The sequence below is a fragment of the Rhipicephalus sanguineus genome, chromosome 3, assembly GCF_013339695.2.
Source record: "Rhipicephalus sanguineus isolate Rsan-2018 chromosome 3, BIME_Rsan_1.4, whole genome shotgun sequence".
Lineage (NCBI taxonomy): Eukaryota > Metazoa > Arthropoda > Arachnida > Ixodida > Ixodidae > Rhipicephalus > Rhipicephalus sanguineus.
In genome coordinates this window covers 180320430-180449518 of record NC_051178.1, presented here as the reverse complement: position 1 = coordinate 180449518, position 129089 = coordinate 180320430, and the positions used below count along the sequence as shown (strand labels likewise).

The 129089-nt window shown below is 44.6% G+C and overlaps 8 protein-coding genes across 9 annotated transcripts in view; 6 read left to right on the top strand and 2 right to left on the bottom strand.

Annotated features, from left to right (window-relative positions):
• Positions 1 to 2662: 2662 nt before the first annotated feature.
• On the top strand, positions 2663 to 37659 carry LOC119386145 (cyclin-dependent kinase 12). Its single transcript, XM_037653489.2, has 6 exons — positions 2663 to 2727; positions 9867 to 10193; positions 11823 to 12046; positions 23273 to 23433; positions 29432 to 29936; positions 36629 to 37659. Exons 1-6 carry the CDS (start codon positions 2663 to 2665, stop codon positions 37435 to 37437), a joined length of 2091 nt encoding a protein of 696 aa, XP_037509417.2. The 3' UTR covers positions 37438 to 37659.
• Positions 37660 to 51685: 14026 nt separating this feature from the next.
• On the bottom strand, positions 51686 to 53439 carry LOC119387768 (M-phase-specific PLK1-interacting protein). The gene is made up of 2 exons (XM_037655276.2): positions 53015 to 53439; positions 51686 to 52043 (listed from the first exon to the last, which is right to left on the bottom strand). Exons 1-2 carry the CDS (start codon positions 53336 to 53338, stop codon positions 51723 to 51725), a joined length of 645 nt encoding a protein of 214 aa, XP_037511204.1. The 5' UTR covers positions 53339 to 53439; the 3' UTR covers positions 51686 to 51722.
• LOC119387769 (uncharacterized) lies at positions 52005 to 63311 on the top strand. Of its 2 annotated transcripts, none has more exons than XM_049413682.1 (3): positions 52005 to 52252; positions 58417 to 58547; positions 61116 to 63311. In XM_049413682.1, exons 1-3 carry the CDS (start codon positions 52104 to 52106, stop codon positions 61292 to 61294), a joined length of 459 nt encoding a protein of 152 aa, XP_049269639.1. In that variant the 5' UTR covers positions 52005 to 52103; the 3' UTR covers positions 61295 to 63311. The 2 variants fall into 2 exon arrangements, with proteins under 2 accessions (XP_049269639.1, XP_037511206.1); XM_037655278.2 differs by lacking the exon at positions 52005 to 52252 and adding an exon at positions 53764 to 54069.
• A 9852-nt stretch (positions 63312 to 73163) lies between these two features.
• Positions 73164 to 92524, top strand: LOC119387764 (inositol polyphosphate 1-phosphatase-like). Its single transcript, XM_037655273.2, is given in 9 exon segments — positions 73164 to 73494; positions 80296 to 80395; positions 81729 to 81913; positions 81915 to 81947; positions 84676 to 84937; positions 85649 to 85695; positions 85697 to 85824; positions 87361 to 87678; positions 87680 to 92524. Coding segments are annotated over 8 exon segments (1212 nt in total). The 5' UTR covers positions 73164 to 73494; positions 80296 to 80370; the 3' UTR covers positions 87894 to 92524.
• Positions 73862 to 76819, top strand: LOC119387763 (uncharacterized). The gene has a single exon (XM_037655272.2). It carries the CDS (start codon positions 73980 to 73982, stop codon positions 75816 to 75818), a length of 1839 nt encoding a protein of 612 aa, XP_037511200.1. The 5' UTR covers positions 73862 to 73979; the 3' UTR covers positions 75819 to 76819.
• A 4278-nt stretch (positions 92525 to 96802) lies between the features above and the next one.
• LOC119387766 (peroxynitrite isomerase THAP4) lies at positions 96803 to 104563 on the bottom strand. The gene is made up of 3 exons (XM_037655274.2): positions 104206 to 104563; positions 102434 to 102677; positions 96803 to 97438 (listed from the first exon to the last, which is right to left on the bottom strand). The coding sequence occupies exons 1-3, from the start codon at positions 104342 to 104344 to the stop codon at positions 96925 to 96927; spliced, it is 897 nt and encodes a 298-aa protein (XP_037511202.1). The 5' UTR covers positions 104345 to 104563; the 3' UTR covers positions 96803 to 96924.
• Positions 104564 to 104821: 258 nt separating this feature from the next.
• Positions 104822 to 114366, top strand: LOC119387767 (ras-related protein Rab-18-B). Its single transcript, XM_037655275.2, has 7 exons — positions 104822 to 105029; positions 107235 to 107290; positions 109344 to 109405; positions 109565 to 109637; positions 110674 to 110792; positions 111863 to 111991; positions 113870 to 114366. The coding sequence occupies exons 1-7, from the start codon at positions 104959 to 104961 to the stop codon at positions 113963 to 113965; spliced, it is 606 nt and encodes a 201-aa protein (XP_037511203.1). The 5' UTR covers positions 104822 to 104958; the 3' UTR covers positions 113966 to 114366.
• A 994-nt stretch (positions 114367 to 115360) lies between these two features.
• Positions 115361 to 129089, top strand: part of LOC119386144 (zinc finger CCCH domain-containing protein 13-like) — a 45087-nt gene continuing 31358 nt past the window's right edge. Inside the window, exons 1-8 of the mRNA XM_049414231.1 lie at positions 115361 to 115498; positions 115753 to 115869; positions 119133 to 119281; positions 121931 to 122015; positions 122895 to 123087; positions 124570 to 124796; positions 126373 to 126474; positions 126519 to 126652. Of these exons, the coding sequence (XP_049270188.1) occupies positions 115753 to 115869; positions 119133 to 119281; positions 121931 to 122015; positions 122895 to 123087; positions 124570 to 124796; positions 126373 to 126474; positions 126519 to 126652 (1007 nt within the window). The 5' untranslated portion in view covers positions 115361 to 115498. The remainder of the gene's footprint in view (positions 115499 to 115752; positions 115870 to 119132; positions 119282 to 121930; positions 122016 to 122894; positions 123088 to 124569; positions 124797 to 126372; positions 126475 to 126518; positions 126653 to 129089) is intronic.

Below are 129089 nucleotides of genomic sequence, written 5' to 3'. Positions count from 1 at the left end.
TTCGCACAGTCCGCCATCCCCCCCCTCCTCAGCCGTTTCGGAGTGACATTACTTCACCAAGAGGCTCTCGTATATCCGTGCCGGCATCTGTTCAGTCTCCCGAGTCTCAATGACCGTAAAAAGCGGCATTCTTCCGAATAAAATACCTGGTTCGATCTCTTAGGCAAACCTACAACGCAAAGCACATTTAAGCTCTCACAAAGGCCCAGTGTACTACGAAAGTACACCAACATTTGATTACCCCTCACAGCAAAACTGTGCACTACAGCTGATTCTTGCGCATCGACGCGATTATACTGTTCTTTCTGAAGCACAATCAATCTGTTTTGTTTTTATATATATACAGTATGAAACCTTAAATTATTGAGAAATGCAGTAGTCGTCACATGCGTTCGAAGGGCTCTCGTTTTCCAAATTTAACAACTCCTAGCACAGAAAAAAATGGCCTGAGTCAATATGTTCCATTAGGACTTCTTGCTGCAACCTTTAGCGCCAAAAATGCGAATCAGAAAAATTAGAATATTGGATAGTTTTTATTTTCTATCCCAAAAAAATGAAGTGTACTTTGTAAGTACGCTGGGCTAATGGTTAATTTATATGATGCCCAGAGCACACAGACTGCGATTTCCATAAATGTGCCATTCAGAAAGAGCAAAAGCAGCACCACCATTCAACCGAAAAGAAGCAGCAGAGTTGCACCTGCCATAGTCATCAGTGAAAATTGTGCACAAACAACACAATTTTAAACCACTTTGCACTGTTCCATTTCTCTTACCACTATGCATGGCACCGTGGCCACTTACCATCACAACTGCGTTGTTGCCATTGGTGATTGTGTCAAAAGTGATCACAGGTTCGTCTGTGGTGATTGCCGCAAACGGTAGTGTTGTTTTAGTTTATTGCAAGGAAACTATTGGAATGTTTGTGCAGTCACGAAAGGCTTGTCTAACCAAGTGAAGAAGCGTGTCTCGTGCTGCTTTCACGCATTTTGTGTAACATACAAATGAGGCTTGCGGATATTTTGTAATTTAGCGAAGGCCTGTTGGTGTGGTAAACATTTGCCGTTTTCTTGATGCATTCATTAATTCGACATTTTTTTTTTCTCATCTCTCTTCAGTTAAACCTGAATTAATGAGGTTTTTCTGCATCTTGTGTATGCGTGATGTTTGTTTGATGTAACTATGTATTGTTGCTTCAGCTTCACAGAATTCAGAAAATTGCCTGATATAAGGTATAATTTAAGGAAGAACCTACTAGAAGCTCTACCTGCAACAAGGTCACCACAACGTCTCGCACGTTGTGGAACATCGGCATCAGTGAGCGCAAGACATGATTGCTTCCAGAAGCTCAACAGTATGTTAAGCTGTTCGTTGGGATGTTACGGCATTGGTGACAGCATTTTGCGGAGACCTCAACCGAGGAGTTTTTCGCACCCATCTCCTTCCCCAGCTCGCCCATTACTGCTGAAGAAGTGGCTGAGCACTCAAGCAGATAAAGTCCAGCGAAGCAGCACAGCCCACATTGAATCAAGTTACTCCTTGATTCACAAAGCTTTTCAGCTGCATTGTTGGAAGTGGGGAAAATGCGTCGAAGCATGACGCTGCCTTCCTACCGCGCACAAACTACAAGGCCGATACCCTCGTCTGGCATACCATGAGCATGACCTTAATGGGTGGTTCTGCAGCCTTATTCAGCTGACAATCAGCCAGGCTTTAAAAGCTGACATGATTCCCGCTTCCTGACTGTTCGCAGCTTCATATTGTATCTGTTTGGTTTCAAGAAGGCTCTCTCGGGTCTCTCATGTGCCTATCTGGTGCCTGAAAAACCTTGTCACCATGGCCATTCTCATCCGCTGTGTTTCAAAGAGCAAAATTAAGACCACAGCAGAATGAAGAAGCTTTTGCACACCTTGGTTGGTGTTCATTAAAGTTTGACGTTATTGCTTTTGCTGTCCATGCTGCTCGTGAGCACCATCATGTGCGACATTCTACAACCAGCTGGCAACAGCGCTGACCTGCAGTCGCCAGTCCAGACCTACACGACCACTTTGTGAATAACAGATACTGACTAAAGCTCAAGAACTAGTGCCCATTGGACACAAGTGAGCACAGCACAATCAATATCTCATAGAACTATTCAAATTCATCAAGTGCTTGACATATGGATTCTATACTTTGTGAGGTTCCGGGCAGCAGGAACCCCTTAGACGCGAGGCCGAGACACCAAGGGACACATCGTTACTCGTCCAAGCCTCAGCTGTGACTGCTCGTCAGAAGCCGCTGACGACAGCCTTTTCTCAACAACCCGCCCCTTCACCATTCCGGTGCTCCCCAGCCTCTTTGTCACCATGCTGCGACTCCTAGACCGGCCTCTTCCTCGCTGTCCTGGAACTCCTCGGCTTCCTCCGCCCCGACGATCGCCCCAGCCACATCAGCAGATGGCGCTGCACTCACGTTCTCGAAGGCCCGCTCGGACCCGCAGAGGTCGTTGGCAGCTGCGGCACGCTGGTCCATAGCGCCAGGGAGAGAAGCCTGGATGGGAGCGTCGTCGACAAACGGGATGTTGTGGGCGGTGAGTGAATGATGAGAAAGTCATGAAGGAACTGTTGGGCCGCGGGGTCCAAGGCTGCTTGGGCGGGGCCCATCCTTGTTGAACGCCAGGTATGGGGTTCTGGGCAGCAGCTGCCCAGAACCCCTTAGAGGAGAGGCGAGGCCGAGGCACCAAGGGGCACGTCTCTACGCGTCGAAGCCTCAGCTCGATGCATTGCACGTCAGCGTTGCTGAGCGCAAGCGTGCCCGTGTGGCACGCTCGCAGCTGCCGCACATATAAACACCACCTGGCTGTAGTGGTACACTGTGGCCGGTGTACAAAAGATTACCTTAAGGCAACCTGCCGCACAGTCATGTGAACCATCACACTGGATGACTGTTGCTGTCCACAACCAAGGACCATAAGCACAGTCTTGTCTGTTACCATAGGTGTAAAGGTGTTCCGCTGGATCAGCAGGATCATGCGGTTTAACTTCATCTGAAACTAAACGCAGCAGCTCTCCAGTCACAGATGTGGGCCAAGCCCACCTCCGACAGTATGGCCACGTACGCAGATTGGATGTTCACTCGTCTGTGCACACTGACTGCAACGTTGACAAACCTAGATAGCACCGTAATAGTGTTTCTGAAGCAGCACTGGTCAAGACACACTGCACATTGATCTCGCTTTCGCAAGGCTCCATCCAGATCAAGTTCACAACATTGAAAAGTTGACTGTGATCCAGACAAGCTGACCGCATACTTGTATGGGACTAAAACAGAAAGAAGAATTCAAGTTAACAGGATATATCAGGTTTGGTTGTATAATTTTAATTGGCAGAAAAAAAAAATTTCGTTAATGTGTATATAAAAACACTTTGGACCTGCATTCTGTTAGATCCCCATCAAGGTAATCCTAAATTTATGTACCTAGGTGAGGGTGTTGAAGGTACTGTGCTATTCATAGCATTCATAGCATTCAGAAAGATTTTGTCTTTTTAAAAAAAGGTTATAACAATAGATCTAGCATTTGCAAGTGGCACACCCTTTATGGCAGCATATCAAACGACAGCAGTGGCAGTCCTCTAATGCATGTAAACTGCATAAGTGCACAGCTGAAATTTACACATGAAAGATCGGTAGTAAAATTAAGACTTGAAAGAGAATTAAGAACTTCTAGCGTTAGCACTGGTTTCATAGACAGAAATCAAGTTATTTCTCACTGTATGGGTGCATTTTCTTGTTGCTCTCGATGTCCGTGTGCAATCTCTGTACATTAACTTGACGCTCTCCAGCGCAGAACTACATTAAGAAAGATTGCAGCTTTATTGCATTTATAGTGGGAGTTGGTGGTCTGATTGTTGCAGAAAAACATGTCGTACCACTTGCCTGGCTATAGTGATTAGTGAATGCCAGCTGAAGCAGCAATTCAATGTTTGTGAGCCTTGGTAAAGAAGCAAAAGCTACTGCTCACAAATGCACACAAATAATTGATTAGGTCCAATATCTGTGGCTTGTCAAATAATTGAGGATTATTAAATGTGGGTGTCGTAATTTGTTCATACTCTATGTTCATGCTTGTGGACAATGCTTCCATCATTTTCATTGTTAATTGGGAATGATCGGCTAAAATGAACTTTTGTAGTGCAACTAGTTAAGTTAGGTTTGATAATATTGTTGCTACTATTTTTCGGGAAAATTTCATGCTTGAGTCTAGCATACTGCTGCATCATCATTGACCATGCTCGCATGCCATGGGCTCTGTGTGGCGTTGGCAGTCGAAGATGAGAAGTGAAGGTGGGGAACGGCAGTGGGATGTGTATCCTGAATAAGTACATTTACGAAAACAAACATATATATAATGTTGTCTGAACGAAACTGGCGAAATGGACTTTATCCACATATACTCTGTGGATGTGCTGATGCAAGCACAATGCCACTGCAGTTTGATAGAATAACAAATGCTTTTTAAGAATTGCATTAGGCTGTTTCACACTGAGAACTGACATTAAACTAGGATTCTGTTTGTTTTGGGGAGGGGTAGTTATTCAGTCTGATTTGTTTGGCAAATTTTGATAATGTCTAAAAAGCTGAGCAAGATGCTGAATGGTAGCAAAGTTTCCATCACTGCGATGAATTTGTTTGGGTGATGCATGGTAAAGCTGTGGCAGAGGTTGAATGCTGGGTTGCCCCGCAAAGTTGACCATCTATGTTTCAGTTGGTGGCTATATTTTAATGACTGCAGCACTTACGTCTTTCTTTTCCTGATGGCTTCTTGTCAGATAGTGTGGTTCAGAAGTTCTAGCTACTTAGGAGAGCTTCCAGAGGCACACATTTTGCATAAACACAGATTGTGTGGGATGCACAAGATGGTCTTTTGCCATCTGGCGGCTATATTTGTACATAGCACAGTCAGTACATTTGGTTGTGCCACAGAGTACTGGTATTTTCGTATTCAAGGAATTTGAAAATGTCATATTCAAGGCCTTGAAAAGCATGGAACATCTTGTGGTGCTTTAGGACCCTTGAATTCTGCGATGAGAGTAAATGACACTGTTTGCAGAAGCTCATATTGAAAGCAAGGGTTTCCTTCTTTTCTGAGCCAATCCAATGTGGTTTGGACAATAGACCCTTTTTATAATTGTAAAGCTAGCTTTCCTGTGATGCAGTTAGCCTAACTAATGGCAGCTAGTCACTTACTGCAAACATGGTGTTCAAGCGCAGTTTGTTTGCACTATGAAACTGTATACAGTAAAAGCTTGTTAACTCGGATTTCACAGGACCGGAAAAAATGTCCGAATTAACCGAATGCTGAATTAACGAATGAACAGGAAAAACAACATTAAAATCAAGTTGGAGAAGCATACCTTTATTTGCTGAAGTATTTTGTAATGGTCGTCTGCGTTTTCACGCAGATTACGGCTGACATTACAATTTTTCTTAACTCTTCCAAATGGCCAACAACACGCAAACTGTCGGAAGTGCTCAGGCAAACGTCCTCTAATATCAAAAGAGCCCCCGAGACTTCCCGTGAGGTGCGATGAGGTCGCGACATCATTAATACTTTCTTGATCGGGCAGGAGACCAGTCGTGGCGACACAGTCGTCAATCACGGTGCAGTCCTGAAGGGTCATATCTGTGGGAAGGACAGCATCGAAGGTGGGGCAGTCATCATCAGTGGACTCGGCTGACACCTCGTCGATGCCATCGTCAGCTACTGCCGCATGCTCGGGCCTCACATGTAAACACGGTGACAATGGGAAAAAAAGAGAACTCCGCAAGAAGAGACGGTACCGACACAACACAAGGGAAAATGGCGTCTGAGGCGCAGTGGAGCGAAGAAAGACGCCGACGTTCGGTGATGCTGCAATCGCCCCCACTAGTTGATGACGATGGCGATGTCACTCAGGTTTCGGTATCGCTCCAGTGGTGCCAGCGCTGCTTTTGTGTGTACACTTTTGTGTAGCGGCAGCCGTCAGCATTTGTCCGAATTAAGCGGTGCGGAGCGCAGTTCTGACGAATTAACGAAGGTTTGGTCCCATAGATTAACATGCACTTTGGCCGGGACCAATAGAGCCGTCCGAATTTCGGAATTAACGGGTGTCGAATTAACAAGCTTTTTACTGTACTCAGCTCTCTTGATATCAACACTCATACAGTCGCCAGCCGTTTATTCAGACTCGGCGGGAACCGCTGAAAAGTCCGAATATTTGAGAGTCAGAAAAAAAGGATTCGCCAGAAAAAAAGACCTTTACTGGCCCAGTGGGCGGAAAATCTAGTCAATTAACATCTACACGTAAGCATGCTCACAGATGACCAAGTCGGCCTGTATTCAGTCAGCGTTTGGCCATTACTGTAGGTTGTCAATAACGCTGTTACAGTCTGCACTAAATCGGCATTTGATAACTGGCGGCGCGTTGGTGCGCCGTTGGAGTCACTGTCGCTCTGCGCTGGTTCGAGGACCTGACAGACGATCTCATCATCGTCCAACTCGGCAGAAACTCCCAAGCAACATAGGAGTGAGGTCTGGTCGCCTTCGACCTGGCGAATAATTGCGGCTTTTCCGCCATCATCAGTGTCTTGTAGCCGCCACGTTTTTTCATTAGTACCGTTAGCGCAGATGGAACGGTGGCGTCGGAGCCATTTCAGCAGATCAGGCCTCGTCAAGCACCAAACAAGAGAGCGAGACGCAGATCAGGCTTAGCAGCAGAAACAACTGACAATACAAACCCCATACCTGCCAAGTCTCCCAGATTTTGAACGTTTCTCCCGGTTGTACGGGTCATAGGAAAATCTCCCGGAAATCCAGTTTTGCCCTGCGCGTCCAGTGCTTTGTCTGGCCACATGAGCAAAGTTGTCTGGCCACGTAGTAGAAAGGACGAAAGGATTCTTCTTCTCTTTTTTTAACGATGGTAGAAAGGTTCAACTCAGTTGCATTGCGCATGAAGTAGCTGTGCACTTTGTGCCGCAGTGCTGCCAACACAAACGTGTCATAGCGCTGCAGCCGCGTCTTGCCTGTGATGCGTACATATAAGTACATAAAAAAGGTGCGCTCTGTTTTCACTAGGAGAGAGCGCTCGCAAGAATTACGGCGCCAACACAAGCTCGTGATGCACGTGGCTGTTGTTTGATGTCGTGACGCGAGGTGGGACGTTCTGCGTACAGATGCGCAACACGCAATTTAAAAATTGATCCTAAATGTCTTATAGGTTATATCAGCCGTTAATATTTCGTAGATGATGCGTTTTTGTACACACAAATCCATACCTGCCAAGTCTCCCGGATTACCCGGGAGACTCCCGGATTTTGAACGTTTCTCCCGGTTGTACAGGTCATAGGAAAATCTCCCAGAAATCCAGTTTTGCCCCGTGCGTCCAGTGCATTGCGCACCCCGTGCACCACAGTGACGCGAGGTGGGACGTTTCGCTTAGAGATGCGCTACACGCAATTTAAAAATTGATCCTAAATGTGTTATATATCAGCCGTTAATATTTCGTAGATGATGCGTTTGTGTACGCACAAATCTATCCCACAAGTTATCTCGCCTTCAAAATTTTGTGTCGATTACTACTGCTTTAGGTGGAGAGCCCAGCACTTTTAAGTGCTGGGCTCTCCACTTAAAGTAGCCGTTACCGATGTCTGTCGAGATACCGTGTTCGCCAGTGCTTGCGACCGTCCCCGTCTCAACGGCGCCCCTTATGGTCCCTTGCCCGACGAAATACATGGTAAGCAAGCGACGACAGGCCTCACACGCAGAGCGATGTTATCGCATGTGCCCTTCGCGCGACGGTGACGGCCGGGTCGTTTCATCTCTGCATATCAGGGAACAGCGCAGAAACACGAGACAAGAGAGGTTGACAGGACTGTCTCGTGTTTCTGCGCTGTTCCCTGATATGAAGCCAAGCCAACAAGCTCAAATTTACACCCTTTTAAAGTTTCATCTCTGCTTCAACCGCGTTCGTCCCTAGCGCTAGCGCGCATTTACTCGCACGTGAAACAGACGCGTAAGCGATGTTATTGGTTTGGACTCTGTACAGATCAGCGGCGACCGCAAAATCCCGCTGACAGTGTTCATATAATTGCTATCGCAGTAGCCCCCCCCCCCCCCCCCCCCCCCCGTCCCGTCCCGTTGAGTAGATCTCCCGGATTCTGTTTCTCCAAACTTGGCAGGTATGCAAACCCCCAAACGCCAAAAGGAAACGACGTCGGGCTAGTTCGTGCTGCAGCACTTGTGGTGTAGTTCTCTCTCTGTCAGTGTCGTACGCACAGTCATTCTCAAATGCCACACCGAGCTGACTCCAAGCGTGGTTTGGCTTGGCTTGTGGTGTGGCCGTGGTAGCCATTCAATGGATACTCAGCTGGCTAAAGTCGAAAGGTGACCATTACGTGTAGCCAACAACATAGCCTTCGAGATTGGCAGTTGTAACTTCTTCATGGATCAATCTCTAGCCATAGACAGTGTAACCTTTCAGTGCTGGCAACCTAGCAAAAATATTGTAAACATTGTTGACAGCTTGTGATGGTGTTCAACGTCGCACCCGATCAGCCAGCCAGAGTCCGAAAAATCAAACGGTGCACTGTGGGGCGTCTGAATTTTCGGTCGTGAGTTTATATTACTTCAATGGGACAAGTGCCGGTGCCGCAAAGGCGTCCAAATTTTCAGCATCTGAATAAGTGGTCGGCGACTGTAATAGACAAACCCAAGCACGTGCAACTGGGGCCTTGTCTCCGCTTGGAAGGACAACAGGTGCAGCAATCAGTTGAGCGAATATGAAGCGCAGGGAAGTGCACTTGCAGATTATGTAAAGGGTCTATTGCCACCTTGTAGTGGCATCCAGAGAAAAAAGATGCATCAGACAGCCAAAATCAGTAGCTCTTCCGTCAACTACCGACATCCTCTAAGCAAATCCATGCTGAACTGCTGTTCGCTGTCAGGAGTGTTGCTGCTGATTGGAACAGCAGCCTTTCCATCAACGAGCAACATTTCGAAAATGGAGTGCACCATAGAGATTCCTAGAATTACCTAGAGGGAACTCTGGCACTGCGATCGTTCAGCCACCATGGGAATGATGGGTAGTACATGGATTTGCCTAATCTTCATGCTTACGGCTTTCAAACACACTTGTGGCTTTGTTTATTGCTGTGTTTTGGTGTTTGTTTCGGATAAAAGAATGGACCCTTGTGAACTTCGTGACCAGATTTGAATTGGTGAGCCTGCAAAGGTTAAAGTCAGGAAGTGGAACTGCTGACTTTTGCTGAACTTCGTTTTGCGACAAAGCGGATGCAGGCAACGCAGAGCCAAACGGAGCCGAAAGAACGAAGTTTAGACAAATCCGTGTACTATGCATCATTCCCATGCTGGCTGAAGCGCCATGTGTTGCAGCTCCCATGGACACTAGCGCTAGAGTTCCCTCTAGTAAATATTGTAGTACTCTTATGGCGTGCACGGATCCTGTAGGAGTGTCGGTCATTGATGGAAGAGCCTCTCTTCCAATCAGGAGTGGCACTTCTGGCAGTAAAATAGTAAAGGTAAAATAGAAAACGTAAAAGAAAGCTTTCTTTTCTCCAAACGTGCACGCAGAATAATCTTAACTGATGGGTTGAGCCAGAAGCAAACATAATGTTGTGACCACACCACGGCGTCTTTGATTTTATATCTAAAGTGTCAAGGCAAAGTTTCTTCGGGGGATTAAAGAGAACATTTCACTCATCTTATTCTGTCCTTTGAGGCTTTGTAAGGCTGCACTCTGTTAGCCCACATTAGCCTGTTTTCATTATGCATGTTTGATGCAAAATGCAAGGCTTTTGTCGAACACCGCCGTCTCTCCCCATGTGCAGGTGTATCCTCGGTGAGCTGTTCACGCGCAAGCCAGTGTTCCAGGCCAACCAGGAAATGGCACAGCTAGAGGCCATCAGCCGAGTGTGTGGCACACCCTGCCCAGCCGTCTGGCCACGAGTCATACAGCTTCCCCACTGGGCCACTTTCCGGCCCAAGAAGCAGCACCGGCGGCGGCTACGTGAGGAGTTTGCCTTCCTGCCACCTCCGGCTCTTGATCTGCTGGACCAGATGCTCGAGCTGGACCCCGAGCGTCGTATCACAGCCGAGGCAGCCCTTCGCTCCCCATGGCTTGCCCAAGTGCGGCCCGAGCGCATGGCCCCTCCTGAGTGAGTCCTAACACTTCCTCGAGTCTCCTCGACCTGACATGGTTGCTTCAAGCTGTACTGACTCAATTTAATCCACTGTGGTGGCGTAGCAGCTATGGTGGTGTTGTGGCCACTCGGCACAACTGCAAAAATTCGATTTCTGGCCACAGAAGCCACATTTCATTGAGAGTGAAATGCAATGACGCCCGTGTACTTTGGTGCAGGTTCATGTTAAATGGGCCCTGCAGCACTTTTTCAGCATGGTCAGGAAACTGCCGATCGGTAGTCGAGGCTCCTGAGAACACGGTAGCCAAACATTATAGCGCAGCACAAGGCCTAAAATTTTCAATTAATTTTCAAAGTCAGCTAGAAATCGTTCCCTCTTCTTTCTACAAATGATGCCATATACCCAAATGACTGCACCATATACCCAAATTCATGGCCATTGGCTGATTTGAGCATGGTGAGGTGCAATGTTACCGAGGCTGCCATGTGTGCTCACTCAAAATCACACTGAAAGAAAGCCGCGTGTTGGAGGTTTTAAAAAAAGAAAAAGTCCTCGAGGTCATGATGCACGCGTGATGTATTTTCTTTCCTCTGTGCAATCCCTCCCTGCTTAGATTCCAGCGTGCTCGTCAGGACGAGAGAAAGCAATTACAGCGTGTGACAAATGTGTAACTCCGCTCGTACTTGACGGATTCTAAAATTTTTTGCGGCAGTCAATTTGAGAGGCAACAAATTCCTTTAATGAAGCCATTCGATGGTTTCTTGGAAAAGTGTTGCAGGGTCCATTTAAAGAACATTGGGGTGGTCAAAATTAATCCCGAGTACCCCACCATGGCATTCCTCATAATCGTATCGTGCTTTTGGCACGCAAAATGCCAACATTTCTTTTTTTATCGAATATTCACACTTATGTGAAAAATTATGGAAGCTTGCACAGCAGTTGCCAACCTAAAAACAGCAAGGAAACACTTCACACTGCACTGTGGTCATCCAAATACATGGCAGTAGCAGAAAAGCTGGTGCACTTTCATTAAGTCTTTTTGGTCTGCCGTATTAGGGGTGCACGTTAGTCTCTGAAAAGGTCCATTTAAGTTCACAACAAAAAAATTTTTCTTCTGCAGGTGCCAGTGCACTTCCAATGAAAAAACCTTTTTCTTATGAATTTTGTCATCTAGTTTCTACTGGCTTTAGGGTCACTTGTTCATAAGCCTTGATTGCAGTTCAGGGACCTTGAGAAGCTTGGCCGTGATTACCAAGCTTGTCTCCGAAGTATGGCTATCTTTGTATTGGACCTGACCTTTCTAATAGCAGCCCCTTGCCAATGCAACAAGCATGGTTTTCCTTTTATATCTGATTGTAACTCTCCGACACTTTTCGGTCCAGTTTCCTTGGAAATATGGTGCACATCATATTCTGGTGAATACAATAATTTTCTAAAGAAGTTGAAAGGATTCATGTTCAGGCAAATCAAACCTGTGTTTGTCAACACTGTAGTGCAACGTATGGTAGTCACCAGCATCACTACCACTACGTGCGCAAACACTGAGATTCCTTTTGCTGGTACCTTTCCTTGACGGTTGTAGGACAGAACAGGTGACGTTTATAAAGGTGAGTCCTTACTGTGTTCCATCCAACTTTGTGCAGCCTGCCGCACTGGCAAGACTGCCATGAGATGTGGTCCAAGCGTCGCAGGCGACAGCTTCGGCTAGAACAGGACATGGCAGCCACGTCGTCAGGCCCTCTGCCTTCCACAGGCTTGCCCATGAACTTGGGAGGGGGTGGCAACAGTGTGCATTCGGCTCCAAGCACTCAGGACATCTCTCGAGACGATGGTCCGCCACTTAGTGGACGGCCCTGTGTGCTCGATGGTGAGTGGTGTTCACTTCTGGCCTCCTTTCCTTGTTATAAATACATTGGAATGCATGTGCCAAGTTTTCAATGGATGTCTTTTGGTGGCATGTTGCACCGAATCTTAAATTACATTTGAAGTAGAATAGATTGCGGAACTTGCCTTGGTCTAGAGAAAGATACAGATGTTTATTGTTTAGAAGAATCTTCTAAGGTAGATACAGTGTTATAGTAGATGAAACATTGTACTAGTGCAGTTGTACCCCTTTATAACAGGCACTGATAGAAGAGACAATAGGGTATAATGGGGGACACCATTCACCGCATGGTAGTAGGCCTGTGCACCACAGCTGCCTGTTTTGCTCTCGCTGCTCTGCGCCACCACCGAAGTCCCAAGAGTGATCACACCGCCACTGCGCAATAATTGCGGTGCGCCACGATTTGTCTTTTCTTTTAATGCAAACGGGGAATCTGAACATAAAATGCATCAGCTCACCGGAAGTTGTATCTTTCTCCCCTCCAGAAGTCTTATGAGAATTGCATGACTTCAACGCTTTGGTGTCCTCCAGCATTAAAGGGCACCGTCCCAACTTGCTGGATAGTATATTCTTGGAGTCTTAGACCTATTACACTATGCGTAGATAAATAAAATAGATAAATATATCAATGCGTTTGTACACTTTGTTCCTTTCATGTTTACTCTCCTAAATCGATAAAAAGAAAACGAACAAGGCACTGCATTTCTTGCGATAGCCCATTTTGCAGAAATTCTGGTGTTGGCGTCGTTGGTTGTGAGCGAAAAATCACCGTTGTTCGTGAGTGACAGATGCAAATAAATAAAAAACTTCAGTTCGAGTGAGAATCGAACCCAGACCTTCTGCGTGGCAAGAAGCCATTCGCCACAGAACCACGCCCATGCTTGGAATTGCTTCCGAAAAAAAACTTATACAAATGTCCAATTAATGACGCGCAGGCGTCAAGACATGTGAATTGCACAGCAAGTGAGGGGGTTTAAAGGCCCACTCATTACAAAGTGATCAGACTTATTTACAGTCAACTGCCGATTTTTCGGATTCTCTAGGGACCGCAAAATCGTCCGAAAAATCGGGCAGTCTGAAAAAACAAATTCATGTTTTTTTTTTATTCGGCTCAAGTAGTCAAATCGCCACAGCCACGTCCGAAATAGCTTTAATGCCTCCCAGTACAATTATCAGGCATTTTGATGCGCGCCCAGGCTCTCGCAAATACATTCGGTACCTGCCGCAATCCACTCTTAACTACGCTTCTTATCTCGCATGAAGCGTTTGTAAACGATGACGCGGAACACAAAGACTGTGGCGGAAGTGCAGACGACTTGTCCGGCTTTCCCCGATGTGTGTGCGCATGTAAACATGCGCACACACATCGCCGAATCGCCGCCGATACGCAGCATTTGCTGTCGTGTCAAGCCGACCGTTTCTAGTTGTGTGCAGCACATTGCCAACTAAGCTGACGCCGTCACTTTACCGTTGCTGTATCATACGCACGCATTTATAATGAAAGGGTTCGTGATGTGCACTTAGTTCCTGAACGCACACGGGCGCGGCAATGGCGAGCTGGTTTCGTCCGCGAAGGCAACGCGTCTATGCGGCGCACTTAGCGGTCTCGCACTAAGAGGCAGCAGGAATGGCGGCGTGGCGCATTTGGGTTCTCGCCTAATAAATGCGTGCAGTACGCATGCAACTGCGCTAGGCCACGTGCACTATCGAGCAGTTAACTGAAGATGCTTATCGTAAGGGTAGTCAGCGATTAAGCCGTACTGCCACGTTTGCCAGCTGCCGCCATCACGCCTCCGTACATTTCCGCTGCTTATCCGTAACATCGCCGCACGGCACCGTGATAGCGGCCCCTTTGAATTTCTGGTCTTCTTCACCCCTTAACAATTCGGCATTGCGGCAAAGCTGACTTTCGGACTCTGCTACTGTCTCAAACAGATCGACTCACGAAAGCGCTGGTTCGAACCTACGAGATGATAGACGCGGCAGAGGTGGGAGCTTCAAATAATGCCTTTCGGACCTGCAATTTGCGCAGAAAGTCCAAAAAATCGATCACGGAATATCTTCAGCGTCCGAAATTTTGGACGTTCTAATACATTGAAGTCTATGGGACTGGCGACGGTGCCGTGAAAGCGTCCGAATTTTCGAGCATGTCCGGAAAATCGGGCGTCCGAAAAATCGGCAGTTGACTGTAATCATCAACAGCAGCAAAAGCATCAAAAAAGTTAGCAGCTGCGTAGGTTCGTGTGTTGCCTTACAGAGGTGTAGTGGGCACTTCGCTGATTCGCAAAAGGAAGAATCATGGTGTAGTGGGCAGTTTGCAACTGTACTTGAAGTAGCAGTGATGTGATAGCGGCGCCAATTGCGCCAGACTGCTACAAAAGACCAATCCTGCTATACCCTGGTACATTCTCACTCATTTTCACTATTCTGCGCCATAGCAGCGCCAAACATGGTGTTTTCATATTTTGAAAATGAAAGCAGTGGCGACCGTGAACAACCACTTGAGTGTTGCATATGCACGCCCTCGTTTTCGTTGATGACGCGAGTCGCCGCTTTCAGAATCAGAAAGATGTTTCCATCCTTCCTCCCCGTTCAGAATGTAACTACTGCAAAGCTTTTCGTGGACTTTGCATCAAACCGCACATCTGCGGCCGCTACTGATGCGGCGGTTACATGGTTAGCGCTCGTTAGGCCTTGCCTGCGGGTTTGCAACTTGGCATGTCGTCCCGGGAAGCTAAGTGGGATGCAGGAGGAGAAAACGGGAATAAGGCCCGTATTCTGAAACGCTCCTTACCTCAGACCATTTCCTTACCTTACGTGAGGAGCCCTTCATGCCTCCTTATCTTAAGGAGCTCCTTGAGGGAGCCAGCGTATTCTGAAAGCTTCCTTCAACCTTCCTTTCCTAAGGGTCGCCTCAGTAAGGTAAGGCGCGTGTTTCACAAGTCTGGGATCGAGAGTACGTGTGAAATACGGACTAAACGTCCGTTTTCAAGCAAGAATAAGGAATATTTTTGTAGTCATAACGAAACGTGTACACTGCTTTACGTGTGAACTACTGACTAAACATCCGTTTTCAAGCAAGAATAAAGGAATATTTTTTGTGCATAAGGATGAATAATAACGTGTACACTGCTTTTTCGTGATATGGCTGCAGAGCCTTTCCCGTTTACTTAAATTTCGCCTGTTGCAGCAGACAAAAACAGTATGATCGAGCAACCTTGGAGCTCATTACGTTCATTGATGCATTTCAGCGGCCTGTTATGTGGGAGCGAGTAATAAAGATCGTTTAAAGAGTTGAAGACGTGGGTGAGATTGATTTTCATAACCGAGTAGTGTTAAACTTGTGAAATCTCCTCACTTTGGTGCAAATTTGACTCGAATGTACTTATGTCCAAGTAAATTATTATGTTTACATTCAAAACAAGAGCGCGTCTATCGGGTCGTACATCGCGCCTTCGTGGATTTACCTTTCTCTTTTTTTTTTTTTGCTAAACGAGAAAATCTTACAGTAGCTGTTCCCAGGAACCCAAGTCCTGAAAGTATTCAGATATATGTGCATGATTTATTAGAGACTACTAATAAATCATGCACATATATCTGAATACTTTCAGGACTTGGGTTCCTGGGAACAGCTACTGTAAGATTTTCTCGTTTAGCAAAAAAAAAAGAGAAAGGTAAATCCACGAAGGCGCGATGTACGACCCACTGTGATGCCTCGGAGTTGCATTCTGAGTTGTCACAAATAGTCGGAATATTTGAAGAATGTATATCGCCCGCCATAAGACGTGATATGCCCTTCTAGGATTCTGTCGGGTTCCTTGACCTTAAGCTCGATTTCACCCGTGATCATGTTTGCTGGACATATGAACCAGGCACGTACAAGCTCAACTCCGCACAGTTGTCAAAAGGGTTATTGTTCGGGCTTGCTTCTACAACGCGTTAAAATAGTCGTGCTGCCACACAGTAGGCGCCAGCTTTCAGGCACAGGTCACTCGCCTGTATCATGACGGATTATTAATCTCAATGGCTGTGACAATTCGCAGAAAAGGAAAGGAGGGTTTCCTGGGCATACATTGTAGCGCGTGCGGCTGCGCCCCTGTGTTTGCTAAGACCAATGTGATTTTCTCTTACACGGAAGACCGCACCTGCCTCATTGTGGAAGCAGCCCGCATGGCATGTGAAGAATGCCATTGTTAGCCTAATCCAAACAAGAACTGTCATTCCTGGAAGACGGCAGCACGAACGGTGGGCGATGAGGGGGGGGGGGGGGGGGAGCCTACCGTTTCGCATTCCTTGAGTCTGTTCTTTTTTTCTCTGTTCCTGTAAAATGCCTTGTTCTCTTCGAGCTGCGCAATCTTAACGAAAAATGTTGACAGCCGTTCGGCCGCATGCTCGAAAACACGCCTGGCAAGCAATTTTAACAACGACGAGGATACAATTAGAACAAGCTTGTGCAGAAGTGCAAGGCATCGATCAAAAATAAGAAATCGGGCACACTGTCGCTGACAAAGTACTGCGGAGAAGCGCCCTTTCAGTGCAAGTAGCAAGGTAAGGAGGCCTGAAGGTAGCCCTAGAGCTACCTTAACTTGAGGGAGCACCAAGGAGGGCCTCAGTGAGGGAACCTTAGTAAGGAGCGTTCCAGAATACGTGATAAGGCGTCCTCAAGCAGTTAAGGCCCCCTCACTGAGGTAAGGAGCGTTTCAGAATACGGGCCTAAGACTCTATTATAGCCGGTCCTGCACTATAAGTGGTTAGGTTATAAGTGGTCCGAGCTGTACGTCCATAGAATGTTATGGAATGCTGCTTAGTTCTGCTTTATTTAGCTGTTCAACTTATTACAAATTCAGTTTTTCCACTCTGCAATGAGCCTTTAGTGGCTCCAAAAGCCTTTTTTCCTGCCCCAAAATGCTCTTTTGGCTGCTCCAAAAACCTGCTCCAAAATGGCTTCAACCAATCCCCTCACTGCAGTAGGCATTGTAGAATAGTTTGAAATGGCTAGTGTTACGCATACAGAAGTTTCTTTCCTTGTGGCATGGTTGAGGTGTTCACCGAGAAGCGTAGAGGCTACCGATTGAAAAGGCGATGCGAACGGGGCCTGATTACGCTATTGCCAGTGGTGCAACAGCTGCACCAATTGCGCCAATTTGATACAATTCCTTGTTTTTGCACCAAGCTAAGCTAAAACCATGAAATTTGTTGAAATTGTGCCACACTGTGCCAAAATGCCCGACTAGCCGCAACCGTTTCTCAGTTGCACGAATTTTAGCAAGAAATGGAGGCTGCGTTGGCCACCTGCACTTCGGGCATCATCATCCAATCCAAACAACGCAGACCCTAACCATAACCCTAACCCCACCACAAAAGAAAGGGAAAAAATGCAGTGGTTCTAAAATTTCCTGGCCTTCTATTGCGTGCAGAGCTCTAAAGCCATTTTCGCTGCGATACACTACTGTCTTGCACAAAAGCGAACTAAAACTTAGAAGGCGCTATTAGTAGAAGCTGTCACAAGACGCAACACAATTTGCTCCTTGATTATTCACGCGTGCACGCGCCGTATAATTAGTACTGATATGATCGCTGACGTCTAAAAAAATTACTGGCAATCATTCAGAGCTGTGTATGGCGTTTCTGCGGCCCTGATAAACAATATTTTAAAAAATATACGGCTGTTTTCTTTCTTTTTTTTTACCACCCTCACTCGCACCTGCTTTACGAATCTCCCAAATTTCAAAGCCGCCAGGTTGGCAGGTCCACATTAGCATTTGCAGCACCTCTCAAATGGTTTGACAGGTGCTGCAAATGCCAATCTGGACTTCGTCATTGTTTGCACTGTGGGGCAATAAAAGCAGTGTGTTCAGCACACTGCTTTTATTTGAATAAGTGCTCACGTGCATTGTGCACGAGTTAGCTGATGTTGAAAGGTTTATAGATATCTTTTCTAAAAGTAAGCCTTCTTTGTTATACTGCTTCAAATTTGGGATTTTGTGCTAGAAACTGTTTTTCTCTCTTTTTTTTCGTGACCTGCTCCAAAGTTGGATTTTCGTGCTTCAAAAGCAAGATTTTGCTGTTCCAAAAATTGCTCCGAATCCCATTTCGGCTGTTGCACCCCTGTATTGTGTTCAACTCTTGAAGCGAATCTCAAGCATCCTCCAAATTTTTTTATGCTTCCAACCGACAAAAACTTCTAAATTCAAGGGACTGCACTATCTCGGGTCGCCCTCATATCTCAGGTCATGCAAAAAAAAAAAAAAAGAACGAAAGAAAACTGTATTCGCAACTACGTTCCACAATGGAAATCTATTTTGCATGAAAACTTGTAAAAATTGGGGCCTGTGAAAATAAAATTTTTGATAATCGATTTAATACTTGGCTTCTTTCTTTTTTTAATTCGATTTGGAATTCGCTTTCAAAGTTGCTATTCGGTATTCGCACACCCCTACTATTTACTCTATTGTAATGCGAGGGGTGACTTTTCAGTCTCTTCACGAAAAAAAAAAAAAAAAGATCGAGCTGCAAATATAACGCAAGCTCTGATGGGAGGAAACAAACATCTATTTATGAGATATCAGAGCCAAAAAGTGCACTTTTTGAGCAGCGAAGTGCCTCACTTTTCATTGGCAGAGGTTGAATGTCTGGCAAAATTCTCCTTGTCATTGGCCCCTTCCAAAAGGACATCATCAAGGGCTCCATTTGAAGTATCTTGCCCACTAGTTGCACCACCAAGCAAAGACCACATGTTTGCTACCCACCTCTTTGTAGCACAAAGCTCGGAGCTTTGCGTTAGACAGGTGGATGGCAATTTTCTCTTCCAGTATTCTTCCTCCAGCTCACAAAATTTTGCAAAATTGATTTGCCAAAACGCATGTAGTACGTGCTATAGTCCACTACATTGTAAGAAAAAGCATTTGTTTTCCAGTATGCCTAGCACTTTCATTAGGAGAGAAAAAAAATTCCTGAACTTCAAATGGACAGCGCAAACGACAACAAGGACGAAGAGAAAGGAACCACAAACCACAGTGCTGACTCATAACTGAATGTTTATTAAAAACATATGAAAGGAGAAAAGGAAGAAAACGACTACACATCCCTCACACCCATGTGACCTCATTTGAGCAAACAAAAATCCGCAAAAGAAACGGCAAACCAGCATTGCATCTTGAAACGAAAAAACATTCAGTTGCGAGTCAGCGCTGTGGTTTGTAGTTATGTTCAAGTATTGTCACCAACTAGCCCAGCTTTCAATCCCTCTACAGTTTTAGATCCCATGTTGTAGGTTGCGACTAGCTATGATTAGTTTTCTCTGCAAGGCACAAAATCTGCCCGAATAGTAACACAGCTTCGAATTGAATACGCACTTACATTTCATGGGTTGAAAAAACTTTATCTTCACAGATTGAAACTTCATTTACCTATCAATTATCATCATTCTTAGCCGGCGCTTTAACACTGCGAAGTACAATGTGCTATCCTCCTGATGGTCAATAGCGCACTTGCCGTCTTGAATTTATCAAACGGCTCCTCAAGAATAGCAAACAGCATGGTAGCCTGTGTCTAACAAATGACTTTGCTAGTCCGTCCTGCAATGTGTCCAGTTCCCTAGAACACCGGGAACATCGATCACACACCCTGCAACTAAATCCAAAATGTCTGTCCAGAAAGTCCCCCTTGAATTTACTTAGCCTGTGCTCCAGAGTTTTCCATTTGAGCAGCTTGCGTCTTTTTGCCACAACACGCATCGCTTTGTCTTTTGTGTGGCACATACATTGGTGTTTGACACCTGTGTTTCCCTTTCTTCATTTTTTGTGGACCAGTGGTGAGTAGATGGGTTCACCCAATTTCCGTGGCATATACGTTTATGCTCGCTAACAAACAGGATGTCGTAGGTATATGCAGCTTCGCTGTAACGCTTTTTGTGATCCCTATGCTGTCCATACTGAACTTGAAGACGCTATGGTGGAATTTCCGAGCATCATTTCCAAGAGTGCCTATTCACGGGGGATCGTCAGTGGCATTGAAAAAAGGTTTTGTTTCTGTTTGGTGTCCTCCCTCTTTGTTTTTTGGCAAGAGCCAGCAATAACTACAGGAATGCTGTGCGCATTAAACACCCAACCTTATGCCCGTTATGGGTGTTCCATTTGCTTTAGGCTATGCTGAGTGAGCGGTCTCACTTATTTGAGCATGCTTGAGACAGCTGTTTTCATATACCCAGTAATCTAGCCATTGCAGCAGGAACCAACCAGCAACTGACGACAAACTGCGCAAACACGCCAAACCTGCCAAAGTGTCTTCAGCAATGTTGTGATGTAGCACAGTACTTGAAGAAAATGACTGCAACGTGGCAAGCAGGTGCATGTTTTCTCTGCAGAACAATAACTTGTTGACGCGCTAAGGCTGCACAACATTGTGCTGCAAGTTGTTCTGCGAATTGGCATTTTCCTGCTTCACCATGCAAGTCCGTATAGTCCGCGCCGCACTGCCTGTGCAGATTGTCAGTGTGGACTGCAGTAGACAGCACTCACTTGACAGAGTGGCAGTACGGAGCATTCGCTTGACATACCCATGCATTGAAATCTCGATCCAAATAACTTTAGGAGACCACGGCAAATAGTTTATTTTGAAAGTCTGCTATAGTGGAACTCCAAAACGAACCACAATCTTAATCCAACAACATAGGCTTCCCACCCATGCAACGCAGAGTCCTTGAACTCATTTTGTTACAGAAATGCCCACGGGATTAGGCAATGCACAATCATCGGCTACAGTTTCTATTCCTGGCAAAATGAATAATGCTAGAACAAAATTCAGTTGTGTGTAAATTGTACAGTTGTACGAAAATGCAGTGTCCACGGTTGAAACTTTAGCACAAAGTATCAGCGTATCGGCAAGTATCAGCATATTTTCTTCTTTGGTAAAATTATTGCAAGGAGAAGGTTAAATGGCAACAGTGGTAGCAGAGCTGCACCTTGTGAGTATCTGCAATTTGTTTGCCAGAGCCATCAACTACAGCTTCAGAGCAAACCAGTAAATGTTCGGTGATAATATTGGCGGCAAGATATCAGCAGTGACGAGGCTGCTGACATGTGAGAATCACTCCACCTCTGCTAACATCACACATCAATGTGCAGCTGCTGGGAAAATGTCTTCAGAGCGATCTCCCTATCTATGAGAACTGTGGCAGCCTGTAGATATCAAAAGATTTGCGGCGAGTTGCCATGGTGCTAACATGGACAGCACCTTTACACTTCCTTACCGCACCAGCTTATAAGTCGGCAGGGCTGACAGCTCATGAACAACTGAGAATCCTAAAAGTGAAACCCGCTGACATGTCATTGGCTTTGCAGTAACAAAATGTTTTCCTCCTGATCCTTCCTCTGTGCTCCCGATGCCATTCCATGTTTACCTCCTCCGTGCTGTCTCAAGTTTTCTGATCCCATGTCCTGCGCTTCCACGCTCATAAAACCTTCTGCATCATTGCGCCTGCAACAGCGAGAGGAACAAAATTCCTCCTCCCATATATTAATCCCCCACACTATATCATATTTTCCAAGCCAATTCTCTGCACCCCCATTGGAATTCTAGTACACCATCTACTATGGGTGTACTAGAATGGGGTAGTGTGTCGTCTTCACAGCAGACCAATAGGAGAAGGGTGGTTACTTTTGCGATGACGCCGCCAGAAGGGCGCCACGATCGGTGTGCTTGGTACTCGAAATTTAAATCAGCAATGCGAAACTTTATGCAGTTATTGAGTAAAATGGTCACATAACACGATTGAAACTAAAGGTATTTGCAAGATTTAAACACTTCAACACATTAGATGCGTTATTGCAATATATACAGCTGCTTCTGCGTCGTCTGAGCTTGCACAATTCCTATCGCGGAACAGTGACCTGGATCGTCAACATGCTTACTGTTTTGCAGAAGGCATAAAAAAGCACATTGCTATTCATTCCACGCATATGTACGCCTGCCTAGCTATCACACTTGCTTGAAGTTGTGCAACGAATCAAACGAGGAGGTCCGGAAGGATAAAGTTAACATCATTAGGTGAGTTTCATGACCACCACTCACCTGCATGAGCCAGGAGAGTAGTCGCAAGGTTTTTGATAGAAAAATTTAATGCTCAATGACGAATCGTGCTCCATTTCCTTAGACATTTTACTCCTCAAAGAAACGCCAGAGCACAGGAATGCAGCTAAATGCACCGTGATGTATTCGGGGTGTTGGATTTATCCTAAAGCCCTTAATTCCAATCGGTCTGCAAAGACTAGAATGCATCAGGCGTCCCAAACACTGTGTCTGCCATGCACATGAAAAAATTTGCTAACACATCGTGAGAAACGGAAGGGAACAATCAACAAACTTCCCAGGTACACGCACGACGAGCGCGGCAACTACAACTACTGATCTCGGAGCCTGTGTACTCGGCTTACCATAAATTACTTCAGGGCACGGCGACAGGTGGCGATGCAGTAGTATGGTGTGCTCTGGCACTGCTGGACATCATCACAAAAAGAGCCACGTTTTCAGCACCAGATGACACACTACCCTATTACAGTGCATCTTACATTTACTGGCCTACCACATTAGTTGCCATGAAGAATATACTGAAATAAAAAAAATCCTTGGATTTTGAAAAATAAATTTAGTTCTGACATGTTAGCACAGCAGGAAAAATTATTCTGAAAAGTTCGTGAGATTTCAGGAGAGTTCGTTTATGTAGCATTTGTAGTAACAATGTTTTGCTGTACATCGGTGTACATGGTGTAAAGAGAAACTGTACATTAGAATGGGAGACGGTGATAAACGGAGTGCTGCCACATAGGCTAATGAGATCTGCAAGAGCAGCACCTTCCATATTCCATCTCATGAGCACTGTCTACCTTAAACACTAAGCAGAAGAAGCTGTGTAGTTCTGTGGATCTGTTAGCCATGTTGTCGCACGTTTCCCTCAGTCTCAAAATGGCAAGTTGGGCTAGTCGGTGTGTATCAGCCCCCCCCCCCCCCCCCGCCCTTTGCCAACGGCCTACTGATTCTTTGAGTGCATTTCAAGGTGTTTGTGACGTGCATCATACGTCCCTTCTTGTCACTAACCTCTGTTTGTGCCTCTCTTGTCGGCTACCTTCTAACGGCTGCCGGCCACTCCCCGTTTATGTGTTGCGCTGTTGCTGCTGCAGCTGTGTGCTTTCGCTCCTACCTCTGGTGCAGAACCTGAAAGTTGTAAGTCTGCTGACGGCTCTGACAGCAACCCGGCTGCATCCAGTGTGAACAGCCAGCAACTGCAGACCAACCTCAACACCATCACGGCTGCTTTCCAGAAGCATGAAACTCTCAGCATTGCCCAGCTAGCCAATTTGCTTAACATTAAGGTGAGCTTGTCACTTGGCACAGCCCGCTGATTTAGCCATAGAAATTCAACTGTCATAGTTCAGGCTGCCAGCCCTTTGTCTCTGTAATTAGTCTCATCAGACACACATCATGGAGCCCGATCCTTTAGGCCATATCACGGAATTTAATACCCTCACGCATAGCACCTTGCTAAGGCACATAAATCTGCCCCATCTTTGATAGCATGCGAGTGTGAAAGGCATTAATGATGCCACTATTCTGAATAAGGAGGACACAAGAATCGGGCCATGTCTTGCAAAATGTCCTCTGTTTGTTGCCGACATGCACAACTTGCTTGTAGCTACTGCAGCTAAACTAATGGCAGCCCTGCTACTGTGCAGGAACTTTGTGCAACGTTTGATAGTTTGTTTTACAACACATCACAGTGCATGTCTTGCACATTGTTCTTGTGTTTGAAATGCATTCTGTGGAGTGCTTGCTTGTACTGATAACTACGATCAATACAGTATAGCCACATTGCCTCATAGAATCACTAGGTGCCAATTAGAGTGCCAACACTCAGTGAAGTTACATTACATTGAAAATGTGCCAGAAGCAAGCGCCATGTGGTTGCTACTTTACTGCGCCAGTTGTTGCTCTGTAGTTGCAAGTGCGCTTGACAGGCCCCCTCCAATCCATCCATTGAGTTTCTCTGTTTGACTAGTTCATCAGCACATCGTATCATGCAATAGACTGCAGTGCACGTGTTTGAGGGCATGGGAGTGTAACTTTCAAAGCACAGGAATGTCTAAAGAATGAAAGTCTTGAAAAACTGTAGGAAATGAGCTGTCGTTTTGTGGAATGCATTTATCGACTTCAGAGCTTTGATTGACTTGCACGTTTTGCTGCTGGCAGCATTGCTTGCAGTCACCAGCCAGTCATTTGCAAACTGAAGGGAAAGGAGATGTATCCATAAGGAAGCAGTGTTTACTACTGAGTTGCACTGAAATGATCATTACATTCTGCTAAAGCATACGAAATAGATGTGCAATTTACAGCGTGTGACATTTTTATGAAAATTTCTGAAGATATCATACGATTACCTATAATTATTTTCACTTAAATTCGCAGCCAACAGTGCTGACATTGTGTAAATTCTGATAAGCCAGCCATGAAAAATCTGTTACCTCCACGCAATTCAGGACGCTTTCTTCTACTTTGGCCCCCTAACGCTGACACATTAGGAATAGAAAAATGGGGCTTACTCAGACACGTAGCTCTGCACCTGAAATATAGTTATGTGAGCTGCATTTCTTAGAGCATATAAAGTGGGCAAATGGTGTGTGTGTATTTGTAGATTGCAGTAAAACCTCATTTAATGCTTACCTGCTTTAAACATACTAACCGTTGTAACATAGTTGCGGCGAATCCCCAAGAGAGTCTCATTGAGCCTAATGTATTCGCTGATCACTTAACCCTTGGAGGGTAGAATTTTTTCGCGAAATGCGACTTCCCAGGGTCAATTTTTCTTTATTGCTGATTTAGATTCTTCGGCTGAATCTATCTTAAAAAAAGATTGTAATTTTTTGGGGGTGACAATAAAGTTACAAAAAATCATTTGTGTCGTTACATACGCATGCTTTATTCATAAGTAACAAGAAGAATTCTAAAAAAAAGCTTATACGACTTTTTAGAAATGATGCATTGTAATAAACGTAATTCACAGATGTACAAAAATAAGTGCACTAGAGTATGTTGCTCGACTCACTTGCAGCAGAGCGACTGGCACGCACTTTCATATCGTAAGCAAACTTCGCAGGTGAGCGCACTGAAAAAAAAAAATGATTGTGTGCGCATCCAGAAAGCTAAACTAGTGAGAAACCTATAATAATCCTTTGTCTTATCGCCAACGAGACTGAATTAGCTTTGTGCAAGTCGTCACCTGCGCAGAAACTGGTGTCATCATGCCCTGGTGAGCAATAAATGAAAGAGTAACAACATGGTGACCCTTTGAAAGATTTGAAACCAGGCAGCCATCAATTTTTCCAGCGCAAGAAGCCAGAGCCGCCCTAAAGGACGAAAACAAAACTAGCCACTGCATGCCCACGTGCAACCGGATGCGAACGTGATAGCCAGCGCACTGCTCTAGTAAAGCATTAAGAAAAGAAAAAGAACCGAGCGACATTGGTGCAAGAAAAAAATTCAATGTATTCCCGCAGCGTGGCAGCACAGGCCATGCAAAAGAAATCATCAAGAAAGGCACACTCCTTAAACAAACAAGTGATAGTGTGCATGTGTTCCAATTTGAAGGTGTTCACAGGGGACATAAACGTATGTCATTGACTCTGCAAGGGTTAAGCCATAGTGGCTCGTCCCATGCATATCGGTTTTTGTGTACCACGATAACATTTTGTTGCAGAAACTTTAGCTGCACCCCTCATCTTGCCAACATCACGGTGTGCTGCAAAAGGTCTTCAGCCTTTTCGGTAACTGCAAAGACCACTTTATCAATTATTCTGACTGTTGCGCAATGCACCTTTTTCACAATGCTCTGGCGCATGCGCCCTTCCCTGAGCGGAAAAGTTACGAAACGGCTCCTCATCTCCGAGGCTTTGCTTCTGGCAATACAGTCAAACCCCGCTACAACCAAATTGATTGTGCTTGGAAAAAAATTTCGTTGAAGCGAACATTTCATTGTAGGGAAATCGAAAAAATATAGCTGACCTGAGCTAGTAGAACAGAGAAACTTTTATTTCCAAAATTCCAAAAGTATCGGCTGCTTCCTTTGTTTCTCTGGCAGCATCATGACGCGATTCTGATATATGAATAAGCGACGCCAGGTTGAAAAGCATGCTGAAACAACGGCGTCCGCGAACGAACCAAACAGAGGCACGGGCGCACAACACGAACTGCACAGTTGCACTAATACACTAACACTAGCTATTCGTCGACAACAAGGTATTTGACAACGCCGAGATGCCAGTGTGCTATCGCGGAGCGATGACTTACGCCTTATTCTGTGCTATTCATATCATCCACCACTCGCGACTGGCTGATCCCGTTGATAATGTGGATGAATTGTTGCTCCAACCACCGGTCACACTGGCCAAGCGCGAAAAGCATTGGCATTGGAAAAGGCATCGTTCTGCGACTGCACCCAAGGGCTGCTCACGTTGATAACGTGGATGTACCGTCGCTCTGACTACTAGCGAAGCGCGAAAAGCACGAAAAGAATTGGAAAGGCATCGAAAAAGGAATCGTTCCGCGATTGCACCCCAGTGTGGACAACTGAGCTTTGGCTTTGGATTGTCTACGACTAAGAAGCAACTCAAGCCAGCTGCAAAAGCAGGGCAGTCTGATCGCCGTTGCCATCAAGCAATGGCGGCCCCATGCTCAGTCAACAGCAGTGGTTTTTGGTGGTGCCAACACTCGATTTAGACTTTGTAGACGTATATGTATGTTCTAAAATGCACCAAAATGTTCAAGATTGTGTTTATTGCACGGCAAATTAGCACGGAATTGCATCGTCAAATTTTGTTGGAGCGGAACGGCAGCAGTAAAAGTGTTCATTGTGGCGAGCATATATATGCATTGACTACTATGGAGTGTTGACAGGGAACAGAGAATTTTTCGTTGTACTAGAAATTTCGTTGTAGCGGGGTTTGACCACCATTTGCCCCTGCCCCTGCCAAAACCCTACCAAAACGGCAGAGGGCAGCACAGGAAAATCAGAGGTGGATTGCAACAACGCCTTTACGCGGCATCAGAGAAGAATGAAGGCGAGATTGCAGCCACCGGCAGACTCATCAGTATGGCTTATCACGGACAACCTTGTCAAAATAAGTGTCTTTAGCTATCACCTTGGCTGCATGTGCAGAATCATACTATTCTAAGCATACTTCATGTTTTTAATAGATGACAGCCTAAGCGTGCTGTGCTGCCCTGTGTGGGACCGCTTTCAAGAGCGTGGCGTGGGCACCAAGAAACCTCGCTGCACTGACACTTTCACATTTAACGCCCTGCGTATGGTACAGCAAGCATAACGCTGTTGTAAGCATACTGCATGCTTTTATTAGGAGATGACACAGACACACTTCCGTTCGCTGTCGCCTTCTCATGCAGAACCGCTAGAGCATTGGAGATGCATAGCGCACGTCACTTTCAGAAAGCTAGTCGTCGCCGCATTGATGCAACAAGGTACTCGCCGTACCTGTCCACAGCCTGGTGTGGAGTGTCACGAAGACACGCTGCATGCAACTAGCCTGTTATGATCGGCTACATGCGGCAGTAGTGCGTTTCAGTGAAATGGTGTCAGTTTTCACTCAGTTGCAGATAGCGGTATAGAAATGCTTATATGTATCACAGAAAGCTGATACGTGTCTTTGTCTGTCTGGCATAGCCTGTCAGTGTGTGTTCTTCTTCTGCAGTGGTCCTGAAAAGAACTGTCAGGCCAACAAACTGCTATGAAATTTACAGTAGCATTAAAACATCATTTTCAACTAGTGTAGATCGAGGCCCTGTCATAGTTTTGAAAAGCTTCTTGGCATCACCACCGCACGCACTTTCTCCGTGACTGTGTAAAGGTGATCATTGCAATAAGGTTGGCATTGGTAGCCATGGGTGCAATGTGCGACGACCCACACAGAGATCTGACAGGAAGAGGAAGCTGAAAGTGTGTCGGCATTTTCACCGAACACATGCGGTCCCTTGGGAGTCTGCCATGGCAGGAGGCTACTGCTTCTGATTTTGCGCAATTTGCGCCTTGCTTGTTCATCTGGAATATGTGACCTGAACACATGTAGCATGATGTAGTTTGGTAATCTATATTGGTGCCTAAAGATAGTGTTATCTCGGAGTGTATGAAATTGTAGAAAGTCAAGTGCAACTGTAGCGTATAATTTTTTTCGTGCTCTGGATAGCAAGTATTGGTATCAGCAAATTATATGAAATGTGATCTTACCAATGTGGTTGTGTTGTGCAAGTATTTTAGTGTCTCATTGTTCTTTGTCGTTCCTTTCTAACCTGGTTGGACACCCAACAAGCTAGTGATTATCATTATGTGCACACCGGCTTTAATGCATGCCCACTGTGCAGTGCTCATGGATTGAAATGTGACAATTTAGGGCTAATTAAGGAACATACTTTCATTACCAGCTCCTTGAACTTGCATCACGTCAGTGTAATTCCGACTCTGAACACTGGCCTCAGAGCCAACATTACCTTAGCGGCTAGATTCATAGCGACGTGACGCAGTTATCTCAAGCAGTTTTGCATACAGCTCGTGATATTAAAGGTCTTGATGTCGTGTTTCAATAGATAAGCACTGTACATAACCTGACCATAAAGGTTCTTGAGGCCACCTCCCGTTGGTGATTGGCCAGGATGATGTTCATTTTTCTGCCATCAGCAGAAGCACTTGCATGGCACCTACAATGCACAAAACACGGGTGTCGTCAAAGCAGAACAGCCTCGTCGAAGTGCATTTGTACGAACAGGGGAGGACATGCGCAATTGTTGCACGTGGCCGCTGTGTGTGGAGCTCCTTTTGGGATGCAAGATACTTTCAGAGAAGACTATTTTCTTGCCATTGGGCCTGTGTATTAGGGATTCTGGGCCCTTACGCAATCAAAAAGAATTTGAATTTGTTAAAGGGGTCATGAACCACTCGATTTACGTCGGCTATCGGCCAATAAGCATGCTATGTCTCTTGCGACGTAAACTGGCAGATCCGCGAGGTCAACGGGCAGACGCCCCGCCCACCGACGAGAGTGAGAACCGGCCTCTGTTTGAAAAGAGGGTGCCTGGGGAAACGGCAACTTCGCGCTCCGCTTGTGGCCTTTACGCGGCGCACACGACTGTAATATTTGGCAGAGCAGTTCATAGCCGTGTCAGCTTTCCACAGGATGTGTTTTTTCAACAAGCACAAGGGGTGCTTCATGACCCCTTTAAATTAAGAGGCTGCATGGTGCTTCTATGTGCACAGTTTTCCTTTGTGGCGAATAGCAGTTCCATTTTGTTTTTGTTTTTCACACCTTGCAGGTCGATGCCTCTACGAGGCAGCTTCTTGAAAACCTGAACATGCAGCTGCTGCTGGCGGCGGCTGCCAAGCAGGCCCAGAAGGTGCAGATGGCCAGTCACCAGAGCAGGCAGATGCAGCAACAGCAGCAGCAATTGCCTCCAACCCTTCAGCAGCAACAAACAGTCTCATTGCAGCACACCCAGCCAGCGGCAGCACAGCAGCAGCCTCAGCAGCAGCAGCAGCCATCCCCGCAGGCTCTCATTTCGTCCTCCAGGCCTCAAGTGGATATGTCAAAGGTTGACCCGATGGGTGGTAGCTTGGGGCATACCAATGAAGGAGGAGGTCGCCTGGCACACCCACCGCCAGCACCAGTGGTGTCGCCTCCACATCCATCATCCCGCAGGCCACCACCTCCCCACCTTGTGGAATCGCCCACACAGGCCAAGTGGAGAGGCAACGAGTCAGCCCCATCTGCTGGTGCCTCAAGGCCACCCGTGCCACCGCAGTCGCTTCCACCTGCCTCTGGTGAGAGTACAAGTGTGCTTCCTCGCTTTCATGTGGAATTACCTGTGGAACAGCCTAGTATGTGTGCAGATGAAGGGCCTAGTATACGTGCAGGTGAAGGGCCTTCACGTGTGGTGCACAGCACATAAACAGAAAGATAAGACAAGAGTGGCTAGTTAGGCTGCCAGCACATTGTTAATAGTGTTTGGTAAATGCAAGGATGAAAGGTTTGGCATGCTTCAGGGAGGTTGAGGAAACTTGATAAAAATTTGAAGGGTCACCAGTAATTCGTTTAAGCTTGTGTAATTGCGAAATATTATCTCATGTCTTACAGAAGTACAAACCACCGTGTGTTCAAGCTTAGCTAGCCTCAGGGCTGCATCGGCTGTCACCTTGCATCATCTAGTGCACACACATTCAGCCTGCAAAGGCGCGAAGAGCTGCGCGGCAAGAAGCAGAGTATTGCTCTCTCTAGGTAGTCAACAGTTTATTTGCGTCTGTCGGCTCCACAACACTGCATGAATGCCTGATCTCAGGGTAATGGGGGGAAATAAAGAGGTTCTTGCGCCTTAACTGAAATGAAACGTAGAAAGAGTGCCGCTGGCACGTTGGGACAAGCAATGGCTCCATGCGACATGCTGCTAATATAGAAGTCCCTATTGGCCGCGAGATTGAGTGGAGTCGCCGCCTGGCGGCTTCTGGCTGAACCGCGCCTAGTGTGGATTGCTCCATGCGTCGTCTGCTAGCCACGTTGTGTTTGCATGTGCGCGTACTCCATGCAGGTCCTCAAAGGCCGGTTTTTTCTGTTGCGTTAGTGCAACTTTAACCGCTCGTACGTATGCCTAACACGATGTAAAGAAGCATTTGGCCTTGATCGGCTGTATATGTACTGTAATAAGACCATTGAGTGCACTTGTCAAAAGTGCTGTGTGTGGTCGTCGTACCCTCCGTTCACGAGAGTCATATCAGTGTAGGTGCCGCTCTGTGGTCCAAGCGCATTCCAAAGTGCACTTGGCGTTGTCCTAAAGATGAAAAGTACTAAATTTCATGTGAATATAGCCTTTTAGCGGCTCGGTGGTAAAAAGAAAAAGGGTTCTCATGCACTTGCGCGTTGTGGTTGGGTGTATAACTTCAGGACTGTCGTTTATAGGTTACGCGACGAGTTTTAGTTGTGTACGGTCCTCGTCCCACTGCAGAGAAATATTTCTGTCAAGTCACGTCTGACTTGACAGTCCCCTAAACAAATTGTCCCCTAAACAGAACAGAAAATGGAATGACGAAAATCGCAAAACTGAGTTGCCTTGCGCAATTATAGCTTGTGGCGAAATGTATACAAAGACACCCATGTACTTAGATTAAGATCTATACGTGTTAAAGAGCCTTGATGGTCAAAATTAATCCAAACGGCGCACTTTACATTTATGTCGTAGTAATTTCACGCGAAGCGCACATCTTTTTTTCTTTACATTATCTTGAGCGCTTGTGTTGCGCTGTTATAGTAGATTGACGGAAGGCAGCAGCCATTATTCGCATGAAAAAACGTACTTTGGTCACATGAAATAACCGGGCCGTTGTTCGTGCAAGTTATCAATCGAAGAAAGTTCCGTGCTGTACTGTTACTTTGTGTACTGTTACTTAAAAACAAGCGTGTGCGTGTTAGTCTCCGCATAGCGCTAAAGTGCTGTCCGGCTTTCCTCAGTAAACCCATCAACTCTCCTACATTTCATGGAGAACTGAATAAGAAATGCGGATGAATATTTGAGCACGCAGTGCACATAGTGTTATTTGAACTCATCTTGCAGGAATATGGGCTTTCTTTTTGTTGGGGGGTATCCAGATGAACAAGAAGTAAATACTTAATTCAGTCGGCCCCGCCATCGTGGTCTAATGGTTATGGCGCTCGACTGCTGACCCGAAGGTCGCGGGATCGAATCCCGGCCGCGGCGGCTGCATTTTCCATGGAGGCGAAAATGTTTGAGGCCCGTGTAGTTAGATTTAGGTGCACGTTAAAGAACCCCAGGCGGACGAAATTTCCGGAGCCTTCCACTACGGCGTCTCTCATAATCATATTGTGGTTTTGGGACGTTAAAACCCAGATATTATTTTTATTATTATTTAATTCAGTCGTACTACAGCGGTGCGTAGTAGGTGGAACACAAGCTAAACATGTACAAATAAACCAACAAGAAAATATACTGAAGCAAAACAACAAGAAAATGTCATCCATTGCGAAAATGCCGACTGTTGCCGAAGGCGAGCAACCCGTTCGTTGGCAGAATGCGCTTCTCTCACAAGTAATAGTAACGTTCGGCGCACATCGTGCATTAAATTCGGGAATGAAGAGCGCACACATTACCAGAATTTAAAGCTGCAGTCAACGCATTTTGCTTGCCGGAAATCGGGTCAGATCGCTCACAACGAAGTGCTGTTGTGTGCGTTTGTATATGCGCCAACAATCGCCTATCCACACTAGCGCGGCGACGGTGCTGCCCCCTGTAGCCCGATCTCGCGGCGAATAGCTATGATGCTTACTCTCATTAATGTCCGATGGACCTCCTCACAAGAGTTCGAAGAAATCTCTGATAAGTATTGCTTGGCGTAGTACGACCACGACTGGCGCTAGGCACCACTTTTCTGCTTAACGTTCAAAAAAGGAGCCGGGACAAGGCATGCACACACCATAGGTGCAAGGCATCCAGTGATTCCACTCCTGCGCCAACTGCGCCAAAGTGCGCCAAATTGTATTTACTGCGCCATCCTGATAATATCGACGAAAATTGCGCCAAACTGCGCCAAAGTCTCGGGTTTGGGGGCGTCTATCACCGGCAGTCGCATGGCCGGCGCGTCAGAACATGTGCAGCTTGATCTTGGGGCTGCCGAAGTCGCAACCATGGACCAAGAATTATTCCGCTGAATAAATGGCGCTCGCGCGTGCGTCCCGAATAAGCCACGATGCCATGCACGGTGCCGACGCAGCTTCTGTTCTGCAAGTCGGCTCGACAGCAAAATGCGCTCTCCGCAGAGGCTCGTGACGTCTAGGCCTCTCAGTAGCGAGAAAGTGCGACGGCGATTCATCGGCGGACGTCGTCTGTTCTAGAAACGCTGCTGATAGCTCGTTTCAAGCGTCGCACGGCACGTAAGGAAAGCAATGTTCAGTAATAACTACATGTGTGCTGCTAAAATGTCTGTCACTTCTGTTTCCGGACATCGCGGAATGAAATCTGGGATTGCTAGCAGTATATATGTGGAACAATATCGAATTCTCTTTGCTTCGCGTTTATGGAAGAGCACGTGAACGGTGGAAACGCGTTCACACTTTTCCTCAGATATACTTTATCCATGGATCTTCATTCGGAAGAGCTTTTTCGTAATTGCTTATACCAGCACGTCCGAGTTTAAGGGGGGACACTGCTCTTCAAAAGTTTTTCTTTATTTCTTGATCGATTTTGGTGAAACTTGGTGACTTTATGTATATTTGTATGCTGATTTCAAATATGCAATTACTTTTCTAGTATAATGTGTAAATCTTAAAGGACCCCTGACACCAAAATTGAAACCTCGAGATGTTTGTGTTGTTTGACTTTCTTGTATACGGGGGCACATCTGACCGATTATTAGCGACGAATGTTGCCTTTAAGATATCTTAATTTGGTTTTAAAGTAAGCGTGGAGTGCTCACTTGAGTGGGCTGCACCTCGCGACATCCTGGTACGACGTAGATAGAGGACCCGCGTGACGTTCCACGAGTAAAGCAAGTATTGTGGACGTCACAGAAGGTTTGCGGGGCGCAGGTGCACAATAGGACGACGGGCAGCACCCACATACTTTCAATCTCTACCGCGCGCGGGGCCCGGATTTGAAAACCGCGCTTTCAACGTCACCACAGCTTGAGTGCACGTGGTCTTTGACGCTCCCCCGCATGGGGCGCCAGTTTCTTGTGGTTTTTAGGCGGGCGTTTTGAAGTGACGCTAAAATGGTCGCAATTAACTACGCTAGAATGAGTTATGCGATACGCTAGAGCATTTAAGATTTAACTTAAGGATTGCCAGACACAAAGCTACAAATTACAGTAAAAAAAGTCATCAACAAAAATTTTGCTGTCAGGGGTCCTTTAAAATACAAAATATCTCATGTGCCTCTTGGGAAGCAAGTTTTTTTTAAAACTGAGTTAGTTACAAAGTACTAAATCAGCATATCACGATAATCTGCAATCGGAACTGTGTGCAGTGCGACAAAAATGGATGTTCTCAACCCATTAGAACAAAAGTTATGGTATGTTGAACGTTTGCAGGTGAGTCATTTCAAGCTAGAATCTCACTCGTGAATGTTCAACACACCATAACGTTTGTTCTAATAGGTTTAGAACATCCATTTTTGTTGCACTGCTCACAGTTCTGATTGCAGATTATCGTGATATGCTAATTTACTTTGTAACTAACTCAGTTTAGAAAAAACTTGCTCCCCAAGAGGCACATGAAATATTTTGTATTTTAAAAACTACACATCATAATAGAAAAATATTATCATATTTGAAATTAGCACACAACTATACATAAACTCGGGAAGTTTCAACAAAATCGATGAAGAAATAAAGAACTTTTTTTCAAGTGCCATGTCCCCCCTTAATCACTCTGCGGTAAATACCCCCTAAAAGGCCCTGCCCTTACGAGCTCACGTGCTAGGGTTCCAATTCGAATTTTTGCTTGCTTTTTAAAAATGTCATTTCATTAATAAAAGCATATATCCTGGTCGGAGCAGCCGCAAATACGCAGCTGTCAGTAGCGGGCCCGTCGCTGACGGCCCACAGTGAAGTGGCTGCCCCATGTTACACGTCCGCCCCTCGCTTTCGGTGGTCAACAGCTGACGGGTAAAAAAACTCAGTTTCGCTTAAGGGCGAAGCAATGAATGTGATACGAACAAATTGTATTGTTAAACGAAATAAGGCTAGTAGCTAAATCTTTTGGATTCGATCTCGCGTAACTCAACAAAACACTGGTTTAATAAGGGAATATGGCCGCTCCAGGGACCGAAGCGTTTTCTTGCTCGGAGTTCTCTAAACAAGAAGTAAGAGTTGAGAGCACAACAAGTTTACGAGCCGTCTCCTGATGCCTCGAGATGGCACGCGCGCAAGCGACTGCGCCCTTCGAACGATGTGGTCCCCTCGCCCTCCCCCCCAGCTCCCCTGGCGTCCTTTCATGCTCCTTACGAAAGACGGGCGGGGCGTTTCCTCTCTGTTTGATGAGCAATCGACGGCAGGCCCGCACGCGGGAAGATGTTATCTCATGCGCTGTCCGTGCGACGGAGACAGACGGCCAGCTAGCTTAATCTCCGCTTCAGCCGCGCTCGTCGCCAGCGCTCGCGAGCTTTTACCCGCGGCTAGAATGCGCGTGGTGATGTTATTAATTTGGTCTTTATACAGAAAATTACGGCAATGGCGACGGCAAAAATCCGCGGAGAGCGTCCATATAATTGTTATCACAATAAACATTTAAAAAAAGTTGAGGAGCCATTTCACTCTGTGAAGTGGATGATAAGCGAATCAAGTGGATGATAAGCGAATCTGTTTCGCGCATGGCAAGGAGGACAGTTTGGTATGTAAGGCCAGGTTGTTAACGTTCAATACGCAATATTAATGCGAAAGCATCAGACGCTTTATCAAACACGAAAATTGGCCGTCGGCGGCGTCAATCGATTGATGCAAAAATAATCATGTGATGGTGTCATCATCACGTCATAGATCATCAAAACTTGTGACGTCATCATGGCGTCATATATCGTGATGTCACGTGATGACGCCATCACCACATCGTCGCTTTACACTGCTTCCGTAATCGGTGCGCCGATCATGGAGCTAGCGCAAAACCAGGTGAGATGCAGAAAGCTTGCAGAGAGGGAGGGGGAGGATCAACCCGACGATCGAGAAGAAAAAGAACCTGGCTTTTGCACTGGAGTTTTCTTAGGGGAATGCATTAGGGACTGTGTGGCTCTTTGCCATTGAGGCACTGCTCTACATCACGGCGTTTGTCTACAATGTCTGCTGATAACCACATAGATGTATTTAGAGTGTTATTTCATAAAGTGCAATTTTATTGATCTGGTATTCTGTTTATTTGCTAGTGTCGAAAATAATCGCCGAAGAGGTTAATTCAGAACACTCAACTGCATGAGCTCTTATTTTTTCATTAGCGAGTGAAGTATGGAGTTCTCCTGAGATGATTTTTTCTATAAGATTTGCAATGAATCAAAATATTTCTAGCCTTCATAAGAGCCCCATAGTAATATTCCGGTGCTTGAATGTTATTGCAATATGCTTCTGTAGTGCACTCCAGGATGTAAAATTCGCTGCTCCAGAGTGCTCCCAGATGCAAAATTATCTGCTCCAAAGTGCTCCAAGATGAAAATATTGCTGCTCCAAAGTGCTCCAAAACGGAAATTTTGCTGCTCCGAAAATTGCTCCAAATCTGAAGTGCTCAGTAGCATTACTGAAGGCATCGTAAAATTGAATGTAGTGTAATATCTATTAGTAAAGATGGATAATTAACTCAAGATCAGTCACTGCTACTACATAGTGAGCAGAAATCTCTTAGATATTAACTACAGAAACAGTAGCTGGAAAACAGCTAACATAAGTAGAAGAAGGTCTTTTTCTCATAGCAAGAATTTTGATATATGTGATGCGGCTGAATCCTAAGTGCCATTGGTGTGTGGTCACAGACATCCGGAGTCAGACCACCAGCCCTGGTGCCTACCTGTATGACCGTGGGCTGTCGACTCTATCCCTCCACATGGATGACAGTCGTGGCGACCGTGCCCCTCCCGTGCTTCCCCGGCGTCTTGAGGGCTCCAGTGTGCACCGTGGAAGGCCACCGTCACCTCCTATGCCTGTGCTTGGCCGGGGGGCAGGAGACGCCTCTACGTGCCATCGGAGAGGACCGCCCGACGACACTTCGCCACCCTTCGATTCTGTGGGTCTGTCTGGCATGAGCTCTGTCATTGCTCAACAACAGAGCTACACCACTTCGGGCGTCAAGGCTGCGTTGGCACAGCTGCTGGAAGCACAGGGCTTTCGCGTAAAGAAACCCGGCAGCCACTCAGGTATCCCCGCTTCTCCTCCCCCTCCCATTCCTTCTTCGTCACACCAGCGCCACCACCACCCCGATCAGGGCTTTGACCAACATGTGCGGGAAGAGGGAAGCGATGTTGGGTTTAGGGGGTCGAGGGGTTATGAGTTGTCGGAGTATGAGCGGCCCTATCACAGCGGGCTAGAGTCTCGTGGGGGCCGAGATTACTACATCTCGCCTCATGTTGATGCACGCGCTCCACTTTTGGGCTGCTCTCCACAGTCTGTGGGGCAGCAACATCGGCACAGCTTGCTGAGGACACCACCGTCTTCCAATGTGCCCGAGGTGTCGCCGCCAGAAGCGTACCCTTCCAGGATGGAAGCATCGTCCTACAGGGGAGGGCCACTCAGAGGAGCTCCACCGGCAGACTACCGAGGTGGCAGCCGCAGGCCACTCCGCTAAGGGCATGGATCTCAAGTTTCATGCTGTGATGAAGAGCTGTCAAGGTTTTAAGGCACAATCAGCAGGTTTAGATGCTTTCTCTTGGGGGCCTCCTCCCTGCACCTTGCATTCTCTCTTATGCATCCACTCCAAGAACTGTGCACACTGTGGTGCCAAAAGAGTGTGTTGCATGAGGTGGCCTCTTTTTCCTCTTTGAAGGCCACTGCCTAGCAAGAAGAATTTAGTGCTTAACCTTCCATTCCCTAGAACAGTCCAGGGAAACTCATAAGCTCTGCTGACCATTCTCCTCTCTTCCGCTTTTAAAATGTGAAGGTGTATATTTTCTTTTTCCCCACAGCCTGTCTGGTGTGCTAGTCTGGCACAACAGTTCTGGCCAAAGGGTGTTTGTATGTATCGATGGGGCCAGCCTTCCTATTTACTTGGCCGAAGGATCACAGCTGGACTGCTTTGCATGTTGCTGCTGCTGCTTCTGCTGATGATGTTTAGGGTGACATCTGAGGGACTGCAAAGTGGCAGTTCCATATTCTTGGCATTCCCCTCGTGTTTATTTCCTAGTGCATTGTACATATGTATCTAGCAAAGCATGACATAGTGTTGTGCTTTTCAGTGTGACTGGACACACTTCCTATATTTTTGCTTGTGTGTGAGATGGGAACAGTAAATGCCCAAAGGACAGCTTGATTACGAAGCTATAAAGGCGTGCTTTCCTGAAAGCACAGTTCTCTTATCCCTGTGAAAGTATTGATGTGGTGAAGTTTGCCTACAGAAGGGACGCACCAAATCAAAGTGCCTCTTTCAATGGCCACAGGGTGGAGGAAGGAAACTAAATGGGCGCTCTTCAGGCTTCACGGCCTCTACCCTGGTGCGTGGCCATCCGTAGGAGAGCACGCTGACAAGCATGTCGGTTACAGAGGTGCTTGTTCGTTAGCTGTTTGTGATTTCTGGTTGCCGAAAGCTGAATCGTGTGAGCCTCTTGTATGTAAAACCTGATTTGAGTAAAGCAGGAGATTACAAATATCTTGCTGTTTGAAACTCTTTTTGTAGCAAAACTGTACCGTAAAGCACTTCCCTTTATTTTTATTTTTATTTTTTTATTTTTTTGCAACCCATAGAGACAACAGCCCATGCTTCCGCCTTGTACACATTTACACTTCATACTTGGGCAATCCATATACAGACGGTGCATCCCCTGAGGCTGTCATGCCAAAGCACTTGCGAACAAGTCTGCCATGCAAGTTAGTTGTTGTAAGTGGCACTTTTATTGTAGTACTATAGCCAAATCTGAACGTTGTTCTGTATGTAGATTCAGATATTGGGAGAGCACAGGCCATATACCGCCAAAATATTGCAAACTTGCAGCTTTGCCGCTAAGCTACTTCGCCACACAGCAATCTCTATGGCTTTCTCCTCGGATCATCTGCCAAGCCACCTGGACGTGAGGGTGCAGTCGTGCTTTTCGACATCCCTGCTTCAGACTGTGATGTGCAAGAGATCTCTTGACGGCCAAGTGCGCATACTACCACTGTTTTTGTGTGTCAGCCCTGACTGTTGTGCGAAAATCCGCTGGAAGAGAAGTGCACCTCTCGTATCCAAGGAACTGCACTACATGTTTACTTCAACAAAAAAAAAAATATGTTCTCCACTATAATCGCAGTGTCAAGGGGACCTAGGAGGTAAGCATTGCCTTTCGTCTTTCCTGTACTATTTGTTTGACTTGGCGGTTCTCTCCATGTATTGGCTGCCTGTGACTCTCCCTAAGTAGATTTCTTTTCGGCCTGGACATGCACTAGGAAGGTCAAGATCAAGTATTAATGCAGTGGAGGCTTGAATACTTTAATGCAAGGTTGGTAAATATTGATATGAAGGTACATTTTACACATATATGTTGCAAACTATGACTAAGAATAGTACCTTGGGTTTCCTTGCTCTTGTAAAAAAAATTGCATGCAGGTAAGAAGGGAAGGAGCAATTGACAGGCTCTCGAGCTGTCCCTAGGCATCCCTTTGCAGCCTTGGACATTTCCAACCAGTTGTCATGATACAACAGTTTCAACTCTTGCAGGCTGCCTACTACTAGACAAGCAAACAAAACTCTGAGCTAATTGTGCATTAGGCAACCACAGTCATTTGAGTTGCATGACAGACATGGTGTTTGCCAGTGCATCATTGTGCAAGAATTCATTAGTGGTCACAGTTGGCATTTAGCAATCATGCAGTTGCACACTTGGCTGCAAGGAACAACGTAACGGAGGACTCCAATTTAATTCTGATTGTCTGCAGCATTAACGTGATTTTTTTTTTTTTTTTTTAAATCTCTCAAACGCTCACTTAAGAGCCATCCACCACAATGCAATATGTGGCTTTGCCACAGCGATTAAAGGCCAACTCTAGCGATTTTCTGAATCACGGTACAAAGGATGATGCATATGCAGGTGTATATAACAGCGCATGCTATAAATTATACATCAACCCTTCGCCATTTTCTTTGTCCGGCCAATCAAGCCAACACAACTTGGATATATGATAGTGCTCTTGTGCTCAAAATCTGCGTCCTTTAGCTGTGTTCTGGCACTAGTCTATTCCACTAAGGTGTGCTTTGCATTCTATATCAAGCAAACGACGAGCGGTTACTGTACATGCCAGTGTAAATAAATGCGCTGGTTTTTGCTTTGGACTATCACCAGCACTCGGAGAAATGAAGTCAGTGTTAAGGCAGTTTTCGACCTTCACTTTGCCAAGAACACTGGTATCCAGCACAGCACACCTTGCTGCAAACGGCTCAGGTGGCAGCAAGTTGTGTGCTGATGTCAATTAATGGCTGTTGAATTTGTTGACATCGCAGTTGTCTCTGTTCCACAATTAGGGCTACTATGTGGGCTTGTTAGTTTGGGATGCTTTTAGGGGTTGAGCGCGAAAAAAAAGTCGAGAACAAAAGGAAGAACGAGTGCCAGTGTCCTTTTGTCCCCATATTTTTTTCGCACTCAATCCCTGAATGTCTATTCTACAGCTCTGAAGTTATGGCTCTATGATATGAAGCGGCAGCTAGCCAAGCATAGCTGTGCCAAGTGGTTGCTAGGCAACGCGAGTTTCTGCGAACGATCCAGTGCCAAACCTCCAGCTTAAACAGCTCTGCTGTTATAAAGTCACTTGAGTTGGTCTTTAAGCCATCTTTTGTAACTTTGGTGTACAGGTGGCAGTATGGGGTAAATCTGTGGCTGTCAATGGCCATACAGCTTAGTACTGGTACATCATGTAGGGTGGTTGCGTTGCACAGTTTTTTCTTTCTTTGCCTTAATCACTGATTCAACAATGGAGTTATCGGGCACCACTTCAAATGCCTTAATGTATTGCACTCCATTTGCCTAGAGGCTGCCTCATCAGCATGTATTTGCTGCATTGTATAATAAGCCTGTTCATAAGATCAACAGAAAAGTGCTACGACTTATTTTTCGAGCTGTGCACTGTTAAACGTTGAGCCCTGTTATATTGCCGAGGGAGTTGCACATTTGCTATGAAAAATATTTCTGCACTACTGAACGATATTTTACGTGTGTAAATTTAGGGCAACACCACTGTTTGGATTTGTGGTTTTGTGTGCTTAACTGTACTTAGTACACCAATTTCAGAAGGAATCTACTATGATGTGCATCTGGGGTGTGCTAGAAGACCTGGAAAGCCTCTACTGTACTTACTGTTTCTGTCCTTTTTGTTCACAAAGTTTCTACGCTCTTTGCTTATAGTGTTTCGACATTCTGTACATGTGCTTGAAAACTCAGATACTGCTACGACCGTGCCAACTAAGGCAGGGCTTGAGCAAGTGCTTTGACATGGCCAGCACGAATTTGCGCACAATCCCCGTATTTTTTTCTTGTCCATACACTGAACACTTGTGGGCGTCACGCGACCGCATGCGATACATCGACACAAACAAATGCTGATCGGCTGGGCTGCGTTGTGTAACCGACGTCGCGCATCTTTTTGTTGTATTTTTTCCCTCCTGCCATCGTTGGAACCCTTGAACAGGTGAGACCAACTCCCACAAAAAGTGCTGTCACCAAAACATGTAGCATTGTTCTATCATGCGCTCATGACACACCTATGTGAAAGCTGTTTTTGTTGTGTAGACTCGTACTAGAAGGTGGAGACATTCCTGCTGATTGAGTGATTGAAAACTACAGCCAAGAGAAGAGCTGAATTGAGCTTAGTGCACAGTTATATCAGTGATACTAGCATGCACATATACACCATATCAGCGCCACTTACATATACATGACAGGCTAGACGACACTACAGACAATATTTTGTATTGAACTATTTATAAAGCTTCAAAACGTTCAATCTGGGTTTGGCTACCATCTATTGGTCGAGCTGATCCAATAAAAGCCACTCCGCATGGCCAGGCGAGCGTACAATCGCGTACACCATCTCGAGCGACGGGGCTCCAGGCGTCTGGAGACACCTCCGTCCCCTCTTCACCGAAATAAAAGCTTGTCTTGGCCATTTACGTTATAGCACATTGGTGCCTCGCTGGATCAGCAACGATACGGCTCAAGATGGAACTGTCAATTTGATGGCGTGAAATTGAGTGTGCTACTACCGGAAACTTTGTCCCGCTCTCTAGTCTGTATTGCATTGCTGCTTTCGACATGCGAAGTTCCAGCGGTGGTTCACCATTACACTTGCCGTAACACACCGGAGACATGTGCTACGTGACGCGAATGCCGAATGGCATTTGATGAGGGCACTTGCAATTTCATATAACTGCTTTCTTACGGACTTGGGTTCTGTTGAACCTGAGCTGAATTCACGGTAACTGCGGGCCCGTTTTACATCAGCGATGGAAAATCCTTGTAACATGGGGTGCCGCTGTAGCCAGCGTTTCGACAAGCGGTCTTTTCTTCAAGGAAGCAACTGCCTACCTAAGCGCGTGTATGTGTATGGTTCGTTCCCTTTCACCCAACCAAAACAGAAGAGGTGGGGAGGGCAAATGCGAAAACGGGGGAGTGGATGGGGCGGTATATAACTTGTACCTTATTTTGACTGTGAACATAAGCCCACACAAAAGTGGCGAACGTGCACGTAGAGGGTGCCTCTTGGAATCTTAGGCAGCATCCACGTTGGGAGTGTTAGTTCATCCGGCTGCAAGAGTACTCGGCGTCGTCATTGTTTGACACATGTATCCACGCGCCGACATGTAAAATGTGACAAAAAAAAGCGGCTTCCGTAAAAGCTTCACTGTCCGAATATCGTGGAGCGGCCTTTGAAGAGGCGCACAGAACGATAAAATTCGCTGGGGTTATTGTAATAATAATTGTTGGGATTTAATGTCCCAAAACCACGATTCGATTATGAGACGCCGTAGTGGAGGGCCCCTGAAATTTTGACCATGTGGTGTTCTTTAACGTGCACCTAAATCTAAGCACACGGGCCTCAAGCATTTTCGCCTCTATCGAAAATGCGGCCGCCGCGGCCGGGATTCAATCCCGCGACCTGCGCGTCAACAGTCGAGCACCATAACTACTAGACCACCGTGGCGGGTGCCGGGGTTATTGTACAGTGGTTTCTCTCATTTTAGCGGGCATCGTGGTTTTCTTATCACGTGGTGCGTGGCAGCTCTTGTAAAAGTCCGGGTCACTGCGCGCGATGCAATCAACCGAATGCATAGGTTTTCCTTTGGAGCGAGTAAGCATGAGGTTCACGGTTCGTTTGTAGGCCGCGCCCATGGTTAAGATGCTCGTGTGCCGCGCTTTGTGCTATGTGCTCGTGAAAGAACGGTTATGAAGTTTGGCTTATGTCCTTAGCGTTATAGCGCCGTGAATCTGTCAGAAAATTCCCGAATTCGTTAACTGAGAAAGGAGTAGTGGTGCGACGTTGAGACGTCATGCTGCTGCCCACAAGGTCGAATGTTCGATTCCCTGCCGCGGCAGCCACGGAATGTAGAAAAGTTACTGTATGTGTACACAACTCAAGTACACTTTATTGGACCCTCAGCTGGCAAAAGAATCGCTAGGCGTTCGCCGCTGTTCTGTCCAGGGCTAGCGCAAAGTGCTGGCGTTTAAAAAAAAATGTAAAGAAAAAGTGACGTCGACTGTTCACGAACTGCTGTCCAGAATGCGAGATCATATTCAGGCCGAAATGCGACTACGGATGTCTTCCCAACCCGTCGTATGTGAAAATAGAAAACAAAGACCGCTTTATTCCTCGAAAGCACCTCTGTTGAAAAGTACGTCGATGTTGGCCGCTCTCCTAGTCCGTGAGCCAAAAGCACCATGGGAAGGATAGATTGTACAGCGATGGACTTGGGCGACGCATTGTTGGAATTCCTGCATTGACATTATGTGCACCTGATAATGCTTGCGAACGCGTTTGTGTTACTGTGAACTCGTCGAATCGAAATTTGCCGCCGTTTGTTAAATAAAAAACGGCCAGGAGAGCACAAAGTCGTAGGCGGCTAGATAGATAGATAGATAGATAGATAGATAGATAGATAGATAGATAGATAGATAGATAGATATGCTCAAAGTCGCAGAAGTTCGCTAAGAAATGCTTCGCATTTAAAAGCAATACTTTTTATGTCCCAGTACACTACAAAGCGATGTTTCCTCTGGGCAGCATTACAATAGCTAAATGTGTATCGTGGTTACTGGTTAACTGTACCCTGGTGCTCGGTGCTCGTTGAGCTAGGAATGTGCCTAACAGGCACAGCTTTGCTGGTTGAGCTCTCCCTCTCTCTCTCTCTCAAAAGTATTCCGATGACGTTTTCATCAGCGAGCTCTCATTACCGCGACTGCACGCAATCGCGTTGTGCAAGAGCTGAACGAGCCTTTAGTGAATGGCGGCAGTTGGCGACTTGATAAGGAGCATTCGGTCGCTTCCAGCAGGTCATATGGCGGGAATTTTGAAAGGCTTCAGTTGCGTGCAGCAGTTCATGCACTCGACTTCTCGTATATATCGTCCCAATCAGTGTCGCTGTTCGACCTTTGTTGCGATGTGGTTGCTATTGGTGATGTGCGGCATTCAGCTTCCACGTGACCGTCCCTTCGTCCACGCAGCTCCCTACTTGTCGTACGTAGTCCGCGGTATGCGTCATAACCGAGTGTTGCTGTTGTTGTGTTTTTTTTTTTAATTTGAAAGAACCACTTACGCGGCTCAAGAGAGAGAGAGAGAAAGACATCTTTATTCGCGGCACAAGAGGTCGTTTACACTAGCTTGCCGGTGGTTCGAAGGGTGGTGGCCAGCTGCTTGCCACGACCGTTTCGGGCAACTTTATCACTTCTCAGTTCTGCCTGAATAAGGTAGTCAATTAACGACTGGAGTGACTCACGCCTCGTGGGAAGAATCTGGCAGCGCTGCTCAAAAAAAGCTCCGCGTTTTTTTTTTTATGCGTCCTTTCGTTTGCGCTTTCGCCACGAGTGAGCGAACACGTTGACCTTCTGGCCGTTGCGCGCGTGCAGCAGCTGTAGATAGAGCTTGACGGTATCCTCCTTCTTTATTTGTTTTTTTCGCGCGCGCTTATAACTTCCCTTCTCCTCTCTTTTTCTCGCATGTTTCCACATACTCTCGGTGTTCTTCGGTATTGTTCACGCGCCCGTAGACGCATGTGACGCGTTCTTTTGCGCTCCCCGCCTGCTCCCTCCGTTGGTGTTTTGTTATTTTATTAAATGCAACTATATAAAAAAAGCTGTAGGGAGCGAGGTTCAATGAGGCACGTGGGTTTCTCGAAATGACCAATGCAGTAAACACGCACACGCTCGTAGTCCGGGCGTGCCTTCTCCTTGGTTTGTTGGCACTGTTCTCGGCAACGCGTGAAGTAATAATTAGTAATAAGTAATGGGCAGGGGCGTAGCCAGGGGGTTCAACCCCCCCCCCCCCCGAAATTTTTCAGTTTTGCTTGCGTAATATACACGCGCACATACAAACGCACGCACGAACATACACAAAGTATGGTTGAACCCCCCCCCCCCCCCCCCCGAAAAAAGTTTGTGGCTACTCCCCTGGTAATGGGAGTCGTAGGGATGCGTGTACATCACCGTTACGGTGTGGTAGAATCGTGGTTAATACACGCGCACGCACACAGGGTGGTGATTGCTTGACTTTTTTTTTTTTTTTTTTGTCGGACAGCGAAACGGGCAGGATACGGCGGTAATGACTACGCGTACGAATATTCTATAATGGTCAGTGCGTGCACGTATAAATCACGCCGCGTTGTATGCGACAACAGCCGTAAGCACGACTCGCTTTTCAGACATTTCAAAGCGCGGATCTTGCGCGAATAAATGCGGTGCACTGGTTCGTATATACGAGATTTACGAATCAAAGCCGCTGCTACACAACGACGTTGTAGTGTCGAAATCGGACAGATGTGAATGAAATGTAGATCTTGCGGTGGCAACCTTTCGACGGCCAAGCTCGGACGGAGTGAATACCACGTACAAGAACAGTTCTCTCGACGTTGTTCGCTCTAAAACAGTAGTCGTTTGATTTGGTGGCTTGACACGGGCCTATAGCATTTTGCCTCTGGAAATTCGGCCTCCCTGGTCGGTATTCGATCCCGCGACCTTCGGGGCAGCATTCATGCACCATAACCACTAGACCGCCGCGGCGGGTTACGCGCAATCGTTCGAAATCGCTATGCCATACGTGCCAGTGTGACCCGTGATCAATGGCGAAATATATGATGGAAGTAGCCGTTCGCTAATCAGCGTGTTGTCTGCGGAGTTCGTAGGAAAAGTTAAAATGCAAATGTAGCGACTCGCCGACTCCAATCCGACATTTCTTTGTCGATGTAGCGCGAGCAGCGAAAATGCTCGTTTGCGCTCTCGCTCTCTTTCGTCTTCTCTCACTTCATCTTTGGTAGGAAAGCAAACTGTGACGGCACGAACGCAACGTTCCATACAACTCCGTGATCACAGATTTTGTACCCGTCCGCTTCGAGATTGAGATGGCGAGCGCTCGTTTTCCTGAAATTCACAATGGCGGCGCCCGTCGAGTTGCGTTTGATATTTTCAAGAGCGCAGGGTTGATTCTAAAAAGACGGGGCGTGCAAACACGGACACAAGAAAGAAGTCAGGACACCACACGCAGGGTTGTAGCCGGGAGGGGGGGGGGGTCAATACCTCCTCCCCCAGAAAATTTGCAACTGTGCTTGCCTAGATATGCACGCGCACATACAAACGCACGCACGAACATACATAAAGTATGGTCGAACCCCCCTCCCCCCCCCCCCTCTCCGAAAATAATTTCTGGCTGCGACCCTGGAAGCGCGCAGTGTTTTGAATAGCAGTGTATATGTGCGTACGTTTGTGTAGGAAGAACAGTGGTTGTTTCGATAGCAAAAGCGAGCCAACGATTCATAGAGTATGAGCGTGGACAGTGGCTTATGATCCGCTTGGAATTTACGATGCTTCTGTCGCGCAAATAACGGAAGTTATACCATATGCGGTTAAGCCCAGCAGAAGGGGGGGGGGGGGGGTGAAAATTTACTTAGTATAACTTAGTATATATTCATACACACGCAGCACGCAGGTGCACCGCACACGAGCGCAGCACCACACACGAACACTTGCAAAATTCAGGCAGTTCCGATTTCCGGCATTCTGCTCTTTTACATCTAGAATGAAACGTAAATGAACCCCCAGATATGGAACTCGACAATCGCTCGTTTCTTTGTATGCCACTCGCAATGCACAGTTCGGCTTCCACACGAACAACCCCGCCGGGAAAACGTCCAGTTTTTTATAGTCCCATCATTGCTCGCGCGCTCTCCACCGGCAGACTGGTTGTTTTAACTTGCGATTTCGAAGTTACACATTGTGTGGGCACTGCGCCTAAAGGAGAACTCGGTGTTAACTTCGACTACTGTAGGTTCTCTGACGTGCACTCGAGTCTCGGTTACGGGGACATCGCGCCCCGCTCATCGCAGTGCAGCCGTCACCGCAAGGAGTCGAACCAGCGACCTCTCTCGTCACTCAGTCTACCATAGTTAGCGCGGGAAGTTTTCTTCTCGAATCGCTCCTTGTCGACGGTGTAGCGATCTGTTTGATTGTAGTCAGCCCTGAGGGAATTAAGCCCACCATGGAATACAGAGGTGTGTTTTCTCTCCGCCTGCACAGCTGCTGCGAAAGTGCGCGTCGGGCGCCGGGGTCGAGTGCGCTCGTTTGCGACGTAAATGGCGAGCTTTATGAGTGAACATCTTATGGCACGAAGGACTGCGGCATTGCAGCCGAGTGGTGTTGGAACTTCGCAAAATAATTTAGTGCACCACAGAAATTCCTTCTTGAATGGGAACCGCAGAGATAACGGAGAAAATGGCCATCCCAACCGCGGATGGGGGCAAAGGCCCGCAAAGCAATGCGGGTATTGTGTGTGTGTTTGGGGGGGGGGGGTCACTTCTCCTCCTTCCCCTTTTTTCGGAATTTCCTTTGCCGCTGGACATTTTTGTGGTGGAGTGCCAGGTACGCCGACGTGGCGCCCCGTAGTGAATGAGCGAGTGAAAAACATCACAGACTCCCATAGGGTAACAGCGCAACACTAGACACGGACAAAAGGAAGGAAAACGAACAAGCACTAGGCACGGCGTTTTCCTTCCTTTTGTCCGTGACTAGTATTGTGCTGTAACGAAGTTCAAGATGAATCCTATCCAGCTTGCAGTCTTGCGTCAAGGGAATGCACCTGTCCGGATGTAAGGTCTCCGGCGCAATCATTCCATTCGGGGAAGTTCCCACGCAAGATTATCGTCCGGCTCAGCCCTATTGGCAGCTGACTGGTTTGGTTTGAACTGGGTGCTTTCTTCGCTTTTGTCTTCTGGTGCCTTCCGTTCTTGCTTGAATCGCCGCCATCTTAGAATGACTTCTGTTTCCTGTTATCGCAGCTACAGCTCTCGCGCTAATTACGAGAACATGGGTTCCAAGGGTGTACACTCTACGAAAAAATTGTCGTTTTTCTTTCTTTTTTTCTACACGATACTCGCACTTGTATAACTCTTTAGAGAGGCACGTTGACTCCTGCAGTCGTGAGAGGCACGATTTTCCAACGTAGAGTTACGTGTCTCTAGTTTAACTAGAGTTTTACATCGAATGACTCTCCTAAAAAGAGCCAAAGTGTCTCTCTAAAGAGAGTTATACATGCGAGAGTCACATGTATCATAAAAGAGTCAAATGACACCTTTTTTTTTTTCTTAAGAGTGTAGTCAGGATTTCGATCCGACCTGATATGTTTGTGTATGTCGATAATGCGCATACCAGCTGTCGAAAATTGGTGGAGGGTGGTCGACCCGCCTGGTTACTCCTATTGTGGGCTCGATTAGAACGACGGAAAGTTGAGCTGTTTGGTACGGATTCGTGATAACAGAAGGTACGCGTGCGAACACGCACACGAGAAGGGTGTCTTGCTCTCTTGTGTCTGCACTCCTGCCTTCTTTTATTCATGAATCCTCCGGCGATACCATCGGTTTGCGACTTTATTGCGTTTTGTTTCACGGCAGCCTTATTATTTTTCTTGTTTGATCCGTGTGTTCAGTTCTTCCGGACCGTACCCGCCACTGTGGTGTAGTGGTTACGGTGCTCGACTGCTGGTCCGAAGGTCGCGTTATCGAATCCCGGCCGCATTTTCGATGGAGGCAAAATTGCTTGAGACCCGTGTACGTAGATTTAGGTGCACGTTGAAGAACCCCAGGTGATCTAAATTTCCGGAGCCCTCGTATCGTGGTTTGAGGACGTTAAACCCCAACAATTGTTATTATTCCGGACCGATTCGGAGTTGTGCAGACACAAGCAATCCCGAGGCGTGCGAGCGGTTGCTTGCCGCTGCGTGGGCTGCGGCGTCGCGGCGCCACCCGCGTGCTCCGGTGTCTGCTGTACCAGCACTACCTGCACTTCTCTTTTCGCGCCGGAGTCGCCTTGTTACGTTTTTGCATCGTGGGACCATGTGTTTCTTCTCGGGAGCCCTGAGAGGTTATTTACCGCTGTGAAGGAGTCCGTGTGTATATTAGGGAGTTTTATTAGATTTAGTGGAACGGAAACGTCCTTAGCGCACGCAACGCCCTGTACCCTGTTCGCGTTCAATTGCCGACTCGGGTTCTTTTTGTACTCGATTTCGCGTTACTTTAACGTGCTAATTGTAAAATACCATTTTGTGTGGGTACTAATCTCAAGATGTGGTCTCCATTTCGCATCCCTTCCCACCACTATAGCCGAGCCGTGCCCCTGTAAGGACTGCAGTGCCATAAGCTCGTGTGTTTTCCTCAATAACCGCATCAGACGTTCGATGCGCTTGAAGGTGCACTGTTTGATGTTACGACGTAATGCGCGATCGCTTTGCGGATTGAACGAGGCGCAGTCGAGGCATCCGCTGTATGGCCCGCATTGGCCGTAGTCGGCGCGGCCATTTTCGCGTTGCGCAATAACGAGCCCTTGAAATGCCTATAGACCTTTTCAGAGGAGGCTCACAGGGCGCCGCCATAATCCCCTCTGTGCTATGGTAAATAGGCGTGGACCCCCCCCCCCCCCCAAATGCACTGCAGAGGCAGTGACGTCAGCCTTTGTAGTCCCGTGCCTCAGTCCAGCAAGGAGGCATTTCTCTCGTGTGAAAAGGTCTATGCATCTTGTCAACGAAGGCTTCCTGGGCGCCGCCGTAGTCCTCTCTGGGCTGTTGCGAATATGCGTGGCCCTCCAAAAATGCACTGCCGAGACTGTGACGTCAGCGTTTGCACTCCCTGCAACAGCCCAGAAAGATGGTGATCCTTCTCTCCTTTGAATGCGCTCCACTCGCCGATCACGTGGTCTTCGCAGGGGGATGCGGAAATAAATGTAGTTGCTGCTCTGCCACTGATCGACGCCGACGGATATGTCTGCGTATAACCTTTGCCGCGCGCTTCTAGTTCGTTATCTGCTCGCGGAAAGCTGGTAGATAAGGTAGTTTGGTAGTGTTGCGGTACCAAGCCCGTAGCCAGAAATTTTTTCGAGGGGTACCCAGGGGCGGTCCCTAGACCCCCCGCCCCTGGGTACGGGCCTCACCAGTTTTTTTTTTTTTTCTCGTCTAGAAAAATATCACGCACATGAGCGAACCATAACAGGAAACATCCGTGCAAACAAGTTGAAACCCTTTTAATGAGGCAACCAAACGTGCTTACGGGATAGTGATCTTTCTGGCATTTATCAGCAGTTATTAGTGTGAAGCATTGGAAAGTGCCCAGATTCTTTTTTTCTTTTTCTTGAGTTTGATATTGTTTATCTGGACACGTGTGACCATCGTGATGCCGTTGCATCATGCACTTTTCATATTGTTGCACTGTCATGGCAGAAGAAAAAAACGAGGGTCTGGACACAGTTGGTACCTTTATTGAGTGATGGTGGTGGCACTGGTTGGTGGAGCTCTGAAATGTTAGTCCATGAAACTTCTCTCCAAGTGTTTATTCCTGATGTTTGTGTACTTAACACCCTGTAAAGGATCTAGACGCTCATTGTGACTGTTGGCTGTCTTCTGCATTCAGGTACTCCGGTGAAGGCTTCAAACAGCTGTGCTAGCTGAAATGGTAAGTCACTATACATTTTTATTTCCTGTAACCCGACTCGTGAGGGGGGTTTATTACATGCTACAACCTTGATAAGCCGACGAGGCAAGCTGAAGTGGGGGCTCCGAATTAATTTTTATTGCACACCTACATCAATGCATATCACCCCCATCAAGATGCGGCCGGGAATCCAACCTGCACCCTGGTGCTTTGCATTTCTTCCACGTGCCACGTGTGCACTTTTCTTCCGCCAACTAGGAATTGTTTTATTCCAGATGCCTCGTGCAATCTGGTGCTTCTCCGATCAACTGCAGTAAGCGTAGCAGACTATGGCTCAGGTTGGGACGTGTAGCATTTTTGCCTATAACCATGCAAATTGCCCTTGAAACTCATGGCACCTTATTTAAAATATGAAAAGGACAATGTCTGAACATTAGGCTTTGCTTTATGGTGCACAGTCCATTGCAGCCTTTCAGAGTGAACATAAGTGAAGATTTGATGGTGCAGTGATGTGCTTTACTTACAGCTTGATGCAGTGGCATGGGACTCAATTGTTAATGTAAGTCGAGGAAACTGTTCTTCAGAACATTTACATCCGTGAGCACAGTCACCGAAGAAAGTGGCGCAACTTGCAATTAAAAAAATGGTGAGCTGGCACTCGTGCTTGGCACACGCACTACAACGCACTCATGCAATGTTCATGGGAGGCCATTGGTCCAGGTCATTGAGCAAGCCTCCACAAGAGCACTTAACACAAGAGCAGTCTCTGGCTGCTGCTAAGAGCACTGTTTTTCGTCTGCAGTTAGCTCAGGTTCTTCGGCCAAGTGTTTACTGCCAGTGTCAGCCGTACACTGCTCCCTGTTGTCAGACTGTGGTGCATTGACGTCGAACGCAGTCTTTGCAGGTGACTCTTCCGTGGTCGTGTTTGCGGAAGCATTGCCCGGTTGACCTTTCTTGACCTGAAGCATGTCTTGCAGCTCTGCCCACGGGTCTTCGACCATGGATGGCTTGACATAGCTCTTGGAACCACTGCTGGCTCCGTCACGGGGCGACTGGAACGGCGATCCGGACCAACTGGATCCTCGAGAGCCCGAAGACTTGGAAATCAAGAGAAGAACAAGAGAAATAAATGGCAGGCAGCGGCAGGTGCACGTGCAATGCTCTCTGCTGCTTCACCGAGCCAGGAAGCGGCGCTGTGCGCTACATCTTGGAGGCAGCTGCTCGCCGACGTGTGCACCTTTTGCTCCATTCTCATTGTCACCTTCCAACAAAACTTACTGAGAATGCTGCCAAACACACGAAAAAGGTTTGTAGGACCAAACTGTCATTGATTCTAGGGGCATTTCCATCATTGTTGATATGAAACGAGCACTAGGTGTTATAAACTGTTAACATTACCTTTTTTTTTTCTTTTTCATTTTCTTTCTCATGTTTCACTGTAAGGTGTGCTGTTCCTGTCTACACTTTTGGGACCTCAAGTGCCACAATGCTGTTGGGTTTCGCTGGGGCTGTAGTCATTTACCACTTACAAGGTGAAGTGCCAATGCGGCGTACATGTGATGTCTAAAACTTTGGCAATGGGACAAGTGCTGCAAGGTTACACCATTTTGGTAGAATGTCGCTTAGACATTAGTGTTGCGAGTGCTCGGCGTAAGAATGTATGAAAGAGGCCTGTGCAGTGTTTGTGATGCTTTGTTGGATCCGGTTATTTAAATAAATTAAGCTTAGTCATTATTATAAGGTCTCCTGGCATTATGACGCGCCGGTGGAAGATTCGCTGGAAGAATATGCACCTTGGATCACCGAAAATGGGTACTACAGTCGCAAATGACAAACAGGAACAAACTCTGTGCACCACGCACGATCAATTTGTACATAGTACAGCAGAGGTGATCGGTGCAACGGGAAAGCTTTTTATCGCGAACATTCCAATGTTTTTCGAACTGCAAGAGGACGTCGTTTCTTATAGGTGATAGCAACGTTTCGCTGCGCAAGAGGACTTGATAATATACACAGGCAAACTCGAGACTCGTTATGAATCGAAACTTTACGAAATCTTAATGCATACCAGCCGATTAGAAGAAAAACGTTGGCGTGGTGGATAACCGTGGTAACCTTGATGTTGCCACGGCGATCGTGGCGAACCGTAGCTTTCTCTCGGGTACTTTGGCTGTCTGGGGTGGTGGCCATAAATGGGAGTGCTGAACCTAGGTGAGGAATATGGAGAACCTGAGTGGGTCTGACTTGGTGAAGAGAAGTTCGGCGCGTAGGACGGTTGCTGCTGCTGCTGCCCGCCATTCGGGCTCCGGTACGGCGACGCTGGTGGCGACGGATATATGACGCCTTGCGCGAACAAAGGCCGCTTATCGCGCGGAGAGCTTTCGTTCTGCATTGCTATTTACGTGTTCACGCGTCACCTTATTAGTACAAAAATACGCCAAAATTACTTGTAAAACTCTCAACGCGGTCCAGCGCCATGTCAAATGGGCGCCATTTTACCATTTTACGACTTTGTTGCGGCTGGCTTCGGCTGGTATAATGGCTTGGCTTTAGTTGGCCGGCGCTTCGAGCGCCCTCGCCAACCAGTGGCCGCGCGAATGCTTTTCGTAGCTTCGTATTTGTATAAACACGCTCCGAATCTTTCGTTCATTTTAAAACGGTAGTTCGCGGCTGCTTCTAAAATAAAAAATCAACGCCTCGGGTGTACCGATATCTCATTATTTTCTACGACCACATGGAAGTGGAAGAGGGCGAGGTCATTTTTTTTTTTTCTTTGTGTAGTGCATGGACGCTGACCACCACCACCACCAGTTTCGTGCGTATCGGTTTAGTTTCTGAACCCGGTGAACCGCAAGTTCAAGAGTAACAACGTAACAACCACAAGCTACAACCTCGCAGACTGCGAATACAGAAGTAGTGTGGCAGCATCGGGTTAGTGTGGTCCGTTGCAATCGCCGCGGCACCTGAGCAAGAATGGCAACGACGACCAGCCACTTCACGCGGGTGGAGCATGGAGTTGAATGCGCTGACGATCATTCACTGCTTGCCCTCGAATGCTGCATTGTTTTCACTCTCCAACGAGACTGAATGCTTTAGTCTAAAGCCGTCGGTCACTATTTCTAGGTGGGTACTGGTGCGGGAACTATGAGTAGACTGTTATGGTGAACAGTAGTGAAACTTATCAGGTTGTACTAAGTTTAATGTCACCTGGTTTCGGCGGCATGATTGTTGCGTAAGTTAGATGCATTAGAAAATAATAACGTTGCTGTCAGCGGCCCATCGCTGTCGACGCTGACTCTGGCAGTGGTGGTGATGGCAAAATAGTGATAACCGCGAAGTGGTAGGTTAAGGGCCCCTCAGTAATAATGGCAAATAACTGCCATTGGCAAAATAGTGACACTTATGCAACCGCGAGAAAAACCGTGCAGTTTCGACCTACGAAGTCCTGGAAACGTCGTCAGCTGTTCAGGCGAGTTGCCATGATTTAACGGTAGTTACTGAAGGACTGAATGTGCCGTTGCTGCGCATCATTGACCCGTTCACCTGTTCGCTCGGTTGCCGTCTACAAAAGCTGAAGTTATCCAGAGCGGGAAAACATAGCTTTTACGGTTCACTTTTCAGCATAATCCAGGGCGAATTTGCTCGTTACACGCAACTCGGCTAAAGTAGAAAAGTGGACTAACCTCTCCATAACAGCTAGTAGTTTTTGAAAGGTACCAGCACAAGGAGTGTGCTGTGAAATAATCGACAGCATTTTCGTTTTTCTACCATCACCATGCACATTTTGCCATGCATGCCAGGTTGATGGAAACCTATTATCACTCGTGTCTAAGGACAGGCTTACTGAGCCACGGAAACCCTCAATAGGCCAAGGCTAGAACTTTAGCCACATGCAGTGTTGGAATAAGCCCCACGGTAAGTTTTCAAGCAAAGCAAAGAGTGCTAGAAATCTCGAGGTGCCTGAGACATCACTGAAAAAGTTTCAGAGATGCGTAGCAAACTTTTGCATCCACAAGCGCTCTGGAAATGTGGTACATCAAAAACATCCACCTTTGGAAAGTGTACCCCTTGCTGGCAGAATGTCTTCAGCTGCATGCATTATGCTATAGCTTGGTAGAATGCAAGCAACGTTTTTTCTCAAATAAAGGCACTGCTTGTGATGCACAGTCTTCATAAAGGTGGTCCTTCGTTCCAAAGGGACATTTTGTGGCATGGAACATTAACACGGTTCAGGAGCAGTGCAGACATGAAGACTAAGCTGGCCAGGAAAAAAGCAAGTGTAAGGAGTCTATAGTCTAATACAACTTGTGAAGTCCGGAGGGACCTCGCCCAGACAACCGAAGTGGAGCAGCCAATTGCCTCCACAGCTACAGAAATAGTCTTGCTTATGCACTTGGCAGTAGTAACGTCCAAAGGTGGAGTCGCCGGCCATCCGGCTCATGACGTCAGTTGAGCGTGTGCCCACCCATTGATGCAAGCTTGTGTGTGCATCCCCCTTTGAGGAATAAACGCCGTGGACATCCAAGTTGTATCTGTTTATAGAGATTCCTGCAGCTTAGGATGGTCAAAATTGGCTGCTAAATAATTAGCATTGTCATAGACAGAGTCCATCCAAACATGGAAATCGGTCTAGGCCAAGTGCATCAGGTCATTTCTGTGGTCCATGCAATTGTCAACATGACAAACAAAATAGTTGAAACATTTAAGCATGCGGAGATATTTAGCATGTATATTCCAGAGAGGCAGGCTTCAACAAGTTTGATGAGAGTGCCCTTGCATGTGGGAACCTGCAGGGAGATTTCGTGTTCTACGACGACTACTGAAACGTGCCCTCAATATTGAGCGCTTCCCTGAGGAGCCATAAATTTTGCCATGATTTATGTTGTTCCCAATTTTCATTTCACTGGAGATGCTGAAGGCTACCTTAATATTCGAGCTAGGTCAGGGCAGAGGGTGAGAGGTCATGATGATAATTTGTCGAACACTACCTTTTCTGCTTATCCCTGCACACTATAATTTAGAAAGGCACCAATAGCTTATGACTTTGCGCCAGTTTCTGTTTTCGTAGCATGATGCATAGAGAAAATTTAGGGCTAAGTTCACCAGGCAAGAAGGAAACATAGCTGCCAGGCATTGTAAAGTATGCAAGCTTTTGAGTCCATTTTATTACAGTTTTTATGAAGTCATTTTACAGTTTCTGAGCCCATTTTACGGCTTTCATGAATGAATCTAGTTCTTGAAATAGTTTTGCTTTGTAGTGTTCACACCATCTTCTGGTGTTTAGCTTTCAGACTGTAAAAGCACGAAAGAGGCATACTCGCTTATACTGTCAAGTTCCTGAAGCTGCTGAAATCATTTTGAACTGCAAAAGGAGGTAAAGAAATCTGTAATCTAAAAACACTTGTTACTTGTCAGTCACTGCTGTTTCACGTTTGCTTGTTTGTCTAAGCATCAGTTGTCACTAATAACGTTCATACAACTTCCATAAAACTCGTGGGGTCAGGGCAAGCTTTTAAGAAAAAAGAAATGCATATGGCATATGTTGTGTCAACAGCATATTAAAAATATATATATTAGAAGTGCATAAGCTGGCAGACATGCAACACTCATTGCTGCTGGTGTTTACTGATTTTGTCTTCCAGCTTGCTGTTATGGAGATAATATAGACCGTGCTGCAAGTTAGGCCCTTGTGTCACCAAGCAGGAGCTTCAGTTTGCTTTTATGCTGCTTTAAGTATTGCAGGCTTGAGATGTAGATGCAGTCAGCTCAGCTTGCAAAACTACCCATGTTAGACTGGTTTTGCACGTGCATGGTGTCACCATTACTAACTGCTTGCTACTCCTGTGGTATGTGCACACTGGTTGTGCACACTATTTCCAAATCTCTGAGCTCTGTGTGCATGTCTTCTAAGCCGTTGCATTTTTAGCTACCTGATACTTTGTCCTGTTGGCTACTAGCTAAGATGTCTTATCAACAAAAAATATGCCAAATGTCACACTAAAGGTAAGTAGAAGAGACAAATTCACAGAAAGCAACACACGACTGTTCCGCTTGCTACTCTCTTTTTGCTCAACGTAACATGACAGCTACATGCAAGCTAGTACTGCATTGGAATCCACTAAAATGCAAAATGTGCCAAAGTTTGTCTTTGGCCAAGATGGTTGAATCTCATTGCATGAAATGCTCGCCCCTTTGCTTCCCTTTCACACAAGCACTAAATTTGCAGAGTTGGGAAACTTGCTCTCAAATATGAGTTGTATATTGGGGTCACTGGTTTGTACAGGTGCTAATCAATTTGCCATCGTCAACTCTAATGTTCTGTGTGTGCACTTCTTTAATGGTATTCTTGTTTCACTACACTTGCGTTGAGTGGTGTGTGCTTAGGATTTTGTTTCGTATAAGCCGTGAATAGGTTTTATTGCTCTGGCTCATTAAAAATTAAACATGAGAAAATATTGTGTAACTGACAAAATATGTTTATGTAAATAAGTTCAAGGTGCCACATATGAAGTTACTACAGTGTATCAGCTGATTCAAGTGCACATTATTGAAAGCTCTGGTTACACAATTTTGGAACTAGCAATAAAATGAAGTTCTCATGCGAGAGTGTCTATCATTTCAGTGAGCATGACTTAAATTAGAACGCAGTTAATCAAGGGAAGACAGCTTTGAAACTACTGAAATTGGATTGCAGAGTTTGCAAGGATTCTAGCGTATTAGTCTCCTATGTATGCCTGTGTGTCCCTTAATTGTATAGTTCTGGAGCAGTGAGTGCAGTGGCTGCTGGGAGCAACAAAACATATAATTTTGAGGTTAAATCGATTGCAGTATTGAAAGAATTTCAGTTTCACTGGAATGGCAGAGCAAATAATGCAATAGCAACACACTGCAATATCAGCAGTAAGGCTAGCAGCTTTAGGGGTGATGTGCTTCCTCTTTTGTGCTCCCGAACTGAGAGATCCTGTCAACAAGGCTATGGTGTTGAGCGGCAGCATGTCTCGTGCACAGATGTAGGTTGTCTTGCTTGCAGACACTTACACAAGTGTGCTTGTTCTTCAGCACGAAGAATCTCGCTGAAGCTCTTTGGCCGATGTTGCGACAACACGCAGTGTGCATGGAACAAAGCACGTGATCAGGGAGCTCATACGTTGGAGAAACATTGGCAAGAACTGTGTGCTATCTTGCGGTCAATTTGTATACAATTTCATGCGGCACTGATACAACTCGGGAGACGCTAGCGTGACCTTGGCTGTACTTAAGTCAGATTCGTGGAACCAAGCATTTCTTGAGTTTGTACCCGGAGGAGTAGAGCTATCGCTTTAAAACTCTCTTGGGGCAGTTTAGTCTTCGGTGCCTGGCTCATACAGACTCTAAATTGGGTCACTGTAAGTAGGAAGAAAATAGTACACAGTCTTCTGCATTTGTATTTGCATAGCGTTTGTGTAAAATCTTTGCACGATGTTTTTGCAGGTGTTGCTTCTCTGGCTCGTGGACAAGGTGGTGCCGACAAGTGGGTTGCGGACACAGCTGTCCTAGCTGTGCATCTCGTAGCTACTTCGGAGGCCATTATAAAGCATCGCCTGTGGCCTTCCGTGGGAAAGGTGTAGTTTTTTTGCAGAAGGTTAAAAAAAACAGTATTTTTGTTTAGTAGAGGTCTTGCTTTTTCAAATGTAGTAATGTGTGGTCACATTGCAATAGCATTGCAGAAAACCGCTGCTTATGCTTTTGTCCTGTGCAGCAGTATAGAAAGAAGGTATTGCCTCTCCACCCTCAGATGGGAAGGTCTTTACTTAGCAATAAAATGCAGTTGTGGTACTTTTTCTCATGATTGGTCATCACATCACAGGCACTGGTGTCATGTTCACTTTGCAGTGATGATGTGCTTTTGCAATTCTTGAGATAATGGGCATCACTATAATGGAAACACTGTGATCTTAGCTCATATGGGAATGCATGTTCGAAACGGGCGGCGCAAAAACAAGGGACAAAGGAAAGACTCTGTGGTGTGTAGTCTTTCCTTTGTCCCTTGTTTTTGCGCCGCCCGTTTCGAACATGCATAACCAATTCCAACTTGCCCAGGCATCAATTCTTCTGCAGCTCATATGGGAACTTGACACATAAATAGGAAGCAGCTGATTGGCTGCTAAGGTTCCTTCTAGTCAGTTTGCCAAATTTTCATTATTATACAAGTTCCATCAGCCATTACACTGAATTGTTAAACTTCTTATAAGGGCAGTAATTTTCAGCTCAAAATTGTGCCCCAACAACAATCTTAGGCTGATTATTAATCGCCAAGAAGCTAAATTACATCTCTCTATAAAACATACTCGTTCTTGAATATCTAGTCTTTACACTACCAGTCTAAAGTCATAAAGTAAAACTGTTATTTCAAATGGCCAAGAAGGTATTGCCTAAGCTGTGCCAAAGCTTTGTGGTCGAGAAGACGTTTTTACCTGGGGCATGATACCTTTCAATTTCTTTGTGGGCAGCGCACACTCCAAGAATTAGTGATAAATACACTGTGGTAAGTACAGCTTACTTTGCTGAAGCAAGAACCAATTGAATACCAAGATAAAGTGCCTGTACATGGAAGGAGCATCTACAAGTGCTTGTATAACATTTTTTTACAGGGTAAAATAATTGTTGTATGACCTTTGCATTAAAATATTTTTAAGGGGAATCTACCTTCTAGTGAAAGTCTACGTTTTTTTGTTTGTTTGTTTGGAACAGTGAGGCAGGTCATTTATTAAAGGGACACTAAAGGCAAATAACAATTTATGTCGGAGTGAAAGCTCAGAAATGTATGACAATGTCTAAAACGGCAATATTATCAAACAGCAGTGCCCTACTTACCGAGAAATTAAGCTAAATGTATCGCACGACATGCGCCATGAGTGGGACATTTTCGAAGTGATCTCGATGACATATGAGAGTCTGCCTACAATAAATCACTAGTAATCAAGCTAGCGGCAATAAAAAAAGAACCTTCCGTGCATCAAGAGACGTAATAAAATGCTGCTTGTTCGTTTCTGTTTGATTCATGGAAAAAAGAACCTCTTTGGCATTGGCATGGAGAACGGCGGGTGTGGTTCAAAGGTTCCGTTTTCGCCGAACTGCACTTCGTCCGGCGCCCGGTTTCGCTCATGCGGTCGCAATTCAGTGGTAGTTTCAGTATCGTGTACTGCCGCGTGTGTTATGCACGCTCGTGAAAGTTGCTCCGACAGAAAGTTCGACAGAATGCCGCATGCATGTGACATTGCCGGATGCCCGAATGGTGCACACCACCAGTGCACACCGCCGCGCAATAAAGGCGGGCAATGTTGGGCACGGCAACAGTGACGTCAGAAGGACTGCTTTCAGGCGGGCGATTTGAAGTGTGCTAACGTGATGCGGATCACTAAAACGTGATTTTATTTTAAAATAAGCACTTCCTTAGCACAAAAGTAGCACTACGAGGTTTCTGGACCGCTATTTCAACAATCAACGTCGACTTAATATTTGCCTTTAGTGTCCCTTTAAAATGCAAGCACTTTATTGGAGCAAACATGAGCTTGTTAGCAATACTGGTTGTTGGGCAGGTTGGTACATACTTCACAGATATACTTGTCCATACATAGAGCACTTGTCTCGTGTTCTCCTTCGTCTTTGTCTATAGTTGTGCTTGTCCCCATATGTCTTTGAGGGATAAAACTGCCTCAGGAAAAGTTTTGGTTTCTTTGGTCATCAATGTTGGAAGATATGATTGCGTTCATGCCATGTGGCAATGTTTACTATACTGTTAATGATCAGCGCCCACTTTAGGACATAAACAAGCTTTCAAACAACTAGCAGTCACTACTGCTGGTTCTGTGTGTATCTCAAGATAATGACAGGCTTGTAATACTATCAAGACTGGTAGTATAATCTGTTATTGTGCAGGCATTTTGCACATATGGAGACGACAATAATGTTCCAAGAGTAATATGATAATGACTGTGAGAATAACATGATTGTGATAAAGCATCTACGGCAATATATAGGTGCTGGTGCCATTCAAATAAGCAATGCACACTTGGGCCTACTTTCATAGAAAGCGCAAAGTGTCAGAGTTGTCTTTACTTAATCAATCGTTCAGTCAGAATGTTTATTTTTTATACACAAAATACAGTAAATACCATCTGGCACCTTAGCCATTGCGGGTACTGATGCTGCCGACATGCCCTTTGTGATTTCTAACATCGCAAGTAGCGACAGAAGGCGAAGAGTTGTATATGCCGTGGCCTGGCTGAGGCTGGACTGGACACAACTGGGCGCAGTTGGATGCTGTCGGACACAGCTGGCGGCCGAGATCGAGGTCTACGGACCTTAACTTCCGGGACGCGTCCTTTTCCACACTGGGCCCACAACACAGGGGTCCGGCTGCATTCTTGGATGGATCATGTTCGTGGTGAAGGCCACATTGCCTGTTCTACAGCAGCTGGTGACTGCTGGCCGTGCCTGTGAGACAACCGTGGCAGTGCGAGCTGGCAACAGTGGGCGTGTGTCACCTGCCGGCTCCTTCTTGGTCACCACCATCAAGCCCCGCTCGAGGCCAGAGAGTGTCACCTCCAGTGTGCTGTTGTGGCTTTTAGCACCGCTGTTGGGAGTGTTTCATTTCATTTTTATTTCCTTAAAGACCCCTAGGGGGTATTACATAAGGGGTGGGTTATTATACAATCAATACGGTTGTCACAATGATCAATGTACAGTTACATTTGACATGCTATGCATGAAGCTTGATGGGCAGGTGATTGTGGCAACACTGTGGGAAAGGCCGTTCCAGTATTTTGCTTCCGTGGGAGAAAGTTGAGCACAAAATATTTTGGTATGGGCACGTGGGTGAAAAAATCTTAATACATCATCAGTGCAGTGAGATAAGTGAGCTTCAGGGATAACGCAAGGAGAGCAATTAAGTGCACTTGTCCTACCCTCGCATAGCATGTGCATCTGCGGCATCTGGCTAACTTTCCTGCATTTTCATGGCTAAGAGAAGGTGGCTGCATCCAATGGCTACCTGCTACGTGCACTTTGCAGGTTGAGGTTGGGGAGAGCAACCAGGTGTGCGTCTGCATCTGAGAAAGGCTTAGGACCTGAGGGATCCTGCAAGACAGAGTCCTGGAGCTGCAGCTGATACATCCTTCCTAGGCGCGTCTGAGAAGCCTGCTAGGCTTACTTAGAATCTGTGGCCTCCTGCAAGACCTTGGCATCTTGGATGTTGCCTGCTGCACCACATCCCCATTCGATGCAGAAGCTTGGTCCCAAGGTCTACCTGCCGATGGGGCTGCTGCTATCTCTGCAAGCACCATCACCTTCACAGAGGGAAGGGCATTGTCTGAACTGCAGTTCTCCCTGTGATCTCTGAAATCACGGGTACTAGCAGATGGTTAAGAGGATGAAGAGTGCCCATGCAGTGGTGCTTGCCATGGTCTGACTGGGGCTGAAGCTGATGGTCGATGATGACCGACCACTGCAGGGCAGGACAGCGAGGATGTGTCATCTCCCACACCATGTATTGTGCACACTGGGTATAACTGTGATACAAGAGTAGTCTGTGATCTGTTTGCTATCTTACACTGCCATGCAAGATTAGCAAAGACAATAAAATTTTGGCTTTAGATTTAAGTATACCAGCATAAGGTGCAGTCACTTTGTGGCATATGTGTTTGAGAAGCATCCTCAGGCATGCCATTTCAAATGTTGCCAACTAAAGTTTGTGCCTGGTTTAATGCAGTAGAATCGATGGAGGTTCTCTTACAATGATGTAGCTGTAGCCATCAAGTTCCTCTGCATTAAGATATGGTTGCTGCAGAGTTGTGCTGTTTCAAGTGCGTTTGGGGGTTCATTGATTGTTTGCATACTTGTTGACAGACACCAAGCATTGATATTAGTTCTCACAAAATGAGGCATGCAATGGCAAGCCATTACATGCCTTGTGTAGGTCAACAGGCTGCATTCCAGACGTGCCAGGGAGAAAAAAAGCTTTTCACGAGGGATAGCACTAGTAAAATGCTGAAGCCTTTACATTAGGGGTGTGCGAATATTCGAAATTTCTAATATTTTTCGAATAGTGTTTGCTATTCGATTCGATTCGCACTGGAATTTTACTATTCGAACTATTCGAACTTCCCAAAAACAAGTACAGTCAATGTCCCATTGAAAGTGACCCCTTCAGATTTTCAATATGCTTCACCTCATCACACCCCGGTAATGCGGCAAAGCTGCCTTTCAAGCTCCGTTACGGTCGAACTTTGCCAAGAGACAACGTCCGATTAGAAGTGGTCCCTAAATTTTCAATATGCTTCACCTCATCCCACCCCGGTATTGCGGCAAAGCTGCCTTTCAAGCTCCGTTACCCCTTTGCGACACAGCGTCCTCGTTTGGGGACGCGAACTTCGGAGGCGCGTCCCACGCCGCGTGTTTCTTCAAATGGCCTGAAACTCAGTGTGCACATTCGTGCACGCTTCCTGGTTGGACATCTAGTGGTCATTTAACTTCGTTGTCCTGCTTACTGCTGCACAGGATCACTTTGCTGGAGACACTACCGTGTTAGACAATCGTTCGATGTGCCGCGTTCGAGGACCAGCGTCAAGAGTTTTTTTTTTTCTCCGATCGAAACGAATACAACCAAAAAAGAAGGTGTGCATGCTTTTGGGGACTAATAGTTGATTCTTTTTATGCAAGTATTGAAGCTGACTGAAGGCAGAATAATTAGATCATTCGTTTCACGCTAATTAACAATAATTACTGAAACTCACGCAAAACAACACATTCCTTCGTTTTCTTTCTTGGAATGTAATACCGAGAGCCTTCGAATCATGTCATGCGAATAGGATGCAATTGCAGACATCGCATAATAATGCGTGTCTGAAGGGGTTACGGTCGAACTTAGCCAAGACACGTCAAATTGAAAGTGGTCCCTAGATTTTCAGTATGCTTCACCTCATCACACCCCCGTATTGCGGCAAAGCTGCCTTTCAAGCTGCGCTGAGGTCGCAAATGTACTAACTCTAGAAAACGCTGGTTCCAACATGGAGATGAAAGATGTGGCAGAGGTGGGGGCTCAATTTATGCTGTTTTGGACCTGAAATTCGGGCAGGAAGTCCGAAAAATCGGAAGCCGAAGCTTTTTAGCATCGAAAATTTCAGATGTTCTTATATATCGATGTCTACAAGGCAGATTTGGAACTCCAGACTTGAAGGGAGCACACCCTTGTCCACCACATCAGTGGGCCTTCCACAGAAGTTGAAAGAGGTGGAGAGGCTGATGAAATGGTATCTTTGCCTATCACGTGTAAAGTGTTGTCGGCAACACTTTGGTTCCACCAAATCATGCACATAAATAGAATTCGGCCTCTACATTGCCTCATTCTTGATAAGACAACCATGAAACACCACCTCGCCAGTGCTTCGTCAACCTAGCGAAAAGAAACACTTTCATGTTGCTATCTCATAAGAATATGCTTAGGAATCCTCTCTAACTTTTTTTTCTGCAATTTCGCTTCGAAGTATTCGAAAAATATTCTAGAAATATTCGAAAAATATTCGATTCGATTCGCACTCACACTTCAATATTCGAATTCGCTTCGCACCCAAAATTTTGCTATTCGCACAGCTCTACTTTACATATCATCGACACACATTTTGTATGCTTTTGCTGAGTGCTGATGCTTCCTCCTATGTGGTGCATAAACACAACTGTGATAAAAATGGCAGGACTGTGATTGCCAAGTATTCGTTGTGTATGTTTTTTTTTTCTGATGTTTAACTTTGGCATGCATTCAGTGCTCACAGTATGAAACATCACTTTAGGGCTGAGTAATGCATATACTGTTATTTCCAGTCTACAGTTCGTGTTACATCAGCGTAATAATGGCTTGTACATTAACATCAGAGCCAACAGCACCTTTAGTGGAGTTTTATTTCCACTAAAGGAGGTAAAAATTTTATCTCTTGTAAAGGTGCATGCTACGTGACCGTAGCGACATGACGTGATTATTTCAAAGCATTTGCACCTACCAGTTGTTATGTTTAAACTTTTGATGTCGCATTTGCTGGTTGCTTTACAAACCACTTTGGCCTCTGATTGCTTGGTAGCCGTTTGTACAAACTGACAATTTCATTTTTGAGTGTTAATACTATTCGTATTGTGTACACTTGCATTACTAATACACTTCTACAGTTGCTGTTTTTGTCTTGTGATGCAGGCGACTGGTACGAACGTGTAGCTTTTTAGCAAGTACCGTTACGTGTTCATTTCTCTATGCACTGTTGCAATAAAGACATGGGACATTTTCATTTGCTTCTTCTTACGCTTTTGATACTGGGCTTTGGCATGCTACACGACACATGCTGTAATGCCACACAATTAAGTTTGTTCCGAGGCCTTCGATTGGATGCATCCGCCATGTTGCTCCAGCATGCCTCGCCATTGGTTTAAATAAAAGCCAGCTCAACTTCAAAATGGAAGTTTGGAGACTGTTAGATTAAAGTCGGCAGACAGCAGGATAGGGGAAAGTAAGAGCACAAATTGTGCTGCCTGGTCATTTCTTGTACTGCATCAAGAAGCTGTAGAGCTAGGTGCAGCTCTGTAACCCACAAGCTTATTTTTCTCACATTTTTTAAAACATTTGCAAGCCTTCTCTTAATGTTAATTTCTTCAATGGTGTGTCACAATATACATAAAGGTGTACAGTGGAAAGCCATTTGTACGTTTTTAGGGGGCCACAGAAAAATATGTGATCTCTGAAAATGTAACATCCATTAACTCTTGGCAGCAATATCGTAGATCAGGCAGAAAATTGCCCTCTCAAATTTACTCAGAAGGCACTGCGATCGGGCTAGTTCGTGCTGATCTATAACTTCTGGAAGTGCGAAAGACGTGCAAGACTATGCAGCGCTTGTCCTGTGTTCGTGGTCTTGCATGTCTTTTGCGCTTACAGAAGTTATGAAATTTACTTGGAGGTTGAATTTAAGCCTGTGCAAACATTCGAGCACTTAGAATGTTTAAATGAATATTATAGTACTCGAATTTGCTTTGGCATGAATTTAAAATTTTAAAATATTGGAAAGGGATGAAAAGACTTGTTTTATTGCATGTAACCAACCTGAGAAGGTGGTTTCACTGCAGGGTGGGGTCACTATGCCGTGAAGCCACACTTCAACAATAAGTGTGCATATTACCTGCATCCCGATTCATTTTTTTTTTTTTTAATTGAAGAGCTTGTTATACGGGCATATATGAGCTAAGTATAGAAACCTTTAAAACATAACGAGTCTTACCGGTTCTAACTTGCATCCCACTATTATTCAATGCCCACTACTGTTTGAAAATTCGCTTCGAAATTATTTGGTACTAATTACCATTCGTTTCGACTTTGCTTCGAACCAAAAAAGTGATGCTTGCGCAAGCATATTGTATAGAAAGCCAGCAAAAATTTAGGCACTGCCACATAAAGCGCACAGTTACTGCATGGCAGAGTTGCAGAATGGCAGCTCTCGAGAGTTTGGAATTGTTGCACAGTTTCTACCCCCCCCCCCCCCCCCGAGCGTAAAAGGAATGAAATATCACTTGGGCAGATGAAATGGGAGCTCAAGGTTCTAAAATGGAGCTGGAATATTAAGAGCACATGGTCCTGAAGCGTTATATGTTGATCTTGTGCGATACTATGAAACCGGTAAATTTGGCAATTGCACGCAAGTCATATAGACTTGGCCAATTTATTTAATTTCTTGATTCTGCTCGATATCAACTGTTTTAGTATCTATCTATAGGATAATGCCTCTGCGAAAGTACTAGCAATACAGTATTTTACTTCTGAAGACCCAAAAACCTGCAACACTTTTTGAGCATGGTTAGAAAACGCTGCCAATGGGTAGTCGAGGCTCCAGAGAACACGCGAGCTAAATATAGCGCTGCACGCAGCCTAAAATTTACAATGAATTCTCAGTCAGCTAGAAATCGCTCCCTCTCTCTACAATTGATGCTATATACCCAAATTTCTGTGCCATTTTCATTTCATTTCATTTATTTACCCTAAGGGGCCGAGAATGGGCATTACATAGGGGGGATTACAACGGTACATTCGTACAACCAATAAAGGAAGTTAAGAAATATGGAAAAAAATGCAATAAAATGCAAACAATGCAAACACAATGCAGCAATACAAGTCGTGTGATTAATAAATCACAGCATATCCACGGAGTGAATGATGATGAGTGGGCGAAGCTGCGGATGGATGGATGGATGGATGAACAACTTTATTTTAGTCCTTCGGTGCGCGCGGAGGTTCATCGGTAAACCGTGAATCTTCCGTGAATTCTGCCCAGTACATCATCACCGACGTGAGATCGGGCGCGTTTATAAAGGTTCGATGAGAGTTATGACGACTTGCAGCTCACTTTAATTTTACATGTACGCTGTGAATTTTCATTGTTTAGAAAACCATTGCTTTAGAAAACATCTGGCGTCTTTTCGTTTTGCTTTTAGAAAACATCTGGCGTCTTTCGTTGGTTTATTTCATCAATCAACGGCGTTTTGAACAAAAATTTTATTGTTATTTTAATCACGCACAGGAGAAATCTCACCAGGCACTACCTTGGAGGTAAACAATGGCTGCTAATGGGAATGAGAGACAGAAGAAGTCGGCTTCTAGCTAACACTTACACTTCTACTTCTACTAACGTTTCCTACTGGAACATGCCAATGGCTGCTAATGGGGTATGAGAGACAGAAGAATTCGGCTTTTAGTTAACGCGCACGCTGCGAATTTTTTATTGTTCAACAACGCACAGGAGAAATCTCCCACCGGCACCACCTTGGAGGTCAAGATCTGGTACTAGCGTTAAGACTGGTTACGCACTATGACGGGGACGAACGGGTGCCGCGTGCCGCTTTAAGGAGCTTCGCCCCTAAAATACATGGAATATACCCAAGTCCGCGGCCATTGGCTGATTTGAGCATCGCGGGCTGTGCAGTTACCGGTCGCCACGTGCCCGTGCATGTGCTCGCGGTCACAGCTAGTGAAAGTAATTAAGCCTCGCATTCGAAGAAAACAAAAAGAAAGTGCTCAAGGTCATGACGCCCGTTGGCGAAGGGACGTGTATCCTTGCCCCCCTTCCTTCCCTGCGTAGCTTTCAGCGCGCTTGCTGGCACGAGAGGGGAGAGAGCGCGCTTGGAGCATGCGACAAATCCCTGTAACTTCGCTCGTACTTGACGGATTCCAAAAAATTTTTGTGCCATGTGATTCGTGAAGTGTCATGAGCTAATAGTGAGACTATATATTTCATTATAACTCAAAAAAGTGTTGAAGGGCCCCTCTAACATGGAAGTACGAAATCTTATGCATGGATGGAGGCCAGAAATGGCTATAAATGGTTTAAACTAGGGGTGTGCGAATATTCGAAATTTCGAATATTTTTCGAATAGTGTTTGCTATTCGATTCGATTCGCACTGGAATTTTACTATTCGAACTATTCGAATTTCCCAAAGGCAAATATATCAACGTCCGATTGAAAGTGACCCCTTCAGATTTTTAATATGTTTCACCTCATTACACTCTCATATTGCGGCAAAGCTGCCTTTCAAACTTCGTTACGGTCGAACTTGCAATGTGCTTCACCTCATCACACCTCCGTATTGCGGCAAAGCTGCCTTTTAAGTCACAAATGTATTAACTCAAGAAAACGCTGGTTCCAACATGGAGGTACAAAGATGCGAAAAAGCGCACTTTTTCCTGTGCTTTTTGTGCATAGGACCTTAGGTGGCCAAAATAAATCCGGAGCCTCTCACTACACTGTACCTACAACGCAGTTGCTGGATTTTAAACCTACAACTTTCATTTATTGGTTTTTGTTACTATTATAAGAGCACTTAAAACATGTTAAGAGTTCTCTGGGATAACTTGCACTAGTTGCTAGCTCATCTCTGTAGATTAATCAAAGCACTAGTCTGGCCAGCACTTGCACACCCAATCAGTGGCAAATATTGTTTCGTGTTATTACGTGTGTGCGAGTGTGTGCCCTGGTTGCTTCACCAACATATGGAAAATGACTGAATGTTAAGTTTTCTGCGTTTCATTAGGTTGACTTATTGCTGCAGCTATGAATTGTGTGCCCCAGTTAAGGTATATGAAGGATTTCTTTTTTACAAAAAGGTTAATACAAGGGATAAATTACTCTTTCATCACTGTGACCTAGCAACTAAATGAGAGCATCAAGCCCCCCTACTCTCTGAAAAGGCAGATGTGCACAGTGCTGAGGAGTTGTTTTTATTTTTGACACAGCAAAGAGTGGTTGTGGTGTGATTTTCTGCAAGAAAGTATCCCTGATGACTATAATCATGCCAACTTGCTGAAAACGTTAACAGTAGGCTTGAGCGAATATTCGAACGAATATTACAGTATTCGAATTCGCTTCGAAATCAATTTAAATTTTAGGAAATTTCGAAGTATTCGAAATGAACGAATATACAGACATATAAACCGCATGTAACCTCCTGTAAAGGTGGTTTCACTGCTGTAAAAGTGTGCTATACCGTGAATACATCTTTCCAAGAGAAATCCGCACTGCCGCGAAGCTCCACTTCAAGTTTAAATGAACATACAGTAAAACCTCGTTAATTCAAAGTCACTGGGACTGTGAAAAATCTAATTAAGCAGGTTTTCGAATTAACCAAACATACAAAAAGCGGGATGAAAGGAACTTTGAATTACTGCAAGTAATCAGAGGTGGTCGTTTGCTGTTCCTCCTAGTTTGCGGCTACAAGGGTAATGTCTTCCAGCTATACCTGGTCCCAATTTTGCCGTTAAACCGGGAAACGGCGGGCCTCGCTGCTGCCAGCGCAAGAAAAAAAAAAGAAAGAGGAAAAAAAGAAAACGGTCTCGTGATCAACTGAAATGCGCGCCTGCGGAAAAGGCGTGCTTCGCTGCAACACAGTGGTGACACGCGGGCAGCATGTCACCTGCTCCTGGCAGCGTCAGCGCGTCATGATACGACCATTCGCCCATTCTTTTTGGTGAGATAAATAATTTAATAATGACCACTGTGACGGAATTCGCTATGTGTTCTGGGTGGAAAACATGATCATTGAAGTTTTCAAACTGAGTTTTCGAAGTAGGCGTTGCAGGCAAGTATTCCGCCAGCAGTGCAAGTGTGCAAATTGCCCGAACAACCGCCATTCAGAGGTTCGCATACATCACGAATGCCGTCAGACCGCCCTTTATTAATTTCTCTATTTTCCCAGAAAGAATGGGTAAATCATGACGCGCTGACGTTGAGAGAAGCATGCGTCATGCTGCCCGCGAGTCACCACTGTGTTGCAGTGAAGCACGTCTTTTCCGCAGGCGCACATTTCAGCATGACCACGAGACTGCCTTTTGTTTAGTTTTTTTTCTTGCGCTGGCAGCAGCGAGGCTGGGATGCTTCACTTGTCACTCATTAGTATCGCTACATTGCATTGCCTTGTGGCTCCTAAGGGCCATCGTTTCTGCGGATTTGCGGCTAAATCGGGATCGGGGAATTGGCACATGGCACCCAAAGTTTTTGAAGTAACCGGGCTGGTACTTACCGCTGCTTCAAATTATCCACTCAAATTTACATTGCAAAATACGGAGCCAAAGAAATCCTTCTAATTATGCGGGATTTCGAAATAACAGAGTTTGAATTAATGAGGTTACTGTATTACCCTCACATCGATTCATCATTTTTTAAGTTTAAAAACTTGTTATACCAGCTTGTATGCTCTAAGTATAGTAAATTTTAAAACGTAACATATTTTACAGGTTATCACTTGCATTCTACCGAAAGTCAAATGCTGCTATTACTCAAAGTTGCTTCCACTTCCCTTTGAACCAAAAAGAATGACATATGCCTTGTTTCAACTTTAAAAATATTGCGCTGGTTAGTTGGGTCATGACAAATATGCCCATTTTTCTTTATAATATGTGATATAAACTATTCGAATTCGCTTCGAAATTCACTTCGATCAAATCACTATTCGCTTCGGACCTAAAATTTACCATTCGCAGAAGCCTAGTTAACAGAAGCTGTCGAAACAGATGGTCATGAGTCATGACATGTCAGGCGGCATGTTGTTCTCTTGCAGCACAATGCTACCGTTCACAACTTGCATATTGCGCAAACACGTAGAAGAAAACTCTTATTGAATATTGAAATCGCAACTTCTTCCCCGTGCTGTCTGATCTTGTGCTCTCGGGCTGTTCATTTTCATTTATAAAGGTCCTGATGACATATGCTTATAGCCCAAATAAAGTCTGTGGTGTCATTGTGAATACGTGGCCCCAAGGTGAACTTGACTTCCACACGATCTGGTACTTGCAATTGTGCAAATTCCAAACGTATGCCTTAGTTCTGAGTAGTCACTGTTGTTGCCTAAGTAACTTGCTCAAACCCATGAGGGGTATTGGTCATGCTTGTAGTTAATGAAGATTTCCCTCAAACAAAGGACTACAGGCAACAAAACCAATAAAAAATGAAACCTTATGCAAATGAATCATGGTGAATTCTGACAGGGCTTCATGTATGCTTCAGTCAACTTATGTGGAGTAGTCAGAATAGAGCTATGGCTTGTACCTAACATATACAGGCTATAAAAGATTAATTTGGCTTGGTATTGTCGGAGCTAAGCCCAAGTTGTTGCTCGGCATTATAAGAAACGCTCTGCAGAAAGAAAGAACAAAAGCGGCGTGACAGAAGAAAATATCTTTTGTCTGTGGTTCTTTACAAAATGAACAGAGGATAGTTGTTGAGAAGTAGTAGGGTACGCATTTGGGCTGGTTGGTTCATGATTACGAGTGAAAAACAGCGCTAAAAAGACGGGACAAGAAAGGACACGAGACCACGGGGACATGGTCTCGTGTCCTTTCTTGTCCCGTCTTTTTAGCGCTGTTTTTCACTCGTAGTTGTTGAGAAGTCACAATTATGAAAGTACAATTGTGATGAACTCTGCAGTAGCTTGCTAGTGTCGCATTGCATAGTCGTAAATGACATTTCCTTGTGTACCACGGTAATTTAAGGTGTCAGAAATCATCTGTGCAAATCAAAGATGTTTCATTGCATTTTGGAATTAAAGGGCGTTTAAATCTTGCTACTGTAATAAAAGGAAAATCTTGAAGTATACATGAAACCGGAACATCAAAAGAAAACAGTGTGAATGAGTTGCCGAATTCCTTCAGAAAGATTCGAGTGTGTCCAGAAAGTCGGGCAAAATGAAAGTTCAGATGAGCCATTTGGTGTGAGTGCACGTTCAAAATATTTTCTACAGATGTGAGTGCTATGTAGACATTAAATTTTCACAAACAGAAAGAGCATATGTAATAACGACTTCGGACTGCAGAGGATCCAATTTTAGGATAGCAATGATGATTGCCATGAATTCTACAAGAACCATAGGAGTGAAATCAGCTAGAGGGAGAGCAGTTTCTTTAGCTTGCAGTATACTTCACAAATCCTGTTGCCCAGCTTGAATGAATTTTGGGGAAAATTTATGGAAGCGCACATCTCTCACCAAAGACCAGGTCTGCGTAGAATGGTGCATAGGGATAGGAAAATGCTCATGGTGGTTAGCGCAAATGGAACACGGTGTCCATGTTCCGTTTGTGCTTGCACATAGGGATAGTTTGCATAAATTATGCTATCTGAGAACACATGTCTTGTGATGGTTTAAGCACTATTAACTATAGAGAAAAATTAACTTGAGACGTTACTATAAGAACTTGGCTTGACTATTTGAGATATTGTTCTACCTGGAAACAGGTGTCTTCAACCAGCCCAGGTAAAAAGTTGTTTGAGAAACTGGCTTCTATTAAGATAGGCAGGTACTTAATTTGTTCGCTATGAAAAAGGAAAAAAAAATTGCGAAAATTTAAAGTGTTTTTTCTAGTTGAAAAATGCATTCTGCCAGATTTTCGGCTTTTGGGTGTGCCTAGGTGTGCCTCACTGCGTTTCTTTCTTCAATGAGCGCAAGTGAATACCAGTAGACAGAAATTGGAAATTGTTTCACAGCATAACACTGGTAGTACTGTATTGTTTTCGATAGAATTAAGCGGAATGCAGGCTCGTGCGCTTAGATTTAGGAGCACTTTAAAGCACCCCAGGGGGTCGAAATTTCCAGAGCCTTCCACTACGGCGTCTCTCATAATCATAGTGCGGTTTTGGGACCCCAACAATGATTATTATTAATACTCGCTTGCTTCGAAACACCCGCCATAGCTGTTCACCCCGGATTTGGAGTTGGATAGCCCCACCCCCCTTTGCGTACGTTTCCCGCATCCACGCTTGAAGTTGTGGTTGCGCTATTGGTTCGAAGTGGGTCGCGGGGACCTATTTACAGTATGCGTATGTTCCAATAGTAAACTGGGAAAATTACGATAGCTCGCGCGATAAAAGCGGTATCCGGTTGTTTCGGTTTGCGACGCCATTCGAGCGGGTTTCGGGCAACCTCTACGGGAAGCCGAACGAAGGGGCATCTGTCATCTAATTAGGCGCACTTCTGCCTACTTGGCGATGCTGCAGGTAAGCGAACGCGCTTATGTATGCCAAGCTGCGATTCCTCGTTCGAAATTGACCCATATTCTGGTTTTAATAGATTGCTAGTTGTGTATTTAATGGGCGCGGACTCTCGTAGCGTTGGCAGTACGTTGGTACGTTCACCGCACCCATCGTTCATCGAGTTAGACTCGAACTGCGCTAGTTTGCGCCGCGAAAAACTCGAGCTCGCGATGGATTTTTGTTCGGTTGTTTTTTTATGCCTATTCGAACATTTGTTTTCACTATTCAAAGGTGGTGCTGTCAAACGAAAGCACTAAACCTACGAAACTTTCGCTTGTCCATCGTTGGCTCCGATGACCATGTTGTTACAAAATTTACAACACGAAGCAATGGCCATGCTAGCCATGCCGAGTTAGGCATTTGTGCCTTTAGTATTTAGGGGACGCTTAGCCGAGGGTCATCTCTTACGACGATTATATCGGTGTCCACAACCGTGCTTGCCTAGCAAGATGGAGGACTTCGAACGGTTTCGGCAGCCGTGGGAGCCGAACGAGCATTGGGCCATGCGTCGTGAGTTCATCCGGCGGCACTGGAGCAGATTTCCAGAGAACCGACTACTCTGTTTGGCTCAGACGTTCGTGAACATGGAACTGCTCGGATGTGCCTACCCGGCCCGTGTAGCAGAACTTGTGCGCGAGTTGGCGAAAGATGTGCCCAGATCGGAGCGCGCCAAGGCTCCCGCAGTTGCGCCCGTCGCTTTCGTGAAAGCCAGCGAACCGTCGTCGGAAGAGGCTTCATCGAAAGCTACTGCAAAATCGTACACAGCTGTTCCAGTCAGGCAGCAGTTTGTGGGCGGGTTTGCGAACAGAGCTGGCCTCGGATGCCAACCACGCGAACCGGCTAGCAGCGACGATTCCGTCGATCCAAGTAGCGCTGTGCCTACGAGGCAACAGTTTGTCGGCGGCTTTGCGAACAGGGCTGGGCTTGGGTTCGAGACGTGTAAGCGGTCGGCAGACGGTAGCGATCGTCTCGACTCTGCGAGCGTCGCGAAGGTTAAACGCAGGAAAACCGGCAAGCGGTCGGTGGAGCGTTCCCTTACGCCTACCGAAGAGCCTCCGCCTCCAGTCGATTGCAAAGATTCCACGAGGCTCCCGAAATTTCAGGCCGTCGCGAAGATGATCAGAGACAACGTTATCGACGGGCCCAACACGCTGGACAAGTTGCAGCAGGTATTCTCCAAGTGCGGCCTCACCCTGGACGTACAGTTCGAGCAGAAACAGGAAGCAGTAATCATGTTTGAGTGTGTCGTGTGCTCGGACGGCGAAACACTGGGAAGGGCAACAGCCTCGAAGAAAAAGGAGTCGAAGCGGCTCGCTTTTCAGGAAATCTGGGACAGTTTTTCCCGCGTTGTGGAGGTCCCTAAACCGCCCCCACGCGTGCCAGCACCGTCTCGCAAGTTAGTACAGAAACCTGGCAACCGCCGTAACGCCATAAAACCACCAGCTTACCCAGTGGGAGGGTGCATTCAGCAGAAATTGGCAGACGACGATCGCGAGCTAGATTTAGAAACACTGGTTGTTGTTCAACCCATGAATCCTCCCTGCGATGCTATGTCAACCTTGATCAGGACGGCACACACAAACAGGCTCAGAGGCAGATTTGATGTTGAATCTACGGATTCTGGATACACGTGCACGTTTGTGCTCGGGCACTGCGAAATCAGGAACGGTGCAGGCGAGACGACTCAGGAGGCGAAGCTCAAAGCAGCGTCTGCATCCCTAGCATACCTTCAGAGCGTTGCTCCTACGCTGCTATTGAAGCGGCGCGTAGATGGCTGTGGTCCCGAGCTGACGAAGAACACCTTCGGTGTCTCCGACGAGAGCAATGGCCCGGAACAAATAACCTCGGAAAACATTGGACACAAGCTGCTCAAGATGATGGGTTGGAGTGGCGGTGGGATAGGAAAGGAAGGGCTCGGCATAGTGGAGCCCGTTATGCTTAAGGAAACGTGTGGCCGAAATGGCCTGGGATTCGGCAGCCCTGGCCGCATGGATTGCAACTTCAAGACGAAAGTTCATCAGGTGCTCAAGGAGTTTGCGGAAACGGTGGTGATGCAGGACCTTGTGTTTTCTCCAGAGTTTGACAACGAGGAAAGAAAGTTCATGCATTCGGTGGCACGCACGTACGGCCTTAAAAGTGTTAGTGTGGAAGGACCGTCGGGCAGGTTTCTCACGGTGCGCCACAAGCTGTCTGTGCGGCAACTTGTGGATATGATCATTGCTTCTGGACCGACTGAAAAGTACGACGTCATCTTGCCTGGACAACAAGATTCCGACGAAGAGAGTTGACAGAAGTCAGTGAAGCTGACGATGCTTCGTGGTTCTTCATTGTATGTAGCAGTGAGAGGAGAATTCAGTTCCAGCACTGATAATGGACAAAAATTGTGCTACGACAAATGAAGTGAAATTTCAATAATTACGTGAATAAAATTCACCTAATGTAAAGACTCCTTTGATGAAGTTATGAGGAGAAAGAGGAAGTGTAGATGCTGCGTCTAACACATGAAAATCATTACCGCGGATAATGTAGCTTACAGAAACCATCAAATTTACTACCCTTGCTATTCTCATGTGTCACTATGAAAATGCAGTGTGAATGCTGCATTTACTCTGTAAAATGCACATACATTTCTGACAAAATTGCATCGAAGCATGAAGCTTGCGGTTACATTGTCAAATGGTTTTTAGAAGTAGCTAGGAGCTGTGACACTTCTCATGTGTCTCACTAGAAATATTCAAAAATTACATTCCTTTCAACCCTTCTTGTATTTTTCCCGAATGGCAATAAGTGCCAGGATTGTGCGAATGTTCAAAGTTCCAGACACGAATAGAAAAGCTTGCTTTTTAGTTAGGCACTTCACTGGACAAAATTGTCTAGTATTCATTTTTTTAATATGAGGAATAGCGCTCTTGGTGCAAGTCACCTGCATCAAATGATTCTGCTGTAAAAATAGCTACGGTTGTTGCAGGACGACACCAGTTCTTGAGCAAATGTGCAGGGTATACAGCTTCTACTCTAGAATTTCCAATAATTCATTAAAAATTCCTCTCTTATGGAGCTGTATATTGCTGCTGAGTTGTCTAAATTTATGCAAAGCAACTTGTATGGTTGCCTCACCCTGCTTATATTTCTTGTGCGAGCATGTGTTGTAGCATTGCTATCACCACCCTGAATAGACACAACATTATTTGTATGCACAAATCTAGGGGGAGGTCTGTCCTGATGCATGCCCTCCCCCACCCCATGCATGCATGTAGAACCAGCGTATGGCATGTGACAAATTCGTTAAGTCCTCCTTCTCATCCGTGACTGTGTTGTTAAAATTCTCGCTGGGATTCAAATAAATTTATTATGATTAGTGTTATTTGTTGTTACTCTTGTTAATCATAAATGCTGATGCAATATTCATCATACATCACCTTCTCAAAGTCAGAACACTCCTCTTGAAAAAGAACCTGTATCCACGTGTGATGTGCACCTGGTGTTAAGCTGTTTCCCTAACTTGTTTTGTTACTGCAGTTGCCACAGTGCTCTAGCTAGATTGCAGAAAGCTGGTCACCTACAAGTACTCTTATGCGTTAATTAAAATGGACATTTTGCATATCTTAAATAAACTGCTTTTTATCTTAAGTGAATTGCATGAAAGAAAGGGGAATTCTGAGGCCCTGTTTCTTTGTTTGACGTAACCTGCTGGTTTTCATTAAAGTTAATTGCAGACATATGTAGTATTTCACTACATATGTAGCATTTCACTTCTTATAATTACAAAAAAATATTTTAAGGTGGTTTTCTTGAATATTCATTTGGAAAGTTGTACTATTCGAGCACCTCTAGTGAATAGAGCAGTCAAATGGGGCAATATAGTGGGCTGAATTCACAAATGTTTTTATAAATGCATAAGTACTCTTATTATTGCTATTGCATTGCTGCCTTTGCTGATAATTAGTCCTGTGTTAGAAATGGCTGCTAATTTACTGTTGAAAAAAATTTGAAGCATTGGAGCTTTTTGCAAACATGGGCCATCTTTGGTGGGAGTGTCATATGATGCCAGGTAGGCCTTTTCTGACAAGTCACAAATGCCCTTGGCACTTTTTCTGTGTGCCATAGAGCAGTTGCATTCTAAGTTTATTACGCAGTGAAAAACATTTGTTTGAAACTCTAGAATGTATGTTTCACCACCTCACTTTAGAGGATTTGGCATGTGAATTGAACAAAGTCAGCAAAATGTTTCTTAACCAAAATTTCTATTGTAATCTATTTACACAGCTTTCACTTCTGTAGAGTTTGGACTGCTTTCGCTTTAAAGTTTCAATGGCTATTGCACATTTTTCTCTCACAATCACAACATTTAGTACCTTCTTCTACAATTGGATGAATTAATATCTCTGGCAAGCTGTTTGAATCGTAGTAGCCACTGTGTTTGATTTGTTCTGGTGTGACTTTTTACCTTACATTTACTTAAAACTACAGATAAGCTGAACTTGCTGTTTGAAGTCAGCATCACAGATGCAGCCGAATAGGTGCATAGTGGCTATTTGAACTGAATTTAAAGGGCTCCTAAACCACCCAGAGGTCAAAATTTAGTTGTGGAGTTGCAGTTATGCACGAGTATACAACGAACACGTAGACATGAAAATTTTTCGAAATGGTGCCGTAATACATGCGCTTGATGATCCAAAAGAGGCCCTTGCTCATTTCGCTCTCTCCTTCTCTATGCCCCATTCATCGGTTCGTCTCTCCTGGCCCTCCTAAGAGCGGCGAGTGCACGCACCTGTGAGCAGACAAAGAGGTTCTTTTTGTGGATGATGAGCTGACGAGAATGTTGACGTCACGACGAACACTGAGGATTGCCCAAAGGCCCAGAGAGGAGAAGGGATCGTTTCTTGGAATTCGTGGGGCGCCCACAGCTCGGAGCGCTGCCACGTATGGCATTATTGATCATGGCGGCATTCTGAAAATTATCGGTGGTGGTTTAGGAGCTCTTTTAGTAATGAGCATTGCGTTCAAAGTTGTGCACATCTACTTGCACATGTGTCCAGCTCATGGTGGCTAACTAAAACAAGACGCATCATATTTGCGTGGGTTTTAAGCTGCACTGCACCTCTTAAAGATGTAAAATACTGGTTGTCTTTACATTGCATCTCTATTATTCCTTGCTTGTATGAGGCTCCCATGTACATGCTTCTCTTGAATAAACCTCCATATGAGTGAATGCTCTCTGATGTACCCTAATTTTTTTCAAAGGAAGTTTTACTGTTTTGCATGTATGAAGATAGCAGTCGTCAGTATCCTACACCTCGTGCTGCAAAGGGGGGTGCTTTGTCCTTCTCTGGCAGATGCTTGGGACTTTGTGCAATCCTCCACCTCTTTCTGTTCCTGTAGAACTAAGGCCAATAGAATTGTTTGGTTTCCTAATTGTAGCAATCTAGCCATTTACAGTCATTGTACAGTTATCAGCTACTGAATGAATTTGTGAGAACAGTACTTTGAAGCCTCGTAAATGAAGCTGAATGGTCCGCTCAGTGTTGAATTGCATCAGCAGTTGATCATTTTGGTATTTAATTGGTTGGCAGAGTCTGCTTGAAATGCTGTTGAAATGATGCTGGGAATGTGATCACACTTAGTACTGCGCTTTCTAAGGTTCAACTTCCTCATGCTACCTCTATGAAGATGAACCCAGAAGCACACTGCCTGCCCACTATGTCGGTGTGGGTGCTTTATCAACAGGCAGCTAGAGGCTTCACAGCTAGTGGAGTGTGCTATTGGCAGCCAGAACTATGACTGCCAAGCCACAGCTATGGTTGAGTAAAGAAAAGCTCAAAGCACATCTATATAGTAGCCACTAGCATCTGCAGAGCTTATCACGGTAGCCTCATGGCAGCCTGATAAATGTTTGCCGTACATTGTAGGCTACGTGCCTGTATATTCCTTTTTGTAAAGGCAATTTGCATATCTGTCCAAGCATTTGAGGTTGGAATTTTTCCTTCTGAATATTTGTGCACCATTTCTTAACTATGGACCATGCACCCGGGTGCGATGATTGTACAGTTGAGTGATGGATTTTTGTTAGAAACTTTAACAAGACAGAAGTTGACAGGAAGACAGAGGCTTGAAGAGATCAGTAGTAATCTAACAGGCAGTGTCACTATAGCCGCTGTTCCATCAAGGTTGCCCATATGAATTTGCACACATCCTCTATATAACAGTGACTGAAGGTTCTCGCTGTTTCCAAAAACTGCAGGGCTTTTCCACGTCTTAGTATTTCCTCTTCGTGGCTGCATTGCTACTCAGGTCTCCCTAGATTTGCTTTTGTGTAAAAAATATCCGTTGGTTAAATTTATTGCAACCCTCAACCACATAAGGGCTTCAAACCAAATCAATTGAGCATTCATCTATCAGGCAGTAAATTAACCACAGTTGCATTCCTTGGATCAGTACTATATTTTTTTTTACGAGCAGGCTAATCAGCACCTAGATAATGTGTCGAACATCATGCTGATACATTATGTGACTTATTAAGCTATCATGGTTACTGTTAGTGTGCAATTGCTAGTCTTGCTGATAGGTTGCATTTCATCATGTGAATACTGCACGTTTACTTTGTAATTGCCTGAATTGGCACAGTTTGAGAGTACTTTGATACATGTTATCTACTGAGAAACTGAGTGTGTGTCCAGTATTTGTGCAGGTGAAACATATGGTTTAACTACTTTCTTGAACTTATAGCTTGTTTTTTTCAGCCCCATCTTCATTTTGCTATTCCAGATGATCTTCACTTGTTGAAATTTAGAAAATAGCCACCGGCTTGTCCCCATCCTAAAACAACTTCGAGCATAAATAATGGCAGCCTCACTTGCATTACAAGGTGAGTATTACGGTAATCATGTTGTATGCACTTAACTACATCACCTTTTATACTCGTTTCTATTTCTTACTTGTTTGAATCAGTGACTAATGCAGGCCTGGATGTCATATCAATCACTCATAGGCGATGGCACTTCTGTAAATAGTACCATGCCATGGCACCTGGTCAGCCTCTGCAGCTTTTAATTTTCTACAAGAAATCTGTTCGTAAAATATGACATATTTATGATCCTCTTTATAGAACTATCGTTGGATTTCGAACGGTAGCAAGTCATATTTGAACTCTAATGAATCTGTTGTGTTATTGTGGCAATTCTGAACATAAATCTTGTATGCATCCGTGATATTAGGCATAAAGAAAAATTGGATATATTGAGTGAGTTACGATGAGTAATCATTAACTCACACTGGAAGGAAGAGTTTGATCTTTTATGCAATTGAAAGAAAGTCTAATCTTTATATAATGTTGTGAACTCGTGTTTCATTCACAGGTGTGTATTAAGTACGGACATACTTAATATACACAAGCACCAAATCATGTACATAAATAGAATTCGGCCTCTACATTGCCTCATTCTTGATAAGGCAACTATGAAACACCACCCCGCCAGTGCTTCATCAACCTAGCGAAAAGAAACACTTTCATGTTGCTATCTCATAAGAATATGCTTAGGAATCCTCTCTAACTTTTTTTCTGCAATTTCGCTTCGAAGTATTCGAAAAATATTCTAGAAATATTAGAAAAATATTCGATTCGATTCGCACTCACACTTCACTATTCGAATTTGCTTCACACCCAAAATTTTGCTATTCGCACAGCTTTAGTTTATATAAATGTATCGGTATATGCTTGTGTATATAGTATGTGCATATATGTTATGTATATGTATATGTGAGATTTTCTTTTTGTCTGAAAGTGCATGTTGTTTTGAGTAGCACTTTGTTTTAAGTTTATTCCTTAGATGTTCTGTAGTGCTCTGCTGTCAACTGTAAAAGGGGGCAGGACCCCCATCAATCTGCATCTCAGCTTTTAGTCCCGTCTCCTCTTTCTAAGGTGAAGAGAAAATGGAGGCTGTTGATTCATTGATATATAATGTCAGGGTATGTTATGATAAGTTACCAATACCGATATTTAACCTGCCCTTCATTCTTAGCAGTTATAAATATGCGCGTCAGTGCAGGAAAGCAACATCAGATGCAGAGCGCATATAGTTGTCATTTGAGTCCGACTGGAAATTATTGTCTCATTGTGCGTTGTACCAGCTTCAGTGAAAGCAGTGCACTGAAAAAGTTGCAGATATGCTTTGTGTGCCTGTCGGTGCTTCCTTGCACAGAGGAACAGATCGAGTGGTCCTTGCTGCTTGAAGCCCTTGTGTGTGCGGCTGAGAAGGGAGCCCAGCTGGCCAGAGCGTGCCGTGCAGAGGAGCCTCTGTTCCAGCTCCTGGTGGAGGAGAAAGCTGGCCCTGATAGAAACCCCCGGTTCGTACATGATTTCAAGACGTTGGCTGATGTGCTCATTCCAGGAAATGGTACGACATGACCTCTCCTGCCTGGTAAGCGATGCAGTTTTCTTCGCATAAAAGTGATGTTTATATTCAAAGACTAGAGTTCAGTCGGTGCTTTGTGCATGTTATTTTCATATCTCATTCTGTCATTCTTTCACAATTTTTCTTTTCCTTTTCGTGTAATCTGTGTAGTTATTCGGACACAAAAGACCAATTAGGTCCTCTACAAGCCTTATTAAAGAGACACTAAAATGAAACAAGAAATTATGCAGCTTAGACTGATAAATTATTCTTTGAGAACTCCAATGTTAATTTTGCCATCATAGATTCATTATTATAGAGCTCAAAATGAAGGTGAAAGTCTTCGTGGCAACACTTCAGTGCCTGAATATGTCAATGTGATGTCGTAGATTTCAAAACCATTTATCATATACTGGCCATATGGACTCATTAGAGCTTCGTGAAACTTTCTTTGTTAAAGGGGTACTGACATGAAAATTTTCAATTGTCGTTTTCTTCTGTCAAATGAAAGGCCAAGTGCTCAAGAGCCTAGAAAATGTATTGCTAAGCATGAGTTCAGTTCCCACTGTATACTGACGTCACGACATGGTATGAACTTCTCGTCCTGTGCTCGCGCAAGATATCGTGACATTTCCACAACCACTCCGCACCGTGGCTTTGTTGGTGATGCAAAAGCAGCCATTTTGAATGTTTAGGTGATGCACAAGTGGCCATTTTGGAAGTTCCGGCACCTGATGTCATCACAACTAGCTAGACTGCTGCATGAAGTCACCAGAATTAGTATACTGTAACCTGACCTCAAGCTAGTGTTGATGTCAGCAGGTGTGCCTTGGGAAAATTGACTTTAATATCAAAATAAAATCTTATCAGCATTTGCTGAGCTTCACATTTGCCCAGAGCCATCTCTGTACACAGGAGAGTTGTATGGCATGAGTAAACTCGCCTTCGAAAAATGGTGTCAGTACTCCTTTAAGTCTGTGGCTCTGTTAGAACAGAATGTAACTTAGAATAACAGAGAGCGGAGCTAGTTGGTAAGTATTCATTCTAAAAAGACAGGGCGTGCAAACACGGACACAAAATGTTAATTTGTGTTAGTCGGTGTTTGTGGTTTCGTGACTTCTTTCTTGTGTCCGTGTTTGTACGCCCTGTCTTTTCGGACAGAATGTAATTCATTTTTAACAGACAAAGGATTTCGAAGGCTGTAGCAGACACTGTCAAAATCTGATGTCATGGTGAGCTGGTGCGTAAACCTCAAGGCAGTGTCACCACCTGTATTTGCTTTTTGTGTATTTTCTCGTTTACCAAAAGTCATTTTATTATTATTATTATTATTATTTACAAATACTGCTGTCTCAGTTATTGAGACAAAGCAGGAGTGGATACAGATGTTCAACACAATGAAAAAAATACAATTTAACAAAATACGTGATTTTGCAACTCTTTTTCAAATTCCTGTGCATCGAGTCTGCGCAGAGACCCATCAAGCTTATTCCATAGATGGCAAGAATAGTACTTTTGGTATTGTGGAAGGGCAATTTACTAACATGAAAAAAATCACTCAATATCTTTTCTACACTCACAGCTGAAAACTTATCCCAAAGGCAGGCCATAGGATTTGCACAATGTTCAACACAATGAAATGTTCAACACAATGAAAAAAATACAATTTAACAAAATACGTGATTTTGCAACTCTTTTTCAAATTCCTGTGCATCGAGTCTGCGCAGAGACCCATCAAGCTTATTCCATAGATGGCAAGAATAGTACTTTTGGTATTGTGGAAGGGCAATTTACTAACATGAAAAAAATCACTCAATATCTTTTCTACACTCACAGCTGAAAACTTATCCCAAAGGCAGGCCATAGGATTTGCACACTTGCAAAAAGAAAAGCCAAAAGGAAGAAAAGTTATAAAAATTGCTAAGTTTATGAATGAATAAATGCTGAATGAAGTGAGGCTCATAGAGAAAGGACAATGCTTGATTTTTCATCTGTGAATGTGGCTAAATTGTGCATAAATTAATCTGTGCATTTATCACGCATCATTGTTTTATCATATATGGTAGTTCATGTGTACCTTTTTAGCGCAAAAAACGACATCACAAGAAAGAAGACAGAACACAGTGCTCTGTTCTGTCTTCTTTCATTTTTCACTTACTCGCGCAAACACACAGGGACAAGAAGAGACTTACGAAGACGGGCACCTGTCTTCGTAAGTCTCTTCTTGTCCTTGTGTGTTTGTGCGAGTAAGTGACGAATGAATTTGTTCCAACTAGGCCGAATTGCAGTTTTGCTTCTGTCTTCTTTCTTGTGATGTCGTTTTTTTGCACTAAAAAGCACTATGGATTCTCACCAACTAGCCCGCCAATGCATTCTCCTGTGTACTTGTTTATTATTTTTTTTTATATCGTATGTATGACTGCTGTACACATGCTTAATTTTCGTAAAAGGCTGGTGTTCTTCAAATAAACAATCACTTGGCAGTCAGTGCTTGTTCTTTGGTGTTTGTTTCTTAACATTCTTGTTTTAGTCTACCTGTTTCAACCTCAATTCTAAATATGAACCAACTAGCCCTCATTAAGTAGTTACTAAAGCTGTCGTTTTCACTGTCCTTGCAATTATGTGCAAATGGCTTGTACTGGCACATAGAGATTGTACTGTCACACTTAGAATTTGTTGCCTCGTACCAGTGCCAGCAAGATGCGAGATGCCTCTGAATCTGCAGCGGTCTTCATCAGTCTGTTTTCAACTGCAGCATCCCGAGCTTGGTAAGTCTTTGCGAGGAGAGGAGAGCAACAAGTTCACGAGCAGCCAGGGCGAAACCATATGCGTGGAAGTGCAGCCAACACAGGAGGAAACTGCTCAGCTGCTGGAGCGTGTGCTTGATGGGAACACGGCAGCAGCGAGAAAGTTGGCCCAGATTGTTCACTCAAACCCCGAAGTTTGTGAGGACACAGAGCTGAGTACTTGCCCCGTGGCATGTGTTTCCTCTCTTGGAATCTGGATAGACCCTATCGGTGAGTCTACTTTTGCTACTGTAGCATGCTGGGTACTATTGGAAAGGCTGATAAAGGAAAAGAGTGGATGGTACTGTACAAGCATCCACTGACATCATCTTTAATATATCACATAGGGCTGGCAACACGACCGGCCAGAAAAAAAGGCATAGGGCTCACTTTAGCTCGCCGTTGTGGGATTATGCCCTTCCCTCTTTCAAAAAAAGAACCACATAAAATATAATGTCTAGGTAGAAACTTCATTGGGTGCTCTGGGCATGTGTTACACAACATTTTCAATACAACTTATGTTTAATAGAATGTTGCATAATTAAGTGTTGCTAATTACCTTTCTAACCAGTCTTCAGGAAGCTGAGTAACTCTGGACAGCTCCAAACAATACACCATCGGTCTCATTTGCTGAAGCTGAACTACTGCTGTTTATTTAGAGTTCGGTTAAGATTGTATAAATCAGTAAGTAAAACCCCATAAGCACACATACAGAATGATATGACCAGACATTCAATACATGAGCTCTCAGTTAAATGGAAGCATCTGTTACTTTACCTTTTAACAATCAATAATTCTTTGCTACATTGCGGGACAAAGAGCAACGGAAGTGCCAATGTTCGTGTGTTGTCTGAAACTGTAAAAACGACCTAACTACCTGTCTAATGTGACTGTTACAACTTTTGCAAAAGCTTCTCTGGATTTTGTTTTGTTTTCTTTTAGATTCTACATCTGAGTACATTGCTGGCAAGTGGGGTGACGAAGATGAAGGGAGCAGGCATCGTTAGCTCAGGTCTTCAGTGTGTCTCAGTGCTAATTGGCGTTTATGATCGTGGCACTGGCCTACCAGTTGCTGGTGTCGTGAATCAACCCTTCCATCACCTGGATGACCATAACAGGTGGGCAAGTCTGTGTATCTGCACCACTTCCAATCATAAGTGACCTTGTCGTAGTCTTTAAGCAGTGGCACAATATGAATGCTGACATTGACACTGCAAATGAAGTCTAACGAGCCAGTCCAGTGAAACTGTGGAAACTGAATAGCTCTCCTTTGTTGTTACATGCAGCTGTGTCCAAATACTTTATTGCGTTTGCATTTTTCTCGACTGAAATTCTAAAGATGATTCACAGCCACACGTTGGTCCTTAGCATAATATATGTTAATGACTCACAACATTGGTTGTTGGGATTCGTAAGCAAGCTCTTTAATGCTTGGAAGTGTGCCCACTTAAGAAAAGCCATGATTAGGTGGAAATAAGCATGATCACACTTGGTGGTTTCGATCAGCAATCAGTGTGATGATTAAGGATTTTTTATGCACATACTGTGCATCCAAATATGATGGACATGTCACGCTAGGACCAGTTACTGTGCGTAAGTGAAGAAGGATAGCTGTGATAACAACATGCAAAATGGAAAAGAGTATGACAAAATCAGTAAGTGAAGTCATTACAGCACTACCTTGCCCTGTGCTTGATCGCACCATTTCTGTTACATGTCTGGTACATGGAGGCTTAGGACCATGGGGTGCATTGCCCTCTTCTATTATAATACTTAAAGTTTGGAGGAATATACTTCTATATAGGCCCCAGCGTGACAAGTCCGGTTGCAATACACATGGGCTTTGAAAACAATGAAAAAGTGACAAATACGTATATTTTCCAGCCGTTAGTTATATCTTCAAGTTTCTGAGGAAAAGCAACATTTTTTGCAATTTGGGAATCAGCTTTCAATGAAGATAAAGAGTGCACAAATAATTGTTTTAATGAGGCTTATAAGCACTCTAGTAGCACATGGTGTCTGCTGCTTGATTTTATGTAAAAAATAATCAGTGTTTACAAAAAGTTGAATGCACTATACTTAACTGTCAAGTAATTTAAGTATATTATGTTCTAAAGCTAAATCTCAAGGGGGGACACTTGCAAGGGGTGTCCCCCCACCACGAGCACAAGGGGGGTCAGGACTCCCCTGACACCCCATGATTTACGCCAATGCTCATGATGTCTAGTGCTTGATTTTGTATACAGTTAATTTGACTGTAGGATTTAAAAGGTTAATGGCTACAGGGACTCACGGCAATCATCCTTCGGCATCTTTCAAATATGGCACTGTGAAGGCGTATATAAAGCTAGTCAATAAATTTTATAAAATATATGTTTCAAAAGTAGTTCTCGCTAAGGAAAAATTCTTTAAAAGCAAAGTAATGAGCGCCGTTTGAATGGAACCGGTGCTCTTTTAATTCTTCAGGGAGTCCTAACCTAAAGATAACCCAACATGAGCTCTTTCATGCCATGTCTCTGCCATCGTCTTTTTGGCTTACATCTTTTAATAAATATAAGTGAGTGGATTTATTACATTGTCTCTGTGTTATTTCCTTCATTTAAAAAGGCAGCGAAGGCTGTGGTAATCATTTCCTACTTTTGTCTGGCACATAGGCCTGTAGGACGTTGCTACTGGGGTCTGGCTCTGGGTGCACAACAGTGGCACAGCCGACAATTCTGTGAGGATGAAGACCCTGATCCGCTGCGGAGGCGTCACCATCCCCGTGTCCTGCTCAGTGCCAGTGAGAGCAGTGCCGTTGTTCAAGCCCTGGAAGCTGCTGGCTGCGAAGTGCACTTCGCTGCAGGTGCCGGATACAAGCTGCTGTGTGTGGCCCTGCTGCGTGCCGATGCGTACCTTGTCACACAAGGCACAACTTTCCGCTGGGACACGTGTGCGCCGCATGCCCTGCTGTTGGCTCGAAACATGGGCCTCTTTGCAGCTGTCGAAGAGGCTGGCGTTCCGTGGTGCGTGCCTGCACCCTGTCAGTTATGCTGATCCCGATGATGAGCTCTGTGACAAGGTGTCCGGGGCTGCCCTATGGCGCAACAGCCGGTGTCTCTTTGCCTGCCGCAACTCTTTCAACTCGAGGCTCGTTTTCGATGCACTCAGAGCGTCTTCCGTTAAGGCTACGAGCGGGGTGTCGTGAATGACCACTGCATTGCCCACCATGGTCGGCATCGGATGTAGATGTGAAAAAATTTTTTTTCATTACTTGTGGCCAAACATGGAGAAGCGTTGCCAAAGTGTGCAACATTTACCTTAATATGCTACCTGGACAATGCAGCATTTACGGCAATGACAAGGCAGGAAGGTACAAAACAAAGACATTTTGGCAAAGTGCAGCTAGTGGGCATGCGAGTCAGATGATATGGAGCTGCAAAAGCTGCTAATGAATGAAGCAGGTGTCATCATTGTCTAGTTAATCTGAAAAGCATCATTTTGCTATCTACGACTTCTGCCTAATAGTATCTCTCAGCAGATAGTCCTGAATGGCTACAGCAAGTTAACTTATGTAACACTGGCAAATTTGAGTTGCTTGTGTAGATGCAGCTTGCTAAGAGCAGCACAACATGCAAGTGCAGAGGTGTTTGGAGCTTTTTGAATCCCCAATTTTTCTTTCACTACTCAGCTAAGCAGTTGGAAGTGGAGAAAGGTTGAATGCAATATAGGCTGCAATGTTCAGTTTCAAGGTGCATGCACTTGCTCCTAAAGATTTTTTTTAAAACTTGTTTTGCACAGTTCCTAACATTTTTCTTCACCCAATGCATTTAACACCAATGTTGGTGTGCAGTTCTTCGCTATTATATATCTCATTCTTGCTGAGCAGCCGTGCAGTGTCAGAAGCAGGGTTAATGAAAAGAACAGGTCAGTAACTGCATTCAGCAATGAGTTCAGGTATGTTGATTAAATAAGAACACATAATTACAGGTATTTTGAACACACTGCTTCACTGCCCCCATTAGCTTGTCTGGTTTGGCTTACTCTTATCAGGTTTTCTTGTGCTCTAAATTTTTCCTGCATTAACTTTGCATATGCATTCAGCTTAATATTCAAGCAGCATGAGTTTAGTTTACATAATGTTAGGTTGTGATGCTGGTGTTGCAGAAAAAAAATTGTTTATTGTACAATCAGTTTTATAACTATGTTTTGCAACATGTTTTCATGTCCTCTTCAAGCATGGAGGAAGATGTAGTACTTGTCACTTTCTGGTGACTGCTGTGGCATTCTGCTGCTTAGTTCTAGGTCGTTGGTTTGATTACTATCCACGGTGACTTCAAGTCAACGAGGGCAAAATGCAGGGACGCAGCACCCTCTCGTACTTGGATTTGTGTGCATGTTAAGTGACCTCTAGTGGCCAAAATTTATCGGGAGCCTTCCAGCTTCTATGTCCCTCATAAGCCCAGCGTGAACTTTTGGGAGGCTAAACTCCACAGCTGAAAAATTTTTACACGCTTATCATTAATCTCATCTGAAACATTGTGCAGTCCTTGCATCAAGAAGTGTTTACTTGTCATGGCTCTCTTGAAAGACCCTACCTGGTGAAGGAGGGAGAAAAAGGGCCGTTAAACTCGTAAACATTAGGAGAACAATGAAATCGGACAAGCCCCATTTACATTTACAGTTCACTACATATACAGCTATGTGTTGACATTAGCAGTGGTAGACCATTCCATGTACAATAAAAAAAACCGCAATTTTACAGCTGCTTAAGAGAAACTACGAAAGCAGTCGAATGCTTTCTATTTAGCGTCACTGGGTACTTTGCTCTATTAACGGGTGTGCATAGGCACTTTCATTGTATAGAAAGTGCAGCATAACACAAAATCTGTAAGTATCACAGTGCAAAACTCGCACAAACCATCCACATGTAGAACCAGTTATTGTGTTCTATAATATTCACTCACATCAGCATTCTCACTTGAAGGTTTCTTTTTTTCTTAACAAAAAAACATCTTGATAGATTTGGAGCGACTGACTATTCCTTCATAACTCTTGTCTACGTGTTTCTCTTAGAATAGGCCTCATTTTGCACCCGAACTGTGGCTCTGACAGTGTCAGTAGGACATCACAGACATTTAGGTATATTGGTATTTGTGGGTTTAAGGAAGTGAGTCCTCACAAGATACCACATTGCGTCTGATATCTCCTAAGTTTCCCTTGCTTTTGAATGCAATGTTATTGATAAGCAGTAGCCAGTTGATTTAAGCAGTTGTCCTGTGTAAGCTGTCAGTCGACGATGCTGTGGAAAACTGGTACAATACTGTGAAAGTTGTATCACAGTCTTTTAAATTTTCACTTAATTTTTTAATTACTGAGGTTCCACTTATGGTAACAATCCTAATAGCAATACCAGAAGTCTTATGTACCAGTTTAACCGGGCACAGTATTTCAGATGTTACTCTTAATTTTTTCGTTCAAGGGTTAGAGTAGGACAAAGAATATCAAGAATGAACATAGCCCTGGAATAATGCGGCCATCGACGCTCGCTTCCAAAAAAAATTGAAATCAGTTTGGCTTTGTGTTGAAGGCGACAATAGAAAAACTTTTTTTCTCACGACTCGACGGCATGACAGGAATTGTCCAACTACACTTTAGAATTTCATTGATGCTTCTAACTCGACAAAATGTGTGTTCTCAGGGGATCTCCGTGAATTAAGGCTGAGGAATTAAGGCTGAGGCTTCCCAATAGACCCTTTTCATAATCCGCAAGTGTTCTTCCCTGCGCTGCATATTTGCCCAACTAGTGTAGGCACCTGTCATACTTCAAGTGGAGAGTGGAGACGAGGTCCCATTTTCACGTTCTAGGGATTGTCTATTATGCATGTTTATACTAAGAGAGCCAAGTCTACATTTTCCGTGTTATAGCGCAATCAAACTGTGCTTGAACACGCTATTTGCAGTAAGTGACTAGCCACCATTAGTTGGCCGAACTGCATCACAGGAAAGCTAGCTTTACAATTATGAAAAGGGTCTATTATCATGTGTAAGAGCCTCGTCAGTCATCCTTTTAAGCTGGTAAATAATATGTGTTTAAACCATGTGTTTGATGAGCATTTATGTGGTCATGCAGAGCAATTTCATGAACAATGACTACCACTGTACCCTGTCATAGATGTAAATACCTTGTCGTGGACGTGACGCTGCACAAGATGCTAGCGTGGAGCTTTTGCAGAAGGTACCGTGCATTTTGACACTGCAAGTGTACTTTGTAGACACAATTTGAGTCCCAAATTAGACAGATGGTAGTGTGTGACTACAGTAGACTAACAGGCATTTAACATGAGTCACGATTGTAGCACATGCATGAAACTTTTGTGTGCAAGTTGTTCGCTAGTGTTGTGCTTCCGGTAGTTTTTAGCACGCACACTAGGAATCAACTTGCACATGAGGAACTTGCAGGCATTTCTAGTGTTCCACCAAGCTCACTTTACTAGTGTTCCAAGTTCATTATCATGTTGTGGCTGTTGTACAAATTGTTGGTAGTGGTTTGTGTGTATGTAAATTTTTAAGCAAATGTTGCTGCACAACTGCTTGCTGTCAGAAAGTGCACAATGAGTATAGAAGTCATATCTATTAATGTATATTATGTCCACCGCTCTTTCAAACCTCGCACATAACTTTTCTTGCAAATGCGAATGAACTAGTGGCACAGAAATAAACCTAACCTAGCCAATTTTTATGCGCAACTTTTTCATTAGATTATGTAAGAAAAGCATTCTTAAGTCAAAATTTCTTTAACTGTACTCTTGCTTGGCATAGGACTGTCACACTGGCTAAAGGCCTTTGAACAATACCAACTAGTATCTGAAGAAACATTTTTCAGAATTTGAAGCTCTGGAAAAGGCGAGTTCGCTTATCCCGAAAGATCCTGCTACTATGCTAACACTGAGGTCAATTAGGACATGTTAAATTTTTTTAGACTTTACATTGACCACAACTTTGTAGTTGAAAGTCTTCTAATTTTTCAAAGGAACTTTTGTAACTTCTTCATCACTTTAATAATCTTACAAAATCTTCTGCAGGACCACCTCGTGCAAATACAGTGCACCAATATTTTTAGGGAAACATAATTCAGTTAACTTTTGTCAGTATGTTATAAATAGCCTAACATGTGGTTTCCTTACTGCCCTTTTAACAAAGGGAAACCATCACTTCGGATATTTACAGCAGTACGTTGTAAGCATAGCCGAGCATTTAGTAAAGCCGCTCATGTCAATTTTATAGTCCTTGGCCTCTTGATGCCTCACTAGTACTATTCATACAGCAACCAGCACTATTTGATAATGAATGCTTTTTACAATCTTTTATATTGTGCTTTCTCTTGAAAACATTTTCATACTTGCACGGCACAAAATGCCAACAGAGATGTTATAAACAGTATTAGTGGTCATCGTTCATATGGATGCTCATAGAGGAGTTTACTACTTATGTGGGATTTATTTACATTTTGATGTTATAGTGTACATTTTCTATTTCATGTTTGTGATCACTAGACTGAATACAGTACTAAGTGTGTCGTGCCAATCACATTTGGCTTGATGTATAAAATTTTTTAGAGCTATACAATGAAATATATATACACACTCTCTTATACACCAGTATTGTATGTATAACGCATACATTATCAGATTTATTTACCATGTTCTAGGCTACGTAGTGTGCATTTGTTGAATGTTAACTGTTGTCATTGTGGTGTGCACATTAGTTTGTTTCCAACCTGTTGTTAAGGTTAGTTTGCAAGTTTACACTGTTATAAATCTTTACATATGCTGTTGAGGAATGCGTCGAATATATAAGAATTTGCATAATAGCAGCCACAGTTGTCAATTTGCCAACTTTCATCATCGCAAGGCAGCAGGCTATTAAAGGGGTCATGAAGCACCCCTTGGGCTTCCACAAGCGGAGCGCGAAGTTGCCGTTTCCTCAGGCGCCCTCTTTTCAAACAGAGGCCGGTTCTCACTCTCGTCGGTGGGCGGGGCGTCTGCCCGTTGACCTCGTGGATCTGCCTGTTTACGTTGCAAGAGACATAGCATGCTTATTGGCCGATAGCCGACGTAAATCGAGAGCGGCGTTCGGATCAGATGCGCTTCTTGCCACGGGGTGCCGCCACTTGCCGGCGCCGCACTCCTCAGTACACGGTAGCCGCACTCGCGCACGCGAATCACAGCGGGAGAGCGATCACGTTTCATGACGCGCGCTGACATAACTTCTTTCCCCCGTGCCATCCCTCCCTGTGTAGCTTCCAGTGCGCTCGTCGTCACGAGAAAAGAGAGAAGGCGCTGAGAGCGTGCGCCAGACCCCCATAACTCCGCTCATTCTTGACGGATTCGAGAAATTTTTGCGGCAATCGATTCGGGAGGCAGTAAACTCCGATACTGAGGTCATCAGGTTTATCTACCCACATTCTTCCAAACAAGAAATAACCTGTGACATACGTAGAGGCATATGAGAGTTGGAAGCAATCATCAAATGCTCTGAAGAAGGCACTGTGGATCACTGTGCACTGTCAGCAGAATGTGCAGCGACAGCTATCGAACCATGCTGTCATTGCCGACTGCTGTCTACAATACTCCCGAGTGCGTTTTAAAAATTTCAAAGCTCCAAGCTTCACAACTCGCAAAATGCTTCTTGTCTCTTGATGCCAAACAGCCTTGTCATATGTTCAGCTGTATGCCTGCTTAGTAGAAAAAGTAGCCTGTTCATTTTTTTACAACCCTTATGATATGCAACGATTTTGGAAAACAGTATTGTAGCATAAAAATAATGGCGTGGAACTTATAGCAAGAAGTGTTGAGGAGGTGAAATAGCGCTGTCTACCAAATCCTAATGTTGACGCAGTGCAGGGCGTGGCAATGGGGCTCCATCTGTTGTTCACAATTTGCTTGTGGGAAAAAAAGGCATGCGCAAAGCATGAATGCCTTAGTAGCTCTAGATGTCTGCTTGCTACTATTTCACATCAAGGGAGGCAGTTTTCCTGTGCCTCTTCAATAGCTCTAAATGTATAAATTGAAGTAACTGTGCCAATTACCACGTAAATAAAGGGCCTGACATTCTTCTCACTTTAACTACGAGATCTACGATTGTTTAGCACTTGCACAGCTTCTGCATTCTATTTTTTTGCAATAGTGAATTACCACTTGCAATGATTACCTTGCAGGAGGCATTGACCATGTGACAGCTGTGGCATGCTTTCACAAAATGGGGAGCTATCATGAAATATGGAGCAATACCACAGCTTTTCTCCATTGTTTCCACATAGAAGCAATTGAATCCTTCAGGCTTGACTGCTGACTCGAAGTCACAAGATCTAATCCCGACCGCATTTCGATGGAGGCGGAATGCTGGACTCCGGCTGGTCGAAATTTCCCGAGCCCTCCACTATAGCGTCTCTCATAATCATATCGTCATTTTGGGACATAAAACCCCAACAACTGTTATTATTATCAACACCTTCAGGCACAGATTCCATATATGTGGATGCAACTTATTGCGACAGTTCATTCAACTAGCGGCCAAGAAAACGGAAAATACTTGAACTATGGATGAATTGACTTTTCTTTAATATGACTCCATTTACCTGCACTGTGCTGCGTATGCCTGCAGCCTATCACTTTGGCAAAGGCACTCCAATGTTTGACCGATCAATCCATGCGCTGCGTTCCAGGAGCAATGAAAAAATTTTCCGTTTGCTCGAAATGAACTTAAGCAAAAACAAATTGTGCATGCATTTTGAGTATTAGATTTGATTCTTCTTATGCAAAAATGGAACACAACTGACTTTGGAATAAATCAATCCTTAATTATATTATAATTATTGAAAATTGCACAAAACAGCATATTACGTCATTTTCTTTCTCAAGGTATAATACTGAGTGCCCTGAAAGAACAATGCATAAATTTGACACATTTCACACACTCCTTCATAATTGCGTCTGAAGTGCTATGATGGTAACACGACTAATGTGCCACCTGTAATGTTGTGCTGCAAACGATGCCCAGCAGTGACATGCTGCTTTAGCGCTTTGGTGTGGACGGGACAGCTTCCTCTCCTCAACACTTCTTTATCAGTACAATGTTTTTATTTCCCTTACATGTTGGATATTTGGTTTTTGACATATATATGCCAAAGAACTTTTATGGCCAAGGGAAAATGATATAACAATGCGTTTTGTGGCCACTGTGGTTCTCTTGTTGGCAGCCTATCTTCCCATTAGGCGAATCTGCTGAACATGTCATGTAAAATTTTTTCTGCTTCGAAGAAACTGTCTTATATACTAGCAAATAATTATCTGTGTCTTGGTGTTTGAGAACATTAAAAGCCAGCACATCATTTCTCTGTTTTCCAAGCCTTTTTTTTTCTTTTCTTAAATACAATACAGCATGCACATGTAACAGCATTAAAGAGGTACTGACACCATTTTCTGAAGGTTAGTTTACTCTGCCATACAAATCTCCTGTAAAGAGACCCAGCTCTGAGAAGTCTGAAGCTCAGCAAATGCTGATAAGATATTTTATTTTGATATTAAAAGGCAATTTTTTCCATGGTGCACCTGCAGACATCGACACTAGCTTGACGTTACGCTACAGTGCCGATTCTGGTGACTTCACGCAGCAGTCTGGCCAGTGTGATGACGTCAGGTACCAAAACTTCCAAAATGGCCGCTTGTGCATTGCCAACGGAGCCACGGTGCACAGCGGCTGTGGAAACATTGCAATATCTTGCGCGAGCATGTGACGAAAAGCTCATGCCGTGTTGTGCCGTCAGGGTACCGTAGGAACCGAAGATAGCTTTTAAAAACATACTGTAATTAGTTTTTTAAAGTGCACTCACGCTCAGCAGTACATTTTCTAGGATCTTGAGCGCTTGGCCTTTCATTTGGCACACAAAAACAATGAAGATTTTCATTTCAGTACCCCTTTAATGTAAAGCAAACATATTTTGCTGCGCACTTCGTTGGGCATAACGAGTCTTTTCTAGCTGGTCTGAACAGTTATTATTACCTGTATTAAAATATTACCAGTATAACTTTGTACTTACAACTGATATTCCACCCCTTGTCGCAATACATGTGAAGTTCCCTTACTCACTGCTGCTGGGTGAACAGAGCAGTCCCTGTTTCCCCCATTCTTTTAGTCCACACATGCACTACAATGTTACTACAATGAATTACTACAATGTTTTGCCTTCCTTCCCTATCCAACTTCTGCCGCACTGAAACCAATAGTACATCTTGCTAATGGATATGCATGCATTAATTTTCAACTATTTAACGCTTGTGTACTTTTGCTATGACACTCGTATAAACCATTCTGCTGCTAACCACTTTCTCTTGCGTCATGTTTTTCTTCGCCTGGTGCAAAAAATTTCAATGCTACCTCACCCAGCAAGACGCATTGCAACAGCCGAAAGGGTTTTACACAAAGACTCACATTTATCCAGAAGGAATTTAGCACCGCTGCCAAGCCTCGACATGCTATTGGTTGAGTAAGTCCTTTGCTTGATGTGCAAGACAGATGCCCCTTCAAGTGGCTGGTATATTTGCTTGTTACACGCAGTATACAGTACGGTTCGCTGACCATAGTAGTTAACTGGTGCCTGCTTGCCCCTGCTAAGTATTAAATAATATCGGCTATTATTCCAATATGAGCTAATATCACTACTAAATAGTATGTACATTAGAATGAGTCACTACAAATGGCAAAACAGCTGTCAAGCTTGCCAGGCACTTTTGTCATTGCATTGAGGTTACCAAATTTAATGTCGGCAAGATGGCTCTCTACTCAGAAACCAGGCAAATGGCTTGACTTGTCCAATGATATCCTTAGCTTACTGAAACATTTCGTACTAGCTATTTATTTCAAAACCACCCTGTGTCAATGTTACAATTAAAGATAAACTGCATGATTGAAGGGTCCGATGCATCATTTGAATGTAGAAAAAATTATGGACAAACGCAAGTCATTTGAATTGATTTTTCTTTAAGAATAGCAACGCTTAGAATGCTGAAAAGCCCCAGACGACTTGCACAGAAGCGACTTGCTGAAAATGAGTCACCATAAGAAATCCTGCTTCAATACCAAACACGACTGCCTCTTTCAAAAGTATCTGTGCATGTGGTTTTAAAAGTTAGTCAAAACTAATTTTCACAGGTACAACTATTAGTAGCAACAAGCCATCATGTGCCACAAGGCCCCTGGTTGCTGCGGATCTTCATTCTCAACTGACAGTTTTCAGCTTGTGCCTTGTTGAGCTGGTTCTGCAAGTCATGGCACCTCTGCTTGAGCAACCTTATCTCATCCCACAAGGCAGACATTGTCATTCCAGTCATTGTAGTTTGCGTCCCAAATGTCTTGTGTTCATCGAGGCACTCTACGTCTGGTCCACTCGAAGCACTGTGCTCATTTGTCACCGAAGGGCACTGTTCACATGCTATCACTTCGATAACCAGTGGATTTGAAGAGCCAGCCGGGGCCCGAGTGGCTTTTGAGGATGGCATGCACTCTATGGTTAGCTCTGTGGTCGGCTCTGTGGGGTAGGTATCCGATTCCACCGTATCCACATTCCTGCGAGGCTTCTTTGCTGTAATGTGGGCACTGTCTACAGCTTTGCTTGTACTGGTCGCTGAAGCAGTTTCCACGGTTGCTTTCTTGCCATCTTGGCCATCGTACAGGAGCAGTTTCTTTGACCTCCTGAAAAGGAAAAAATTAAAAAACAAGCTCTCACAGCATTCTTGAATATGGAATTAGCAGTCGGCAATGTTCTGGCAGCACACAAGATAGCATGCACACTGATTTCTTACTATTAAGCAAGAGCAGTGCCATGTCTGAAAACAATGCTAACCAAACAATGACATGAAATTGTAAACGTGAGCCCGTTCCTACGATTAAATTTCAATATGTGCGACATTCTTGGAGTGGACAAATTTCTTTTCATGGCTAGTATGGACATTCTGTATGAGAATTCTAAAAGGTGCCCAAGGACAAGCCATACAATTGTATATTGCTTTTACCAGTGGTTTCCACAGTAGAAAAACCGCGAAATTGCCACAAAGGCACCACTAGCACATTTTGTCTGCTAATTGCGCATGTAATGTCATGTTATCTCACAATGAGGTAATGTAAATACTTTTCAGTAAGCCAGAATCATGCTATCTTGAATGTAGTCAACCATTCTTTTCAATCCACTGCACATCAGAAAGCTTTCCTAAAGAATTGTGAGCCATTCCACTCTGTAAAGGTGGATCACCTGTTCACTACACAGAGGTGACATGGTAGAGGCCACTTGGTATCAAAGACCAGGTTGTCAACATGCCCATCAACATTCAGACCACTGTGCGGTGTCTACCACAACACATCGAGGACGACACCACCATCGAGGTGCACATTAATTCATGTTTGCTCGCCAATCCCACCAACCAGACCGCATTCTCCGCTTCGTGACATGCGTCGCCCTTCTCTGGCTTGCTTCACTACAACACACAGTGTGGAAAAGCCAGCTTACAAAAAACCAAGCTTACACCGATCCCCTAAAAGTCTGCTTCATTTCTAAACACAAATGCATTGCTGGGAAGACATTTTTCCAGGGGCAATAGACACAGTTTTATATAAAAATATGAAGGCCCTAGGACTTTTTTTTATTGTTTTATAAATTGTTTGCTGTTGCCCCAAGGCATACGAGTGGACAAATGCTGCCACCTGAGAGAGCCTGGGGAAACTAGCCACTTGTTGATGGACTGGAAAAATGCACGGACCCCTAACTATATACAAGTTCGCTGTAAAACTGACAAACATGAGTGTTGCAACATGCCAATAAAGTTGCTGTTCACCTGTTCGGTTGCTTTGTTAATAATTATAGTAACTTAGAGCTTTAGAAACCTGGCACCATAGGTCAGCAAACTCACTCATGAGTCGACTCACTCATGCTCACTTAGGCTCAGATCGGGCCGTGAGTCTGAGTGAGTTCGGGTGAGTAATATTTTGGCGAGTTTGAGTCCGAATGAGTCCAGTTGAGGAAAATATTGGTGAGTGTGAGTCCGAGTGAGGCCTAAGCGCAAAATAGATTTCTTGAGTGAGTCCGTGTGAGCTCCACCTTTTGTTGCTGACTAATGGTCCTATCTACTTGTCTTCAGCATTATTATCAGCCTTATATTGGCTTACGTTTATACTCAAGTCTATTCACACATATCTCAGCACACTAGCATTCATGCGCCACCTCAATATTTATTGATCAGAGACGTGAGTTAGGGGAAGGGGTGCCATGACCTTCCCGAAACCTCTTTCATTGAAAGGTCTTGATAAAAATATCTCGTGTGAGTCGTGTGTTTCATAAAAATGTCCTTACTGGATTGATATATGATAATAATGATATATGACGATAACTCGTATTTGAAGGTACAAGATCAAAAGGCGTATCGTAGAGCACTGATTATGTGAGATATTGGCGTTAGAGGATTGACACCATGATCGAAAAAGCTAATTTTATGCCAACGGACTCATGAGTCGACTCACTCAGGCTCACTCAGACTCAGTAGAAGCTGTGAGTCTGAGTGAGTCTGGCTGAGTAATATGTTGCTGAGTCTGAGTCTGAGCGAGTCCGGCTGAGAAAAAGTTTATTGAGTCTGAGTCCGAGTGAGTCCAGTTGAGGAAAATTTTGGTGAGTCTGAGTCCGAGTGAGTCCTCGGAGTAAAACATATTTCGTGAGTGAGTCCGAGTGAGCTCCAATTTTTTTTGCCGACCTATGCCTGGCACACCGGTGCAATAGAGATCTAATATAATGTATTAGATCTTTATTGCCCAAAGTGGGAAGCCGTACAACGCTTTTCTTCAAGCCCCCGTGTTTATTTTAGGTCTATTCTTAACATGTCAAAGAACAAGGCACTTTTCCAATGCCAATGCCTTTTGGTGCTTGGCCGGTCGTCAGAGTGATGATCTGCCTAGGTTATCAATGGGACCAGCCAACCGTGACTGGTGGATGATAAGGCTAGCATTGAATAAGACACAACACATTACAGCAAAATACCGGCCCAAGGCATAAGGAGAAACGTGGATATGAAAACTATTTTTGTCATTTATGGAGATAAAGTGATCAAATTTGGCAGGCGGATGTGATTTGTTATGCTGATAACAAAGCTGAATTCGCTTTTGAGCTATACGTTCTAGTTTTTGAGTTACAACAATTGATAGGCTCTCACTGTCATCCCAAAATTAATTAATTAATTAGACTTAAGTTTGTGAAAATTTTTCTGTAACCATATTCACAAAGGTCCATTCTGTGGATTAGCACTATCGGTTCATTTTTGAACATTTCAGTAAGCACATAAAAAATTTTTGAGATGTCCTGTACATATTTCCCTAATTACAACTTTTACAGAAAGCAAATTATAAAAATATATATGATGTGCAGACAAATATGGACAGCCTTACGGCACTCACCAATGTTTCAGGATGTAAGTGCAAAAAACGGAATGGTTTTATATTTACTTTTCATGAAATGGCACCGAGGTGACTAACAGCAACTGTACAAAAAATGAAAGCTGAAAAAACAGAGCACAAAGAAAATGTAGCTCAGAGCTAAGAAAACAGAATTCAGCAGGGAGCTCGTTTGATTTTTCATTGGAGAAATGCATGTTTGTGGCTATTTTGAGCTCCAATCTCTCCTCTTTACAATGGTGCCAAGATGGCAGCACTGTGTTAAAGGAGTACTGACACGATTTTGAGACATCACAAAAGGGGCATTTTTCGTTTCCTTGGTATGCAATGTCAACGATCTCCACACACCGGAGTCGCACAACATGTATAAAATATTTTAATTTGACTTTGAAGTTTTCGTCGCTGAGCATCTGCAAGCCAGCCCGACTGCAATGGGCGTTATCCCGATGAGTCAACACAGTTACCCCAATTTTGCGTGCTCTGCGTCCTGCATATGCAGCCTAAATCGCAGAAATCACTATAGGATCACTGGACGACAATTCACTCATCATTGTTTATGTGCACCACGAGCAGATGACGGATTTGCCGCTAGTATGTTGTGAATTTCTGTATCCCCGTGATGTCACACTGCTATGAAACGTCACTAAGAAGCCACCCCCTTGATATCGAAACCGAAAGTGTCTTTTTAAGGTACCGGTAATTAAACTATATTCGATGCATTTCCAGGCACCGCAATACTCGTTTTAGGTTTCTCGACACCAGTATTTTTATTTAGAGCACTATTCCGAAAATTTTTTAAATTCCTATCAGTACTCCTATAGGGGAAGCTGCAATATTTGCATTTTATGAAGCTTTACTTTCTCATAGTTTTTGATGACAGTTTTCTCAACTTCTGCTGCTTATTTTGTTCTAATATTTCACTATGATGTCAAAGATGGTCTAAGGATTGTAAAAAAAATTAAACTGAAACTGTGTGTGCGTGTGTGTTCCTTCGTTATGTGATTGTCTCCGCTGTGCTTTTACCATTAATAAAAATAGACTACTAACGTGCCCAGATTACCATTTTGATGAAAAATAGAAGATTTTGACCAAATTTACCATTCCAATTGCCACATGCCCCCCTTAAAGGGGTCATGAAGCACCCCTTGGGCTTGTTGAAAAGCACATCCTGTGGAAAGCTGACACGGCTATTAACTGCTCTGCCAAATATTACAGTCGTGCGCGCCGCGTAAAGGTCACAAGCGGAGCGCGAAGTTGCCGTTTCCCCAGGCACCCTCTTTTCAAACAGAGGCCGGTTCTCACTCTCCTTGGTGGGCGGGGCGTCTGCACGTTGACGTCGCGGATCTGCCAGTTTACGTCGCAAGAGACACAGCATCCTCATTGGCCGATAGCCGACGTAAATCGAGAGCGGCGTTTGGATCAGATGCGCTTCTTGCCATGGGGTGCCGCCACTTGCCGGCGCCGCACTCCTCAGTACATGGTAGCCGCACTCGCGCACGCGAATCACAGCGGGAGAGCGATCGCGTTTCATGACGCGCGCTGACGTAACTTCTTTCCCCCGTGCCATCCCTCCCTATGTAGCTTCCAGTGCGCTCGGCGGCACGAGAAAAGAGAGAAAGCGCTGAGAGCGTGCGCCAAACCCCCGTAACTCCGCTCATTCTTGACGGATTCGAGAAATTTTTGCGGCAATCGATTCGGGAGGCAGTAAACTCTGATACTGAGGTCATTAGATCATTACTTGGAAAAGTGGTTCATGACCAATTTAAGTGGAAGCCAGCCCACCATAGGTGCAAAGCCTCTTCGTGGTGTTCCCATGACCTCCGTGATCGAACGGCATATGCTCTAATCTTGACGCCCACAGCGTCAATTTGATGGTTTCAACAGCGTTCTCTAGACTGCTGTTGCTAAGCCAACTGATCGGCATGGTGACAAGTCACCCCCACGGTTGCAAAACCCCAGCAGTGGCTGTGCAAGATTTAAACTGTTTGTAAAATGTAATGCCAGAATTCTATTTTTTTTTAAGAATACTTGCAATACCAATATAAGTCGTACACTATATTTCCAGTCCGTGGTCACAGTGCCATCTGGCTATGTCGTGTCTAGTGCACGAAATCGCCTGCATCGTGATGATGCTACCTGTGCTACGAAACAAACTTTCTCTGCAGTGCTTCAAGGCCCCTTTTAGCCTCATTTAACAGCAACTGGCACTGGAGATGCTGACAAATGTAGCTCCTGTGACAGGAAGTGCCCACTTACGGTGGATGTGTCGATACCGTAGGAAAAGCTTCTGTAAGGCGTCGCTGCGGTAAAGTGCGAGCCTTTCTTCTGATGCTCTCGGCAGAGCGCTGCATGTAGGCAGGGTATCCTGGAAATATGGAAGGCACTGCATTGGGTTTCAAGCGACGACGCCCTTTCGTGCCTTCCTTGTAGTCCTCCAGCTTGAAGTGAATGCTGCATACTTTCGCTGTCTCGTGCGGCTGCCACAGCGTATTGTTGGGACCTGGAACACAAGTGCACGTTTACGTCATTCACTTTTCACATATAGCACAAAATGTGCCGAGGCGTTGATACCTTGCAATGTGACAAGTATAGTAAAGTCCATTATAGCATACTAGCAGAAATTTCATTGTTCGTGGTTTTCACCTGAACTTCTCCTGCATGGAGCACTTCAAGAGAATACAATTCTCAATCTTTGCCCGTCACCTCTTGTTCTGCTTCATACAGCAAGAGGAAATAAGGGCATTACGTCAAGCTGACAGTCCAGAAAGGAGGATATATATTTTCAAAATAAAGCAATCCTTTTATATAGAATACACTTAATGTTATTTCCGTGCCACTGATATCTGAATTCAAGAAAACGCTACCACTCTGTTTCAAAGTTGATACATTTGCATTGATTCTCAATCTAATCTCCTTGCAATAGGACAAATATATGAGGCCCATGTAATTCAACGCAAGCAATAAGTTCTTCAAGCTGAACAAAGTGACGTGACCATTACTTTAACATTGCATTTGTTCCTAAATTTATATCATGGTCTTTAACATAAGACATAATGCAAAAAATATATATTTTACGGGAACTCACATGCGCGTAAAGTAATGTGTAGGCATTTTAAATCCCCGAGTGTTTGTGCTTTCTTGTTAACTGGCACATGCAAAGGGTGTTTGTTAGTGTTTTGTTATTGGTAAACTGCAGAGTGCAAATTAGGTATGGAACATAGAACACACACACGGCACAGGACATGCGCTGTGTGTGCCCATTTATGTTCCGTACCTAATCTGCGCTCTGCAGTTTACTATTATGAACCAACTAACCCAGCAATGGCTTCCCTTAGTGTTTTATTCTGTGGGTATACAGTGCGCCACAATTTAAAGGAATTGAAATAATTGATGCCAATAAAGACTCTATAGCAAAGAACGAACTTACTAAAATGCTTTGTTGAGCGTGTTGGTTCATTCTGTAATACATTGAGCGCAAACGGATGAGACACAAGAAGACAAGACAACTACACGAGCGCTCGTGTAGTCGTCTTGTCTTCTTGCGTATTTCGTCCGTTTGCGCTCAATCTATTTCAAAGAGTGAACCTTACAACCAATGCTTGGCGTTAATCACATTTTTTTCCCACTTTGAAAAGTAATAAAGCTTAGAATAAGAGAGCTGAGCTAGTTGGTAGGTATTCATGTTAAAATGACAGGGCGTGCAAACACGGACACAAGAGAGAAATCGGCGTTTGTGGTGTCTTGACTTTCCTCTTGTGTCCGTGTTTGCACGCCCTGTCTTTTTAACGTAAAGTAACATGCCAACATATTCAGCAGCATGCCGATTGTAACAATAACGGTCCCTTCACTTTGCTGGTGACATCCTAATGGCTAGAACACGTAATCAGGGCTATTCACGAGTATGGTAGAGCAGAAAATAGCATTTCATGTTTTCGTTTTTCGCTCTACTATTTGAAATATGCGGCGACGAAACCAATGCCCCCTTTTGTGGAGGCGCAGTAATCGGCCACGACAAGTTGTCGCCTTGCCTTCGCGGGAAATAGCTTTGATCCATGCTTCTCTAATGTCAGTCACGGGAAACTCGTGGAACGACACACTTGGCTCGCCGTCAGGCTTGCATTTTCCCGTGTGCGATGAGCAGAGAGGCACGCAGCAAGTCATGGTCATGTTGAAGTGACCAGCTGTCGCGACGGCGATTATCACAGGTTTAATGAGAACACGAGTAGACTAACAGCTGCCCACGCGATAACACCAGTTTCTTCAAACGTGAGGTGCATCACTACTGCACAACGAAAAACATTTTCACATAATTTGTCCACTAAAGGAAGCAGCGTGCGCACACGCACACACGCACACACATCTAAACACTACAATTGGAAGAGTACGGAGCCACAGAAGTTACGCAGAAGCGAACAACGTTTCTAGAACTACTTTGGAAGCGACAACGGCGACCACAATGACACAAAGGGGCGAGCGTTGCGTATTATACGCATGTTAGGACAGTTTCAGCCACCCAAAAATCATAGAATATACACGATATACACTAATATGTAAGATTTTATACACAAATACTACTACAAATTGTTTTTCTTTTTTAAAGGAAGTGTTCACGTGGTACTGAGCCAGTACATTCTGACTCTGACCGTGCTCTTTTCATAAGTTATGTTTTGTTGTGGCGACCTCTCGCGTTAGCACGTATCAGCTGCTCGCCCTTCCCACTGGACGCACGCATGTTTACATCGGCGCCTCCCGAAAATTTCGCGCACTGACCAACAGAGGCCATGGATGACGACGGTGTGCTCACGACGCTCAAAATTCTCATCATAGGAGAGAGTAACGTCGGAAAATCAAGGTGAGCTAATCAAAAGTCACCGCAATGCTGCCTTATCACTCATTTCGTCAGCATAAGCCTAAGGATTTTGTGATAGCTGCGAGCGAACGCTTGATTCATTGCTGTTGCCAAGTGCGTCGGAAGAACGTGACGCGCGCTTGACTTTTATTAAAGACGGCGTGAAAGAAATGCGAGAGTTTCCCACGAGCTTAACGTCGCTGTTTCGGGCGATGTCTTTGCCGTTGTTTGGCGTCGTGTTCTCATGGGAGAAATCTCATCCATTAATTCTCCTCCTCATTAAACGGTGGCTTGCCGATCATACGAACGATGACTCATAGAAGCATCAGGTGATAACAGTAGCGTGCTGTGACTTACTGGTGTCAGTTTCTTGTAGAGCGCGTCGCGAAGAAATTTCGTATCAGAAACTGAACCCGACGTGTCTGAAGGTTCTTGTTTTCGTTCTGAAAATTCAAAGAAATGCTTTGTATGTCGTTCCCCCTGTCATTTGTTTTTGTATCGTTAGTTTTTGTCTCGATAACTTGCGAAAGTTGATTGTAGATTTGTGTACAAAAGCTTGGAAGTTCAGTTGTATAACGAGGAAATTCTTGTCAACTTAGATGCCTTAATTCTTTGGAACGTTATTTTTGTATACCTGTAATTAACTCGACATCAAATGAGCTTAACCGAAAGTCACAGCGTCTAGAGTGAGAGTGTCAAACCAGACACTACTCTCAACAGAGTGCTGTTAAAATGGTTAATTTCAGTCATTTGAATAACTTTGTCTTGCCTACTTGAGTCATAATACAATCATTTCATTATACTTGTAAAGGGAAGCTACTCATCCGTGCAGAGAAATTGTGTATTTTACTTACTTTAGCCACTCACTGGGCTCAACCTGACTCTGGTGATGGTGTGGGTAACATAAATACCTTTGCACTTTACGATGTTGTAACAGCAATGCATGCAAGGGTGGCCCGTCAAATAATGCAATATAAGCTGCAGCCACGGCCGCACAGATATTGTGGAATGGTAGGCGAATTGGCACTCCTTGCTGAAAAAGCAGGAACTCCCATTACTTGGTAAGGGAACTCGGGAATCAAAGACAAAATGTGACTGTAGCAGGTACAGTCAACGATGCCACTTAAACAAAGCAGCCATGTGCATCCATTAAGGCGCTTTAAGCATCATGACTGGCAATGCAGTTCGCTTTGAAGAGTCCAGGACAAAGTGTGCAGTAGCTACTATGGCAGAAACGTGCTAGGTGGATATGCATTCATGGAAGAAGATATTGTCATTTACATGAGCATTGCATCAAGCTATGAATAAAATCCAGATGGGTTCCACCTCTTGAATGTGCCTTCCTTAGTGCATTTGCTATCAATTTGAGCCTACACTGGAGCAGTACAACATCTTTTGTAGCGTCAGAGAAAAGTGTAGCTTGCCGTAAAATGTGCCTCACAAGATGTGCATTGAAGGCTGAAAAGTGGTGGGACTTGCATTTGAAAGAAAATGCTTGCAAGGCATTATTTTATCCATTTATTATTATCATTGTTATTCACAATGGATGAATTGGAAATGTTATGTGTTATAAGTAAAGAAAATCTGTCATGTAGGTTGTCTACCATTGTCATGTAGGTTTGAACTTCATGTGTGTGTAGGCGTCTTTGATAACATGTTTGCTTTTATATAAATGCTGCTTACAAAGAGGGCTGTAATTCTGTTCAAGGAAAACAGGATTTACATAATAGTTAACAGATAAATGAATAAGTAGTGGTGTTTTACATGCCAGAAGCATGATCTGATTGTGAGGCACATTGTGGTGGAATACTCCAGAATAGTTCCAACCCCATATGGCTCATTGACGGTGCACAACACATAATGCGCAATCATTTTTGTACTTCACCACCATTGGCGACGGCTACTGTCGCCAGGTTTTGACCCCGAAATCTCGAGCTCATCACTGCAATGCCATAGCAGTTGCACTACCTTAGTGGGTGTAATTTGCAGGTGCTGTGTACAAGTGAAGAAAGGACGTTATTGTTAATGAAAATTTCCAGGCCAACATTGAACTTCAATACTTAAAGCTGTAATCAGCTTTAAAGTAGAATTATTCTTTCACTTCCTTCTTTTTATTCACATTAATAAGCTATTATGTAAATAATTCTCAGTTGAATTGCGTTGACTATAGTGTGCACTGGTGCAACACGTTTTCTTCTTCCTCCACAGTTTGCTGCTTCGATTTACGGATGATGTGTTCGACCCAAACCTGGCAGCTACAATAGGTGAGAATTTGTGTTACACATTTTTTCAAATTCAAATGAAATCTTTATTTTGCATATTATGGTTACAGCGTTAAGGATATACAGAAGAGGGTCCCAAGGTCAGAAAACAGGTACCGGGACCCTCTGTGCATGATAATTAGATAAAAATGACAAAATAAGCACGAAAAATGAACAAATGAAATATCAAGTCAACCTAAAAACAGGAGTACAATAGTTATACAGAGAAAATACTACGATAATCGGAGACATCACCATTTTTGAGCGTACAGAACTGTTTTCTAATTATTGATAATAAATATATACACATATATATCCATATATATCCATATATATTCATACTAACACTGAAAACATATAAATGAATACAGAATGAACTGTAATAATGCATTTCACGTAATGTTCCCTGATAAATATAGAGGAAAGGGAGAAAAGCAAGAAAACGGTACACACTATGAATAATTGGTATAATTATTGGTTCAGGAAATGAGCTTTGAGTGTTTTTTTCAATGCAGTAAGAGATGCCAATGTTTTGATGGGATGAGGAAGAGAATTCCATGTTTTGATAGCACAGAACGATGCTGTCATTTTACCATAAGCTTTAGGCAGCAAGAAATTATTTTTTTGAGCAAAACGAGTAGGGTTATTATTCTTCAAGGAATCTAAGGAAATAAACTCGTGGGTGAGATCTTTATTAATTAACCTGAAAAGCAAGGTAATTAAGTTAAATGCAAATAAATCATTAGTGGTGAGCACTTTATTCTCCATGCGTACGATACTAATATTATCGCGACTAAGGTTAGAAATAATGCGCAGAGCTTGATTTTGTATATGCTGAATGGATGAGAAATGACACTGATCTGTGTTTCCATAGGCAGCGATACCGTAATTGATATGACTATGAATGAATGCGTGATAAAGTAAAAAGAGGGCAGGAGTAGACAGACAATGTCTAACTTTTATTATTGCTCTTATGCCGAAAGAAGTTCTTTTCTTAACTTGTGAAATGTGTTTGTTCTGGTTCTTAAAAGCTGTGCTAATAATTTTTGGCTCAACTTGCTGCCTTAACGTAAGCAGCAACAACGCGCATTAGTTGGCAATATTTTGAGGACTTTGTGCTACAGCGGGTACCCTTTTGGGCAAACGCTATCAAGCTGAACAGCTTCAGGCCCCTTGTTTAGCTTGCGAGCCCCAGATGTCCAGAGCACATCTGCCGAGCTTATCTTCTGATAAGATCAACACATTTTTATACTTTCTTGGTGTTTGTCGGAAACCATTTATGGAGTGATTTATCTTAGCACAAGCTTACACAATGACTAATAGCTCTTTTACTCTTCTTTATAATCGCTAAAACTGCACATTAATTTTAGGCAGCTATCTGAATGAGAAAACAATGTCTAGGTGTTCTACCACTCCTTTATCTGGACGGCACTGTTGTATAACACATGCGTGACACACATTGCAATGCTGAGCCTATTATCTTGCTAGATTTTCCTGTCTGCTTCTGAAGGTGCTCACTCACATTTTCGTAAAGCATACAGCGTATGTGGGACACAACAAAAAAGTTAACATAGGCAAAGTCATGTAATTTCAAGCCTTTTTTTTTCATAAAGAGCAGTCATGCACTGATGCTGGAAGGAAAAAAATTTAAAATAACATGATTGCAAGATTGGTAGGATATCAGAAAGTAGTGTGATGGTGCATCAGAAGTGCACTGCAGCTACAGTGGACATCTCTTAGGATTTCAAGAAATGTTGAATGGGAACATGGCACCACAGAAAGTTAAAGAGAAGGTGTTCTTCGTCAAAATTAGGTTGTGGTAAGTGGTTATACGCATTGACCTACATTCGCCTTGGAGGTAGACTGCTTTGTCTTAGGCTTGCACCTGCACTGGTGTATTGACTTTTGTTAAGATTACTTCAGAAGCTGCACTAATAATGTCACCTTGATTAACTTAAGGGATTATCTGTTATCTATAGATTGTTTATTAGGGGTCATTCTTTTCACCTTGCCTACAATTGATCATTTCTCCCTTTCTCTCCCTCTTTCTTTCCAGGTGTCGACTTCAAAGTTAAAACTCTCACTGTGGATGGGAACAAAGCGAAATTAGCCATTTGGGTATGATTGCCCGATAAGAGTATTTCTACTTTGCATTTTTCTTTTAAAAAATGATGTCTGGAATGATATCTTAGCACATATATCGTATGTACCTGTCCTTTGACTCTATAGTCTCCATGAAAGTGTCATTTCATAGTTTCTGTTTTATTTCCATTTCAGGACACAGCAGGTTCAGAAAGGTTTCGCACTCTCACACCAAGTTATTACAGAGGAGCTCAAGGTGCAATCCTTGGTATGTTGCCCATAAACTCCGTGGTTTAATACAGTCTTTCTGTTCCTGTTTTACAAATGTTTGCATTGGCCAGGAAAATAAAATAAAAACAGATGAATTGAGCGCTACTTAATTAATTGTCACAAATGCTCGTGCGGCATATTTTAAGATAGGCGCGATGACAAAAATTTGGTCCTCCTCTGTAAACCGTGTTTGACAAAAACACCATTGTGTCATGAGCTTACATCAATTATTACATGTAAGAGGTTAGTGGATGACAAAAATGGTGCTGTAGCAGATGGTACCGATTGTGCGATCATGATAGTGAGATTGTGTTGCAGCATAATGTAAGAAAGGCTGCATCTATTTCGGGAAAGTTGCTTGCTGATCACTTTTTTGATGCCTTCACATTGGAGAATTGATAGTACTTTAGTATAAACTGATAAATCTGTTGATGTTGCTGTGTGTTAAATGGGGGGAAACCCTTCGTCAAGCCTCAATGGGTTTTGCTTTCACCCTATAGCATCACTGTTGTGACTGCTCTGTTGTCTCCCATTGATGTTAAGATAAATTAAATTGAATTGAAAGCCATTTTCTTTGTGAATATATTCCTTTGAAAAGTTACTAGTTGGTTTATATTTGCACTTTCTCTGCCACCTAAGCTAGATATTGTGCAGTTGGCCTTGTGTATTTGGGGTAGTGAATTCTCATCTCTAAGAATGTGGTGGTCAGGCCTGGACTTTGTGTATTACGGCAAAATCATATTTTAAATGGTTGTCTCCTGCATAAACTGGAGTTCATAAAAATTTGCCTAACTGCTAAACAAGGGCCTTGTGTAGCTTCTCTAAGACATAACATTTCCTGCTGAAGCATGTTGCATCACATTCTTTCTTTGTGCATCCAAGAAGTTATGATAAAGATGACAATGAACATAATTAATAATCTTTGCGCAGTCCTCTTTCTTTCTAGCTTTTCGTGCCAAGAACCGTACTTTGGGGTAAAATACCTCTAAGGTGTGTGCTCTCTGTGTCTTTATTCCATGTGCACACAAGTGCAGTGTACGACGTCTGCAACTACAGCACGTTCCAGAAGCTAGACCACTGGCTTGCTGAGCTGGAGACCTACTGCACGCGGAACAATGTTGTCAAGATGCTCGTGGGCAACAAAATTGACAAGGTGGGTCAAATTATGGCCGCGGCAAAGCTGATAGAGCAGCAATGTGCTCATTGCACTGTTCTTGCACTGCATACATCTGCACTTGCCCATGGTGGCAGTACTAAGCTGAATTCTTCGTTAACGCCTCTCTCAGCGCATACATTTTCTAGGTAAGGCAAAGATTTGTCGAGATGGCCATTATTCCATGTCTCTTTGTGTTTTTCATTAAAAGGAGTCTACTACATGTGTTATTAGTTCTGGTATTACTTTCAAGTATAACTACACATGCAGTTTATAATCTCGTCCTTGTATGAATGCACTTACCATGGCTGATACTTTCAACCCACCACTTCGTGCTTGGCAACACAATGTCATAGCCATGTTTGTAGTTGGAGCTGCATAGTACATGTTTCTGGCTCAATTGTTGTAATATGTTGGAGCTTCATGTACAGTGCAGCGCAGTTCAAATGCACAAAGTGACGAAATATGGGAACATGTCGTCTTGCTTTTTCATACTTTGCTTTATGAAAGTAATTTGCTGTATCTTTGCGGTGCATGGTGGCAGGAATACGCCACAATCCAACGCCACTTGGTTATTCAAATTTTGTTGTGGGCTGGGAGACCTGCCTGAATCTCTTCTCAACTTCCTAAAGGTCTCCAATTAGGTGTTTGCTTGTGCAGTTTTTGTCTGTTGGTGAGGGATGAAAGGAGGAGGAGGAATAAACTTTATTGTGAGGGATGAAAGCATCATAATTTTTTTCATTCTGTATATTGTGCATAGTGTAAATAAGAGAACAGTTGGTACACAGATAAACCAGTACACAGATACTCTTTCATTTGCATGTATTTTTCTTGCACATCTGTCTTCATTTATATGAATAGTTGGTAAACCCGGCTTGGTCATCATTGATGAAAAGAACAGCACTGCGGACAATTTGGCATCTTAATCTCTTCTTGTCTTCAAACTCTACCAGTGATTGCACTATCCAATCTTTGTATTTCTATAGTGTGTATCGTATTAATAAGCCAGTGTTGAAACGCTGCAACATTTTTTGAAGGCTACTTGTTTTCCTCTTGTTTTTTGTGCTTAGCATGAAAATCGTGTGGTGACCAAGGAGCAGGGTATGAACTACGCCCGGAAGCATTCCATGCTTTTCATTGAAGCCAGTGCCAAGACGAGAGATGGAGTCCAATGTGCCTTTGAGGAACTTGTAGAAAAGGTGATTTGGCGTTATTCCTCTAAGAATTTGCACTTTACTTGATCATTCTATTCATTTGTGCTGTCGCTGGCCTCGCAAAGCCATTTATGCATATTGTGAGTACCAAATTCTGCTTGGCAGAGCCAAAATTCTTTTCTTAACGAGCTCACTGTAGTGTCGCCGCCGGAAGTACCGCCCGGCGGGCCAAGAAGGGCGGCTCAGCGCCGGAGCGCACGCAGTTGCGTCAAGACAGGCCGGAAACGGGGATGGGAATGTAGTTTATTTACAAAGAGATTGATCATACGATTTCGTACATGAAATGCCCATTGTGTGGCGCTCTGCATCACACAATCGAAACCGAAATTGGTAAGGCGCCACACCACATCATCTCCCCCTAAAAGGAAAGGGGTTGTACTCTGTATATGACATTATACAGTGGTAAGGCACTGAAACGTTTGTATGAAGTAACACGTTGGCACACAATCCTTGAACATCTTGTAAGAAAATGTGCAAAAATAAGTAACATCATTATACACTAGTTATCACATGTAGGAATGTATTCTTTATTAGGACAATATTTATGTGACCAGAGTTGGCGTAGTTTGACTAAACTTGATGTAATGGATTTTTATTTTTATTGCATGAGCCCATTTAGGAACTGGTATAAGTAGTAGTTAGGAACTTAGTGTCAGTCACCATTATATGTTCCCCAAAAACAGGATTATGCAGTAAGTAATATATGAAAGTAGTATATAAAGTAGTATATAAGCAGTATGGTAGTATGTGAAACATGAGTATTATGAAGAATATATATATATCAAGGAACGTAGTCCTTGTACCGTGTCGGCTTTCTTCAGTGCCGTTTGGGACGAAGGGGACGGTTAGTAGAAGAATTTGAGCCTTGGGGCTCACCTACATGCTCATCGGAGAGCGAACGCGGCAGAGTTTCAAGATTTTCTGTAGATGGCATATTAGTTGACATATCTATCCCCCCTTCGAGAAATGTTGCATTGGGGCTGGGCACATCAGCCGATTGTTGTGAAGGTGCCTGCAAGGTGGTTAGTGGAAGTCGCACTAACTGTGGAACTGCAGAAGAACATGGACGTGGGGAGGAATTATGTTGATGCATGGACGATGTGTTAGGTGGAGGACATGAATTCTGCTGTGCGGCAGAAACTTACATTGTTTTCACCTCGTCGCCACTTTGTAGTGTTGCCACCGGAGGTACCGTCTGGCGGGCCAAGAAGGGCGGCTCAGCGCCGGAGCGCACACAGTTGCGTCAAGACAGGCCGGAAACGGGGATGGGACTGTAGTTTATTTACGAAGAGATTGGTCCTACGATTTCGTACATGAAATGCCCGTTGTGTGGCGCTCTGCATCACACAATCGAAACCGAAACTGGTAAGGCGCGACACCACACTCACAAACACTAATTAGGTGATAATGTAACAATGGCCTGACATCCAGATTTCTGTGCAACCAGAAAGAATACTAAATGCTACCTTATATGATGACGCAAGATTTTAGACCACACAAAATATAGATGCATGCAAGGCTCTGAGCGAATTTGCGAACTGCCATGAATTCAGGTTTTTTGATGAATTTGGCAGCTTTTGGTGCACCTTTTTCTGTTTCAGGCATCTTGCTTTGAGTGGATTATTCTCTAACTATAGAATGATTCCAATTCACATGATTAAATGGCACTCTAGAAAAATATTTTCATCATCACAAAAATAGTGTGGACAATTTTTTTTAAATGTAAGTTGTATAAAACTAGTTTTGCAAATGTTCTGGTGCATGATAACAGTCATATGTGCCGTCAGGTTTTTGGAAAGGCAGAATGATTTGTTGGTTCACACTGACCTTAATCTTTTCCTTTTTAAAATGACATCTTTGCAGATCATCCAAACGCCTGGTCTGTGGGAGAACCTCCGTACCGACGCGATCCGGCTCAGTGAACAGGCGTCAAAAGCTGGCAGCTGGTGCTATTGCTAACACCGGCTGTTTGTGTTCCATGCTGCAGCTGTATAGACTGTTGTGCACGAGCAAATGTATATTTAACAATGGCACCAGAAGTGTAGCTGTTCACCGTTCATTTTGTGGCGGGTCCAAGAGCGTACAGCTGCATGCTAGAGTTTTGGTGCATACACATTTTTAATATATTAAAAGTAAATTTAAAACCTTGATGCGTTTTACCTGCTTGTTTAACGCAGACCTTGTATTGCACTGGCATGAAACGTTAAGTAAACTCACCAAAGAATTAAGCTCTTTGTCATGTGCTCGTTGTCTAAATTGTTGAATTGATTCTTTTTATATATGTAAAAATGCTAATCGGCTTCCTGCTGGAGCAGGCTTGTGTTGCTACATTTTGCGATAATAAACACACTGCATTCTCAGAGTATGTGAAACACTTCTTGTTATTGATCAATCACTCCACTATGTGAACTGGTGCTCTATGCGGTTCTCTATCACCATCACTTTCCCTTATAATAAAATTTACAACCTTTTCATCTGCCATTCGCTTGTATTGAATTAAAATGTTATTAGGTTACACTTTGTTGGCTCACCATGCATTTTTAAGTCAATAAGACTAATGTGAATCCATCGGCAACGAGGTGCCTGCTATGCAAGTGGCCATTCAACGTAGCTTTTTAAAAAAATACTTGATTGCTTGGGAAGGTTGCGACTGTCAGCACAAATAGCTCTGCAAGCGTCGACCACAAAAGGAACGCAGCCTTGCCAGCATCAGCGGATTGCTGCAACGTGGCAGTGTAATTGCGAAGTGCCGTATTGCGTTTTTCCTTTATCTCGATGTTTGTTTGCTTGCGGGTGCCGGGACGAATTTCCTCGTAATCAGACGCGTCGTACGATACAATGAGCGAGTTTTTTCCGTTCTTTAGAGGTACACCATAAGGAAACGTCGGCCTGTGTTACGAGGAAGTCTCTATTAACGTGGGCTGTACGCACTCGCCGCCTCGGCGCTTGGCCGCGTGAAACAAACGCGTTGCGCAATCGTTTCAATCGAGAAAACGTAAATTCACGCGTGGAGGTTAGCTCGCTGCTACTTTCTAAGAACGTGCAACGTGTTGCTTGTAAGTTTGTTCTTTCCGCAGGTGGGGGTTATGATAAAGCTGGGTGGCTGGGTGGGCGTCATTGCCGAATCTAAACCCTGTTCAAAATTTCGCGGGTGACAACATGATTCAGCACATTGCGCTTCGTTCTCTCCATGCTTTGTTTTTAATAATTTCGGCAGGCAATGGGACTTATATCACAAAGCTTACAGCGCCGATGGTCGACAGTGACATTTTAGCATAATTGAAAAGAAGCTTTAACAGATCAGTCCGCCAGAGACCGCTAGCCACGCTAGAGACATTTGGCGGCGATCTCATGGCTTTCGTGTTATTTACGTGGAACAGAACACCTAACCAACTCCACCTGTCTGTATTATTCAACATTTCTGTGTGACATAATCCTTCGCCTCGAAGGGACAACGCCATGTGATGAACTCAGCGGCTGCGACGACCGAAGGTAAAGCGCGTCAGTTTTGGAACGCCCGTCACTCTGATATCAACGTGTAATACGCCCAAATCAAGTTAACTAACGGTTCCAATTTCATTCATAATCAACGCAGCGTAGGCACGTTGATTCCCTCATTTTGGAATGGCAACTGTTCGGTGCTCACGATTGTCTTTGTGGCGACTCGTGCGGTAGCTTTGGTTTGTGCACTGTTCTCGGGATTAGTGAGATCATGCCGGTGTTCGATTTGTCATTGCACTCTCTAGATGTCAAGTAAAGTTCAACGCAAGGTAACAGTGGAGAATGTAAAGGAAAGCGGCGACGGCCCCAGAAGACCGAGTGTTTTTGAACGACTAGGGCCCGGTGCTGTGACTAATCAAGAGGTAAGCTGCCGATTAATTCGCTGCTCTGAAGGTGGTAGAAGAGAAAACGCATCCTCTTTGCCGTCTTTGTCCGAAGAAATTGCTTTCTCTGGCACTAGTACGGATGCCGCGTGTCAATGGCACTCAAAAAGCAATTAAAATGTAAAGCTGATCGTAGTCTGCAGACGGCACATGTGCTTAAGATCTGACACGAATGTCGCACGCTGCACTTTCGATTACCATCGCGCCCTATTGAGATTGAAAAGAGCCATTTTCCGCTGAGAAAGCCGATCCAGATCGGGCTCGATCGCGATCAGAAACGGCCGTGTGACTGACTGAGTTGCTTGTGATGGCATTTCTCATTTATCATCTATATGATTTCGGCATGGCGTGTGTATATGCACTTTACTGTTCATAATGTGCATGCTTCCCACCTTTGGAAGCCGAGAGTTGAGGATGAATATGCGGTCACTGATCAAGTCAAGGGGAAAACACAGAGACCCGTACGGGTTCCTTGACCACACTAAGCAGGCAAGAGCCATAAGTCACTTTTTATTCTAAAATATGACGTAATGAATGGGTGTAGCTGGCAGGTAGATTGGCATCTGTTGTGTTGATAGTGTCTTCCATCGTCTGAATAAATACCGCTTCCAGAAGTAAAAATAAACACTGATAGTGGTCTGCGCCGTGAAGCGAGCTTCTCACAGCTTCCTCTCAAAGTAAGAGACGAAGCTCGCACCCACGCTCTCGGCGTTCTGTCGAAGTGGCGTATGCACAACCCTCAAGCTCGATCCTCATTAGCTGAGAAAGAGGCCATCAAGGGCCTCCGGAACAACACCTTCATTACCATACTTCCTGCGGACAAGGGAAACGCCGTTTTAGTACTCAACAGAAGTGAGTACGATCAGGAAATGATGGATCGCAGCAAAAGCACCTTTACTATCGCCTCCTGTGTGCCAGTGGGTCTGCACCTGCATTTTATGGTCTACCAAAGGTACACAAGGCAGGTGTTACGCTATGGCCCATCGTTGGCTTCACAAGGTCGCTGCTGCACCGACTTTCGGGTTACCTACACCAAGTGTTAGGCCCTCTTGCTGGAAAAACAGTAGCACACATTGCCAATCCCTCAGCTTTCATGGATGAAGACGGTGTGATGGTGTTTGTTCTTTGATGCCAAATCGCTCTTCAGTTCGATTCCCGTCGACTTGGCCGTAGCAAGGTGCAGGGAGGTCCTGCTGGCAGACGAAACGCTCACGGAGTGCACACCTTTTGAAGGTATAGGACGTGTGTGAGTTGCTGGAATTTTGCTTAAAGGGGCTGAAAACCAATTTTTATGGTGTGCTCAACCGAAAGCTTACTGGTCAGAGTGTCTGATCACGCAATGGTAACGTGGAAAACGCCGTGAAACATTAGTAATCAGAATTTTTCTATCTGCGGCCAATGTGAAGTCGTATACTCACGTGACAACACATGTTGCAAACATTGAGAGCGAGAGCGGTTGTTGGAGCGCGGTGGTTCACTGCGCATGCGTGTACTCCGCGCGCATGCACTGCGGCTCGGCATGTTCCACTAGTCGCTGCGAAGGCAGCGCCGCTTCTCACCGTGCAACTCCTTTTACCTCGTAAGCAGCACAGAATAGAGCGGGGATGGATAATAATATACATACTCTAATTTTGAGGACTAATTATGGTGCCCATGACAGCATCGGACTACGTGACTACGTACAGCAAAGTGATCGACTTCATAATTAAGCTTCAAGGCTCTTCCACTAGGCTGCGCGACATACCGGTTTATTGTTACTTTTAAGCACGATTTAAAAATTTAAACCCTACTCACAACGCGAAAAGGTTGCTGGAATCTGTCACTATATTTCACGGTCTTTTCATTTCCACCAGGATCTTATCACACGTTCTGCCTACTTGTCGGTCCCTTTAAGCAACACGTACTTCCCCTACTGCGAGCAGTTTTACAAGCAGATCCATGGAACTGCCGTGGAAGCTTCTATCTCCATTACTACGGCCAATTTGGTCATGGAAGATGTTGAACAGAAGGCCCTCGCCAACTTTGCTCCCAAGCCCAAGATATTCGTCCGCTATGTGGACGACTGCTTCTGCATTCTAAATAGGGATGATGCCCCACGGGTCCTGCCTCTTCTCAACTCGATAGAAGCAGCCATACGGCTTACCGCAGAATATGAGTGTGACAGTAGCCTTCCCTTCCGCGATGTCCAGGTGCGCCGAACCGGAACTAGCCTTTCATTTGCTGTGCACAGGAAAGCGACGCATGCCAGACATTACCTAGATTTTAATTCGTGCCACCCAGCTTGTCACAAGCAATCCATTGTGTCTTCTGTGTTGATGCGGGCAACACGCATTTGCTCAAGTGATGACAGAATGAGGAAAGAACTTCAGGCAATACATCACAAGCTGTTGATGAACGGGTACCCAAAGAAATTTATTAAGAATATTGAAGATTGTGTCCTCAATCCCGGGCCATCCTGGGGCAAGTTGTTTCAAAGATGCGCTGACGTCCCATATGTTCCTGGGGTCAGTGAAGCTCTAAGCCGTATCTTTTCAAGGTATGACCTTCGCGTTGCTCACATGCCATCTAACAGGCTGAGGAATCAGCTTGTTAGTGTGAAAGATTGTTTAGACAGCAAGGCCGAGCACGCCGATAAGCACAGTCATTGCGTCGATTAGGATAACACCTCTATAATAGCCAAAGAAAAGAATGCGGCCGCAAGACTACTTTTGGAAATGGTATTTATTCAGATGACGGAGGACACTATCAACAGGACAGATAGCAATCTACCTGCCAGCTACACCCATTCATCACATCATATTTTAGAATAAAAAGTGACTTACGGCTCTTGCCTGCTTAATGTGATCAAGGAACCTGTACAGCTCCCAAAACGTCTGTGTTTTCACCTTGACTTGGTCAGTGACCACGTCTTCATCCTCTTTGCATGTTTTATGCGCAGGCCAAACTTTCAAATTAAAAGTAGTAAAAATGAATAAAAATCAGCGAAAAAAAGTTTTTCAGCGCGGCGTGTGACTCTGGCCAGTACAAAATGTTCCGTTAGATGGTTTTTTTTGTCTGTGGAAGGTGGCCCTTTTCAGTAGCCTCAAAGGTTGGCTGCGCAATCTATATGACAAGAGCAAAATATGACAGGCTTTTCATTTGTAATTTGAATTTCTAAGTTGGGTGTGACTGACTGTGTTGGTATGCGTGTTCCACAGTGTACCTAATCGCCTCTTTGTGTGTGCGTGGGCTTGCTTCAACAGAGGCGCAGTCGTGACGATCCAGGGGAGCAGTGCAGGAACTGGATGCGCAGTGGGGCCTGCTCCTTTGGGTCCAAGTGCCGATACCAGCATGAGGCATATCCACCATCTTCATCATCCTCCTCATCCTCCAGGCTGCCAAAGTCTGAGAGGTGAGCTTCACATTCGCCATCAGAGGTGGCTGCACAAGAGTGTGCGAGTGACCGTAAGCCACAATTGTGTCAAGCCAGTTTCAGTGAAAGCGTGACAATCTTTATGCAGAGCACGATCTAGCGTACAGGTATTAGCCTTCATTGATCTGTCTACTGCAAGTTCGTCCATGTTGCGGGAAAAATTGCACTTACAGGAAGTGTGCATGTCTTCAAGATTTAGGCTTTGTTCCAGAGCACACTGTAGACAGCTAAATGGACAGCTTAGTGGACACTGGTCATCTTATGTCTCATTTCAGTTCGGACGCAACTGGCAAAACAGGCAGTTTGCGAAGGCAGCTTCGAAGTCGATGCCGATTAATAATTCTTTGAGGGTAGAATTTTCTCGTCAAATGCAACTCCCCAGGGTTCATCTTTTAGGGGCGAAGCTCCTTATGGCGTGGCCCGAGCGTCCCGTCGTAGGTAACCGCCTCTCGTTCTTGAACTGGCCGTAGAGGGCGGTACTTGTACTATATAACGAATGCATCTACATTGAAAAATGCAAGATGGTACGATACTAGAGGGCGTTACTTGTAGTATGATAAATTAAAAGGTGAGTTTTATGAAAACAGGAATGACGTCACACGTACGGAAGGAGAGAGACGATCGCGCGACGACGATCGCGTGTCCTTCGGCGGCGCCGTACGCCAGGGGGTGCTCTATAATACAATAAACGCGCCGTTCTGGCGCGCGCGCGTTCAGAGGGTCTGCGGAAGATAGACAAGGCTGCTGAGCGGCGTGCGCGCAGGGCGGCGGCGGCTCGCGCTCGAAGAAGGGACCCCGACGTGTGGGCGCGCGAGGCAGAAGTGCGCCGCGAAGCTGCGCGGCGGCGCCGACAAGATCCCAGTGTACGAGAACGAGAGGCCGAAGCGGCGCGGCAGCGGCGCCAGGCCGTACGAGAAGATGATCTCCAAGCCGTCCGGCAACGAGAAGCGACGAGAAAGCGTGCCTATCGACGGGCGAACGAGGAGGTGAGAGTTCGAGAGGCGGCTGCAAAACGTGCCAAGAAAGAACACGAAGGTGCCGACGCCCGGTTCAAGAGAGACTTTCTGGACGTTTCGTTCGGCCACAGTTCCGACGTGTGCGACCGGTTGTGGTTCTCGAACAATCTAACCAAGATATCGTCCATTAAGAACGACACCGCTCGAATAACCGCCATCACCTCGTTGCTGCGTGCCTTTCCCGACCACGATGTTACTCACGAGTTTCATTTGAGGTGTGGGGCGAGGTATCTTTAATATCAAGAGCTTCGCCCCACTCTTCATCATTCACCCCGTGGATATGCTGCCATTTTTTTCTTTTTTATTGCGGATTTAAATTCTTCAGGCGAATCTGTCTCGAAAAAAATTTTTTTTCATAAATTTTCAGGGTGACAATAAGGTTACAAAAAAATAGTTTGTTCTTTTACATACACATGGTTTATTCATGAGTAACAGCGAGAGAAATTCTAAAAAAAGCTTATGCAACTTTTACAAAATGAGTTGTAATAAGCATAATTCACAGATGTACAAAAATAAGTGCACCAGAGTACTCCGCTCAACTCACTTGCAGCAGAACAACCAGCGCGCACTTTCATACCGTAAGCGAACTGTGCAGGTGAGCGCACTGAAGAAAAAACTTGTATAGTTGTGTGCGCGTACGGAAAGCAAAACAAGTGAAAAATCTATAATAATCCTTCGTCTTATCGCTAAGAAGACGGAATTGATTTTTGTGAGTTCCCGAAATGGGAAATGCAGCGACCGTGGGATTGTTTGTGTAAGTCAGCTCTTGCGCGGAAACCGGTGTAATCGTGCCCCTGTGAACAAAAAACGAGAGTGTAACAAAGCCGTCATCCTTTGAGAGATTCAAAACGAAACTTTGAAAACAAACAGCCATCAGTTTAGCAGGCGCAAGAAGCGGGAACCGCCCGAAGGATGAAATTGAAACTAGCCGCCGCAGGCCCACGCGTGACCGGATGCGTGAGCGATAGCCGGTGCACTGCTGCAGTAAAGCATAAAAAAATGGAGAGACATCAGCATAAGAAAAAAATTTCTTGTATTCCCACAGTGTGGCAGCAGATGCCAAGCAAAAGAAGTAATAAAAAAAGGCGCACTTTTTAAACATACAAGCGATGGCATACATGTACGTCATTGACCGTTTTGAAGGTCCTCGCGAGAGACGTTCATGTACGTCATTGACCCTAAAAGGGTTTAAAAAATTTTAAAGAAATATCTGGTATTTCGAATATGCACTATTCGATACGATATTCAAAATTTTCGAATATCCACACACCTCTAGTGCTGTGGAGAGAAGTGTCATGCAAAAATACTACAAGGGATGGAGAGAAATGAAATAGAAGACATTTGATGAAAGATAAAGTAACAATTGTGATCTGTTATGCAACAGTTGTAAATGTAAGTCAAGAACTGGGATGTGCAAGGCCTGTTGTCTAGGGATGATTTTGTCAAGGAGCATTGCTCAACCTGTTTTGTTGACTTATGTGAACACTTCACACTTAATGTTGAAGTGTGGCTGCTAATGATCATTTCTTTGCTTTATAAGTATAAAGAAAAGGATGCCATGCACATGCAACAGCAGTGTTCACAGCAACGTCTCATAGCCTTTTCTCTGCAGGGACTCTTCTCAGAAAGATCTAAGGCATAAAGTGCGCCACAAACAAGATTTCAAGGAATCGGACAGCCGGTCACCATCCCCAAAGGTTTGTGCTGGGATATTTAATTTTTGTCTTGTGAGGATGTGTCTTAATGAATTATTGGAGATATGAGTAAAACCACAATATGGTAGCAAAGATGTATGATATTGTTCTTACTGTTTATTTTTCTATGGACTTTATGCTTATCTAAAAAGGGAGGTGTGGGTTCAACCTCTGGGTGCTTTACACTTTGATGGTTCTTATGGTTTTTTCTTGTGATATCATTGTTTCTTGTTCAGGTTCTCTTCAGGTACTGTCAGGGCTATTACTTGGTTAAGGGGCTCCTTTTTCATTGGCAAGCTCTGCCAGCTTTTCAGAAAAATGTTGGGTAGCATGGGTCTTACTGCCTCCAACCTATGCATTAGAAGGTATACTGGTCAGCAGGAAAAATTTTACGAACTGTGGGATCTGCAAAAATGTGTGTTTAATTTCTAAGCAGACTGTGGGTGTTGTGACTGCACAATGCTTATGCCATTCATATAAGAAGGGTAATTGTTTGAGGGGCTTGTTTCTTTCTTAGTCAAAACCAGTGGACAATAAAAGCCATTGCGACCATGTGATCCCACTCACATGTGACACCAAAGGCAGAAAATCCAAGCACCAAGCTTTTTCTCAAATCCTGTAGTATATAAATTTTTGATATTGTGCGAACTGTGCATGAATGTGACTTTTAAGTTTTGGCACGTATTCAATGAAATGTTGGCTCACAAGTGTGTTGCATGCATTTAGTGCTTTGAATAACTTGTGCAAATTGCAAAATGATGCTTAGAGGACATTTTGGTTCTTAAATATCAACACTGGGGTCTCTTTTCTTAGCTGATGTTGACAGTCACTGCTTTCTTTCTGCTCTAATCTGCATGCTTTCTCTCTCTCTCTTTCTTCCAGAGGAGAAAGGTATCTACTAGCAGTGGCGCTGGCGGCGGCAGTGTCACTGTCACCACAGCAGTAGTGGTGGGAAGCAGTACTGGAGGTGGCAGCAGCCGCAGCCGGCGCACAGATGCCGAAAGCAAGATCAAGTCGCAAGTGGTGGTGACTCGACCACGGAGCCCATTGTCGGGCGAGGATGAAACCTCAGATGGTCAGTGATGCATTAGTTTTTTTAGATGGGAAGCAGCTTTTGCTCGGGGCTGTGTCCGGTGGCGGTGGTGGCATCCGCGCTCCACTGCGCATGCGCCTACTCTCTCTCCCACTCTCCTCCTTTACGAAGGTGTTCGGTCGCCTTCCCTCCCTCTCCTCCCCTGCACCGCAGCCAAATACAGCCTGTAACCCACTCTCTCCTCTCCCTCCCCCATTTCATGTGTATATAAGCGCGTGCGCTCGGTCGGCTTCAGTCATTCTCGCTTTGCTCCCGTTCAGATGAGTTGTAATGTCAACGTCGGCGCCACTCGTTCACTCGGTGCAAACGGAAAGCAACGCACAAACACAAAGTAATGATAACACAAACACTAAATACAAACCTCACCACTAATGGAAACGCCGAGTGAACGTAACGGAAACTTGGTGTTCGCCCCCAATGCTGCTTCGCATCACCTCATGGTTCCCTTGAGTGGGAGATGGTGTAATTTTTTTTCTTCTAAATACAAGAGCTGTCTGTTAATTCATGCTCAACAGCCATGTTTTGCACTTTGGTTTCACCCTGCAGTAGTTTGCAGTCAAGGACGGCAGGGTTGGGGAAAAGACGTAACTGAAATATCTCACATATAGAGAGAGATTCTCTACAGGGGAATTGTCAGACATATACATTAAAACCTCACTAATATGTGTCATTTTAAAAAATACTAATTGTTATAACATAATTGCAGCGATTCCCCAACCCAGTCTACATAGAGTAACCTTTAGCGCATACTGTGATCACATTTTGTCACGTTAACTGCTCTTCGTAACTTGTGATGTGACTGACATTGCAATTTGCCACGAGATAGCTTCTGCCTTTTCAGTAAGTTCAGAGACCGGTTGAAAAATACTTTTGCCTTCAGTACTAGTGCGGTGATGCTAGGGTGGCTAGAACAGCGATGAAAATGAGCATACTCATTGGAATCGCTCATAGGTGTGATGGTGGCCACCAATAAACTTGCCGGTACAACTTGCCTCCAGCGACCCTATCACGATAAGCATCTTCAACTATCAGCTTGACAGTGCATGTGGCCTCGCACTGTTCGAAGTGTACTGCATGCTTTTAATAGGCCACAGCCCAAGCACACCATAATGCTGAGCTTGGGTCTAATGCTTGGGAGGTTGGGTCATTTTCGTACTGCACCCGCCACTGTGGTCTAGTTGTTATGGTGCTCAATTGCTGACCTGGAGGTTGTGGGTTCAAATCCCGGCTGCCGCAGCCGCATTTCGATGGAGGTGGAATGTTAGAGAGAGGCCCATGTACTTAGATTTTGATGCATGTTGAAGAACACCTGGTGGTCAAAATTACAGGAGCCCTCCACTACAGTGTCCCTCATAATCATATCGTGATTTTCGGATGTGAAACCCTAACAGTGAATTAATGAATTAATTTTCATACTGAGTCCTCTCTCTAGAAGTATCATACTGCATATTTTGTCTTGTACAGGACTTCTGGACTGCGAGGAGGACAACCTAGAGCTGAAGCGGCAGCAGCTGCAGCGGGAGCTGGACCTGCTTCAGAAGGACAACCATCCATCAAGCAGTGGCAGTGCTGGCAGCAAAGGAGGTGCTGGAAGTGGTGGCACAACCACCGCCACTGCAGCATTGCCGCCTCCTCCAAGTCAAACACCGGGTACCACCAAGAGTGCACACTCGGCGCAACCCACACAGCAGGTGGGCCTGTACTTTTTTTTAATTCAAATTTATTTTCATAAATGATGCAGGAAGACCTGAATAAAAGGTGGAAGTTACACCACATGGCAGATATTTGGGGCAGACACTGGGGGCTATGCAAGGCAAACAGATAGCAGACATTATAAATATGCAGTTGATTGGATTGGATTGGAAAGCTTTATGTCCTGCAGGACGCGCTTAGCGCGTAGCGGGCGTCTTCCACGTAGGGACTTGATTCTCTATACATATAAAGCTATTTGCCATATTGAACAGTTGTAACACCTTTTAGGAAATCTCATGCAAAAGTTATTGCACTATGCTTACTATGTGTACTATATCGAAGTCGCGTTCACCTCCACATTTGATGTATTGAATACTGTGTTGGACTGCACTCTACAAACAAGCACGTCTCTACTAACGGGCCTGCAAGACACTGCTCTGCTGCATGGCATGCATTCGGGTTTGTGCTTGCGAGGCTGGCGTGTGCAAACATAGATGATCCTGCGCACAGGCTGACGTTGCTATGTAAAATAAATTCTTAAAACCCGGAAATCCTCCTGAAATTGTGAACACATCTACAGTGTGCTGACTCTTGATCCGTTATACCATTGCATTACGGAGAGGTAGCTTTCGTAGAGAGCACTGTGCAGCACGATTGAAGTCCAAGAGTGTCGACCTAGCATACAGTTGGCACATCAGGGCATGCTGCAGCAGCACAGCTGAACGAGTGCATGTGAAATGAAAACCACCCCAAACCACACATTTTTTGTTAATACAGTTTGGGCCAATACAATGAGTGAAAATATGCTGGAAATGTCTGCATGGAGGGCCAGCTTGATAGGCTGTCTGTGTGATGTAATGCATGAGCAGTGTGAGGGAACGAAGGGAAAGTGCTCGACTCAGAGAGCTGTGGCGTTATACTTGGGATTTGAGAACACATTGACACAAAACAACCGCTTCAACTCGCTCACCATGCACTCGCTGCAGCATCCCAGTTGCTGCCCTTGCTTTGCATCCTAGCCCAATTTCAGAATTTTCATGTCACTTGTGTCACTGCGTAAATTGATTAATCGAAAAGATTTGATCGATAAAGTCGACATCAATGACAATTAATCATTTTTCTAGACACATTTCATCTATTGATTGATTGTTCATCGATATTACCATCCCTAATGCAGATTATCTGTAGATGGGGTGGATTGTAACTTACAAACTGACATCTCTGCTTGGAAATTGCTGAGGTAAAGCTGAAAAGTGACTTGATTGTAAAGAGCGGCCATAGAGGTCAGACATGGTGACTAGTCAAGTTTTAATTATCCGGCACTGGCTAATTTTATGATCGAAGTAACGAAAGTCTTGGGCCTGTAGGAATGTAGGGGTGCTGGCTTTGGTTGGGGTTGAATTAACCATATTCGATTTGTGGGATGTCTGCTGACAAATGGAGTAAAGGCTCATTTTCGCCGACACTGCGGTGGACAAGCCTGGGTGAGTTATTTTGCTACGGAATAGGGTTTGGAAAGTTTCCTGCCTTCTGTGACTATCAAAGAGATGGCCCCATGCTTTGTGGTTCTTTCAGGGCCAGCCAAGCGGCAGCAGTGAATCATCGAGCGAGTCGGACGATTCATCGTCGTCGGACTCTTCGAGTTCCAGTTCCGATGATGAAGACGCGACGATGACAGTGAGGAGTCGTCAAGCTCCACTTCATCGGGGCTGCTTCGCCAGTCGGCCGGTCGGGCAGTGGAGTGCTCGCACTGCCACCGCCAGTCACAGAAGGCCACGACACACCGAGGCCATCGGGGGAATGCGGAAGAGCGCGGTGCCACTGCACACCGCTCCGTCGATGGCAAAGAGCAGTCGTGAGCCATCACGTACTGGAATCATCTTCACATGGACACGACAAGGATGCTGGGCGGTCAGTGCACATGCTTTTGTTTATCTTTTGGCGGTGGCTAAGAAGAGCTAGTGCAATGTTAGAGGTACCTGAAAAGGAATTCTGAATCCAAATTTTCTTCATGCCTGAGTTTCTGTGTGTGCTGATGCATTTCATAAAGGGTCAGTGTTAGCTGTGGAAAAGTCATAAAACACCGTAGGCAGTGCAGTTTGAATCTTAAGATCACAAAGCATGTTAGGTCACAAAGATAGCAGCAGCAACTCACTACTTGCGTAACTGTCTGTGTCACGAGAGAAAAGGTGATGTGTGGTGCTTGTTGAGGGAAGAGCGTTAATGGGGGTTGTACATAGAGAGAATAATGACAAACACATATGTACAGTCGCGCTCAATATGACTTGCAACGCGGGAGCGCGTGGCCTCACGAGCTCAAAGAGCGCATGGCTTCAACTTGCTGTTATTTCATGAAATAAACGACGTTCTCGCGCTTGGGGATGATCCCCATTACAGAAAATACCATTTGGTTTTGAAAATAGGTGACGTTGAAGCCATGCGCAATCTTTGATCTCGTGAGGCCACCCGCTCCCGTGTTGCAAGTCATATTGAGCGCGACTGTACATTTAGGGCTTCTATGTCAATTATGTAACATTATATGAACTATATCAATTGTGTAGACAGGCAGATTTCTGTCAAAGGGTTTTACGTAGGCTTGTGTGAATATTCGAGTAGTTCGAATATTCGAACATTCGAATACTGTAGTATTCGAATGTGCTTCGAAACAAATTTAAATTATTCCAAATTTCGAAATGTTCAAAATGAACAAAAAGACACATACAGTCTATCCCGGATATATCGAACTCGAAGGGGATCGCGAAATAATTTGATATATCGATAATTCGAAATATAAAATATGCGCATTTAAGGCTTATATTAATGCATTGCAGGTCTCGAAGGCACCAAAATGAGATGAATGCGGAGATACTCGGCAGTCTCGTCGCAATGTTCGCATTCCTTTCCGTTTGTTCGCACACGATGGCATGCGGGCCTCTTTGTTTCCGGAATTCGTAACAAGCGCTAACATGATGATTCGCTCACAACTAGTATGCTAAATAACAAGGTGGCAACTTCTTCTTTTGCATGTTACCGCACTTTATTTCGCACGAATATAGTCCGTAAACTTGTCTTGCTTCTTGCGCGCCGTCAAGTTCATCGTCATCCTAAATATCATATGAAGCTTTCCAAATAAGCAAATTCAGCGCCTTCGGCCACAACAACGGTGACTGACGCTGAACGCCGATGCAAGCTCTGGAGCGCGGTAAGAGTTTGTTTAGCGGCAGCGTTGACATAAGACGGCGTTGACATTTTATAAACCGCACGGGTCCACTTCCACGGCACCGGCAACGTCAGCTTCATCGCGCATCGATGCAGTCAGAAACAGCGACGTCGTCACTGCACGATGAAATCGCTTGCTGTACTCCCGTCCGAGAGCGCGCCAGAAATGCTAAGTCGAAAATTCACTGAGGCACCGTACGCCGTTGTCAGCGGTCATGACGCACCCAAAGTCATCACCTGGCACAAAGCCCGCAAGAAACAGTTCATGACGGTGCTTGCTTGATGTCGTTACAAGCACCAGTCATCTTTTATCGCTACGAGCGGGTCAATGTTAGTTCGACTCCTGAATGAGGATGTGTCAGGAACGAAGCGAGAAGTCACGAGTCCTCAAGCCGCAAGAGACAATGCAGCCCCAAAAACAAGGAAGGAACAAACAAGTTGCCACCGTCGACATCTTGGCGATGGCGAGGGCACTGTAGCTTTGTAGCAAGCAGCCGCTGCTTTGGCGCGAAAGCAAAAAGCAAGAAAAAGCGTAGCCTCTGAGATGTGCGTTTTATAACCGAAAATGCCAAAAATAGTCACGACGTTGCGGATCTCGAAGGCCATGCTTTTCGGGCCCGCATGCCATCGTGTGCGAACAAACGGAGGGGAATGCGAACATTGCGACGAGACTGCCGAGTATCTCCTCATTCATCTAATTTGGTGCCTTCGGCAATCGGCCCCTTTGAAAAACACTGTGCAGCGTGTTACACCTACAGATTTGCGCATCAAACAAGCTGGTGCACTCGCAAGCTGCGCAACCAACCAGATCAACCTTATGCAATGACACCGCCTTTTCATCACCTGCGCGCAAGAGTGATCGCATGTGCACCAGCCCTATACTTTGCATGGGAAATTCAGGGGATTTCTCAACTGTTTGATATAGCCAATTAATTCGATATCCGAGTTTGATATATCCGGATCGACTGTATACCGCATGCACCCCCCTGTAAAGGTGGTTTTCACTGCATCGGAGGGGTGCTATACCGTGAATACACTTTCCTGGCAAACTCCGCACACTGACCCGAATTAAC

Coding starts and splice junctions, on each gene's coding strand:
- LOC119386145 (XM_037653489.2), top strand. CDS start 2,663: ATGGGGTTCTGGGCAGCAGCTGCCCAGAACCCCTTAGAGGAGAGGCGA. Junction 2,728..9,866: donor CGAGGCCGAGGCACCAAGGG/GCACGTCTCTAC, acceptor CCCCATGTGCAG/GTGTATCCTCGGTGAGCTGT. Junction 23,434..29,431: donor CCAATTTGCTTAACATTAAG/GTGAGCTTGTCA, acceptor CACACCTTGCAG/GTCGATGCCTCTACGAGGCA.
- LOC119387769 (XM_049413682.1), top strand. CDS start 52,104: ATGCTCTCTGCTGCTTCACCGAGCCAGGAAGCGGCGCTGTGCGCTACA. Junction 52,253..58,416: donor CTGCCAAACACACGAAAAAG/GTTTGTAGGACC, acceptor ATGTTTTTGCAG/GTGTTGCTTCTCTGGCTCGT. Junction 58,548..61,115: donor TGTGGCCTTCCGTGGGAAAG/GTGTAGTTTTTT, acceptor CTGGCACCTTAG/CCATTGCGGGTACTGATGCT.
- LOC119387768 (XM_037655276.2), bottom strand. CDS start 53,338: ATGCAGAACGAAAGCTCTCCGCGCGATAAGCGGCCTTTGTTCGCGCAA. Junction 52,044..53,014: donor GTTTTTCTTCTAATCGGCTG/GTATGCATTAAG, acceptor TTGATTTCCAAG/TCTTCGGGCTCTCGAGGATC.
- LOC119387763 (XM_037655272.2), top strand. CDS start 73,980: ATGGAGGACTTCGAACGGTTTCGGCAGCCGTGGGAGCCGAACGAGCAT.
- LOC119387766 (XM_037655274.2), bottom strand. CDS start 104,344: ATGACCATGACTTGCTGCGTGCCTCTCTGCTCATCGCACACGGGAAAA. Junction 102,678..104,205: donor CAAAGCTATTTCCCGCGAAG/GCAAGGCGACAA, acceptor CTTGTGTTCCAG/GTCCCAACAATACGCTGTGG. Junction 97,439..102,433: donor ACGGTATCGACACATCCACC/GTAAGTGGGCAC, acceptor TTTCCTTTTCAG/GAGGTCAAAGAAACTGCTCC.
- LOC119387767 (XM_037655275.2), top strand. CDS start 104,959: ATGGATGACGACGGTGTGCTCACGACGCTCAAAATTCTCATCATAGGA. Junction 105,030..107,234: donor AGTAACGTCGGAAAATCAAG/GTGAGCTAATCA, acceptor CTTCCTCCACAG/TTTGCTGCTTCGATTTACGG. Junction 107,291..109,343: donor AAACCTGGCAGCTACAATAG/GTGAGAATTTGT, acceptor CTTTCTTTCCAG/GTGTCGACTTCAAAGTTAAA.